The sequence below is a fragment of the Theropithecus gelada genome, chromosome 9 (assembly GCF_003255815.1).
Source record: "Theropithecus gelada isolate Dixy chromosome 9, Tgel_1.0, whole genome shotgun sequence".
NCBI lineage: Eukaryota > Metazoa > Chordata > Mammalia > Primates > Cercopithecidae > Theropithecus > Theropithecus gelada.
In genome coordinates, this window is record NC_037677.1 from 110430613 (window position 1) to 110574791 (window position 144179).

General features: G+C 38.3%; 2 protein-coding genes and 1 non-coding gene across 4 annotated transcripts; 2 read left to right on the top strand and 1 right to left on the bottom strand.

The window, feature by feature from the left end:
- Nucleotides 1-17277: 17277 nt before the first annotated feature.
- On the top strand, nucleotides 17278-17400 carry LOC112632284. Its single transcript, XR_003121343.1, has one exon. It is a non-coding gene; the product is annotated as a small nucleolar RNA SNORA17 (small nucleolar RNA).
- Nucleotides 17401-32123: 14723 nt separating this feature from the next.
- On the bottom strand, nucleotides 32124-51523 carry DCLRE1A (DNA cross-link repair 1A). Of its 2 annotated transcripts, XM_025396819.1 has the most exons (11): nucleotides 51275-51389; nucleotides 50832-50886; nucleotides 49756-50273; nucleotides 46310-47971; nucleotides 44541-44674; nucleotides 43058-43176; nucleotides 41467-41607; nucleotides 39746-39891; nucleotides 38807-38961; nucleotides 34500-34641; nucleotides 32124-32707 (listed from the first exon to the last, which is right to left on the bottom strand). In XM_025396819.1, exons 3-11 carry the CDS (start codon nucleotides 50213-50215, stop codon nucleotides 32547-32549), a joined length of 3120 nt encoding a protein of 1039 aa, XP_025252604.1. In that variant the 5' UTR covers nucleotides 50216-50273; nucleotides 50832-50886; nucleotides 51275-51389; the 3' UTR covers nucleotides 32124-32546. The 2 variants fall into 2 exon arrangements, with proteins under 2 accessions (XP_025252604.1, XP_025252602.1); XM_025396817.1 differs by having other exon boundaries at nucleotides 49756-50886; nucleotides 51386-51523.
- On the top strand, nucleotides 51523-108167 carry NHLRC2 (NHL repeat containing 2). Its single transcript, XM_025396820.1, has 11 exons — nucleotides 51523-52065; nucleotides 55466-55618; nucleotides 72872-73327; nucleotides 75966-76087; nucleotides 80639-80768; nucleotides 93766-93865; nucleotides 97327-97558; nucleotides 98128-98250; nucleotides 99174-99383; nucleotides 100460-100679; nucleotides 103936-108167. The coding sequence occupies exons 1-11, from the start codon at nucleotides 51888-51890 to the stop codon at nucleotides 104190-104192; spliced, it is 2181 nt and encodes a 726-aa protein (XP_025252605.1). The 5' UTR covers nucleotides 51523-51887; the 3' UTR covers nucleotides 104193-108167.
- Nucleotides 108168-144179: the final 36012 nt, after the last annotated feature.

Sequence of the window (144179 nt, forward strand, 5' to 3'; positions counted from 1 at the left end):
TGTTCCTGAGGGTCTAAACTGAAGGCTGTTCTTATCCCCAATCGTGGGTCTCAGGAGCCAAAATCTAATCGTGCAAAAAGCCAAGTCTCAGATATGGACAGAGTGACCACGTAAAGTTAAAATGCAGGTTAGCTCAGGCACAGGGATTTAGTGCCTGAAACAAAATGAATCCAGGCCTGAAGAACTGAGAACTCAGCCAAAGACTGGGGATAGATGGATGATTTTTCTTTAAATAGAAAAACTGCAAATACTAATGACCTCCCAGACATTTGTGCTAGAATTAGTCTTAAATTTATATAAGTAATTCAGAATTGAAATCTCCAAGTTTGTACATCACGATATGTTTTCTAGAAGCAGAATGCCAAGCTACTAAGAATAAATGGCAAAAGAGCTCACTGAGTTCTGAGAGCGGCCAGAATAGAAGCAGAAAATTTCAAGGTAAGCAAGAGAACAAGGAAATCACACTTAAATAATTATGGGATTCAGCAATCCTTGTGAGTTCTCCTTGTGGAGTTTCCTGTGAGCTCAGAGTACTGGAACTAAAAGCAAACGTCAACAAAATGTAAAGCATCCTCAGAAAGGGATATGCAAGCTAAACTCTCTGCAAATTGCAGTGAACCTAGAATCTCTGAGACAATTTCAATTGCCACATTCCAAGACTCATTGGAGAGGAGTCAGAATGACTCTGAAGGGTCTGAAGGGATTGGGAGTGAGGGCTGCCATGTCAAGATCCCTCAGGAGGAAAGCTTGGAGGGGCCTTTGACATGACCTTCTGTAAAGTGGGAGCACGACTGGGGAAAGTCAGAGCAAACATTCCAGGGTGCTGATTGCACCTGCTCTGTGCTAAACACCTAGCGTACATGAATCTTCTCACTTACAATGTAGTCACTCCATGGAGTGAGGACTAATTAACTCCATAGAACGAGGACCAGTAGCTCATTTTAGAGAAGGAACCAAGGTGTAGAGAAGTTAAATAACCTTCTACTAAGGGGCAAGAATTCCAACAAAGGCTGTTTGAGTCCCAAGTCACTGATGACGCTAAACTGCTTTTCTGTAGGGTTTTTATAAAATGTTGATTTCCTTTCTTCTAGGGAGTCTAAACCAGCCGTTAGTAATCAGTGGCTCCTTTTTGATTTGTGCTTGGGTCATTGCCCTCCTCGTGCGTCCCCTCCTCGCATCCTCAACAACTTCTCTTCAAAAGGTACAAAAGGGGTGGCTCTCCCTTCTTCTTGCAATGTTCCCCAGAAAGAGAAGACACTGAGCCACTAAGTCTGGGTGGAGACACGGTAGAGCTGTAGTGATATTTTGAAAGTATAATTTGAAAGAAATGAATTTAGGATAAACAAATTTCTGAATGCCTAAAAAAAAAAAAATCGAGAAATTCCTCATCCCATGGGGAGCTGCAGGTTGAAAACATAGATGAGTTTAAGAAAGTTTTAAATAAGTTTTTGAGTCAATGATGCATCCAAGTGGCTTATTTGAGGACACGGGGAATGCCAGAGGAACATCTCTAATCCTTTGGAAATGTACAGTGTTGAAATTGACATCACATCCCTCAGTGTTACTATCAAAGGTCATTTTTACACTGCATGGATTTAGAGGCTAGCCTCGTTGGAAAATTTTTACTTAGCTTTCTTTAGGATTCCAAGCACCAACAATTTTGGGCAGAGTATAAAAAAAAAACATGTAGTTACCCGCTCTGAAATTCTGTAGCTATTTTATGACAACATTTTCCGTTGTTTCCATTCATTGGAGTCATATTTTCCTCCTCATGCATTTCTTTTGATAATGTTTTACAGACATTGCTGATTGACATTTATTATCTGAATGTCTCCTTCCCAGACGGAAGTATGATCTGTATTAGCCATAAGCAGTCAGCAAGCGTCTCCTATGACTTGGGGTCCTGGGCTAGTTGCTGGCTACCTTTTCAGTTATTCCCAAAATGTGGTCATTGCTTTAAGAATTCATTTTTTTTTCTAAATCATACAAGGTCTACTCAATTAATTAGTAGCAACAAAGAGTCAACCAACCCTAAAAATCAAGACAACACCACAATAGGGACTATTACATTTTTCTCTTATTCTTTTTATTTTATTTTATTTTGAGATGGGGTCTTGCTCTGTCACCCAGGCTGGAGTGCAGAGGCACAACTTAAGCTCACTGCAACCTCTGCCTCCCAGGTTCAAGCAATTCTCCTGCCTCAGCCTCCCAGGTAGCTGGGATTACAGGCACGTGCCACCACGCCTGGCTAATTTTTGTATTTTTATAGAGACAGGTTTTCACCATGTTGGCCAGGCTGGTCTTGAACTCCTGGGCTCAAGTGATCCACCCATCTCGGCCTCCCAAAGTGCTGGGATTACAGGCGTGAGCCACTGCGCCTGGCCTTATTCTATTTTTCTTTATTGCAAATTTTGAGAAACAAGTTTATATCTTGACTATGTGGATCAGGTTACTCCTCTGTTAGCACTCTATCACCCTTAGCATAAAACCCAACTTCCTTCTATAGTCAGCCAGGTCCTGTAAAATAACATTGCTTCCAGCACCGTCACTGTCTCCAGAGCTCCCACACTCCACCCATACTGGTTTCCCATACCTCAAATGCTTCAAGCTTTTTTCCCCACAGCAAGCTGTTTGTACATGCTGTTCCCTCTTCCTTTCCAGCTTTTTCTTCCTCTGCCTTTGCCAGCTAGATCTTTCTTGTTTACCGCCTCTTTAGAAAAACCAAAATGCAAAACAAAATACATGTGTGGAGCCAAGAGGTGAGCACTATTTCCCAAAACTTATTAGGACTGAGTAACAATGGAAAACAGTTTAGCAACATAAACCTTTATCAACAAAAAGCAGAGAACTGTCTTCTTTACATTTTTAATCATTCATCTCAATTATTTATTTAAAACAGCTTATTTTTGATAAATTGTAGTTTGGTTTAAGTTTAAATAAATAGGAGTCTTCTACTCCTACCCATGAAAAATGAAGTCTAATAGGTCATTAAGAAGGGTAAAATAGGCTGGGCGCTGTAGCTCATGCCTGTAATCCCAGCACTTTGGGAAACTGAAGCAGAAAGATCACTTGCGCTCAGAAGTTTGAGACAAGCCTGGGCAACATCGCAAGACCCCCATATCTACAAAAAATACAAAAATTAGCTGAGCATGTGGGTGCACGCCTGTAGTTCCAGCTACTCAAGAGGCTGAAGCAGGAAGACGGCTTGAGCCCATGAATTGGGGGCTGCAGTGAGCCATCATTGTACCACTGAACTTCAGCCTGGGCAACATAGCAAGATCCCCTGCCCATACCAAAAAAAAAAAAAAAGGAATATTTTTGTTTATTTCTTTTTTGCCTTGGGTTATTCTCAGATGCCAGGTTTTCAGGTGTGTTTGGTGATATTTTATCTTTCACCACATTGTTAGCTGGATGGTTCTCTCCCCTGATGCTTCCTTCCCTTCCCTCCCCTGGGTGGGTCATTTATGATCATCTTCTGAGAGCTCCTGCACATTAAGCCACAGTAGAGAAAACCCAGCAGCATGGGTTCCATGATGAGGCTAAGCCAGCCACCTAGCTGGGCACTAAATCTCAACGTCTTTCCACCTCATAATACTATGAATACTCTTAAAAGTTGGCTGTGGCGGGACACAGTGGCTCAGGACTGTAATCCCAGCACTTTGGGAGGCAGAGGAGGGCAGATCACTTAAAGTCAGGAGTTCAAGACCAGCCTGGCCAACATGGTGAAACCCCATCTCTACTAAAAACACAAAAATTAGCCAGGCATGGTGGCGCCTGTAGTCCCAGCTACTCAGGAGATTGAGGCACAAGAATCACTTGACCTGGGAGGATAAGGTTGCAGTAAGCCGAGATCACACCACTGCACTCCGATCTGGATAGCAGAGCGAGACTTCATCTCAAAAATAAATAAATAGGCCAGGTGCGGTGGCTCACGCCTATAATCCCAGCACTTTGGGAGGCTGAGACGGGTGGATCACGAGGTCAAGAGATTGAGACCAGCCTGGCCAACATGGTGAAACCCCGTCTCTACTAAAAATACAAAAATTAGCTGGGTGTGGTGGCGTGTGCCTGTAGTCCCAGCTACTCGGGAGGCTGAGGTGGGAGGATCACTTGAACCCAGGAGGCAGAGGTTGCAGTGAGCCAAGATCGCACCACTGCACTCCAGCCTGGCAACAGGGCGAGACTCTGTCTCATAAATAAATAAATAAATAAATAATACTATTAAAAGTTGGCTGCATTTCCTGGCCCCACAATATCCAAACTGTGGGTAATGAACTCCTTGCCCTCTATGAGACGGTAAGAGTGCTTCCAGTGAGGAGAGAAAGCAGTTAGTGCTAGAAATTCACTACCGTACAATGTGCTATGATATTCCTAGTAAAGCTATTTCCTTATTAAAACTTTGTTTCAGGTACATGATCTTTTTATTTATACATGCTTATATTCTTAAGCTCCCAGCAGATGAGACTTCCAAATCTTATTCTTTAGAGACCCGTTATGCTGGTATCTTTTAGGCTGTCTGTGGCGTAGCAATGCAGAAACTTTTTCCTCTTTCGGTATTTGCACATACATATTTCTTTAATATTTCAGGAGGCTTAGAGCTAAGCAACACCCACATTTCTTGCCTGATGATTCAAGTGCTAAAAAAACCTGCTAAATTTTATGTGTTTTTTTCTTTTTCTTTTCTTTTTTTTTTTTTTTAAAGTCTTGCCGAATTAAGCAGAACTAAATTTTATCTTTTATAGGGAGAAAAACAGAGTTCTGGGACCTATGGATTAAAGCAGATTCTCAAATTTTTGTTGGCATCAAGGACCATCTGGAGGCCTTATCTCTTTCAAACAAAAGCAAAAAAGTCCTGCAGATTACAAATTCCCAGGCCCCACTCCTAGAGATGCTGATTTAGGTTCAGGAATTTGTCTATTTTTTTTAAAGCTAGGGCCCTAGCTAATTCTGAGAAAGACTCACAGACCATGCTCTGAGAAACCCTAGAATGAAGATGAGTGGCTTGAGGTATTTTCACCTAATAGTCCAACTGCCATCAAGGGTAATTTCAGTCTGAATTCAGAAAGAAACCCACGCAAGTCTTTCTGTGAGTGAACTGAATATTCTACAACAAGTGGTTTTAGATGCCTTGGGAAGAGAGGAAGGCAAATGTTTTGTTTCAAACAAGTGGCTTTATTTCACGCTCTGCCTTCTTGTTCTTCTTGTCCTCTTCCTCTTCCTCCTTTTCTTTCGGCTTCTCTTCCTCGTCTTCTTTATCCCCCCTCTTCTTCCTCTTCTTCCCTTTCTTCTTCCTTTCTGCCTCCTTCTCCTCTTTTGGTTCATTTGGGCAAATGTTATTTTCTCCTCTCCTTATCCAATCTCCTTTTTTCAGAGGCTGAAGTGAAGTCTGCCACATGACTCTAAGATGATGAAGCAGGTACGTCTCTACTGCTAGCAGAACTTAAAGGTAGGACTCAGAACTTAAGGCTAGAGACCCCTCTCTCCAGAGTCCTGGAACTGGCTGGGAATAAATTACCTTTCTTATTTTTCAAGATGAATCTAATAGGCATGATGTAAAATAGTGGAGAAATTCAGGAATGCACCATTGCTTGGATCTAGCAAAGGAGTATTTCTCCCCATTCCACTCCATACACCATAACAGGAACAGGCAAACAGATGGCAGTCTGTGGAGTACCACTAAATTCAAACAAGTTCAAAGCCATCACACACAGGAGCTAAGGAAGAGGCTGCCATAAGATTCTCAGGCAGCCCTACTAGTATCTTCCAGGAACTGATTATCAGGATTAGCACCAGAGTAACTCATAGCCTAGGAAGGGAGCAGGGCTTTTGAAGGAGCCATTGGGGAATGGGAGGGTAGCAAGACTAATTTAAGAGACTGTGCATCAGGCACGGTGGCTCATGCCCATAATCCCAGCACTTTGGGAGGCCGAGGCGGGCGGATCACTTGAGGTCAGGAGTTCGAGACCAGCCTGGCCAACATGGCGAAACCCTGTCTCTACTAAAAATTTTAAAAACTCTGGGAGTGGTGGCGGGCATCTGTAATCCCAGCTCCTCAGGAAGCTGAGGCAGAAGAATCATTTGAACCTAGGAGGTGGAGGTTGCAGTGAGCCGAGATGGAGCCACTGCACTCCAGCCTGGGCAACAAGAGGGAAACTCCATCTCAAAAAAAAGAGAGAGAGAGAGAGAGAGAGAGAGAGAGATTGTGAACACAGATGAAACTATTTACAAGCAAGGTCCTTCATTCTTTTGTCAGTGAAGCAAATCTGCTGCCCTGTTAGTCTTGACGCTGTCATCTGAGCAGACGGTTAGCAACATCTCTTTCATCCAACCAGGAAATGGTGACAAAGTATCTCCATGGACCCCTTGAAGGATAAATGGGTGGGTGGGAAGAAGGAGCGCTCATTGTCTTTTGACCATTTGGCTGTTGGAAAGGGAAGAAAGGAGTTGCAAAACATGGGTGAACAATGAATGGTGGGGTTTGAATCCCGCCAGTGTCTCTACTCACCTCCTTGTAGTCAGAGGTGCTGTCCTGGGAGAGAAAGAACTTTTAACAACTACTTTTTTTTTGTTTTTTTTGAAAGGTGGAATAGCTCTGTCCTCTGTGCCCTCACTAGGAGTCAGACCCCTGGATGGACTTGCCAGATAGGGAATTAACCCATTTTCCATCTGGGAACCTGGCTCTCCTATGACTAAAGAGGGTATCTGGAGTACATGGCAGAGAATGGCATGAAAGGGGGCTCTCCTGTGAGTAGGAAATGAGCAGTTCTTACTCAGGGTCACTCAGCTTCTATAGGTTTCAACTTCTGATTCTCCCTAAAGCCATGTCAAAGCTTCAAATGTATCTTTTCTGTTCATGTCTCTTGGGCCATCAATTTATTCCACGTGCAGGGGAGCAGGAGATATTGTGGTGTGTTTATTGTCCAATGGGAATCACCAAAGACGTTCCACAGGCTGCTAAAGCCTGTTCGTGTATTGCACCACGAAATCGAATCTGGAAACTGCAGTTCTGAACTATAAGCCGTTGTTTGGCAACTAATGTAAGATATATAGGTTTCACCAAGTATTTGCGTCAACACATTGTTCATCAGAATGAATAATCTGTATTTACGGATGTGCTCCGCACCTGCGCGCTCACCCTGGGAGTGCTGAAGAGCTAGTGTGCTGTGCTCTCTCTCTTTCCCTCACTTACTACTGGACTGTTCTGTTGCTGTCAGCTCACTGCCTCATTTTATGGTTAATACAACCATTTTATACTTTACACCACCATGAGGGATTGATTCTTCCACTGTTGTACCTCCAAGGCCCCAAACCCAAGCTGGAGGAAGTTCTGCTGTTTTATTTTTTATCTTTTTATTTTTGAGACAGAGTCTTGCTCTGTTGCCCAGGCTGGAGAGCAAAGGCATGATCTCGGCTCACTGCAACCTCCGCCTCCCGACTCAAGTGATCTTCCTGCTTCAGCCTCCTAAGTAGCTGGGACTACAGGCGTACACCACCACGCCCAGCTAATTTTTGTATTTTTAGTAGAGACGGGGTTTCGCCATGTTGGTCAGGCTAGTCTCGAACTCATAGCCACCACGCCCAGCCAGTTCTGCTGTTTATATATCAAAAAGCATTAGATAAATACATATTAAATAATAAGTAAAATAAACACATTGGCTCAAAATATTTTCTCACCTGACATATCTTAATATTATAGCATACATCTATTGTGATAATTAGCTTGAAAAATATGATTATGTCCAAGCCCTGGCAAATCATGCAATACTTTGAAAAAAAAAAATAGCAACGAAGCTAACAGACTCATATAATCTTCCAGGCAGGACCTAAGATCAATTACTTCTCATTCTAGTGGAGGAAACTGAGATGCAGGATAGTGAACTAAGTTGCCCAATGTCACAAAGTTAGTGGCAGAACCAGGTCTACCTAAATTATAGTCTCTGAACACTAAGTCAACAGCTTTCATTACTCTACTGGCTGATTAAGCAACATCTCTTTTCAAAGAATCCTAAATAATTAGAAGTTGTGTGATCATATCTATGGCCAAGGGGCAGGGTCAAGATCGTCGACTAGAAGCAGCAGCATTTGCAGGCTCCCGTTGGGAAAAAACATCATAAGCATGTGAATCCTTCACTGACAACCAAGGTATCCAGGTTCTCTCATCAAAATTGACTAGAAGCTGGCGTGACCCACAGAGGGAAGGAAGAGCAGTGTGGTGCAGCAGCCCACCTGAAAGCCACACAGGGAAGGGGAACCTCCTCCTCCCAGCCAAGGAAGGTAGTGAGCGAGCGTACTACCCAGCTCGGGAAACTCTGCTTTTCTCATGGAACTGTGCAACCCACAGATCAGAAGATCCCACCTGTGAACCCACACCACCGGATATTCATGACTTGAACTCAGCTCTGGATCAAGTGGACCTAGTAGACATCCACAGAACTCTCTACCCCAAATCAACAGAATATACATTCTTCTCAGGGCCATATGGCACTTATTCTAAAACCAACCACATAATTGGAAGTAAAACACTCCTCAGCAAATGCAAAAGAACTGAAATCATAACAGTCTTTCAGACCATAGTGCAATCAAATTAGAACTCAGGATTAAGAAACTCACTCAAAACCACACAATTTCATGGAAATTGAACAACCTGCTCCTGAATGAATCTTGGGTAAATAATGAAATTAAGGTAGAAATCAATGAGAACAAAGAGACAACATACCAGAATCTCTGGGACACAGTTAAAGCAGTGTTAAGGGGGAAATTTATAGCACTAAATGCCCATATTAGAAAGTTAGAAATATCTCAAATAGACACCCTAACATCACAATTAAAAGAGCTAGAAAGGCAAGAGCAAACTAATCCAAAAGCTAGCAGAAGACAAGAAATAACTAAGATCAGAGAATAACTGAAGGAGATAGAGACACGGAAAACCCTACAAAAAAAATCAGTGAATCTAGGAGCTGTCTTTTGAAAAAATTAACAAAATAGATAGACCACCAGCTAGACTAATAAAGAAGAGAGAGAAGAATCAGATAGACACAATAAAAAATGATAAAGGGGATATTACCACTGACCCCACTGAAATGCTAACTACCACCAGAGAATACTATAATGCAAATAAACTAGAAAATCTAGAAGAAATTGATAAATTCCTGGACATATACACCCTACCAAGACCAAACCAGGAAGAAGTCAAATATCTGAATAGACCAATAAGAAGTTCTGAAATTGAGGCAGTAATTAATAGCCTACCAATCAAAAACGTCCAGGGCCAGACAGATTCACAGCTGAATTCTACCAGAAATACGAAGAGGACCTGGTACCATTCCTTCTGAAACTATTTCAAACAATGATAAAGGAGAGACTCCTCCCTAACTCATTTTATGAAGCCAGCATCATCCTGATAGCAAAACTGGGAAGAGACACAGCAAAGCAAGAAAACTTCAGGTCAATATCCCTGATGAACATTGAAGCGAAAATCCTCAATAAAATACTGGCAAACTGAATCCAGCAGCACATCAAAAAACTTATCCACCACAATCAAGTCGCCTTCAACCCTGGGATGCAAATCTGGTTCAACATACACAAATCAATAAATGTAATCCATCACATGAACAGAACCAAAGACAAAAACTACATGATTATCTCAATAGATGCAGAAAAGGCCTTTGAAAAAATTCAACATCCCTTCATGTTAAAAACTCCCAATGAACTAGGTATTGATGGAACATATCTCAAAATCATAAGAGCTATTTATGACAAGCCCACAACCAGTATCATATTGAATGGGCAAAAGATGGAAACATTCCCTTTGAAAACTGGTACAAGACAAGGGTGCCTTCTCTCACCACTCCTATTCAACATAGTATTGGAAGTTTTGGCCAAGGCAATCAGGCAAGAGAAAGAAATAAAGGTATTTGAATAGGAAGAGAGGAAGTCATGTTCTGTTTGCAGATGACATGATTTTATATTTAGAAAATTCCAACATCTCAGCCACAAAACTTCTTGGAACTTATAAGCAACTTCAGCAAAGTCTCAGGATACAGAATCAATGTGCAAACATCACAAGCATTCCTATACACCAATAATAGACACAACTCCCATTCACAATCTCTACAAAGAGAATAAAATACCTAGGAATACAGCTAACAAGGGATGTGAAGGACCTCTTCAAGGAGAACTACAAACCACTGCTCAAGGAAATAAGAGAGAACACAAATAAATGGAAAAACATTCCATCCTTATGGATAGGAAAAATCAATATTGTGAAAATGGCCATACTGCCCAAAAGTAATTTATAGATTCAATGCTGTTCCCACCAAACTACTATTGACATCCTTCACAGAATTAGTAAAAACTACTTTAAATTTCATATGGAATCAAAGAAGACCTCATATAGCCAAGACAATCCTAAGCAAAAAGAACAAAGCTGGAGGCATCATGCTACCTGACTTCAAACTATACTACAAGACTACAGTAACCAAAACAGCATGGTACTGATACCAAAATAGACATATAAACCAATAGAGCAGAACAGAGACCTCAGAAATAACACCACACATCTACAACCATCTGATCTTCGACAAACCTGACAAAAACAAGCAATGGGGAAAGGATCTTATATTCAGTAAATGGTGCTGGGAAAACAAGCTAGCCATATGCAGAAAATTGAAACTGGATCTCTTCCTAACACCTCATACAAAAACTAACTCAAGATGGATTAAAGACTTAAATGTAAAACCCAAAACCACAAAACCCCTAGAAGAAAACCTAGGCAATACCATTCAGGACATAGGCGTGGGCAAAGACTTCATGACAAAAATGCCAAAAGCAATTGCAACAAAAGCCAGAATTGATAAATGGGATCTAATTAAACTGAAGAACTTCTGCACAGTAAAAGAAACTATCATCAGAGTGAACAGGCAACCTATAGAATGTGAGAAAATTTTTGCAATCTACCCATCCGACAAAAGTCTAATATCCAGAATTTACAAGGAACTTTATAAGAAAAAAACAAGACCATCAAAAAGTGGACAAAACATCTGAACAGCCACTTTTCAAAAGAAGATATTTACATGGCTAACAAACATGAAAAAAAGCTCAACATCACTTATCATCAGAGAAATGCAAATCAAAACCACAATGAGATAGCATCTCACACCAGTCAGAATGGCAATTATTAAAAAGTCAGGAAACAATAGATGCTGGCAAGGCTGTGGAGAAATAGGAACGCTTTTACACTGTTGATGGGAATGTAAATTAGTTCAACCATTGTGGAAGACAGTATGACTATTCCTCAAGGATCTAGAACCAGAAACACCATTTGATCCAGCAATCCCATTATGGGGTATATACCCAAAGGAATATAAATCATTCCATTATAAAGACATGCACACGTATGTTTATTGCACCACTGTTTACAAGAGCAAAGACATGGAACCAACCCAAATGCCCATCAATGATAGAATGGATAAAGAAAAAGTGGTACATATACACCATGGAATACTATGCAGCCATAAAAAGGAATGAGATCATGTCCTTTGCAGGAACATATATGAAGTTGGAAGCCATCAACCTCAGCAAACTAACACAGGAAGAGAAAACCAAACACCACATGTTCTCATCATAAGTGGGAGATGAACACTGAGAACACATGGACACAGAGAGGGGAACAACACACAGCAGGGCCTGTTTGGGGAGTGGGGGTTGAGGGGAGGGAACTTAGAGGACAGGTCAATAGGTGCAGCAAACCACCATGGCACATGTATACCTATGTAACAAACATGCACATTCTGCACATGTATCCCGTTTTTGTTGTTGTTGTTTTGTTTTGGTTTTGGTTTTTAGAATAAAGAAAAAATAAAAATAATAACTAGAAAATAAATCATACAGATGGCCTTTTTGCAGAGCTAACCCCTGAACCCTCTGATCATCATGAAATGGTGCTAACATCCTGTTATGATTTGAATTTTGTATCTCCTCAAAACTTCATGTTGGAATGTAATCTCCAATGCAATTGTGTTAAAAGGTGGGGTCTTTAAGAAGTGATGCGGTCATGGGAGCTCCTTCCTAGTCAATGGGATTAAGGCCCTAGGAAAGGGGCTTCTCACAAATTTGGCATTTTTTTGCCTTTCTATCCCTTCCACCATTTGAGAACACAGCCTTCCAGGTGCCATCGTGGACACAAAGACAGGAACCTCGTCAGACTCTGAACCTGCTGGCACCTCAATCCTGGACTTTCCAGCCTCCAGAACTGGAATTTCTATTATTTATAAATGTCTATTATTTCTATAAATTTCTATTATTTATAAAGTACCTAGTCTCAGGTATTTTGTTATAGCAGCACAAACAGACTAAAGATGTGTCCCCAGCTCATTTGGCTAATTTCACCTTGTTTAATTGGAGCCAGCAAAATGTTCTTCCTCTTCTGGTTGGTGGCCTTTTCAACCAAAAGTGTTTAGTCATCTAAAGAGCCAGGCAGGGCAGTGGGAGTGCTTTACCCACTCATGGACATCTTTGAAAGGTCCCCAGGACCTACCATCCACCACTTTGTCTGCCCCTGTCTGAGTGTCTATTGGCAGAGACCACCATGTCCTTGAGGAAAGCTGTCATGGCTTTATCTTCAGGGCTTTCCAAAGGTGGGGATCTAACCTCATCTCTTCCTCTCCCCCAAAACCTCCTGACGGTATTCATGGCTGCCTGAGGCTTCCCATTCATCACAGACTAATTGAACGGCTACTAGGTGCAAAGTACTGAGCTGGGGCCCGTATCTGCTATTGGTATCTACAGTATGTACAGGGTACTTACCACCCAGATGGTGTCAATAAAGTGTTTTTGAATAAATTTATGACAAAACAGGTAGTATACAATTAAAAACATTGTTTGAATATACCACAAAACAATCAGGCTCTTAATATTCTTACGCAATTTGCCAAATAACTTATTGCTTCCAAGAGTTATTTACAAAGGGGCCAGGTGCAGTGGCTCACACCTGTAATCTCAGCATTTTGGGAGGCCGAGGCGGGCAGGTCACTTGAGGCCAGAAGTCTGAGACCAGTTGGCCAATATGGTGAAACTCCATCTATACTAAAAATACAAAAATTAGCCGGGAATGGTGGTGCACACCTGTAATCCCAGCTACTTGAGAGGCTGAGGCTTGAACTTGGGAGACAGAGGTTGCAGTGAGCTGAGATCACGCCACTGCACTCCAGCCTGGGCAACAGAGTGAGACTCTGCCCATCCCCACCAAAGAAAGTTCTTTACAAAGAAAAAATTATGAAACAAGAGGGAAAGATGACAGAATTCATGCTGTTCAAGTGAAAGCAAGAAACAAGCTGGTTAATTGTAAAGGAAGATGTCCTGTTCTGGCGTGGTGATAAAAATAGAAATAATATATCGAAGGAAGAAAAAAGAGGGGAATAAAAGCTGTATTCAGGAAATAACTATGCGCTGAGAATATTCTTGGCCAAGAAAATTTGGAAAAATACACAATCCGCATGTCAATCAATAATCAAGAATATAATGGCAGCATAATTTTTCATGCCATAATTTTTCATGTCAGTCCTTTTCTGGAGAGTGTGTGTGTGTGTGTGTGTGGGTGTGGGTGTGGGTGTATCTTTGTTCTGGGAAAGATGACAAAGATACACACGAACTGTAAACGCAATCATAAAGAAAGCCAAGTATTTGGAGGCCTGGTTTTGTGGGGCCCACGTTCTGAATAGCACAAGTCTCTGTCAGCTTACTGATAGTGACCTGATTAAAAATGTGACCCAGTGGAAAAACTTCCCTGCTGCCAAACTAGTCACTGGAACTTTGATAAGAAGGTGACAGTCTAGTGGTGGGTACAAGTTCAGAGACTCATTAAAATTCAAGGAGAAAAAAAAGTTAAAAAGGAGGAAAAAGTGGCAAATTAGTCATTCAGCCTTCTTAACACAACAAAATGGTTCCCGGTCTCTAATTTATATATATATATATATATATTCCAAAGCACCTCAAGTGATCATCACTAACAACGTATTAGTTCTAAATACAATAGACGATGTTTAGAGCCCATCTTCAGGCTGTATTGGCAGCATTTCTTACTGCTGATCGTCCCTTCTTCTGTGACAGTAGATAGTCTCTCCTGCCGCTCTGCTGCTCCTTTGTCTTCTCCTCCATAGGCCCCCTGTCCTTTAATTTTGGAGTTGCTTGGAGGTTCTGTCCTATCATCTCTCATCTCTCATCTCTCAATGCTATATACTGTTTTTTGTTGTTGTTGTTATTGTTGTTGTTGTTGTTTTGAGACAGAGTCTCCCTCTGTCACCCAGACTGGAGTGCAGTGGCACAATCTTGGCTCACTTGCAACCTCCACTTCCCAGGCTCAAGCAATTCTCCTGCCTCAGCCTCCCAAGTGGATGGGATTACAGGTGCCCACCACCACACCTGGCTAATTTTTGTGTTATCAGTAGAGACAGGGTTTCGCCATGTTGGCCAAGCTGGTCTGCAACTCCTGGCCTCAAGTGATCCACCCCCCTCAACTTCTCAAAGTGCTAGTATTACAGGCGTGAGCCTCCATGCCTGGCCTATAGTGGCCTATATACTCTTCTAGTAAAGTATTATTCACTCTCTGCCTAAAGGTACTATCTGTATGCTGAGGACCCCTAAGCCTATCCCTTGCCAAGATCTTCTAGACTTGGGCAGCCAACTCTTCACAGATTACCTTCCCTGGAATGAACACCAGGCAGGTCCAGAGTATCTCCTTCTACCCACACTGGTCCTCCTGTCATGTTCAGTGAACAATCTGTGGTTCACCAGGCAACCTGGCTAGACTTCCGAGCCGCATCCTTCATCATTTTTTCTTCTTAAGATCACATATAATGGCCGGGCGTGGTGGCTCAAGCCTGTAATCCCAGCACTTTTGGGAGGCCGAGACGGGCAGATCATGAGGTCAGGAGATCGAGACCGTCCTGGCTAACGCGGTGAAACCCCGTCTGTACTAAAAAATACAAACTAGCTGGGCGAGGTGGCGGGCGCCTGTAGTCCCAGCTACTTGGGAGGCTGAGGCAGGAGAATGGCGTAAACCCTGGAGGCAGAGCTTGCAGTGAGCTGAGATCCAGCCACTGCACTCCAGCCTGGGTGACAGAGCGAGACTCCGTCTCAAAGAAAAAAAAAAAAAAGATCACAAATATTTCCTGAGTGTCAGTAATATGTGCTAGGATATATTGTGCCTGCACTGTGCTAGGCAGGCCCAGGACAGAGTAATAAACAAAGTCAAAGTAGTCCTTGCCCTCATGGAGCTTATAGCCTTGGAGCCTTCTTCACTCGCGCCAAGACTGCCAACCCTCTGTGCTGTTCTTCAGACAGTCCTCTTCTCCCTAACCTGACTGCTGCTTTCCTGTTTTAAGTATCCATCATTTCTTGCCTTGATTGACTTCATAGCCTCCTAATTATTTTTCTGTTTCCAAGCTCGCCTTTGAAAGCCATTTCCACAAATCTGCCTAAAAACAATCTTATCATACCACTGCTGCTAAACATACTTCACTGGCTCCTCGCTGCTCTTAGGATAAGGGCAAAACTCCTCAGTACGTGGCTAAAAAGAAGCGTTGGACAAAGGCCCATAGAAGCTCTGGGAAGGAAGTCACTGTGTTGTCCCTTCAAACCCGAAGTCTTTTGGTATTCATTCAACATTGTTAACCAGGAAACACTGGTTCTATTAATAAAAATGGTATATCCATTTATATCTAAAGTTAGGAATTGACTGTGTGCATGAACTCTAACAGCATCTTTTTAAAGCTGTGTGCTTCATACACGTATAAAATTGAGTCTTGCTCTACATATGATATATTGTCATAGATGTCGTTCCATGTCATTAAGCATTCTTCTACCGCATCATTTTAATGACTACAGAGTATTTGTTTATTTATTTATTTTGAGATGGAGTCTCACTCTGTTGCCCAGGCTGGAGTGCAGTGGCACAATCTCGGCTCACTGCAATCTCTGCCTCCCAGGTTCAAGCCATTCTCCTGCCTCAGCCTCCCGAGTAGCTGGGATTAAAGGTACACACCACCGTGCCTGGCTAATTTTTGTATTTTTAGTAAAGATGGGATTTTGCCATGTTGGCCAGGCTGGTCTGGAACTCCTGACCTCAAGTGATGCGCCTGCCTTGGCCTCCCAAAGTGCTGGCATTACAGGCATGAAGCTACTGTGTGCAGCCTCTTAATTATTTCTTAAATTTGATCTTTTCCAAAATAATATATGCACAAGTTTAAAAATCTAATAGTATCAAAAATTTTTAAAAAATAGCACTCTGTCTCACCTGTTCTCACTTCAGCCCTGATCCCCAGAAGCAACCACTTAAGACTATTTTAGCTGTTGCTTTTCCTAATGTAAAGGAGGTATACATACAGAGGTATGTCTGAACAGTATGAGTACGTCACTTTTTACTGATTTATTTATCTACTGACCTCCCATCTACTGAATTCCCTGTTTGATGTAGTCAATCATGCAGCGAATATATATTGCGCACCCACTATGTGCCAGGCACTGTTCCAGGCATTAGGACTCCAGCAATGAGCAAAACAACAAGGTCACTGCATTCATGAAACTTAAATTCCAGGAGAAAGACAAGTAAAAAGCAAATAACAAAATAAAACAATTCCATATACTGCTATGTGCTATCAAGAAAATAAAAGAGAGTGATAGAGATTTAACTGCCTGACTTTCAGTAGGGCGGTCAGAAATATTTCTCTAAGGTGACGTCAGAGCCAAGCCCCTAAATGATAAGCAGGGTCTGCCATGTGAAGCTCCATGGGAAGTGCCGTGACAGGCATCAGCACATGTAACAGAGACCCTCTAACAATGGCATAAGCAAGTACGTTTATTATTTGTCTCATGGAGTAGCCTGAGAATAGGCCATCCAGGGACCCAGGCTCCTTCGGTCCTTCATCTGGAAGGTGCCCTGTGGCTCCACCACCTCCATGTTCCAAACAGCAAGGTGGAGAACAGCAAGGTGGAGAAGGCAGTTCTCTATAAGGACACAACTCAGTAATTTCCCATCTCTTCTGCTCACATCTTTTTGGCCAGACCTTAGTCACATAAGCACACCTAGCTACAAGAGAAACTTGAAATGTAATTTCTATTCTGGGCAGCTACATGCTAAGCGAAAATTCTGTTACTGTGGAAGAGGAGGAGAACACGATGGGGAACCAACTGATTTTCTGCCAAAAGAACATTTTATACAGAGGAAAGATTGAAGGCAAAGGCTCCGAGGAAGGAAAGAACCCGACTTGTTAAAGAGAAAGAACTGCCTCTAGAGGCGTTGCAGACGTGGCTGCTGTGTCACATTTGTGTCATTAGGTGGCAGCGGCTATGTCGATGCTCAGTGTTCTGCCCTGTGAATGTTCCAATGTTTAATAGTCTAACACTCCTGTTTTGTGGACTTGGCATCTGTTTTCCTTCACTGGTATCTGGGAGAGAGGGCGGGCCTTGTGAGTGGGCTTCCTGACCGTGGCGCTGGGCTGGGCTGGCCACTAGGGGTCTGAAGGGATAGTGGGAAGGTAGAGAGTGCCTTCACCAGGAACAGCCTTCATTAGTGAGTTTTAAGAGACTGTGAGAGGATCGATCAGGTCTGGTGTGTGCTGGTCCATGCTGCACACTGTGTCAGGATCACGAAGGGCAGGACTGGGGAAGGGTTTGCTGGTGTCTCTGTTAATAGCAGTAACGGCAGCCACTTTATTGTGTTCTTGATTCTGTGCCAAGCATTCTTGTTATTTAAGGGAAAAAAAAAGAGAGAGAGAGAAAGAGAAGGCCAGGTCACTGAACAGAGGTTAAAGAAGCAGAGAGTGGGAGAATCTTAGATCAGGGAGCAGATAGGACTGAACAATGTGGAGATTTTAAAACCAGGCTAAGGAATTTCCATGGGACAGTTTTCAGCGGGGAACTGATTCGACCATTCTCTCTCATATCTACCTCTTTCCCATTTCTTCATAGCATTACAGCCTTAATTTTGACTAAATTATTAATCACTATTTACATGGTGGATCCAGAACATCTGAGACGGGTCTCAGTTAATTCAGAAAGGGTTTTTTTTTTTTTTTTTTTTTTTTTTTTGCCACGATTGAGGACACGGGCCCATGACACAGCTTCAGGAAGTCCAGACAACGTGTCCCCAAGGTGGTCAGGGCACAGCTTGGTTTTACACATTTTAGGGAGACAGGAGACATTAATCAATATACACAAGAAGTACATTGGTTCAGTCTGGAAAGGTGGGACCACTTGAAGCAAAGGCAGGAAGACTCAAATCGGGGAATGGGCTTCCAGGTCACAGATAGGGGAGAGACAAATGGTTGTATTCTTTTGAGTTTCTGATGAGCCTTTCCAAAGGAGGCAATCAGATATGCATCTACCCCAGTGAGCAGAGGGATGACTGAATAGAATGGGAGGCAGGTGTGCCCTAAGCAGCTCCCAGTTTGAGTTTTTCCTTTAGCTTAGTGATTTTGGGGGCCCAAGATATTTTCTTTTCACAACTTCATCATTAGTATATAAATATTGTTCATTGTGGAAAAAAATAGTATGCTGAGATTACATTTCTTTTTCTATACAACTCTTAGCTTGCCTCAAGTTAATAATACCCTTTGTTTCTCACACACAGACAAAACTACAGGATAAGTGACTTGATAGGTGATATGGTGGGGAATCGGGAATGAATTGAATTTGTGTGCATATCAGCTTCAACTCACTCCAGACTGTCCATTATGCCACCTATCAGTCACTTATTCTGTAGTTTTTTCCTGTCTTCTGAAATCTAGTTGAAATCTCTCATCGATTGATGTCTCCTCTACCGTCTTATCCTTGTGAACATATTCCTTTTTAGTATCTTCCCTGCCATGTTAATGAATCTTGGCATAAAGAGGAAGAAAATAAGCATTATCTATGTACCAATTTAACTGAAGTTATATTAATATTTTAGCTTAAGAATTCTCCCATTTAACAATGACTGTTAACCTTGTAACATACCTTGTGAGACTCCCTTTTGACATTTTTGTGAGGCTACAGAAAAGATTTAAATGGCTTTCCATATGTCTTTGTGAAGTGGTTGTTTCTTTGAATATGACTGAATGACAGAAGGAGATGATGAGGTGGCTTGGTTTTAATGGGGCTGTCTTTCTCCTTAATATTCAACTTCCAGCTTTGACTTCAACTCTACCCACACCATTCTCCTTCCCCAGCAACGAATTATGATCTGCTCACTTCTTTGGATAGTCCACTAGCCCTTTAAAAGCCAGCATCTCTGACTTTTTGGTTGTTTTTCTTTTTGAGATGAAGTGGTACAATCTTGGCTCGCTGCAACCTCCCTCTTCTGGGTTCGAGTGATTCTCCCACCTCAGCCTCCTGAGCAGCTGGGATTACAGGCATGCACCACCGCGCCCAGCTAATTTTTGTATTTTTAGTAGAGACAGGGTTTCACCATGTTGACCAGGCTGGTCTTGAACTCCTGACCTCGTGATTCACCCGCCCCAGCCTCCCAAAGTGCTGGAATTACAGGTGTGAGCCACCACCCCCGGCCTTTTTGTTTGTTTTTCAACTGCTCACCTTATTGCCTGAACTATTTCAGTGAACACTTAAATATTTCTTGCATGTATGGATTCTGTCCAACTCTTCCCTGAGATGAAGGTTTTACTCACAACCATCTTTGATTTTTTTTAAAGATATAATTGCCATTCTTAGCTTTTATCTCATATATGAGTATCCCAATTGTGCTCCTGTTTAAAATTCTACCTCAGGGCCGAGCACTGTGGCTCACGCCTGTAATACCCGCCCTTTGGGAGGCTGAGGCAGGCGGATTTCTTGAGGTCAGGAGTTCGAGATCAGCCTGGCCAACATGGTGAAATCCCATCTCTACTAAAAATACAAAATTAGCTAGGCACGGTGGTGCATCTGCAGTCCCAGCCACTCGGGAGGCTGAGGCAGGAGAATTGCTTGAACCCCCCGGGAGATGGAGGTTGCAGTAAGCCAAAATGGTGCCACTGCACTCCAGCCTGGGCCACAGAGTCAGACTCCATCTCAAAAAAATAAATAAATAAATAATAAAATAAAATGAAATTGCGCCTCAAATGCTACCTTGTCCCTGAAGATTTCCCAAAGGAATGAATCTAAGTTCCAGTCCTCTGTCCATCATAGTATCTTACACATAATTACCATTCAACAAATGTTTCCTGAATTAATAAACTAGGTCACCTGATGAGGATTCATATAAACTTTGTTTTTTATGTTATATATTTAAAAACATTTTCAAGCTTCTATCACTAAATTAGATGAAAAGGCTACCACTGTTAACATCAAACACCATTCCTAGCCTGGAAGCAGATATGTAGCAAAAGGATATTTAATGTTTTCCCCAACTGTTTATTTGGCACAGCAATGATAATGTAACCAAACCCATCTGTTTCCTCTCGTCCAGGGATTTCAAATGCTGACCAAAAACGCTTTGTGCTGAACTTCTAATGACTCCTGACTTATCTTACCTGCTCTTTGTCAAAAACTTGTTAAAAACTCTAATAAATATGAATAAAGTACTAGGATACAACCTGGAATAAGAATAGAGTTCTTAAATAAAAGTCAAGACCTTGGAAACTAAAAGATAAGTTTCTTGGCTGCTTGTCTATTCTCATGACATGTGAATAGCTGGGTTGTTTAAAACTCTATGCTTTTACTATGTATGTTTTAAAAAACTTGATCTTAACCAGGAATTATATAATTATAGACTCTGGAGCTAAAAGTAACTCAAATAGTTTATCAATTTCATTATCCAACTTTCAGAGAAGATCTATAAGAGCCTGCTGCAATTTTAAAGTTTGAAAACTAAAGATTTACATTTCATATATTCACATCAACACTTTTTAAAAATGACATTGCTTATTCAAGGTCAGCTGATGTTATCTACCTTAATATTTAAAACTCTCCTATTTCAAGTTTTCCATTGCAACTTATAATTATGAATTCATTTTCATTCCATTCTGCAATCTGGAGCAGTAACTGTCCTACCTGCACTGCATGTAACCACTTCATGACACCTGGAATGCTGCTGTGCATTTTAACTTTACCCTATAATTAATTCAAATAATTCTCATTGGACCAAAATTGTAATCTTATGATTAAACGTCATAATCATCTAGCAATTCAAGGCCAAAGTCTATAAAACTATTTTGCTTGAGTTTAAATAATACATTTTAGAACACCCATTTAATTGAGCTTTCTGTACATTGTTCCCTTTCAAAACAGTTAGTGAAGAGATGCTCAACATCACTAGTCATTAGGAAAATGCAAATTAAAACTACGATGAGATACCACTTCACACTCACCCAGATGGCTACAAGCAAAACAATAACAAGTGTTGGTGAGGATGTGGAGAAAATGGAACTCTCATACATTGCTGGTGGGAATGTAAAGTGATGCAGCACTTTGAAAAACAATCTGGCAGTCCCACAAAAAGTTTACAGTGACCATATGACCCAGCAATCCTACTCCTAGGTATATATCCAAGAGAAATGAAATATATATCCACATAAAACCTTATACACCAATGTTCATAGCAGCATTATTCATAATAGCCAAAAAGTGGAACCAACCCACATATCCACTAACAGATGAATGAGTAAACAAAATGTGGTATTTTCAAGCAATGGAATATTATTTGGCCATGAAAAAGAATGAAATACTGATACATGCTACAACATGGACGAACTTTGAAAATTATGCTAAGTGAAAAAAGCCATGTGTTATATTACTCTGTTTATAAAGAAATGTCTGGAACAGTTAAATCTATACAGACAGAAAATTAGTTGTTGCCTAGGACCAGAGAAGACAGGTAGTAGGGCACTGAGGCATGATTGCTAATGGGTCCAGGGATTCTTTTTTTTTTTTTTTTTTTTTTGAGATGGAGTCTTGCTCTGTCACCCAGGCTGGAGTGCAATGGCACAATCTTGGCTCACTGCAACCTCTACCTCCTGGGTTCAAGCGATCCTCCTGACTCAGCCTCCCGAGTAGCTGGGACTACAGGGGCGTGACACCACACCCAGCTAATTTTTGTATTTTTAGTAGAGATGGGGTTTCACCATGTTGGCCAGGATGCTCTTGATCTCCTGACCTTGTGATCCACCCGCCTCAGCCTCCCCAAGCGCCGGGATTACAGGTGTGAGCCACCACACCCAGTCTAGGGATTCTTTGTGGATGATAAAAGTGTTCTAAAACTGACCGTGGTGATGGTTGCACAACTCTGTAAATATAATAACAACCAATGAGTCGTACACTTTAAATGTGTGAATCATATGGTATGTGAATCATTTCTCAATAAAACTGTTTAAAACAAATTTTTTAAATAGAGTTTGGGAGCCGGGCACACGCCTGTAATCCCAGCATTTTGAGAGGCTGAGGTGGGCAGGTCACCTTCGGGAGTTCAAGACCAGCCTGGCCAACATGGTGAAACCCCATTTCTACTAAAATACAAAAGTTAGCCGGGCATGGTGACGTGCACCAGTAGTCCCAGCTACTCAGGAGGCTGAGGCATGAGAATCGCTTGAACCCAGGAGATGGAGGTTGCAGTGAGCCGAGATCACACCACTGCACTCCATCCTGGGAGACAGAGCAAGAATCCGTCTCAAAAATAAATAAATAAATAAATAAATAAATAAATAAATAAATAATAGAGTTCAGCACTCTCCATAGATAAAAGACACTAATAAAAAAAACCTGGCTGACTTAGCAAACAAGGATATTTGGGCTTTCTTGCCTACTTGCAGATACTGTTGCTTTTAGTTTATTTTACAATTTTATCTGTTTATCCCATGTGTTATGTAATCAGAGCTCAGGGCTTCAGCAGGAAATTTATAATAGTCCTTTCAAACAAATTTAAAAAACAGTTTAGTAACATTATCTAATGGTGTATTTAAGCCCTGCTTTGATGCTGTTTTATGATCTTAAGCACTTGCTGTCCATATTGAAATAACAGAAGGGCTTATATAGATAATGAAATTTGACTTTGCTAAACTTCCTTTTTCTTTGGAAAAAAAAAAAAAAGCCTACCATATTTGGGACAAAGCGGTGTTTTTAAATCTCTACATAACCTACTATAGTTCTACCAGGATTTAACCACCCCCCACCCAAATTCAGTCTAAAACACAGAAGTAGAACTTATGCAAAACCAAGTTTGATTTAAATCAAATAAGTTGTTTAAAGATCAGTCCAATTGATCACTTATGACTTTACACACACTTATGACTTTACACACACTTATGACTTTACACACTTTTATTTTGTGTTTCTAAATTAGTTTCCTGTGTGTTCTATTTCATCAGCTAGAGCATACAATTTCAATCTACCCTAAATCTCACGATTCTCAAGATATGAAACCACAGATTAATTTCTTAAGTATTTTACATATATTGGGTTTTGTCCAGGCTAAGTAAACTCTAAATTCCTTAAAGGCAAGGACCTTGTCTTAAGCTTCAACACTTCACAGAGACCCCACAATTGAGATGTGTCTCTCAAGGTCTAAGGCATAGGCCAGTTCTCCAGTCAAGCTACAATACTATACTGTATATATTATTAAGGTATATATTTGTGTGTGTCTATCAATTTTATAGCTATATATCTTTATCCCTCTACCATCTATTTTTCTTTTATACTTCATTTCCAACACATAATATATTGACTGCCCCCAAATCTTTAAGAACTCCCAATTTTCTTCAGAATAACCCCCAAGCACCTTCCTATGGATTTCAAAGCTCTTTGTCAACTTCCCCATCTACCCTTTCTAGCCTGAGCGTCAGATGCCAACACATCAGTTACGTAAAGCTCCTCTTCCACCCCTCTGCTGTTGCACCTCCAGGCCTCTGCTGTCCCTTGGATTGCTATCCAGTCTATGAAAAATCTGCTAAACTTTTAAGTCCATGTCAAGAGCCATCTTCTGTATAGACCCTTCATTTTCAGAATTTCTCCTTTTTAAATCCCTTCATAGCACTTTGTCTAATACTCTACCCCTTATCACAGCTTGACTTATATGGTGCCGAAGGACATGCCTTCTCTCCTAGTATTAATTCTCTGATGTTTGCAACTGTTTATGTGTGAATCCGCTACCAAAGCACTGTGCTTGTATCCTCTTCACCCTTTACAAAAAAACCACTCAATAAATGCTTGCTAGAGATGACACGTTGATAGGTGTAGCAAACCACCATGGCACATGTATACCTATGTAACCAACCTGCACAATCAGCACATGTATCCCAGAACTTACAGTAAAATTTTAAAAAAGTAAAATAAAATAAATGCTTGCTAGATTGAATTATTCTTATCTTGAATTCCCCAAAACACCAAGAATGGTGTGGGGCACATAGCAGTTAATAAATAATGTTACTTGATAGAATATACATTCCTGGGACAAAGATTCAGATGCTCAATGACTGATTTTAGTGACAGTGAAGTGATAGATCATCACCAAAAAAAGTTTATTCTCTAAATTGTTCCTACACTGACTTGGGCTTAAGTAACAGATGCTTTAATGTACGAAAACAATTAGCTGAGTGTTTAGTTTCAGTATATTTTTATTTCCAGTGTTCCTTGTGGAATAAAACTATTTTCATCCCAGGAATACACGTAAAATAATTTTGGAAGTCAATTCTTAGAATGTACGTGGATTTTTGGGAGGCCGAGGCGGGCAGATCACGAGGTCAGGAGATCGAGAACATCCTGGCTAACATGGTGAAACCCCATCTCTACTAAAAATGCAAAAAAATTAGCCGGGCATGGTGGCGGGCGCCTGTAGTCCCAGCTACTCGGGAGGCTGATGCAGGAGAATGGCGTGAACCCGGGGGACGGAGCTTGCAGTGAGCCGAGATCACGCCACTGCACTCCAGCCTGGGTGACAGAGCGAGACACCGTCTCAAAAAGAAAATAAAAAAGAATGTACATGGATTTTTGTCACTGTTTATTCAAGATTCATTCAAGTATTTATCACTTACGTGAACTGTCTCTGGGCAGACACTGAAAAAGGTACTGAATCATGAATAAGATACAGGCTCTGACCTTAAGTGTTTACAGTATACTAGGGGAAGGGTCTCAAAGGAATCTAGGTTTGATGCTTCAGAAAAACTGATACTAATTATCTTGATATTGATGAATTCGGAAGTTCTTTAAAAAGTACTCTTTTAAATTCAGATTTAAATGTTTATGTTTCAATGTGTACTAAAAACAAAGGTATAATATTTTATTTAGAAAGCCGTTTTTATTCATGCAAACAGCAAAAGAACATAACTAGATGCTATGACTGAGGGCTGGGAGTAGGGTGAGTAAAGAGAGGTTTTCTAGAGCAAAATTTCATGAGGCCGCTCACTCTCAGGGTCCCGTAAGTACAGGGTCAGCCTTAAAAGGGAGCACCTCTTTAAATTCATCACCCTAGCCGCCTCCTCTGCCTTACCTTAGCTCTGGCCCAGCTATGAATGTTTAAGAAATTAGTAATTTTGTGTTTTACCTGGTTGCATATACTTGGTATACTCCATAACAAATGCTTTATAAATTATTTCTGATTTATAGAAAATAGAACTGTGAAATTATGGAGGGAATGCATAATGATACAAAGGGAATATGTCTACTTTTGGGAGGAAGGAGTAGATACTAAGGGAAAAGGATAAATGAAACAGAATTAGCACATTAAAATGATTGCCAAGTTAAAAGCTTTCAAGTGTTCAGATTGGAAGTAATTCTCATGACTCAACTGTTCTACTATTCATAACCATTAACTTATGCTTTTGCTAACTTCAAATAACTTGTATTGGCATCTGTAATTATCCACTCTCATGCTGCTATGAAGAAATACCCAAGAGTGGGTAATTTATAAAGAAAAGAGGTTTAATTGACTCACGGTTCCACATGGTTAGGGAGGCCTCAGGAAACTTACAATCATGACTGAAGGCACTTCTTTACAGAGCGGCAGGGAAGATGATGAGTGCCCAGTGAAGGGGCGAAGCCCCATATAAAGGCATCAGATCTCGTGAGAACTAACTCACTATCATGAGGACAGGATGGGGGAAACCAGCCCCAGGATTCAATTATCTTCACCTGGTCCCTCCCAGGACACATGGGGATTATGGAAACTACAATTCAAGATGAGATTTGGGTGGGGACACAACCAACAGTATCATTTTTCTAAGATCAATACCAAATGAACTAAATGAATAAAAATAAAACAATAAGTTACAAACTAATATCGACACTGTTTTAAGACAGATTATTTTAGAGATTAGCACCTGAAGAGTATTTTCTTAATTCCTTAGTGCAGTTATTGATGGTTATTCAAGACTGAATAAGGAAATTCTGGATGCACTTGATCCATGGGAATACAACTCATTTAATTTTTAAATTTAAATGAAATTTAAAATTAAAGTTAAAATTAAATGTGTTTCCAAAAAAGAAATTTCATATTTAGGTACATTAGTAAATACAGAATAAGTGATAATTTAAATGTAAAAGGCATTGACATTAAGTGGGAGAGGTTTTCCCATTAGATAAAAGTTAAATGAATTTGTAATCAGCCTTTCAAGTGTCACTACACCTGGTAATACAATGTTCAATGTCAAATAAGCTTATAAAGAAGCTTTCTGAAGGCCGGGCACAGTGGCTCACGCCTGTAATCCCAGCACTTTGGGAAGCCAAGGCTGGCGAATTGCCTGAGCTCAGGAGTTCACGACCAGCCTGGAGAACATGGTGAAACTCCGACTCTACTAAAATACAAAAGACTATCTGGGCCTGGCGGTGTGCGCCTGTAGTCCTAGCTACTTGGGAGGCTGAGGCAGGAGAACTGCTTGAACCTGGGAGGCAGAGGTTGCAGTGAGCTGAAATTCCGCCACCACACTCCAGCCTGGGCGACAGACTGAGACTCCATTAAACAAAACAAAACAAAACAAAACAAAACAAAAAAAAACCTTTCTGAAAAGTTCCAAGTAAATATAAAGCAAAACATTTCGCCTACATTGGCTTGATTCTACTTCTCCTTCTCTTCACATATTTTAGGATGTTAAGAGTTGCCAGATATTTTGGGTTGGTGGTAGGTTTCTTTTTCTTTCATCTCACTTAAAAATGGAAAATTTTTACCTACCAAAATGTTGTATCAGAACTAAGAATTTCAATATATGCTGTCAATAGAACCTAGAAAAGTTTAGTTGTGGTTGTGACTTATTTATAATCCTATTTGGTATGTCCCTTAAATGAGGTTTTACATTTCTAGCAATAGCAGGACATTATTCCAAGCTGCCACAAATGATGAAGTTCATGTAGAAAGATGTTTTTGCACAGAATAATAAAAAGGCTGAGGCTGCTCTTAAAATAACATGCTTGGATTTTCAAAAACATTTAAAATCATAAAAAATATTTTTACCAATGAAAAATGACAATTCTAGTGGGAAAAATCATTCAATTAATAAATAAAAATAACCCCAGACGACTTGACTATCTCCCCTATGTTAAGAATGTCTATAATCACAGACAATATAAAGTTTTTCTAATGATAACTCTTAAGAGCTTACAAAAAGTTTAAAACCTCAAAACAAGCTAAAATATTTTAAATTTGTAATTGAAGTTAACTGAGAACATAAACACTACCACTGTGTCCCCCCAAACGCTTTTGTTCTTCTAAATGTGATCCCCCATAACTCTTACCTCTACAAAGTAAAATCCAAACCCATGAAATAAAGTTCATGGAGAATACTATCCTTCTGATTTTTATTGAAAAATTTCCATGACTATTTCTATGAAAACATTAAAGTCCTTAATTTCCTTGCTAGAGCTAATGCAAGAATATACAAATACACACATGCATACATTCACTTTACTAGCTGTTGTCTTATTTAGACCATATAAAAAGATCTTTAGTATGCATTGGCTCCAAATTTTCACTTTAGATCAGCTATTCAATCTATGTTGAAGTGATTAGGATACATAAATAAATTACATAATCTCACTTTATATGAAACCCTGCAACTTAAACTTTTAGTTATCTGGTGTCTTAAGTGGAATAGTTCAGATAAACATGCAAACTTTTCTGCCTCCTCTATTGGGTGATTATCTAAGCTTTTTGAATTGTCTTGTTCAAAGCCACAAGTTGAATTATTTTCACTGAGATTCTATAAAATTTCATGAATGTCACAGCTATAAATCCTAAAATCCAAAAACAAAACAAACGATAACCTCAAGGAAATGAGCCAATTCTTTAAAAGACACAACCTGTCAAAACTCACACAAGAGGAAATAGACAATCTGAATAGGCCCATATCAATTAAAGAAATTCAATTAATAATGAACAACCTTCCAAAACATAAAGTCCCAGGCTCAGATCAGTTCACTGGTGAGTTCTACTAAACATTTAAGGAAGAAATTACACAAATTCTTCACAATCTCTTTCAGAAGATAGAAGCAGAGGAATACTCCCTAATTCATTCTAAAAGACCAGCATTACCCTATTACCAAAATTGGACAAAGTGATTATAAGAAAACTATAAACCAATATCTCTTACGAACATAGATACAAAAACCCTTAACAAAATATTACAGCAAATCCAACAATGTGTAAAGAGTTGTAAATCATAATCAAGTGGGATTTATCCTAGGTATGCGAAGCTCGTTTGAAATCAAATAACATAATGTATCACAACAAAAGACTGAAGAAAAGTCACAAGATCATAGATGCAAAAAAAAGCATTTTACAAAATCCAGCACCCATTCATGATAAAACCTTTCAGTAAACTAGGAATAGAGGGTAACTTCCTCAACTTAATAAAGAATATCTAAAAACAGCCCTAAAGCTAACATCATATTTCATGGTGAGAAACTAGCAGCTTCCCCACTAATATTAGGAATAAGGCAAAGATGTCCCCTCTCATCCCTCTTTTTCAATATTATACTGGAAGTCTTAGCTAATGCAATGTCAAGAAAAGGAAGTAAAAGGTATACAGATTGAGAACGAAGAAATAAAACCATCTTTGTTCACAAATGACATAACTGTCTATATAGGAAATCAAGATTATACAAAGGTTGAAGAATACAAGTTAATATACAGAAGCCAGTTGCTTTCCTACATACCAGCAATGAAGAAGTGCAATTTGAAATTTAAAACACGATACAATTTACATTAGCAGAAAAGAAATGAAATACTTAGGTATAAATCTAGCAAAATGCACACAAGATCTGTATTAGGAAAACTACAAAACTCTGATGAAATAAATCAAAGAAGAACTAAATAAATGGAAACATTCCATGTTTATAGGTAGGAAGACTCAATATTGTTAAGATGTCAGTTCTTCCCAACTTGATCTATAGATTCAGTACAATCTTAATCAAACTCCCATCAAGTTATTTTGAGGATATTGACAAACTGATTGTAAAGTTTATATGGAGAGGCAAAAGACCAAGAAAAGTGAATATAATACTGAAGGAGAAAAAAGAGAACTGACAATACTTGACTTAAGACTTACAATAAAGCTACAGTAATCAAGAGAGTGTGGTATTGGTGAAATAACAAATAAATCAATGGAACAGACTAAAGAGTCCAGAAATAGACCCACATAAATATAGTTAGCTGATCTTTGTCAAAGGAACAAAAGCAATGCAATGGAGAAAAGCTAGTCTTTTCAACAAATGGTGTTGGAACAACTGGACATCCACATGCCAAATAATAAATTTAGAAACAGACCTTACACTATAACTCAGAATGGATCACAGATCTAAGCGTACAACACAAAACAATAAAACTCCTAGGAGACATTATAAAAGAAAATCTAGATGACCTTGGGTATGGAGATGAATTTTTAATTACAACACCAAAGGCATGATCCATGAAAGGAATAATTGATAAGACAGACTTCATTAAAATTAAAAACTTCTGCTCTGCAAAAGACATTGTACACTGTAGGACAGGTACGGTGGCTCATGCCTGTAACCCTAGCACTTTGGGAGGCCGAGGCAGGAGGATCGCCTGAGGTCACGAGTTTGAGACCAGCCTGGCCAACATGGCGAAAACCCATCTCTACTAAAAATACAAAAATTAGCTGGGCATGTTGGTGAGCGCCTATAATTCCAGCTACTTCGGAGGCTGAGGCAGAAGAATCACTTGAACCCAGGAGGCAGAGGTTGCAGTAAGCTGAGATCATGCCACTATACTCCAGCCTGGGTCAAAGAGGGAAACTCAGTCAAAAAAAAAAAGACATTGTACACTGCCAAGAGAATGAGTAGACAAGACACAAATTGGGAGAAAATATTTGCAAAAGATGTATCTGATAAAGGACTGTTATCCAAAATATACAAATAACTCTCAAAACTCAACAATAACCAGGTACAGTGGCATGCTCCAGGAGTCCTAGCTACTCCAGAGGCTGAGGCAAGAGGACAGCTTGAGGCTAGGAGTTTGAGGCTGTACTGTGTTATAATGGCACCTGTGAATAGCCACTGTACTCCTGCATGGGCAACCTAGTGAGACCCCATCTGTTAAAAAAACAAAACAAAACAAAAAACGTAAAACAGCAAAAGTACTGTAATTTTTTTTAAATAAGAAAAAATAAAATACAAATTTAAAAAACCTCAACAATAAGAAAATGAACAACCCGATTAAAAAATGAGCCAACGATCTGAACAGACACTTCATCAGAGAAGATATATAGATGGCAAATAAGCATATGAAAAGATGTTCCATATCATATGTCACTAGGGAAATGCAAATGAAAACAAAAAGGAGATATCGCTATGCACCTAAGAGAATGACCAAAATCCAGGAAACTGACACCAAGTGCTAGTGAAGATGTGGAGCAACAGGAAACGCTCATTAGTTGCGGGTGGGAATACAGAATTGTATAGCCACTTAGGAAGACAGTTTGGCGCTTTCTTATAAAACCAAACATACTCTTATCAAGGACTGAGGTTGCTGGGTAGTATGATATTCACCCAAGGTGTTGAAAACTTAGCCCACAGAAAAACCTAGATCAGGATGTTTATAGCAGCTTTATTCCTCATTGCCAAAACTTGGAAGCAATCAAGATTTCCTTCGGTAGGTGATGGATAAACAAACTGAGATATATCCATACAAAGGAATAGTACTCAGCGCTAAAAAGAAATGAGCTATCAAGCCACAAAGAGACATGGAAGACCCTTAAATGTATATTACAAAGTGAAAAAACCAATCTGAAAAGGATACCTACTGTCTGATTGCAACTACATGACATTTTGGAAAAAGCAAAACTATGGAGACAGCAAAAAGATAACTGCTTGCCAGGGGTTTTGGGGGATGGAAGTATGAATAAGCAGAGAACAAGGATTTTTGGGATAGCAAAAATTTTGCAGGATATTACAATGGGGGATGTGTCATTACACATTATACTAACCAAGGTATGTACAACACCAAGAGTGACCCTAATGTAAATTGTGGACTTTGAGTGACTATGATGTGTCAACATAGGTTCATCTATTGTGAGAAATGTACCATTCAGGTGAGCAATGTTGATCACGGGGGAGCTAAGCACGTGGGGGTGGTAGTAAGTATAAGGGAAATCTCTGTACCTTCTACTCAACTTTGCTGTGAACCTAAAACTGCTCTAAAAAATAAAGTCTTGGGCTGGGCACAGTGGCTCACGCCTGTAATCCCAGCACTTTGGGAGGCTGAGGCAGGCGGATCACAAGGTCAGGAGATCAAGACCATCCTGGCTAACACGGTGAAACCTCGTCTCTACTAAAAATGCAAAAAATAAGCCAGGCGTGGTGGCGGGCACCTGTAGTCCCAGTTACTCGGGAGGCTGAGGCTGGAGAATGGGGTGAACTTGGGAGGCAGAGTTTGCAGTGAGCCGAGATCGCACCACTGCACTCTAGCCTGGGCAACAGACACTCCGTCTCAAAAAAAAAAAAAAAAAAAATTAGCCAGGCATGGTGGCAGGCACCTATAATACCAGCTATTCGGGAGGCAGAGGCAGGAGACCCACCCGAACCCGGGAGGTGGAGGCTGCAGTGAGCCACTGCACTATAGCCCAGGTGACAGTGCGAGGCTCTATCTCAAAAATAAATAGATAAAGAAATAATAAAGTCTACTAAAAACAAAACAAAAAAAACAAAAGACACTAGAACAAATTTTATATTAATTTTATTTAGGTATGCATGTCATATAAAAGTTTCATCTCATAATTTTAAAGATACATAATTACTTATATATATAATACTTCCATCTAGTTTATTAATTATCATTAATCCCTGGTCTCTGAATCTGCCTCTGCTTCCTCTTTCAAGGCTTGATGCAGAATATAACTGCCCATGGAGGGCAGGGGACAAGAAATTAAGGGTCCCAGGGAGACCCAGTTTCAGTTATCCTTGATGACACTGAGAGGCATTCAGCACCACGAACATGTTGTTCAAACATAAATGAGAAAGTAAACTATCTGAATAATCTTACTGAGGTTTTTCCACACAAAGTGCAGTTCATATCTCTATAGATTTAACTACTAACAAGCTACATCCAAGCTACAACTACTACTGAATACTTGGAGGTATCATCAATATCCGGCTTCCAATTTCCACTCTCTAAAATATTTCTCCATTGTGTTCCTAGATTTCCAGGTGCCAACATTTACGGTGGGTATGATTTTCTGGGGCTTCAGCCACTGGACAAAGCGCTTCATTTCTAGGTAGCTGCTGTGTTCACTGTAAGGAATTCCTGTAACACCAAAGAAACGAAGTTGTACACTAAAATCAAATTAATTTAAAAATTCACAATCCTAAAATAGAATAAAACAAAAGAGAAAAGCAATCCACAGTATTTTTGTCAAAAACTCCTTGGTGCTTTAGTTTTCATAAGAAAACCTGTTGATATCTTTTATGAATAATAAAGATTAAGACATTAAAATGATGCCGATATGGTTTGGCTCTGTGTCCCCACCCAAATCTCATCTCAAATTGTAATCCCTATGTACTGCGGGAAGGGCCTAGCTGGAGGCGACTGGATCATGGGGGTGGATCTGCCCCTTGTTGTTCTTCTGATAGTGAGCGAGTTCTTGGTCAGGCATGGTGGCTCATGCCTGTAATCCCAGCACTTTGGGAGGCCGAGGCGGGCAGATTACCTGAGGTCAGGAGTTCGAGGCCAGCCTGGCTAACATGGTGAAACCCCGTCGCCACTAAAAATACAAAAATTAGCCAGGCGTGGTGGCTCATGCCTGTAATCCCAGCTACTCGAGAGACTGAGGCAGAAGAATTGCTTGAACCGGGTAGATGGAGGTTGCAGTGAGCCAAGCTCTTGCCACTGCACTCCAGCCTGGCGACACAGCAAGGTTCTTGTCTCAAAAATAAATAAATAAATAAATAAAAAAATAATAATAATAATAATAATAAGATAGTGAGTGAGTTCTCAGGAGATCGGATGGTTTGAAAGTGTGTGGCATTTCCCCGTTTGCGCGCGCGCGCTCTCTCTCTCTCTCTCTCTCCTGCTCCACTAAGGTAAGACATGCTTGCTTGCCCTTTGCCTTCTGTCATGATTTTAAGTTTCCTGAGCCCTCCCAGTCATGCTTCCTGTTAAGCCTGTGGAACTGTGAGTCAATTAAACCTCTATTCTTCATAAATTACCCAGTTTCAGATAGTTCTTTAAAGCAGTGTGAGAATGGACTAATACAGATATGAAACTTAGAACTTTCAAAAATCTATTACTTTTTTGTGTGTATATTTAATAACATGCATTTCTAGAGAGTCCTATTTAATTAGGATTTTCTTCTTTTTAAACAATTCTTCCTTTAGACACTTCACTTAGCTACAGGTTTCAGGAAAATATGGAAGAAATATGAGTCAAATGTGAAGAATAACAAGCAGGAGACTCTCACTTCCAGAGCAGGTAAGTGGATTTGTCCCCAAGCTTTGCACACATAAAAAAAAATAGGAACCCCCCCCCCCCCCACACACACACTTTATCTTCTTTATTGAAGATCAAGTACCACAAAGAAAGGTGAAAAGGGTCCTATTTTCAGTATGCTAGGGTCTTTAGAGGCTTAGGGTAAATCACTGGTCTGGTGACACATCAAACATGTTTCCATTAGCTGTCACTACAATAAGCCAACTCTGAAGGCAGTGGTAAACCTCCTCCAAGGATGAAAACAGGCAAGTCTGTACCTCCTGCTGTCACCACATCTAACCCATCATCTTCCTGCTCCCAATCTCACACTGTCATCTATACTTCCAGTATGTAACCACAGTAGTCCTTTCAAGTAATTCTGCAATTTCTTCTCAATATCACTGATCACAAAGTGAAATGATCTGTATTTGTTAATGTCTATCTACTAGTCAAGCTCCTTTATATCAGTTTACAATGGACTAGACACAGGATTAGAGCTGTAGAGAGATTTGAAAACTCTTGAATTATTAAATTCTTTGATGCCTGTTTTTGTTGGATTTGAACTTTACAACATTTTAAAAAATGTAAAGTAATTATAAACATTAAAAGTTAGAAAATTTAATAACTATACCATATATTGAAATGTTTCCTTTGGTCTGGGGAATAACATCTGCTATTCTAGGGAACTTGTTAGAGTGTGTCCATCCTGTAGGTCGAAACGCCAAAATCTGATTGTATTTCCCACCATACTTCTTCAAATGATTCTGTAAGCCCTATTAAATAAAAATAGCACATTGAGGTCAATGGAGATGGGTTATGTGGAATAAAACAGACTGATTAAAGATGCTATACTGGCGCAGGCGTGGGGAGTTTTCACTTTTTAAGCATTAGCTTCAACAACCTAGTGCCATGCTTCTAAAAAATAATCACTGAAAAAATTTATAAAATATTTTCTCCTTTACTTATCTGAAGTTAAACAAGTACAGTCTGGAAAAAAAAAAGTATAATGAGACAACTTTAAACACAGGCAAATAGGTATAAACAAATTACAATTCCGATAGCTACCAAAAACAAAAACAAAACTACTCTCCAAATCTTACTCCACAGAGATAATATCAACAATGGTAAACACCAATGCAAACATATCTCCATGCATATACACCAAAAGGGGATAGCTAGGTGGATAGAAATAATTTTATGCGAATGGCATTATACTCAACACAGAGATACATTTTATAGCTGCTTAATAGCATTCTTTTCAGGTGTTTAAGACTTTTACCCTTTAAACACGAACTAGATTTATTTTAAAACTTTTCATACCACTATTGTTCAAAGTAATATGCTCCCCTTATAAGTCTTGAGTAAAATAAAACTTCCCTAAAGTAATCATAAATGATGACGTTTGATAAAACTCTTAGAAAATCAATGACCGAAGTTCAGTCTTTGAAAGATAAGAGAAATACAGTTATAAATAATAATGGCATGAGGGATACAAAAAATCTAACACTTTTGGTCTGGAGATGAAAACCCATAGTTTCAAAGACTTAGAATGAATAATAAAATTCATTTTGTTGATGAACTGGTAACAATCCTTTGATCTCTCTTTTGTATCAAATAAGAGCCTTTTATTAATTAGAAGTGAATATAAAAATACCTACCATAAGACAACCATATTTCTTACCAATTACTATGCACACCAAAAAAGTTAAAGTTATTGATACGTAACTAAATTTCCATTTCAATATTCTTGGCTCTGCAAATTTGCAAGTTTTTGCCTTGCTCAGTCTAGGACCTAGCTAATGTAATATTATTTGTTTAATCACTATTCCTTCTGCCCTTGTCCTCACAAAGGAAGAAAATAAGAAACTGAGGTTCAGAGTAATTATACATATAATACATAAACTGAGTCCAACTTTCAATACACATCATCAAACCTATCCATTCCTATTTGTCTCTGCAAAACCATCCAGAAGAATTAAATGATAACTAATATTTGCTTTTTGTGGGACAAATTAGAGTTACCACATAAACATCATTAACCTGTACCATAAACAAAAACTTCGGGTATTATCATAGAAGCCAAATCTACAGAAAAAAAGACTACCAGCAGCTACAAGTAGCCCATTAACCACAATTTGAGAACTATTCTCATGAGGAAATTTATTAAGAATAGTTTAGTCAATATGAAATCCCTGATTTATGACTTGTCTCTCTTTATTAGTTTATTTGTAACCAGTTTGGAAGAAAAATACTTTTAGCAATGTTACTAGAAGTATTTTTTCAGCATGCAAATAATCATCTATAACATCACTGTTATAACAATTTACCACAATCAATCAGTCAGGTTTAAATCAGTTGGTAGTCAACTATGTAGCACATACATGAACTTGGGATGTTGAACTAGATAGCATGAATGGTATTATTTATAACCTTTCAAAGGCTTTCAGGCATACCCCGGGCACCTTGAAAACTGTATTAGGATTACCTTTTCACAAAAAGTAATTATGTCTCATGAAACACAACTTTTGGCTGGTAAAAAAAAAAATTGGCTCTAATTACAAACATCAGCTTCTGCTCCATGTGTGTTTTGGAGGTAAGAAATCTTCCAAGGCCAGGCACGGTGGCTCACGCCTGTAATCCCAGCACTCTGGGAGGCCGAGGCAGGAGGATCACGAGGTCAGGAGATGGAGACCATCCTAGCTAACACGGTGAAACCCCATCTCTACTAAAAATACAAAAAATTAGCTGGGCATGGTGGCGGGCGCCTGTATTCCCAGCTACTCGGGAGGCTGAGGCAGAATGGCGTGAACCCGGGAGGCGGAGCTTGCAGTGAGCCAAGACCAAGCCACAGCACTCCAGCCTGGGCGACAGAGCGAGACTCTGTCTCAAAAAAAAAAAAAAAAGAAATCTTCCAAAAATATGTAGGTAAACGAGGGACAGGGGAGGAAAAAAAGCTTTTCACAATACGCCGTTTTGTATTTTTGCTTTTACCACTGTGAATGTATCACCTATTTAAAAACATTTTAAATATGTATTTCCATTATCATTGCTGGAATGTTTAATAAACAAATATTAAAAGAAAAAAAAGAAATCTTCAAAAAATCAATACCCAGTCACTTTAATGGAGGAAGGGGAGGGACGATTGAAGGCAATACCAGTAAATATCCATTCTGGTGTTACACAGTTGCTGGGGTCAGTGTGGAGGAAAAGAGGATACAGATTTCATTTTCTGCAAGCTTACAGCCTAGTGGGCAGGAGGTCAGTAAACCCCACCTCCTAATGGAAACCACCTGCCCTTTCTCAGCTTTTTCTATCTCTCATCATGTATTATACCATCAGCACCTAGGAGCCTTACAGTTCGACCTTTTCACAAAGAACTTGTGTTTTATTATAAAATCCTAGATGTGGAAATATACAGACTTGACGACTATCAAAAATATAGATTTAATGACTCCAGATCACTCCTCCAAGGACACTAGCCTTAAAAAAATAATTCAGCATCAACATTTCTGAGTTATAAAAACCAACTTGAATTTTTGTATTAAAAAGTTATGCTTAGGCCAGACGTGGTGGCTCACACCTGTAATATGAGCACATTGGGAGGCTGAGGCAGGCGGATCACTTGAGCTCAAGAGTTTGAGATCAGCCTGGCCAACATGGCGAAACCCCATCTCTACTAAAAATACAAAAATTAACTGGGCATGGTGGCATATCCCTGTAATTCCGGCCACTTAGGAGGCTGAGGCATGACAATCGCTTGAACTTGGGAGGCAGAGATTGCAGTGAGCCAAGGTTGCACCACTGCACTCCAGCCTGGGCAATAGGGCGAGACTGCTCAAAAAAAAAAAAAAAAAATTACGCTTGAGTAGTAGTGAAAATCTAAATCTTGTTTAAGTTGGGATTTGTAAATATGTGCTCTCTACAAGAAGGCCATATGCATCAGAATGCACGGTCTGTAGAGTGGTAGGCTGCGGGAGAACGGTCAGAGAGGAAGAGGTGGCCCTCTTCCTGTTCAAAGTGGATGCACCTCATTACCTTCTTTTCAGGTCTTGCTCAGAAACCTTACTTCATCAATTATTCTCTTATCTTAGATTCTCTCTGTCCCTCACAACATAAAAATCCTCATCTCTGATGGTCAACAAACAAGCAATGCTCCTCCCTTTGGCCATCAAAGTATCCAGCCCCTCTTCATGCCATGCTCTAGTCTTCCTGCCTCCATTGCCTCACCTTTCATTCATTCTTTTTATTTCATAAACACAATAACAAATGTGAAAATACATTGTTTCATGCATTATGTTCTGAATTTGTTTTAATATACAGGTTTGATGTATTCAATTGCCAGGTGTCAAAATGTTAGTATATGGAATAAACTTTAGTTAGTATATGAATAAATCTGACAAATAAGCCCCCAAATCCCAGCAAGGTCATACCATATGCCTTAACTTACACTTTAGAACTAATGTTCAAACTTCCTCTTAGGATACACTTCCACTATTTCATTTAATTGTCATAACAAGTAAATTTTCAATATTTATCTATCTAGAAAGGCTTAATATTAATACAGAATAGAATAGACCTGAAGTAAAGTAAGAACCTCTTAGATTCTCCACTCATTTCCCCACTCACCCAGAAAGAACTGGAAAATGATCTTAAAAATTGAAGGTTTTAATGACCAGATAGCTGCATACCTTTCCATTTTTGTTCCTTCCTATATGTTAGTTCTCTAGTTCCTAAACTGGTGGGCATATGAATTACTCTACAGAGTTGCACATCTGGAAAAACTATGAACATTTAAAATTCCTCTTAAAAGATTGTCTAGGGCAAATTTTACCATGGGTGACTCTATTATAATTGAATTCCTGTAAGTTAAATGTAGTTTAAAATCATTAGATTACCTTTTTTAGTTCACCCTAAAAGACGTATCTCTTGAATGCTTACCTTAAAATTAATTTGCATCATTGGGAGAAGGTGAACCAATGAACTGCACATGTCGGTAGTGATGAGTGAATTAATTTCTGGTATATTGAGGCACCGCAGAGTTTTATATTTTTCCTGGGACATGCCCACTTTTGAACCTAAAACATCAGCAATGGCTATGGGCAAAAGAAAAGGTCAAAAATAGTAAACTTACAGCTTGTGAAAAAAATAGTTACAGCTTAAGCAAATTTTAAGGTAAGAATTTACCAAATAAAAGGAAATTCAAAACATTCACACTTTTACCATGATATCTCAAAAAGACAGAATCATTTTGTTAGTTTACTGTGTGGAATAAATTGTGAGAAAACCAAATAATTTAGTTTCAAAGGCTTACTATTTACTATTTAAAAACTGCAACAGTGGATAGAAAGTGGATAGAGGAAGGGAAGGAACTAAATTTGAAGAAGTTAAAAGCCCCGGCTTTATCATCTTTACTGTTTGATATAATGTGGCCATACTTAAGATGAAATAGAAAGTATTTTGCAAATTAGTACAATACTACCTGGACAAACTAAGTTATACATCCAGAAATCATTTAGGAACAAAAATTAAAACTGATGGCTAACATAATTATTATCCTCAAAGAATGCAGCAATACAATTATGCATTAATCATCTTTCAAAGTTTACTAAATAATAATGTAGCATGGGCAGTTGCCCAATAAATTTCTTATATCTAGAAAGCCTAAATTAAACACACTTATCAAATGTTTCCCTAAAGTCAAACCTTTCAAAGATTAAATGTTTCAAACTATCAAATTTTCCTTCAACTTCAAAGGTAATATTGAATCATTACAGGAAATAATTATCAAATGCAAGAGTAGAAACTTAAAGGGTTTTATGCAAAAAGAATCTGATCTTTAGAATATATTAATGTAAATTAGATACACCTATCACTCACCTAGGAAGACTTTCTCTTTTCCAATAGAGTAAGTGCCACAGACAACAAGAGCATGTGGGTTTAGAGTTAGAGCCTCAAAGGCAGTGTTGATGGCAAACTGGATAACCTCTTGCTGAGATGGAAAGGTGTATTCTGGGCTACAATATCTGTAACATGGAAACATGGTACTTACTAAAAGAACAATAAAAAAGCCATCACCTTAAGCTGGATGCTATTTTAGAAAACAAGTGTTAGCAACTTACATACAACAGCAGTATAATATATTAACACCACAAGTTATCTCACTGCTTGTAGTTAGAATTATTTACCAGTTACTCCTAACTTATGATCAAATTGTAAGTTTTCAATATATCTTTTTCATTATATTTCTTTTATCACTCTCAAAAAATTGTCTTTTTGAAGACTTTTTTCCCCAAGAATATTTCTAGCAAGCCAGCTATTTTAGTTATAAATTATAAAACTCAGTATCTTTTATTTAACTCCAAACACTATCAAAAAATCATATTGATAAGGATTATATCTGGACTAACGATTGACTTAATAAAAAATGATTAAAGTAATGAAACTAAACATGAATTTAGTGAAACAGTTTTAAATCAGTTAATATTGACATGGTTGATATTAATATCATTTTTTACAGATACAGAATATATATACTATGTGTATATATACGTATATGTGTACACATACACACACACACATACACACACACACATACAACAGATCCAGTTGGTTCTATCTCCATACAGTATAACGCAGTGAAAAATTAACTCTAAGCTACTATCTACCTATCTATATTTGAGATGAAAAGCAAGCACTTTTTCACTAAAAATGTAATAAGCCACAAAAAACAAACATTTTTCCCAGTTTTTGGAATTGTTTTTGCTAGTCAACCATTAGAGAAGAGGAAGAAAAACTTTCTCATTAAAAACCCATGAGGAAATTCAGAATCATATCAGAATAGAACTAGGTAACAAAAAAGGTTTTTTTTTAAAAAAAACTTATTTTCCTAATTTATCCAGTGCTTAAAACTCATATAGAAGAGTGGAAAAATCAGTTACAATGTGAGAAAACTGGATGCGGAAAGATCGTCTTTTACTAAAATATCGCACCCAAACGTACTTCTCCTTGAAACAGGTTGAAATGGCTAAGATAATTTCTAACAAGTTGATGAGATATTTTAATATATAAAATCACATCATATACCAGAAATATATACAATTTTTATTTACTTAATAAAGCTAGGGAGAAATACATACACAGTTAAAATGTAATGGCTTATGCCATTATATTTATAGTACTCAGGAATTCAAAACTGTCACTTATAAATTATCTTTTAAGAAAAGAACAACAGTAACTTTGGATACCCAAAAACAGAATCACATTTTGGCCTCTGTCATCTCTTCACAATTAGTAGCTACACAGTTACTCTTAAAAGGGTGTCTTCCTAAAGTTTGCTCCTAAGTTTTTCTTCCTTAACAGGATTCTCATATAACATGTTTTCAAAAATAAATCGCAAAAAAAAAATGAGCTGTAGTCAGTTAACACATGCAATCTCAAATTTGCCCTTAACCAAGTATATATATATTTTTCAAACAGCAGCCCTCTGATAAAGAACCTTAAAATAATAATTGGCAATAAGCTGTCATTTTGATAACCATAATACAGAGAGCAAAGGCTGTCAGTGGGAAAAGGAAGCACACAAAAAAAGCCTCTCTTACGTGGTATCTAAGTACAGCATATGGACTTTCTGGTCCGCAAGAAGAGAATGTTCCATGCTGGGATCTGCTCTGAAGTCTCCCGTGTGTAAAATGACAGTACCATTAGGAAGATAAAAGAGGATCATGACAGCACCTGGACAGCTGAACACAAATTTCAAAGGAGTGTTCTTAACACAGGCAAGCACCTCAAGGAACAGTATCTATTTCAATTATCACCAAGTTAGCACACTTTACTAGCTGACCACAATGACATAGCACTGCACTACAGAGGAAATGCAGCACTTCAACTCAAGGAAATTTACATCATAAAAAGAACTGGTGGGCAGGAAAGGCAGACCCAGGTTGCTCAACCTCCACACATTCCCAAGAAAAGCATGTCTTCAGGATTGGCCCTTGGCTGGCTCCTGGGAAATGAACTCTGAACCCTAGGAATATTATGCCTGGTAAGACTGTTTTGTATGCCTGAGACATCAAACTATGTGATACTAGCTTGATGCTAACTTTGTGATCTATGGTGAAAAACCCATAAAGTTGACTTTAAAAATCAGAACTTGGCCGCCCATAGTGGCTCATGCCTGTAATCCCAGCATTTTGGGAGGCCGAAGTGGGCGGATCACCTGACGTTAGGAGTTCGAAACCAGCCTGGCCAACACAGCAAAACCCCGTCTCTACTAAAAATACAAAAATTAGCTGGGTGTGGTGGTGCGCGCCTGTAATCCCAGCTACTTGGGAGGCTGAGGAAGGAGAATCGCTTGAACCTGGGAGGCAGAGGTTGCAGCAAGCTGAGACTGTGCCATTGTACCCCAACCTAGGCAAAAAGAGCAAAACTCCGTCTCAAAAAAAAAAAAAAAAAATCAGAACTCAAACTGGCAGTTAAAAAAAAAAAAACAGCAGCAAAATTAGCAGACAAAAACTTAAAGGCAACCTAATGTAATAGCTTGGCCTGGATTTTAGGAAACCTGTATTTAGTCTTCTTTCTCTTCATCTATGACCTCTATGGTACAGAGGGCTAACATTCTATGGAAAGCAGAAAGCGGCAGAGTTGATAACATGAATGTGTTTTGACAACATGAATGCTGATAGTACTTTATATTAAAAGAAAAAAAGAGGGAAAAATGGAGGCTATTTCCAAGAAAAAAAAACCTTTCAAATCTTTAATATCTAAAGCCTGAATGATTTCTTAAAGAGGGGTAGGAGGAGATAAAACTGACCCTCTGGTATCCGAATGCAGTACAAGCTGTTAATTTATATTATGATACTAAAGAAAATGGTAAAATGTTATCTTGCAAAGAACAGCAGCAACAATATGTTAAGGTATTTTAAAAAATAAGATGGAATCTCAGATGTCAAGTGTAGTAATTTAAACTGGATAAAAAAAATGGGTTAGATAACATTTAGAGGATCCCTTTAATTTTAATCTCTGCTTCTATAATTGGGCACATTATTTTTCAAAAGGAGAAACATCTTACTCAAGTTTTAAGAAATATCAAGCATATTAATTATAATGGAAAAAGTTATTAAATAATCATGCCAATGTGTTGTCCTTTTGAACATTTAAAAAATGTGCTATTAAGATGACTTTAATACTTACTGATTGGCATCAAGCAAAACAACTTTGACACCATTCACAACACATTCAGTGTCCAGTGGCAATGGATGAATATATTGTTCTTGCACATGAAGCTTGTTCTTCAACAAATTGCCAGTTATCTGCAAAACAGGACATGCTTATTGCTGATGCAGTAAAACACTAAATAAGTATTTTATTTCGTATCTAGTTTAGAACCATAGCATCTTAATAACATCCCTTTTCCTGCTCATATTTAAGCAAACACTCCACAACGCCAGGAAGAATTTCCTATAATGGCTGTGCCACTACTCTGCTTGAACATCGTCACTGACTTCACCTCATCTGTGAAGAGTCCATCCTCACTATGACATACAAAAGCCTGAGTGATCTGTTCCAGCCCATTCCTGTGGATTTGTCTCCTATTATTCCCTACCTTACGTTCTAGCCATTTTGAATTATCTGAAGTGCCTGGAATGGGCATATTTCTCAGGTGCCTGTGCCTTTACATAAACTTTATTCTCTACCTAGAATGCTCTTTCCTCTGCCTGGTCCTGGAATCAGACAGATTTGCATACAAGTTCAGACTGCCATTACTATCTCTGTGACCTGGGGCACGTCACTTAACTTCTCCAAACCTCAGGTGTTTCATTAATAAAAAGAATTCTTAAAGCACGCTTCAAGAATGTTGTGAGGATTAAATCAAATTCTAGTTCAAGCCTTTAGTAATGAGCATTAAAGTGTTCACTTTTTAATAATTAGTTCAAGGTATCTTTTACCACATCTCTTCTCCCTACTCCTAGGTACTCCATTCATTTTTCTATTATAATACCAATTCCAATGTGGCATTATTTATGAATGTTTCCTCTGGAGGTTATAAGCTCCTTGAAGCTCGATACAGTCATGTCCCTCAGTATCTGCAGGGGACTGGTTCCAGGACCCCCTGAGGACACCAAAATCTCAGGATGCTCAAGTCCCTTACATAAAATAGCACAGTATTTGCATATAACCTATGCATACCCTCTTTAAATCATCTTTAGATTAATTATAACACCTAATACAATGTAAATTCCATGTAAATAGTTGTTATACTATATTTTTAAATTTGCATTATTTTTCATTGTTGTATTATTTTTTATTTTTGAATCTTTTCGGTTGCAGTTGGTTGAATCTATGGATAGGGCACTCACAGATACAGCAGGCTGACTGTATTTTGCCTAGAATCCATTTAGGCTTTCAGTGAATGTTTACTGAATGCAACTTCTTGTTCTTAGTACTTCGTGAAATAGTTTATCTTTTGTTTCCATGTAATAAAACATATATTTTCTAAAAACTGAAACTTGATGTTAACTCATTTAAGTTTAGAACTTTTATGTGGAAATATGTTTTCTCATATTTTTTTCTAGTAGAAGGAAAGATCTGACTGTTTTAATTATTCTTTTTTAACGAAATTGCTTAGAAATTCACAGCATTCTACAAAGTCAAAAGTTAGAATACTAAAACTTACCTCACTACAATAAACTGGAAATGTGAAGTGTTTAGACAATCCAGCATAATGATCAGAATGAAAATGTGTGAGAAAATAGGCTGTGCAACCTTCAACCATGCCATACTGAAAGGCATCAACTGTAAAGCCAGTTCCTGCAATAAAAATACCAACACAGTAGGCTGAGCAAGAGCTAACAAAGATACCCAATTTGATGATAAATACTGAATGAACCCTCTATCCTCTTTACCTCTTATTTCCAATTTAACTATATTTAAAAACTTATACCACATAAATTTAGCAAAAGGTAACACTAAATATGAGAATGTCTTAAAAGTTTCTACCAAGTATCTCAGTATAGAGACCTTTATTTGTGAATAACTGCACCAAAGAATTTTTTAAAATTCTAGGTTACAAACCAATTACTTCTTTGTTTTAACTAATACTTTCATAATACTTAGCACTTGACTTCTGCAAAACAGCAAAAGGAGAATGCTAACTTTCTTCTAAAACATGAATTTTCAATGGGGGCAGTATTGATCTAAGGAAGCCAAAATGCTTGAGGGCCAACATAATCTCACATATGACACAAACAATGTATCTACCATAATCTTTGAATTTTGCTGCACAGTCAAACTGGAGAAGAGGGGTAGGAAACAAGAAAAAAAATGTCTAAAAAGGTTCCTTAGAGGAGCAGTGATGAAGAAGAGGTTGAGAAATACTGTTGTAAAATGTGCTCATGCAAGAAATAATTAAGTGTACTGACTGGCGATGTGCAAATAAATAAGCATAACTTCTCAATTCTACTGAGGCTTATCAACACACGGTTTTAGGATCATTTAAAGTATAGAAAATTGGTCGGGCTCAGTGGCTCACACCCATAATCCCAGCACTTTGGGAGGCCGAGGCAGGTGGATCACAAAGTCAGGAGATCGAGACCATCCTGACTAGCATGGTGAAACCCCGTCTCTACTAAAAATACAAAAAAAAATTAGCTGGGCATGGTGGTGGGTGCCTGTAATCCCAGTTACCTGGGAGGCTGAGGCAGGAGAATGGCGTGAACTCGGAAGGCGGAGCTTGCAGTAAGCTGAGATCACGCCACTGCACTCCAGCCGGGGTGACAGAGCGAGACTCCGTCTCTAAATAAATAAATAAAATAAAGTACAGAAAATTGATCAAAATAATTATTAAAAACACCACTTGTGTTATGAAGTATATAAATGCTATTCTATATATAAATGCTATATTAACAAATTATAGATCTAGAACATCAATAAAGCACTTTAAAAATCTTTCAGCAACCAAGTATATGCTGGCAGCAACCAAGTATATGAAAGGGCAGAGAAACTAAGTTCTAATACGGTTTTTAAATTTTTGGCATTTACTATGATAGGTAAAACCTGTGACATTTCCCATCTTTGAAACTATTTAGTACTTTGCATTTCTCACAAGCATTTAGAGGCTGCCTTTTATTATAGTTATTTACAGAGATGCCTTTCCTCCTTTTGTATTAAGCTGAATCCCTACTCCTCTCTTACTAATCTTTCTATAGCCTGTAATATCTACCTAACTAGTATAGTCACTTACATAGAGGACATGTTTAATAGAAACTTGATGAACTGAATGGAGCAAAAAAAAATAAAATAGGCAAAAACCAAATCTACATTAGAGGCTCATGAAGTATCACAAAAGCAAAGGAAACACATACGAAAAATTGTTTCACACACACACACACAAAGTTCAAAAATGTTGTCTTTGTTGATACATCGAGTATTGATATTTCAACTTACCAGGTATTTTCTTGTAGAACGGACATGTCTTTTTTCTTGATCCTCCTACATTAGATGACTCTGGGATTTTCTTGTTCCCCCTTTGCAGCCCACCATGAGCTAATTTTGTGAACACTTTGACTTTACTTAAATTGACTGCTTCAGATTCAGTATTAATAAGGTGATCTGATCTCTTCTGATACACTCCTTCCTGCAGTGAATTTGACTTTTTACGTCTCTTTTTTTGACGCTGTGACCTCTCACTAGAAAGTTCCACAGAAAGCTGACTCTCATTTAAATTACTTGCATCAAATTCTAAATCACTTAAAGATTTTTCTGCCTTCCTCTTGCACTGCGAGGACCTCTTTTTGTTAGGACTTGGAACTGGATTTAAGTTTATCCCTTCTAATGCACTTTCCCCTAGCAATTTTTCTTTTCTTTTGGGAGGTAGTCCAAAATACACACCTATATCCATTTGCTTCATTACCTTGGTAGAAGGATGTCTTGCATTACACTCAAGACCAGAAGGCAATATTTTCAAATACTTAGGAGCAGGTGTACTAGAAAATTTTTCTGTATTTAAAATTGTAGCTTTACCAACGGGCACACCATCTAATGCCTTTCTGCAGCAACATGCTGAGTTAGTATTATTCTTAGCATTCAAGTTCTCACTTGATAATTTTCTAATTTTACTTTGGGTTGGTTGGGAAGAAAGATACCTTTCTCCCTGACTTTCAAAAGGTTTCAACATTGAACTCTTAACTAACGGAAGAGAAACCTGATTGTAAACAGCTGATTCTTCAATTACCTGTTTCTGTTTATTTGATTGAGCTGAGTGAAATTCTGGCTCATCTTGTTTTGCTTTAGCTACCTGATGAACAGAAGCAGCAAGCTTTCCTGCCAATGCAGGTGGAAACAACACAAAATCACCACCAGTACATGCCAGATCATAAGGCAAAGTACTCTCATTATTTTGGGAAATAGGTTGAGACAAATAATTTAGACTATTGAATCTATACAATCCTTCATCATACTTATCCTGAGTTAAGAAGCTGTTCATTTCACGGCAGCTCTCATCCTGGTCCTTCAGTAAAGGACCATGTCGTTTTTTAAAAAAAGCACAGCTGTCATCATCTTCTTCGAGGCTGCCATCTTTAGAGCTTTCGGTAAAAAATAGTTGTTGTTGTGAATCATCCAGGTTTTCATCGGTATCATGAGTGTCTTCATCACTTTGAAGTGGAGAATAGGAGATTCCACAGTCGCTAAAGTCATTTTCTGGCAATGGTAAATTTATGTGTTCTGAGTTGTTTGCAAGACGCAAAGCAACTCCTACCAGTTTGTCATTCTCAACAAATTCTGTAAATTGTAGAGCTTGTTGGGACGTTTGGATATTAGCAGAAATCTTTTCACTGGCTTTGGTTGGAGATGGAGACTTTTTTAAATACTGTGTCATCAGTAAGGGATCACTTGAAACCAAGTTATCGGTTTGGCTCTGATACGAAGACCATCTTTCCTCAAGACTACAAAGAACACCTGACTTGGTCTCACTGAAACTGCCACCTGATGCAGGTGATGGGCTGCTAAAAGGATGATCACCAGCCCTGCTTTGAGCTAGCAGGAAGTGAGTGTATCTCTTGTAATGAAAAGGAATGGTTGAGGTACACAGAAGACCATCAGGACACTCTGAAATTTTAATAAAGAAAAAAAATTACAGGATCAAAGAATATACTAAGCTTTGACAACATCAGCAGTATAAATTGGGTTCCATTATTTAACATTCACGTTGTATACAATAAAAAGTAACAATTTTAATAAGAGTAGTTATAATTGTTGATACGCTGAACAAGTTTTAGATTCTATTCTAAGAATAGAATTTGAGAAATTGGTTAATCATAAGGCTTTACTAATTTGGAAACTATTCCCTGTCATACTACCATGATTGAGAAACTTTCTATAAGACATCTTGGCATATCCCTGTATATGTTAATTTCCAGGTTTATCAAAAAATGACACCTCCCTCCCCTCAAAAAAGATGTTATATTTCTTATATTAAATTAGAAAACGTCACGGCTTACAACCTAACTTAAAAATGCCTCTTAAAAGCATTTGTTATAGAATGGAATTTAATTCAAGAGAGCCATCTGAGAGTCTATTCACAGGAGTTTAGTGAAAAACCGAAGGAAAATTTTTTTGAGGTGGCTTCATCCATAAGACATTTCACCCTAAGGTCTTCAATCACGGACTCCAATTTCCATTCTTGATTTTCAAGTTACATGAAAGCAAATTACTAGCAAATTTATGAGGTTTTCACTTGCTATCCTTTTATGAGAAAGGCTAATGCCAAATTTAAAGAAGAGGTTTTTTTTGTGTGTGTCTTCATGCAGTACTTTAAAATAACTACAGGTTAACAATAAAATTTATTCTGAATCATAGCTAACATGAAAGCCATATTGAGTATTTTTTAATTTTACCGAATTTAACTTTTTTAGATGAAACAATCTATATATGGAATATAAATGATTTTAAAATATAAAAATAATCACAACAACCCGTTGTCCATATATATTCCAAGTAGGATTTTCTACGTTAAATACTTACTACATATTTTAGAAGATTAAAAAAAGCATACTTTTATTATCATTTGACACATTTATTGTTAGAATCTTAATCACCTAAGACTCCCTCACAGTTCCTCTTCCTGTATACATTAGTAGGATGACTAAAACATAACCATATTTAGAAACCATACTATATCTATACTTTTTTTTTTTTTTTTCTTCCAGACAAGGTCTCATTCTGTCGCCCCCGCCAGGCTGGAGTGCAGTGGCATGATCACAGCGCCCCATAGCCTCCACCTCCTGGGCTCAGGTGATCCTCCCACCTCAGCCTTCCAAGTAGCCCACCACACCTGGCTAATTTCTGGTATTTTCTTTTTGGTAAAGACAGGGTTTCACCATGTCACACAGGCTGGTCTTGAACTCCTAGGCTCAAGTGATCCGCCTGCCTCGACTTCCCAAAGTACTGGGATTACTGGCATGAGCCACTGTGCCCAGCCTATTTATAGTTTTCTAAGGAGTTCCATAAAAATAACCAACTGGGCAAGTTACTTGACTTTTAAGAACTTTCATCTATAAAATGTCAATACTACCTACCTTATATGGTGGTTGTGAAAGTCGGGTAAGTAAACAGTGTGAAAGTACCCAGCATAGTAAGGATTCAATTAACATTTATGGGAAATAATCCAGATACTTAGGAACTTTTATGAAATAACCCAACGTATTTAAACTGTTTTCTAGTCTGCCATTTTCTTTACTATTATACCATTGACAAGTATGGGGGGTGTCTCCCAGTGTCCCATCTCTCTTTTAGTTTACTGCTTGCCTTCCTTGTTTCACTGAATTGGTATGTCTGACCTAATGAAGACTTTTTAGATGATTTAGAAACTGCTAGCTTTTCTGCAGTCTTACCTGTTTCAGAGTGTGGTGGAGAATCCAAACATTCAAAAACATGCCATCGAGGTGTCTGCCCTATCAATGAGGAAAAAGGCATCTGGCAATTTGGACAGTATCCATCATAAACTGGACGTATCTTTGGGGACACGCGTTGGCTTCTGCGAGTTCTACAGAGCTTTCCTGGAGTAGTCTCCTTGTCTTGGGTGTGCTGAATACTATCTCCACAACTTGAATTCTGACTAGAAGCTACAGAAGTCTGACAATCTGCATTTTCAAGGGGCATTTCATGGTCCTTCACCTCCTTAGCTTCTGTGACTTTTTTTCTGTTTCTATTCCGTTTTGACTGGTGTTTTCCATCTGTTCCTTTTTCAACAGATTTTGGAATATTTTTAGAGCCATTATCTGGATCAACTCGTTTTGGTTTTCTTTTAGATTTGTATTCCCAAATGTCTTCTTCGGAAATGTCTTCTAACATGGCAAAATGATTTTATCATTCAAGAAGTATTAATCTTAAGTAAATTGAGAGTCCATTTCTTGTCACAAGAAGTTATAGAATTATTTTGCTGGGAAAACAAAGGTAACAAAACCCCCACCAACTCAATGGGAATCTGGAATGTTGGTAATGCACATATTGGCAAGCTACAAACCTTGTATCTGACAACACCTGCTGTTCCATATATACCACAATAAAACTAAGATAAACCTATCACAGGAGCAGCAACTGTGGAGTTCTCCATTATGGGTGCTATTTCGTTCAAATATCTTGTCCTTTTCCAGGACTTGATTCATAAAAATAAGAATAATACTTCGAAAATTAAGCACTAATGGGAAATATAGGTTCAACAGCTTAATCTTAGAATGAGCTTTGTAACATTGTTATGAAGCTACTGTCGTTCTCTCAAGTGGACAACCGTCCAAATAATTGATAAATCCAACCACACTCCCTGGACAAGTGGATCAACAGGTATCCTAAACACTAAATGGCTATCTCAGTTTACCAACAAAACTAGTCACAACATAATCAAAGAGATGTGTAATTCGCAAAAAACTGCGAAGTCACTGCCATTATCCACGACTAGTGGATACTCAACCACTTCAGTTTCCCGGGACAGTCCATGATCCTCCTCCAGCAGCAATGAACAATCCCTGCACAGTGAACAAGAAAAGTTCAGATATGTGAAAAAAGTTCAAATATGTGAAACGGTGGGCTTGTATTGAGGTCTGACTCCGTATTGCACCCATGGTTCCGAAGGTGGCCAGCCCTCTGTCCACCTCAAAACAGGGTCACACGCCAGCCTCTCCCTTATCTTCTGGCATTAGAGGCTGCAAGGCCAGGAAGCGGGGCCTTAACCCTCTCCAGGAAGCACAGCCAGCTCCAAAAAAGCCCTCAGAGTCCTCCCCTTTTGAAGACTCTGAGGTCTGCCCTCAAGGACCCTCGCCGCCGCCCACCTGCCACTCGGCGCCCCAAGGGAGCCGCTCCAGCTGCATCCGCTCCCCTCCGCACCCCCACCTAAAAATCTGTTCGCACCCGCACTTTCAGCACTCCCAGATGACAAAACGCTGTATTTGTAAGTGAATGCCATTCGCGCCAGTCACTCCCAGCTTACAAAACCTTCTCTCTGGAGGTTATCCCTACCCCCTTTACCTTTAGCGTCTTGGCGGGAACAACTTCCCGCTGTCAGTGCCGTGTCGAATCGGCGGATGCTGGTCAAAGAAAGAGACTTTAAAAATACTTTAAAAAAAAATAGGTTGCTCTTTTAAGTCCTACGGATTTATTGTATTTTATTTTTGTTCGGAAGCCTGCTAATTCCCAATGTGAAGGGTGGGGGATGGTTCCCTTTGGGCCTCTGGGACGCTGTTCCTGAGGCCTCATTCCATGTTGAATCTGGCGCTCTCAATGTCCAGGCTCGGCTGCGGCGTGGGGACTGAGAAGGGGCGGGGTGGGTCGGGACGGCTGTTTAATTGCGTGCCCGGGAACTGCGCCGATTTGGACTTTTGGCACTTGGACGTATGCTTTAAAAAGAAAAAAGTGTCATTGGCGTGGAGTGGGGCTAGTGGAGGGTGAAGTGAATGCGCCGTTTGGAAGCCACAGGACAGTGAACGTTTTGTCTTTCCCAGCGAGACTCTCCCGCGAGCCCGGCGGAAACATGGCGGCGCCCGGATCCCGTGGCCGCAGCCTCTCCGGCCTGCTCCCCGCGCAGACCTCGCTAGAGTACGCCCTGCTCGACGCCGTTACCCAGCAGGAGAAGGACAGCCTGGTCTACCAGTATCTGCAGAAGGTGGACGGCTGGGAGCAGGACTTGTCAGTACCCGAGTTTCCGGAAGGTGAGGGGCTGGCGTCGGGGTGGGGGCCCCTCCCGGCACCTCCCCTTCCTCGGGGACGGCGCCCTCCCCCGAAGCGGGGGGCTAAGCGGGTATGTGTCGCTGGCGCCCCAGGGAGTGGCCCTTCGCCTAACTTGGGCCGCTGCTCACGTACTCTGCAATTCCCAGGGGTCCCCAGGCGGCCACCGACTGGGGGTTTCCCTGGCACGGGGATCCATATACTCGCCTGTGTATCCTGAGTCCCGCCCGCGCCTGATAGTCAAGTAGACACTCCGTGAATGTTAAGTGTCCCCGGTGGCAATGATTGCAACGTCCACACCATTCTATCCATTCAGTGTGGTTCCCCAGTGTCGTCTCATCTTTCGGCATCATCTTGACACTTATTGATCACTTTTTCATGTATAACACACTTCCTTTTTTTTTTTTTTTTTTTTTTTTACGGTGTTTCGCCCTGTCTCCCAGGCTGGAGTACAGTGGCGTGATCTTGGCTCACTGCGACCTCTGCCTCAGCCTCCTGAGTAGCTGGGACTACAGGTCCGCGCCACCACGCCTGGCGTGCGTGTGTGTGTGTGTGTGTGTGTGTGTTTAGTAGAGACGGCGTTCCACCATGTTGGCCAGGCTGGTCTTGACCTCTTGACCTCAAGTGACCCTCCCGCCTCCGTTTCCCAAAGTGCTGGGAGTACAGGCTTGAGCCACTGCGCCCTGCTTGCCACACACAGTCCTAAACATTCATTCACCTCTATAGCCCAGTGAGGTGCTCGTATCATTTCTCTTTTACAGTTGAGGAAATGGAAGCACAGAGAGGTTAAATAACATGCCCAGGGCCTCACAGCTGATAACTGCCCCAGTTGGATTATACAGACCCTAGATTTGCTGGTTTCTTAGCTGTGCTGTGCTTCTCCGTTCAAAGTCGTGAAACTAATACTTTTAAAAATTAGAATCAATTATAGCCTATTTCCAGGGTTTAAATCCTGGCTATGTGAGCTTTTGGAGCATGAAGGAATAGATATTCCCAGCAGAGATGTTTGTGAAGCACATCTTGCCATGATAAATGAAAACGTATTTTACCTTCTTTGGATGGGAGTAGCTTTGCTTTGCCTGGTGGTTCTGGCATGTGTCCTGGCGTGACACTGAAACCACATGTATAGTTAATTGGTTGGATGTGGCAGAGTTCAGTTATCTCATGGGAGGTATACCGGAACCAGCCTCTAGAGTATTTGGTGTCTTTCCAAGCCTTTTGCACTACCCACCTTGAGAAGTGCTTATTTTTCCTACTATTAATTTTATACTGGATTTGAAATATTGTGGAATTATTACAGAAGAATTGGGTACATGAAAGCTTATCAAATCAAATAAACTTTAAAATATTGTTTACATCTATACAAATAGATGATTTAAAAAAATTTTGGTACAGAAGGTAGTTATATAGTTAAGTACACTGTTATAAACAAGCAGGCCATCAACTGGGATTTGGGGAATGTTTTTTATTTTCTAGTCTTTTTTGTATTTACAGGGAGTGTATTTTATTCCCATGAGATTTGACTTCTGTGACTCATAAGTAAAAAAACACAAATATTCAGGGTTTGTGTTTAACATAGTATGATTTTCTCCTGGACCCGATTATTGAGGACAGAATGCTGGAAATGACTGTTTTCTTGGTTTCTTTAGCGGTAAACTATAATCAAGAAGTCATAAACATAACTTTATCTAAAACACTGTATGCTTTATTTCTTAGAAGACTTACGTGTTTATGGGTGACAGTGCAGTGTAATGGGTAGATTCACACAGACCTGGAATTAGATCCTTGTTATTTCCATTTTGTTGTTGTGTGATTTTGAGCCAGTTACTTGACCTCCAAGGCTTATATTTCTCACTTGCAAAATTGAACTATTATTTACCTTTCAGGATTATTATTTGTTTCAAAAGTAATATATGTAAAATTCTTAATTTACAGGAAAGCTTACTAAATGTTAGCACCTTTTTATTGTATTCATTGTAATTATTGTTATTATAAAATACATTATTATTAAGTCTGGTAAGTATCTAGCACAGTAACTGAGATGTAATAATTCTTTCTATACCCCCAGATCTAAGCCACTCTTGACTGTTTACAGAAAAATCATAGAAGACAGATTCATAAATATTTTGCAAGTAGGATATGAAATATACATTAATTAGTGTGAAGTTTTGTATGATCACTTGGTCTGGTATATAATTAATACTTTAGCAAAATGGATAATTGAGGTCACTGTATACTGAAACCTCATTAGTTTGGACTAATTGACCCAAATACTAGTTTGATCTGCAGATTTTTTTTTTCTAGAATTTTGTTACGATTGAGTAGCTACAGTTATTGTTGTTAGTCATTAGTTGTTACTGTTTACTTATTCCTCTTAACTTTGGCTTTCAGTTGCTGCTATTCTAAATACCTGCTTCAAGGTATAATTAATAGTTGTAATAGCTGCATTAAGTTATTTATAAGCAGTAAACTTTGTTTTCTTAAATTGATTAAATAGAGATGCTGTACTTTATTATTAGTTAACAAAATCTTTCTTCATAGTACAGAGTTTACTTTTTTGGGAGGAAAGGGAACACGTTTTTCATCAATATTAATGTTACCTCAATGAAATCTATAACAACAGTAAGTGTATTTTGCTTAACTTTACATTTAACATATTTTATTTTGTATTTACGGTCTCATTCAAATCCAGAATATTTCAGTTTCTTCTCCTTTAGGAAACTGGCTTAGGCATTTTGTATGTTTATCCTTACACACATTTCACTCCTTTTTGATGTTTAGTTATGTCTTACTATTCTTAAACTTGACCTTTATTCTGGGTAGCCCATTTGTATCTAATTGTTTATGTAATTAGGTTGATTTACTATTTGATATTTCTTCCTTTTTTTTTTTTTTTTTTTTTTTGCCTAAGTGTGTTGCCCTTACTCCTTTTCACAGACTATTACACTCTTTCTGAAAGAATTTAGTAGCTTTTTCTTGATTTATTTGCGGACGGCATTATAATAGCCAGCTTTCCCATCCTCTATTCCTCCTGCTCCCCAACCCGTACCCCCATCCCTTCCTTTTCTTTCTTCCCTTTTTGGGCTTTTAATCTCCATTGATTTGCCTTCTTGGTCTTTTCTTCCAAACCACAAATAATCTGTTTAGTCACAGTCATACAGATATGTCTTTTATTTCTTTTGTTGATAGAAAATGATGGTTCATAGTAAACAATAGTAAATAGCATGCAACTGCCACAGCCTTTAAATGGTGCTACTTTCTCTTAAAGTGTTTGACTATTCACATTAGTCTTTAAAAAAAAAAAAAGGATCACATTTTAATGGAAAGTTTCAGGTAAATTCCTTTTCCCTTTAATCATTGTAATTTATTTTATGTAAATTTCAGGATTAGAATGGCTGAACACAGAAGAGCCTATTTCTGTCTACAAGGATCTATGTGGAAAAATAGTCATCCTTGATTTCTTCACCTACTGCTGCATAAACTGTATTCACCTATTGCCTGATCTCCATGCATTAGAGCACACATACTCTGATAAAGGTATCTGCTCTTTAATTAGTTTCTAACAGACTGTTCTGGCATAGTCACTGGAAGAGTGGCTGACTCATTAGCTCATAGGAGAATGAACATTTGGCAAGACTTCAGTGATTCTAAAAGTAATCTCTAATCTATGACATGTACCTTTTCATAAAGGGTTAAGCTTAGTGATAGTGGTCTGCCTATCTAAAGAACCAGCATTTAGTATATGGTTTTTTTCTCTGAGGCTAAGGGCATAATTTGCTTTTTTCATGATCAGGTATATTAAAAGGTCTTTGTATGTTGAGGTTTACTTAAATTTTTTCTATTAAAAAAATAAAATATATGACCTTAATTTTATACTCTTTTCACTGTGATATAAAGGTTTAAAGTTCTTATTAGGAAATGTGACTAGGCTTTCATTAATATTGAATGACATTAACTGCAGTGGAATGCCAAATATAACAGATACTCTTTCATTGACCCTGCTTCATTAAAAAATGATTTATTACAGCTAATGTTTTTCAAAGCACACTAGGAAATCCATTTTTATGGTATTACAGATTCTAAAGATGTAGATTACACTTATTGGCTTTAGAAGTTTGAAAAATTAATTTTTTTTTTTTTTTGGTTTACTTTCTAAAAAAGCATGGGAGTAAATGAAATTAATTAAAGGTACCATTTAATTAGGTTTAAATGAATTGAAGCGCTAATCTTAGAGTGGATTAAAAAAAAGAGATGGGGTCACCAATCCTGTGATAGTAAAGATGAGAATAGACGATATATGTACAAAAGTAAAAGATATTCTGAAACTAAACTTTAAAGAGGAAGTGATAGAGAAATCTTCAGTGCAACTTAAACTTCAGATGCTTCTGAATTGTAATAGATTGTATATTAAAATTACCAGTCAAATGATTTATCAAGAACTCAAATATTTCTACTAGCTAAATCCTGTTATTAAAAATATATCTGTATGGATTTAAGAAATGTGGATATCTTATCTCCTAGGTTTTGGATGCCAGTGTTTCTTGTTCAAGACATCACATTTATTGAACATGTTGTTATGTGCAGGGTACTCTGCTAACTGCTGAGGAAATATGTAACAAAATTGAATAAAAAGCATATGGAACCTGAGGAAAGGAGTAAGTCACTTTGCCTAGAAACATTGGAAAAGATTTCTCAGAGAAGGAAACAATTGAGCTAGAACTTGAAAAATGAGCAGGAGTGCAGCTGAAAATGAAAATGGGGCAGAAGGGACAATCCTGGCTGAGGAAGCGTCAGGTAAACAAGCATGGAAGCACAGAGGAGTAGGATTCTTGCTCCAAGAACAGGTAAATAATTTAGTGTGGCAAGATTGTAAGGGTTCATGGTAAAAGTAAAAGGAGACAAAGGTAGGTTAGGTTAGGACCACCTTGTGAAATGCATTGTATAGCGTTCTTAATAGTTTAGACTTTTCCTTCTGTTGAGGATACAGAGATATTGAAGTTTGTTTTTGATTTGTTTTTTAGTAGACAGATGACATTTGTGTTTTAGAATGGCATTACACATGAAGTTAAGAATCTCAAAGTTTACCAGTTCCATACCTAAGATCACCCCTAAAAGACTATTTGGTGAGCGTATGGTTAACCCCATACCTTAAGCAGATTCAGTGACTTCCTAGAATGGATCCTTATAATCGCCTACCACTTTACTGGAAACATTGTTTTTATAGCATATTGTGACAAAAAATTAAAAATATCTTTATATACAAATACACTTCTGAAAAGTAAAATACTTTGTAAGTGGAGCAAGAATTCACTCTCAGTTTCAACAAAGAATCACAAAGCAAACACAAAGAACAGGGAAGTGTGGCCCATTCAAAGGAAAAAAAGTAAACCGATAGAAATTGTCTCTGAAAAATACTTGATAGCCTATCTATGAGACAAAAACTTTAAAACACTGTCTTAAAGATACCCAGATAACTGAAGGAAAATGTGGAAAAAGTTTAAAAAAAAATGTATGAAGAAAATGGAAATAACAATAAAGAGAAAACCTAAATAGAAGCTAGAAAGAAATTCTGAAATTGAAAAGTGGGGACTAACGGAGAGGAGAAACTCACTACAGAGGCTCCTTGATTTATAGTGAAGCTTGATAAACCCATGGTAAGTTGAAAATATTAAGTTGAGAAAGTATGTTTAATGCTTGGTAGCACAGCAGATGGTCTCTGACTTACGATGATTCAACTTAAAATATTTTGACTTGATGGTGGAAAGGTGATACTCAGTAGAAATCATAACTTCCTAAATCATAAGGAGCTCTTTGACTTACAGTGGGATTATGTCCAGATAAACTCATCATAAAGTTGAAAAATCGTAAGTCAAACCCTCATAGGTCAGAGGCCATGGAGAGATTCGAAGATAGATTTGAGTAGGCAGGAAGAAGAATCAGTGAACTTGAAGATAAGGCAATGGAAATGATTGAGGAACAAACAGAGATTGAAGAAGAGAAAACAGAGCCTAAAGGACCTTGGAACGCCATCAATCAGACCAGCATATGCATTTTGGCAGAGAATATTTGAAGAAATAATGGTTGAAAACATCCCAAATTTGATGAAAAACATGAACACAAACATCTAAGAAGTTTAGTGAAGTCCAAGTAGGATGAACTCAAAGAGAACCACGCCAAGACACATTATTATCAAACTGCCTAAAATCAAAGAGAAAATCTTGAAAGCAGCAAGAGAGAAGCAACTCATCACATACAAGAAATCTTCAATAATCAGCTGATGTCTCATCAGAAACTTTGGAGGCCAGAAGGCAGTGGGCCAATATATTCAAAGTACTAAAAAGGAACAAAACTGTCAACCAAGAATTCTATGCCTGGCAAACTCTCCTTCAAAAGTGAGAGAGAAAGTAAGACATTTCCAGATAAATAAAAGCTAAGGGAGTTCACTAATAGACCTGCCCTGAAAGAAATGCTAAAGGAGCTCTTCAGGTTGAAATGAAAGGACACTAGACAATAATTTGAAGCCTGTGAAGAAATAAAGATCTCAGTAAAAGTAAATACGTGGGCAAGTATGAAAACTAGTGTTACTGTAACAATGGTGTTTAACTCCACTTTTTGTTTTCTACATGATTTAAGAGACTACTAGATTTTTAAATTTATTCTAAAAGCTAATGTTATTGTAACATCACATTTTGTTTTCTATGTAATTTTTTTTTTTTTTTTTTGAGACAGTCTCGCTCTATTCCCCAGGCTGGAGTATAGTGGCACAATCTCAGCCCACTGCAACCTCTGTCTCCCATGCTCAAGCAATTCTTCTGCCTCAGCCTCCCAAGTAGCTGGGATTACAGACGCCTGCCACCATGCCCAGTTAGTTTTTGTATTTTTTTTAGTAGAGACAGGTTTGCCATGTTGGCCAGGCTGGTCTTGAACTCCTGACCTCAGGTGATCCGCCCACCTCGGCCTCTCAAACTGCTGGCTGGAATTAAAGGCATGAGCCACTGTGCCTGGCCTGTTTTCTATGTAATTTAAGAAACTAATGCATTGAAGTAATTATTAGTTTATATATTTGGAGATACAAGGTACAAAGATATAATTTGGCGCTATCAACAACTGAAAGGGATGGGGTGGACGTGTTAAAGGAGCAGAGTTTTTGTATGTTATTGAAGCTGGCATAAATTCAAATTAGAGTGTGATCACTTTAAGATGTTAAATGTAATTCCCCTGGTTCCAAAAAAAAAAAAAAAAAACTAAAGAGCATACACAAAATGAAATAAAAGAATTTAAATGTTTCACTACAAAATAGAAGTCAACCAAACAAAAAAGAGTACTGTAGGAAATGAGGGACAAAAAAGCTCTAAGGCATGTAGAAAACAAATAGCCAAATGACAGATAAGTCCCTCTTGGTCAATAATTACTTTAAATGTAAATGGATTACACCCTCTAATTGAAAGGTAGAAATTGGCAGAATGAATATATAACATATTCCAACTGTATGTTCTCTTCAGGAGACTCACTTTAGATCCAAAGATACAAACGGGTTAAAATAGAAAGGATGGAAAAGGATATTCTATGCAAATAGTAACTAAAAGAGAGCTAGGATGGCTATGTTAGTATCAGACAAAATGGACTTTAAATCTAAAAAGGTTACAAGAGACAAAGAAGGGCATTATATACTAATAAAAAGCCCAGGCCGAGCACAGATTGCACCTGTAATCCCAGCTACTCAGGAGGCTGAGGCAGGAAGATCACTTGAGGCCAGGAGTAGGAGACCAGCCTGAGTAACATAGCAATACCTCATTTATTAAAAAATAAAAAAATTAATATGTAGATGATACAATGGTTATAAACACTTAGGTACTTAATAACAGACAAAATATATGAAGCAAAAATTGACAGAATTGAGGGGAGAAATAGACAATTCTATAATAGTAGTTGGAGAATTATACCTAATATATACAGGACACTCTCCCCGACAAGAGAACACTACCCAACAACAGGATTGCATATGGGACATTTTCCAGGATAGACCATAAGTTAATGCCACAAGTTAATTTCAATAGATTATTTTAAAAGATAAAGTATCTTTTCTGATCACAAATGAAGTTAGAAAACAATAACCAAAGGAAAACTGGAAAATTCACAAAGTGTGGAAATCAAAGAGCACACTCTTAAATAACCAGTGGACCAAAGAGGAAAACAAATAGGTAATTATTAGAAAATACTTAGAGAAAAATGAAAACAAAATGTGACAAAACTTATGGCACATGGTGAAAACAGGGCTAAGGAAGAATTTATGGTTATAAATGCTTATATTAAAAAACAAGTATCTTAATCAAATTTTACACCTTAAGTATCTAGAAAAAGAAAAACAAACTAAACCCAAAGCTAACTGAAGGAAGGAAAATAAAGATTCAAGCAGGGAGAAATAAAATAGATAATAGAAAAGATCAATTTGGGTACAACCAACCAAAAGTTGATTCTCTGAAAGTACCAGAAAAATTCCTAGACCTTTAGCTAGCTAGACTAAGAAAAAAGAAGACTCAAATTTTTAAAATCAGGAATGAAAATGGGAACATTACTACCAATTCTGCAGAAGTAAAAAGGATTATGAGTACTATGAGCAATTGTACACCAACAAATTGGATAACCTAGATGAAGTAGATGAATTTCTGAAAACAACACCTACTAAGACGAAACTATGAAGAAATAGAAAACCTGAATAGACCTATATCTAGTAGCATTATTCTCAATAGCCAAGATTTAGAAACAGCCTAAGTGTCCATTGATGGATCATAGGTAAGGAAAATGTGGTGTATGCGTATAATGGAATATTATTCAACCTTGGAAGGAAATTCTAACAACATGGATGAACTTTGAGGACATTATGCTAGGTGAAAAAAAATCGCAATTTTTGCCACACATAAAAATTCAAATACTGTGTAATTTCACTTATACAGGGTACTTAGAGTAGTCTGAATCATAGAGACAGAAAGTAAAATGGTAGTTGCTAGTGACTAGTTAGAGGGGAGAATGTGGAGCTATTGTATAATGGGAACATTTTTAGTTTTGCAAAATGAAATGAGTTCTGGAGATGGAGGATGGCAATGGTTGCACAGCAATAGGAATGTAGTAAATACCCTGAACTGTACACTTGCAAATGGTTAAAATAATAAATTTTATGGAAGAAACTATAAGAACACAAAAATCGGCCGGGCGCGGTGGCTCACACCTATAATCCCAGCACTTTGGGAGGCCAAGGCAGGTGGATCATGAGGTCAAGAGATGGAGACCATCCTGGCCAACATGGTGAAACCCCGTCTCTACTAAAAATACAAAAATTAGCTGGGCATGGTGCCGCGCACCTGTTATCCCAACTGCTAGGGAGGCTGAGGCAGGAGAATCGCTTGAACTCAGGAGGCAGAGGTTGCAGTGAGCCAAGATTTAACAAGTTTTAACAACTATTTTAAAAATGAACCTTACAAGGTCAGAATTGTGCACCACTGGGAAGGGAATAGTCAGTGGTGTGTTGGAGCTGGCTCCTGTAGGCTGGTGAGAGCCATTTGTTAAGTATGTAAGAAATTTTATGAGCCAGTGGTAATCTTGAAATCAGCTGTAGTGGGAGTATTTAGACCATGGAAATCAACAAATGCTACAAATCAGAGGTTTTAAAAGTCGCTTTTCATCCCCCATTCCTCTCACCATATAAAAGAGCTGGTTTATTAGCATATTACTGGGTATGATTTGCTGGCCCAATAACTCACTTGTTAGTGTGGTAGAGAATACTGACTAGTGTTTTTCTATATTTGGCTGTTAGAATATTGTTTGTGGAATATATATTTTTTTGAGATTACCGTAGAACTTTAATTTGCCGCAAGTTTGTGAAGAATAGTAGAAAAAAGGAAAAGCATGAGAAATAGTTGAGAATGCCATTGTGATGCGTGTTCACAGAGGCTTTCTTTTTCTTTCTTTTTTTTAAATATAACATGGATTTTTTTTTTTTTTTTTAACTTTAAGTTCTGGGATACATGTGCTGAACGTACAGGTTTGTTACATAGTGGAATAAATTTTTAACCATTAAAAATATTTTGTAAGTAGTCTCAACATTGTATTTCAAAGAAGCATTACTTCTGTAATATGCTGCTATATGAAAATCCTGATAACTTAATAAAAGATTTTTATATTGATTAGAAGAAAAGTTCAGTTCATATTCATAAAAGCGGACATACCCAGAAATGATCACATGACAGCTCAATAAGCTGTCACTAAGTCACTAAATTAAATTTGCTTTTTTTGTAGTTAAATGTCTTCTCCCATTACTATTTGATGTACTTCTGAATGTATCTGCAGCAGTGCTATTTATGTTCTCGAAGTGACATTTGGCAGCATATTTAAAATTCCATGAAATGTTCCGCTCATTTTACCATAAAGCCAAAAATGCTCCACTGAATAAGGAAGTGTTTATTAATTCAAAACACCTTGAAAGAGGTCCAATTTCATAATCAACTTGCTTCCTCTAAATCAGCTTTTAAACACGGGTTTGTAATAGGGGGCAGTGCCACTTTCACAGTAGTGAATGAGAAATCGCAAGTGCCAAAAAGTTTGAAAGCAAAAAGCAAAACGTATTTAATAGTAATGAATTGTTCTGATGTTTAAACATTTTAAAAGAAGTAACTATGCCCTAAGATTGTTATTAATTAATAATAACTTAGTACATATTTATGTTAAACTGCAACCCTTTTCTACTTGAGAGCTTCTAAGTTTTTTATTTATGGTGTGTACATTAATGGTATGTTATTATATGGTACTGAAATTGAACATAATGGCTATTATCTAAGGAAAAGCACTTTTGTTTTACGGGAAAGCATCTATTAGGAAAACCTTGTGTATTTTCATGTGATTGCTAGGTGTATATTATGTTAATGTATAACTAAATCAGACTTTCTAAAAATCTGAATTTCATATTACTGTTGAGTAAATGCTAGTATTGTCATGTAGTATATGCTTTTTTCTGTTTTATACTTTATTAAAAATGAGAAGAATGCACTTTTAATTTGAGTAAAACTAAGCCTTTAAATAAGTCTGTCTGTAATTTCACTTTGTGTCATGGTTCTCAAACCTCGCCACCCCACCCCGCTCCTCCACCAGGTTTGATAGTTTTCATTGGGAGTACTCACTCACAAGATTCAGTTGTACTGAATCAACTACTCAAAAGATATAGTTGTACTCATGGCTATATTATAGCAAAAAGATACCAAGCAGAATCAGGAAAGGGAAAAGATGCATGGGGCTAGTTGAAGGGAGACCAGATACAAGATTCTAGAGTCTTCTTTCAGTGGAGTCAACCCAAGATGCTCTTAATTTCCTCAGCAATGTGTTGTGACAGCACATTTGGGATGTTGCCAACCAGAGAGGCTCAGAAATAACCAAGGCTTTTCTTGGAGGCTGGTCATGTAGGCAGCTTCTGCTTGCTGTCATGTTTCAAAAGTCCAGACTCTCAGAAGGAAAGCAGGTATTCAGCATAAACTGTGTTGTTTGTACAAACATTTTAGGCATAGTGAGCCACTCTTATCAGTTCTAGGAATGGTGAAAACCCTCCTGAAATCTAAGCTCCCAGAAGCCAGGCAAGAGCCAATCTTGTCTGCACACCTTTTAAAGGATAGCGGTCAGGGTTACTATGTTAACTCTTTCTGCACACACATTATATTTTCTTTATTCAGTAGTTCATCTCATCTATGTATTGTTCTGTGTTCTTAAATAAAGTACTATGAAAATATTACCAATTTATGGCACATTTTCAGATGTTTGGTGTGGACAACAGCCTGACATCAGTGTTTGATTTGCTTTCAAATTTGCTTCTTATTTCTTTCCCAGTTTAGTGTTCAGCGATTTTGATCCTTTCATTTTCCTGTTTCCATTGTTCTTAGCATAAAAACGAAAATTTTGCCTCTCCAGCATCTTTTCCACACCCTTCTCATCCTTCCTCAAAGCTGTTCTAGCCTCCCTGGCTTTCCTTCAGTTCCTAAGTATCATCATTCCTCTTGCTTTAACACCTTGACACAGTGTTCCCTCTGCCTGGAATCATCGTCTCATCCTTTTTGTCTAGTGAAGCCATGGTTGTCTTCTGGATCTCAGAATGTCACCATTACAGATGTTTTTTCTTTTTAAACATCTTTCAAAAATGCCTCAAATATTCTCAGTCCTTGCATTTAACTAGGTTTTTACATTGCTTGTGATTAAACTACACGTTCTACTATAGTATATACAATTGTAATTGAGTGCACTTAGAAGTATACATCCCTCAATAAGACCTTTGAAGCTTTAAAAATATGTATTTTAAAAAGTGGTTTTATTACTAATATTTTAGGAGCAGTTATATATTTATCATGTTTTTTGTTTGTTAGTCAGAGACAAGATCTCACTCTGCTGCCCGGGCTGGAGTTCACTGGTGCAGTCACAGCTCACGGCAGCCACAAACTCCTGGGCTCAAGTGATCTGCCCGCCTCAGCCTCCCAAAGTGCTGGTATTACAAATAGCCTGAGCCACCATGTATGTGTGGTTTTTGTTGTTGTTTGTTTTACTTCACTGAAAAGAAGGAAGTTATAATTTTTGATATAGTTTCTCCTTCCCTCATTCCATTCCTCCTTGCCCTCTTCTCTCCCTCTTTCCTGTCTCCCTCTCCTTTCCTTTCCTTCTGTATTTTCTCTTAAATGGAGTAATTTTGATCCCTGTATTGGCAAAGGATTCATTAATGGAAGAATCTTTTACATCCGCTTTTTTACTATGCATGATTAACAGAAAAAGCAAAATAATTTAAGAAAAACCTGAATATTGAGGTTCTTACAGAAAAAAATGGGAGTGGATATTTGGCAATTGTGTTTCTATGTACATCAATATAGATCTCCTATTTGGACAATATGATATGGTTTATTATACAGATTTATAAATTCCTTCAGTATTTATGTCCTGTGAAATCATTAGTTTATGTACTAGGCACTGTACTGGAGAATAATAAAACATGCATGGGCACTATGTAATTAGTAGGCATTATAGTCTAACGAGAAGGCATATAATTAAATAATCACATACATATTTTTATAATTTCTGATTAGTGATCTATAGAAAAAATTATAGGCTGCTATGATGACATAGAGTTTAATCTGGAAGAAATCTTTCTTATGAAAGTAAAAATTGAACTTCAGTTCTAAAAGACAATGTGCCTTTAGTAGGTGAAAACAGATGAGAACATTCCAGTCAGAGGGAACACTGTATGTCAACCCTGTAAAGCAAAAGGAGTAATGATATTATTGAGGAACCAAGGGAAGTCCTAGAATATACTGCAGGAGGAAAAGGGTGTGGAGAAGATGCTGGAGAGATGAGATTTGTTATACTGGAAACAATTGAAAGCCAATGAAGGATTTTCTGCAACAAGGTGACATGATCAGATTTGTGTTTTTAAAAGATCAGTGACTTCAGGGTGGATAACTCCTTGGTGGACAAGCATGTATGTGGGAAATCTGTGACAAGGCTATTGTGCTCTCTGTGAGATCAGATAACAACTTGAAACCAGTCATAGCTGATAAGAGCAATAGGACTTGATTGTGGATTAAGTATGGATGATGAGAGAGGGCTGATTGGTTATTACAGAGATGTCCTATATTGGTTTTTTGCTTGTATAATTGGATGGATGATGGTGCCATTCAGTGACAGGAAACACTGAAAAGGTCATATTTGGAGGGGAAGGTTGTGATTTTAGTTTGAAATATCTTTGAAAGTTGCACTTCATTCTCCATGGGACTTCCCATTTTTCTTAGGATAAAGATATAAATCTTTACCATGACTTACGAGACTGATCCCATCTGTATGTTTATTCTCATTTTGTCCCACGTTCTCCCTTGTTCTCTGTGCCTAGTCGCTTACCTTCGTAAGTTTCTTCTATCTTTCATGCTTCGTCTTTGTAGGTGCTGTTGTCTTTCCCTGGAATCTCCTTCAGTGTTCTCTGCACCTAACACCTCATCATTCACATCTCACTTCAGTCATCACTTCTTCAAGGAAATGTTGGGATATATTCATCAGAAGGAAAATATGTGTGATACATGATAACATTTTATGATAAATATTACATATATATATAATGTACATAAAATGTATATGGATTTAACGCATGGATTCTTATTTAAAATACACTGGGTTATAAATCATTACTGTGATAATTTATTTTCGTGTTCAAATTGTCCAAGATTTGACTAATAGGATCTCCTTCAGGCTGTGTTCTGTGTTCTTTTGGCATTTCTTTGTCCTTTTTTGAGCCCTTCCTTACTAATCACACCAAAATATTTCCAGATGTATCTAATGTTTTTCCAGTCCAACCCGGAGTCAGCTATTTCTCTAAGGAGCTTTGATTCCTTTTAGTAGGGAATGGTGTTGAGAAACCAAGGTCTGGGAACTAGATGTGCTCATTGCTACTATGGTGTTTTTGCTTCTAGTCTCTCAGATAATTTGGAAATTACTTAGGCTATTCCATCCCACTTCTCAGCTTCCCCCATTAGATTATGTTATTCATTTGAAGTATAGTTAGATTTATTTTTTTCTATTTGTATTTCATTTTAAGTCCTCCTCCCTATCTTTGTTGACTTTGTTTTTCAGTGTGTAAGACAATATGGTCTTCATAGTGAGGATGAAACAGATACTTATTCTATCCACCCATCCCTTCTAACTGTTCCTGCCTTCCCATTTCTGTCCCATATTTTTAAAAATTTCTTTTTTTTTAAACAAAACATGACATTCTGCAGACATTTGTATACATTCGCTTTTTTCATGTAAAAATTTATCCCAGGAGTCACTTCATAACAGTTCATAGAGAACTTCTTGACTTTTAAAAATAACTGCATAGTACTCCACTGTGTGTGTGCCATACCTCTTTCAGCCACTCTCCTATCCTGTGTGTTTGCTCTTAGATCATTCCATATTTAGCAATTATAAGCAATAAATAATCTTGTGGGTATGCTTTTGTCTTGCTGGTGGAATCGCCTAAGGATAAATTCCTAGATGTGGCATTGCTGGGTCAAAGTTAAGTAAATATGTAGTTTCGTTAGGTATTGCCTAATTCTCCATCAGGAAAGTTGTACCAGTTTGTATTTCTACTAGCAGTGTGGGAGTGTACCTCTTTCTTAGGTGCTGCTTCAATAAAATGTTTTGACATACTTTTTAATTTTTACCAATCTAATAGGTAGGAAATGGTATCTTTGTATGATTTTAAGATGCATTTTTGAGTTGAGTTAATCTTATGTTTATATGGCTGTTTATTGTACATGGAGTTTTGTCTGCCATTATATCCCCTAACTGGTTATTGTTTGAGTATATAAAGGCTATCGATTTCCATGTGTTAATTATGTATTCTGTCTTCCTGAATCATCTTCTTTTTTTTTGAGACGGAGTTTTGCTCTTATTGCCCAGGCTGGAGTGCAGTGGCACAATCTCGGCTCACTGCAACGTCCGCTTCCCAAGTTCAAGCAATTCTTCTGCCTCAGCCTCCCAAGTAGCTGGGATTACATGGCGCTTGGCTAAGTTTGTATTTTTAGTAGAGATGGAGTTTATCCATGTTGGTCAGGCTGGTCTCAAATTCCCGACCTCAGGTGATCTGCCAGCCTCAGCCTCCCAAAGTGTTGGGATTACAGGCGTGAGCCACTGCACCTAGCCCTGAATCTTTTATTATTTGACTTAGTTTTATAATTGAGTCTCTGGACTTTTCTTGATGTACTGTTATATCTCCACATAGAAATTTTTCCGTCTTATACCTCTAATTGATTTCACTTGTCTAATTATGTTGGCTAATCCCCCACACACCACCCCAATTTATTGTTAAACAATAGTAGAGATAGTAGGCATTTTTTCCTTATTCTTTATCGTATTGGAAGTACTTCTGTTTTTATACTATTGGAAATACTTCTATTTTATACTATACTCCTATTTTTATACCAGTTTCTGGTTTTATACTCAATTAAATTTAAAGTATGAAAGATTAATGTAAATAATTATGTGTCAATAAACCTGATTATTAAAAAGAATCTATCTCTGCTACTTCTGCGTTTGGAGGAGGATGGTGGCCACCTGATGTTGAATCTCCCCACTGTCCCTCCCCTCTGTTCCAAACAATAAAAAAGGGGAGAGCAAGTAAAACCACACTTGGCTCTGCATTTCACGATACTAGGAGACAGAGAATATCATGGCTTCACATTACATGTAAGTTCAGAAATAAACTAAATTCCCATAAAGGTTCTATTGCTGTAAGTCTGTGGATGCCAAGAACAAGTATAGGAGAGACTTAAAAGACTCCATGAGAATAAGTAGAGTGGTTCAGAGTACTTAGACAAAGCACAAACAGAATAGTCTCTTTACCCCCAGAAAGAGAAGCTCCAATACAAAGTATAAAATACTGAACACAGGTTTGGATATACTAGACCGTATCACCAGCTCTTAAAAGAGTGCAGGACTAGGGAAGCCTCAGAGAAGTATTGCTCCTGGGAGATAATCAGCTATCTAGGAAAGATGTGGTTTCCCTTGGAGACAGGCCACTGAAGGGAAAGAAGGAAATACGAGGGAAAAGCTAAGGTTCTAATGGAAACAAAAGAGAAAGAAGATATACCAACCCCTCCTTCCACCAATGCTATTCATAAATGAAACTGCCCAGAAAAAGGGAACTGTCAGAAGAGGGCGCTGTCAAACTAGGAACCCTGTTCACAAAATGAAGAGGAATAGAAAAAAGCAGATCACACCTATATAAAAACTACTGCAAAAAATGCTGAAAGTGCAATTCAGAGTTAAAATGTTGATACAGATTCTCTAACAGTCACAAAATTGACAAAACTGTAACACCTTCCTTCATACTGGATTAAATATCCTCAGCATTTAGGAGTAATGAAAAAAACAGTTTGAATCACAAATTAGAAAACTAAGAAATGGACAAAAAAGAAAAAAGGAAAGGAGTGTTAACTGAATCCAGAAAAGAGAAGACAAATTCAAAATTGTATTACAAATGAAAACTAAGTTTGTCCAAGGGACAATAAATTTGTATAAAAATTTATTAAGGGGCATTAAAAGCAGGGGGGATCCCTAAATAATGAAAATGAGCTTAAACAAAAAAGTTAAAAGGTTTAAAGAAAAAAATGATTGAATTGGAAAACAGGCAGAGGAGGTCCAACATAAGACTACTTGGAGACCCTCAAGAAAATCAGAACAGCTGACTGGAGCAAATATCTAAATTAGAATCAAGAAAACTTTCTGGAAAGAAAAGAAACCTTGAATCTACATATTGAAAGGGCCTACCAGGTACCAGGGAAAATTGACCCAGAACAGTCCAAGAAGTATCCTAGTAAAATTATTATATTTTAAACATTGAAAAACAGAAAAGGTAGTTTACAAAGACATTTAAGTTTGACCATGCTTTTCACAAATAACTTACAAAGCAAGGCAACAGTACAGTGACATTTCAGAAATCTTAATGAGTGTAAATAATAAACCAAAAAGATTATATCCAACCATTTGTCCTTTAAGAATCAATCAAGGTTAAAGAAAAACAGTTTGAATGTCCAAAAACTCAGAGAGTACTGTGCACATGTGCCCTTTCTGGTGAATCTACTATAGGGAGATCAAGGGAACCATAGGTGAGTAGGGAAACTGCTAATGGATGGATGGAGATTTTACACATGTAGAGCTAACACCAAAACTAGGAATTACAGTTTTGGTATATTAGTCATAGTTTGATCAGAGAAGCACAACAACTGGGAATAATAATGAGAGAACTAATAGGGGATTCATTTTAGGTAGTTGACCTTATGTTATTGGAGTTACATGGCTAACCAGTATATGTGAGGCTGTTGCTTCTGTGTGCTCCTGCAACCTACCTGAGTTTGCTAACTTTTCAGGGTCTTCAAGCAGAGATGTGTGTGTATATGTTCTTGTGCTTTGGTTTGGAATTGAAGTGTAATTGTTGGCAAATTATATCTCCTGATGGCAGGTCAGGCGGTTGAGAAGGAAAGATGGATATAAAGTAGCAGAGAACAAGGGCAAACCAGAAAGCACGTGCAAACATGAGCTAGAACTCGCAAGGATAAACTGAAACCTATGTAAACTTCAGTTTAGATAATGAAGTGGAGCAAAACACTCATCTGGCCCAGAAATTGGAGATGCGGAAGGAGAAGATCTACAACCCTGATATTACTGCTTTCATTTGCCTCTCATATCTTTTTTTTACCCCTTTATTTTTAGCCTTTCTGATTCACATTTTCTTAGATGTATCTTTTATATAAAGAACTTATCTAAATCTTTTTCTTTTAATAATGAGTTAAGCCCATTGGTATTTATTCGTATGACTGGTAATGTACAAATATTATGTGTATTTGGTTATATCTGTTGTGTTTATCAACATGATGCACTTTCTTTGCTGTTTTATTTTCCTAATCTCTTCTGATATTTATAAGTGTTTACATTTATCTTTTGTTAATCTTTGTACTTACAACTTTAAAAAATAATAATAGCAAAATTTGTTGAAATTTTACTTTACACTAGGTACTATGCTAAATGCCTTACACAGATATCTCTTTTAATCCACCTGACTTACAAGGCATTTACTATTATTTTCCTCATTTTGCGATGAACAGTTAAGTAACTTGCCCAAGGTAACAGGTGTGCAGTCCTTCCCACACTGCCCCACCACCTTTACCCACATTCCCCAGGCAACCATTCCTCACTGCATCTCTTTTCCCCAGCTGCTTTCAAGGTGTGTGTGTGTATGTGTGTGTGTTCAGCCTTTGGTTTTCAGCAGTTTGTTTATGATGTGTCTAGACATGGTTTTAATTTGTGTATGCTGAGCTTGAATTCTCTGAATTTGTATATTTAATCAAATTTTGAAAGTTTGGGCATTATTCAGTTATTTTTTTCTGCCCCAATCTATTCACTTTTTCTGGGATTCCAGTTATACTTACTTAGATATTTTGAAACTGTTCCACAGGCCCCTAGGTTCTGTTTATTTTTGTTTCAATCTTCTTTCTCTCTTTGTGTTCTTTAGATTGGATAATTTCTATTGAGCTGTCTTCAGGTTCATTAACCTTTTCTTTGTCATGTCCTTTTTGCCCATGAGATCATCCAGTGAACTTGTGGTATTTTTCAGTTCTAAAATTTTTAGTTATTTTTTATAATTTCTATTTCTCTATTTATGTTTCCGTCTTTTTACTTACTTCATATGTGTTTTTCTTTACCTCATGGAGCATAGTTGTCTAGTTGCTTGAAAGTCTTTGGTAAGTCGAACATCTGCTTTATTTTGGCATCGATATCTCTTGATTCTTTTCCCCCCTTGATAGTTGACCATATTTCCTTGTTCTTTTCTTTGAATGTCAGGTAATTTTGGATTGTATCCTGGACGTTGGAATGTGATGATATGTGAACTCTGGGTTCTGTTGTAGTCCTGTAGGGAATATTGGTAGCTTTATTTTAGTAGGCATTCAACCCTCTTAATTCAAATTATAACTTCTGTCTCATCTTCCATCAGCTCTCTCTCCTTCTGTAAACCCAGTTATTCAGTTCTCAGCTCCCCAAGCATTTGCTACACTTTTTTGAGTCTGTTCCATGTACTGTAGTTTAGAGGTTAAACTAAGACTTGTGAGTGTTCATACTCAGAGATAAGGAGTTGCTTTTCCCAACTCTTCCCCTCAGGGTTTCTCCCACACTGTCCAGGTTACGTGGTTTCTTGGGCCAGAGTTGCAGCCAGGTTTCTTTTGGGAGTTTTGGCTCCCCATACAGCTCCAAAACTGGAACCCACTCTCAGGGCAAAGCTAGGAAAAGGATGGAAAAAGAAAATAAAATTGGCAGTTCACTCTTCTGTCACTTGCTTTTCTGAGTTTTGACCCTCCTGTACAATCTGCCTGGTTTTGTTTACTTTTCCCTGTCTTCAAGCAGGGTGTGTCTTCAAGCATGCATGTTTGTGTTTTGATTCGGAATTAATAGTTGTAATAAAAGCATGAGCTTCTGGGAAATTATACCTCCTGATTTGTGTGGTTTTATTTGTTCATCTTGCAGGTTTGAGTAGTTTTTGATGGATGTGTTGGGAGATTTGAATGTACTTAGCTGTTATTATCTCTACTAGTTTGGTAGTAAATATTGAAATTTTTCACTGAATCCAGCCTAACACTTTTTTTGTTTTGTTTTGTCACTACTTGAAATAATGTATTGATTAGATAAGAGACGTATGTTGTTTTCAGCAGTTATGTCTACAGAAAGGCTTGTTCTAAGAACCATACAATAGGAATTTTAAATAAATCAAAAGCTTTATATTATGGAAACATCTTGCTTATATTTATTCTGTTAATCTGTAATGTAAAGTTAGATCAAAAAATATAAGAGAGTGATATAACAATAAATGCCTCCCAAAAGCAGACATAAGCAACTGAATTTCAAAGGGGCTTATTATAGGTGGAAAAAAATTCCACATTTAATAAGAAAATAAAGATGATTTTTATAGCATTATCTAAATAAAAGAAAAAAGGAGTTTTAATTCTTCAGTAACCATATGAATTTGATATGTGTTTTTATGTAATAATCAATATTGTTATGAGATTTAAATTTGTAAGTTTTTTGTATGTGTGTTAAAATGCAGTTGAAGATCCCAGCGTAGTTCTACTTTTTGTTTTTTTTGATCTATGGACTTTTAATATTTATTAGTGACCCAAAACCTAATGTGTGGATGATGATATTCAAACGTAAATATTTAATAATGTTTAACATATAATGTTTTCCTTTCAGATGGTCTTCTCATTATTGGTGTTCACTCAGCTAAGTTTCCAAATGAAAAAGTCCTGGATAACATTAAGAGTGCTGTTCTTCGATACAACATCACCCACCCTGTGGTTAATGATGCAGATGCCAGCCTTTGGCAAGAACTAGAAGTTTCCTGCTGGCCAACTCTAGTCATACTTGGACCTCGCGGAAACATGTTGTTTTCTTTGATTGGAGAGGGACACAAAGATAAATTATTTTTATATACTTCAATTGCTTTAAAGTATTACAAAGACAGGGGGCAGATCAGAGATGATAAAATCGGAATAAAACTCTATAAAGATTCTTTGCCACCTTCACCATTGCTGTTTCCTGGCAAAGTAACAGTAGACCAAGTTACTAATAGATTGGTAATAGCAGACACTGGACATCATAGAATTTTGGTCGTTTGGAAGAATGGACAAATTCAATATAGCATTGGAGGTAAAGCTTCTGATTATGATATATAATATGTTTTACAGTAAAAAAAAAATAGCTCAGGTAAATATAAAAGTTGAAATGTCTAAATGAAAACTAATTATAGAAAAGTGATATACATTGACTTAACTTCCTAACAAAAATTTTTTGTTAATTAATGCATGATGTCTGAATTAACCTCTTCTCACTCCCTCATAAAACAAACAAAAACACTGAAAAAGCTCCAGGTGAAAAAGAGGAAATAGTTCAGCTTTTAGATACATTTGTATATTCTATCTTTTTTTTTTTTTAACTGCTGTACTTACTGTTTCTTATGAAAACATACATTTTGGATTTCAGACATTTTAAGTAGAAGTATTATGTTTCACTTTCCAACAAAATATAGCCATATCTTTTTAAAGATCATGTCAGTGCCCCATGAACTTGAGAAGTAGTTTATAAAATAATTAAGCTAGAATTTATGCATAATTTTACTTTTCTCTCTTTCTTTCCATAAGAACTTGAACATGTGTCTGGATCTATTTCCAGAATAGAAATAGGTGTAGCAGAGTATAAGTATCATGCAAGCATAGATCATTTTATTCTATATCTCCCTGGTCTTAGATCTAAAACTACCTCTTGGTTACATGTACATAATTAATAAACTCTACAGAGTACATTCTTATTAATCTTACTTATCCAGACTGACATCTGACAACATGTTAGTCAAAGACAAAAGTAATTCATCTCTTTGCAGTCAGTCCTGTTTTAGTAATATATGCAGCATTAGTACATAAAGTAGGAATGTCTCAGTTCCTAATATAAAAAAGCTAGTTGTAGTCCTATGCCCTGATGTTATTCTTAATGTGCCAAGATACAGTAGGTGTTGTGTTTTGTGGTGTTTGTTTTGTTTTGGCTACTTGGTATTTTGATTTATGGCAGGCAGTTATGAGAATTGAATTGTTACTTAAAAAGTATCTTTTGTAGCAGCTTGAACTTAAGTGGTTTTAAAGTGTTTAATAGATTCTGTGATTTTCAAAATAGTGTAGGTGAATATTCTTTGTTAAAAGAGAAACCAAGCTACACTGCCCAAACATATTTCTTTGTTAAAAGAGAAACCAAGCAAGCTATACTACCCAAACATATTTCTAGAAATACTGTTACCTTTTGATATAGTTATTCTTTAATTTTTAAAAAAGAATTATTTGGTCAGATACACTCAGGGAAATACTACTTTAATGTTATCTAACAGATTTTTGTTGGTGATGGTATAATATTTCTCGAATTTTTTACTCTGCTAATTTTCCTCATGAGGGGGTATAGTACGCAATCTTTTCCAATCTCGCATAACCACAGAACTCTCCCTTTTTTTTCAGGGAACTCTTATCAATATCAACAATAATAATAGTATTATTAACAATTATAGTTACAGCAGACACTGTATGTCTGGCATTATTCGAAACATTTTACTTGTATGAACTCATTTTTGCCTGCACAATGCTATGAGTTAGGTAATTAGTTCCATTTTACAAAAGAAAAACTGAGACACAAAGAACTTGCCCAAACCACCAGCTAGAAAGAGACAGACCTGGGATTTAGACAGGGTCTGTTGGGCTCTTGAGTTCGTTTTCTTTTTTTTTGAGACAGAGTCTCACTCTGTCACCCAAGCTGGAGTGGAGTGGCATAATCTCGGCTCACTGCAACCTCCACCTCCCAGGTTCAAGCAATTCTCCTGCCCCAGCCTTCCAAGTAGCTGGGATTACAGGTGCCTGCCACTATACCTGGCCAATTTTTGTATTTTTAGTAGAGATGGGATTTCATTGTTTTAGCTAGGCTGGTCTCGAACTCTTGACCTCAAGTGATCTGCCTGCTTCGGCCTCCCAAAATGCTGAGATTACAGGTGTGAGCCACTGTACCAGGCCTTGAGTTTGTTTTCTAGCCACTCCATTACACTACCTTTTTATGGCTGCCTCGGACGATGGAGTTCCACAAAGCAGTTTGAACTGCTGATTTAGAGGCCTTGAATGGCTTGTTTGCTGGCCAGGGAAGTAACAATTACATTTTATTGTGTTATGCTCTCCACCCTTGAAACTCTACATGAATTGTTAAAACTGAGAAGTGTACTAGAATCACTCTCTCTCATGGTGTGTACGATATATCGTAGGACTTTGTGACAAAGTGAAATAGTAGATAAGGATTCTTCATCTGGGGTCCTTGGACTCCTAAAGGAAAGGCTTCAGTGGTCCTCAGGATCTAGGATTGTTTGCAACAATTTAGCCATGTGTATTTTTCTAGGGAAAGGGCTTGTATTATCCAAGGAGCATATCTTTCAAAAATGTTAAAAATTGTTCATCTGTTGAATAATTGGAGTTATTTTTAAATCTCTGTAGTCTAGGTAATGGATAATTAGAATGCTTTTAAAATTATTTTCTTCACTATATGCTACTATGCTTAAGTGCACTAGTAATTACACTATGAGCCCTGTCATTAGCAAAACTCACTCTTAAGAAAAATGGTCCTTGAGGAACATTTTAGTTTTTATATGGACATACCATGTTTTTATATTAAATATTAAATATTAAAATCCCAGCATTAAATACAAGTTTGTTTTGTTTTGTTTTACCTTGAGATCACTTCTTAAGTGGGAAATTTTATCTCATTTTAGGACCCAACCCTGGAAGAAAAGATGGAATATTTTCAGAATCAACTTTCAATTCTCCACAGGGTGTAGCCATAATGAATAATATCATATATGTGGCAGACACTGAAAACCACCTTATAAGAAAGGTAATTTTCATTTTAAATTTGTTTTAATATTTATAATCAGAAAAAGTGAATTGTATTTGCTACATTAAATATTTGAAGTTAAAGGGTGATGCTTATGTATGTCAATGTCCTTGTTCTGCTTTTTTTGAGGTACTTACTTTAGTTTTATTCTCAAGTATCCTGTTGCTATTTGTGTCAGTATGTAGTTACCACAAAAGAAAACCCCACTGAGTTCTTTTTTTAACCCTTTGTTTCAAAGCTGTGTCCCTAACCACTTAAAAGCTCCTCATTTTGAAGTATTTTCCTAACTACTAGTTTACAATGATCCTTTGTCCTTTTTCAGTTAAATTTTCTCAAACTAGAAAAAAAATCATATCACTCCTGCTTCTCTTCAACTCTTATGCTTTGGCTGGAAATACTGATTAGCCAATTCGTCTTAAAACTTGTTTTATCTTATTTTAAAAGTAATATGTGTTCTTATTTCTAAAAAGTCAGCTAATACATAAAGCTAAAAAGAAAGTCCCCTGACCATCAATTCCAGTTTCCCAGAGGTAACCATCCGCTGTTAAAGTGTGTGTCTTTTTGGAAATGTTCTACTCTTATAAAAATAAATTGATATTAAAAAGCCTATTTGTAGAGAATTTTTTTAAACAAAGGTAACGATACTATGCATACATAATGTTTTGTAGGTTTTTCTAACTTTATTTTTTTGCATATTAGTCACCTGAATGATACGACTATATCACATTTCATTGTAGATGTACTCAGTTATTTCAAACATTTCCTACCTATGGCTATTTTGGCTAAACCATTGGTCTTTTAAGTTGCTATGTGTTTGGAAAATAAGTAACCAAGTTCGTCATACTCATCCTGTCTAAATACATTGTTTCAGATACTTCCTTGTTTTTCTCACTGTTTCTTTCAGTATTGACATTTATCCTCATTTATTTGACAATATTATCACCTATATACACATAGTAGAAAAAAATACATATAATATATAATAATAGTGACTGTACTGTAAGTCCTCCTGAGGGCTAGAAATATGTTTTGTCTACTACTAAATACTGGCATCTAGAAAAGACCTGGCCTATGGTAGGTGTTCAACAGATATTTGTTGGATGAATTTATGAGCAAATAATACTGTTTCATGAAGCACTTTCGAAAGTGTGTATTCCTCTTAATATAAAAGTGTTACATGAAAAACAGATTTTGTGGGTTAATACATTAAAGCAGACGTGTTTTTTAAAGTCTTGGAGACTTTCTTCTTCCAGACTTAAATATGCTAATGTGTTGTTGAGTGCATTAATAGGGGGATATTTGTGCAGCATTTCTAAACTTATTTGACCAGAGATCCCTTTATAGGCAGAGCTGTTCATAGGACTAATGTTTCCATTGTGTATATTTTATGGAAAAGTGGGGTTTTTTATTACTGAATTTTTAATGATTAGTATTTCTTTATCATTATCTTTTTGGGGTTGTATGCTTTTATAATTCATCAGAGGGGCTAGACCTCTAATGGTGTATTGAATTGGTAAAATAGCCAGCCTGCAACATTCAGGGAGTACTTGTCCTTCTTTTCTAATTGTATGTCATTTCTCTTGCTTTACAACTTAATGGGTTTTGGAGTATTGACCATGTGCTGCATTTCAAATATTTATGCATTTAAGTAACATAATCACAACAAATTTAGGTTACCTGAAATTGTTCTGTATTATATGACTTAATATGGTGTCTGCAGAAATGGAAAGTAGAATTTTTTCCATTTAAAAATACAAGAATATTTGTTGTGTTTTATTTTTGTTTAAGACCTCATTTGCAGAGGATTGAGTTGATTACACTTCTCCATTCACGGTTCACAAACATAGTTTCATGCAGACCATTCTCATTAGAATAATTTATTTAAATTATAAATTCTCCTACTTGCCCATACCCCCCACTGTCACTCCCCTTACATTAACATACCCATTGTGGTATTTTTAATGCTTACTTTTTATTTGTACGTGATCTTATAAACAAAGTGTTTTGTTTATATTTTTAATTACTTTATTGTGCTATATTTTATATATCATAAAGTTCACCCATTTCAAATCTACAATTCATTAGTTTTTAGTAAATTTAACAGGTTTTGCAACTGTAACCATATGTGGTTTTTAAAACATTTCATCCCCCAAGTAAGAACCCACATGACCACTTACAGATAGTCCTTATCCCCTCCCATCCCTAGGCAACTGTTAATTTACTTTCTGTCTCTGTAAATTTGCCTTTTCCAAACATTTTGTTTAAATAGAATTATATATGTTTTCTTGTATTTGGCTTCTTTCATTTCGCATAATGAAAAGTTCATGTGTGAAGTGGCACGTCAGTAGTTCATTCCTTTGTATTGCTGGATAGTATTCTGTTGTGTGAATATGACATTTTATCTACCAATTCACCATTGATATTTAGATTGTTTTTTGGCTATTTTGTATATTTTGTTATTTTGGGCTGTTATGAAAAATCTTGCTGTGAGCATTGATATATAAGTTTTACATGGACATACATTTTCATTTGTCATACCTAGAACTGGTTTTGAGGAGTTACATGTTTTGTATTTAATTTTTTGAGAGCTGCTGAATTATTTTCCATAGCAATTGCACCATCTTACCTTCCCACTCGAAATATATGTGGGTTCCAATTTTCTACGTGTTCACTGTCACTTGTTATTTTTCAGTTTTAAAAAATTTTAGCCATCCTACTAGATATGAAGTGGCATCTCATTGTGGTTTTGATATGCATTTCCCTCATGACTAATGATGTCAAGCACATTTTCCTGTGCTTATGGGCCATTTTTATATCTTTGAGAAGTGTCTGTTAAGATTCTTAGCCAAATTTTTAACTGGGTTGTCTTTTCTGTAAGAATCCTTTATATATTCTAGGTACAAGTTCTTTATCAGATATATGATTTGCAAATGATTTTTCACATTTTTCTGCTTGCATTTATACTTAGTTAATCATATTCTTTGATGCATAGAAGTTTTAAATTTTGATGATGACTAATTTGTCCATTTTTTCCTTTTGTTGCTTATGTTTTTGTTGTCGTAAGAATCCATTACTAAATCCAAGGTCACAATTATTTACCCCTGTGTTTTATTCTAAAAGTCTTTTAGTTATGGCTCTTATAATTAGGTCTTTGATCCATTTTGAGTTGATTTTTGTATATGGTGTGAAGTAAGGGTTCAACTTCATTCTTTTACATGCGGATATACAGTTACCCCAGAAAGATTTATCCAAGAGACTATTCTTTCTCCATTGAATAGCCGTAGCAGCCTTGTTAAAAATTAGTTGATCATAGATGTATGGACAGGTCTATTCCATTGATCTCTCTGTCTTTATGCCAGTACCTTACTGTTTTGATTGCTATAGCTTTTAATAAGGTTTGAAATTGGGAAGTATAAGTCCTCCCACTTTCTTCTTTTTCAAGATGGTTTTGGCTATCCTAGGTCCCTTGCAATTTGATAAGAATTTTAAGACCAGCTTATCCATTTCTGCCAAAATCTTTTGTTTCTTATGTAAACAAATTGTCTGCAAAAACAAGTTCCCTTCTGATATTAAACTTCCTGTTGCCTTTTATTATATTGCTGACCAGTACCTCTCTTGCTTTTAAGCATTAGCATTGATGGTGGGTATCTTGTGATGCTCATAATCTTAAAGGGAATACATGTAAATTTTACCTAAAAGTGTAATATTTGGTGTAACTTTGAGGAATAAGATATCTGTGAAGTAAGGAAAATTTCTTTCTGTTGATAGCTGGATAAAATATATAATAAAGCAATTAAGTGAAATATTGAATAGAATCTAAGTGGTAGGTATATGGATGTTTGTTACAAAAATCTTTTAACTTTCCTGTGTGTTTGAAAATTTTCCCAATACAATGTTGGGGAGAGGGTATCAGGAGATGAAAGCAGAACATATTTTCCCAGTAGAATATATTAGTTTTCAGTTTATGAAGTAAAGTCGATATAGTGTCATGGAACTACCTGGGTTCAGGTCCCAGATTCTTGACTTACCAACTGTGGGATGTTGAAAAAGTTACCTAACGATCTGTGTTTTAGTTTTCTCTAAAATATTAAAATCGTCATATAGTTATGAGTATGGCTGGATGGCTGGTTGGCTTCCTCACTGTTGGATCGGTGCTTGGCACATACAAGTTTTAGTATGTGTCAATCACTAACTGAGCACAATTGAAATATGTGCATTTAATTTGTAGAAACATGTATTTTGCTACATTGTGTTTTAAAATTTCATTTAAAAATTTTTGTTTAGTTAAGATGAGGTCAATGTCAGATCTGGAGGCATGATGGGAGACGGGGATAAGAGGGGAAAAGTGGAAGAATGGACAGGTGGGGAAATGAAAGGGACTGATTATGTGCTTTTGAATAAGAAGTTCATGCTGTAATTGATTGGCCTTTTTTAAAATAAAACTTTATATTGCACATATACTCTAAATGTTCTATTGAAAATCTTTACACAGCAAAAGACAAAAGCAAAAGTAACTTTCCTTGCATAAAACCATCCTTTCAATTTCTGTAGATTGACCTAGAGGCTGAGAGGGTGAGTACTGTAGCTGGCATTGGAATTCAAGGTACAGATAAAGAAGGTGGAGCAAAAGGAGAACAACAACCCATTAGTTCCCCTTGGGATGTAGTTTTTGGAACATCAGGTATGTGAACTTTTGACATTAAATGTAAAAAAGTAAATTTTGCTTCATATAAGTTTTAAAAATATTCTTGAGATGGTCATTTGGATTAATTCTATTGCTAATTGCTTTATTTTATACTTTTATACCTATGCCTCAGAGTTTGTTAATTGTGTAAAAACAAAGCTAGCAGTAATATAGTTATATATTATATATACTAGAGTATGTATTATATATAATATTACCTATTTTATTTTATCTGTAAGATAGACTATGTGTTACTCTGAAGAATTATGTATTAGATGCACCCTCCAATTAATGTAGTTCTGAATTTCTTATATTGAAAGGATTATAGTTTCAGAACTTCAAAAGATTTTTCATAAACAGTAATCAATAATAATAAAAATAAATTTATTTATTATTCATAAATAAGGAACTTACAGTGTCATTATATACTCTAGTTTGGAAAAGAAAAAGAGGCAGCTGCTTTTGCTTTAGATTTAAAAAATTTATATTAAAGTATGATAGCTTCTTTTGAACAATTGAACTTTTACCCTACTGAATTGTGTAGACATTGATAATGAATGAAATGTAATGTTACCTTTATTATCTATATTAATTGACTAAAAGAAATCCAGGAGTACTCTTATTAGTATTCTTATTTTTTATTGGCTGTCAGTGATACTGAGATGGTCATTTACATGTCTAAAATTGGATTGATGAGTAAACAAAGTTAGAATACATCGAAAATGGAATTTTGGACTAAATGGTTGGTGTTGTCTTCATATATTTGAAGAGTATATAAGTACCTGCTTAGTTGAAAGCCTGTACATTTGAGATAATTTTCTTTTATGATGCCAATTTAATTATGATTCAAAGACCCTACTTTTTTTGTTATTAACTTTTATAAAGCACTTAAAAATTCATAAAATAAATGAGTGAACTTCTAGTACTACCTGCACTTAACACTTAAGTATTTTGTATAGGTTATTTTTGAGAATTCTATTTGTGGAATTGTGTGTTGTAAACATTTATAATTTGTTTTGTAGCTCACCAAGGGGGATGGTATAGTAGGAGCAGTGCATCCGACTAAAGGGATACTTCATATGTAGAGAATTTTGAAATATTAATACAGTGAACTAAAACTCAGTCTCCATTTTATTACCATGCACTAGCAATTCTAAATAATTCCAGGGCTAAATCTTCACCAGTACTTTTCACTTTTACCTCCCTGCCTTATTTGCTTTACTTATGATTATTTTTACTAAATTGTATTTAGTGTGATGTTATTTATTACATGAGCTGTTCTATAGTGCAAGTAAACAAACTACAGCTACATTTAGCAGCATGGAAAATATAACAAGGGATATTTTGAGTGATAAAAGAAAGTTACAGAATATGTACAATATAATTTATTTGTAGAAATCTACAATGTGATTTCTTTTATAGCAAGTACAATAGCATTTAATACAAGCACTGGGAGATCCATTCAGACATAATAAAGTTAAAAAGTAAGAAGAATGATAAATGTACATTTTTATACTAGTGGTTCCTTATGGGAGGAGGAGCAATTAGGTAAGAAAAAGAAATAAAAGGCATCCATATGGGAAAAGAAAAGTGAAATTGTCTCTGTTTGCTGATGGACGTGATCTTATATGTAGAAAATCCTTATGACTACACCAGAAGACTATTAGAGCTGATAAATTTTGTAAAGTTAAAGATAAGAAAATCAACATACAAAAATTAATAGTGTTTCTATATATTAACAGTGAGTGGACTATCCAAAAAGGAAATTATGAAAACAATTTCATTGACAGTAGCATTTAAAAAGGTAAAATAGTTAAGAGTTAATTTAACCAAGGAGGTGGAAAGATCTGTACACAGAAAACTATAAAACATTGATGAAATAATTTGAAGAAGACAAATAAATGGAGAGATATCCCATGTTCATGGATTGGAAGAATTAATATTGTTAAAATGTTCATACTACCCAAAGCATTCTACAGATTCAGTGTAATTTCTATCAAAACTGTGTTGTCGTTTTTCTTAGAAATAGAAAAAAACTATCTTAAAATGTATATGGAACTAGAAGAGATCCTGAATAGCCAAAGCAGTATTGAGCAGAAAGAACAAAGCTGGAGGCATCACACTTCCTGATTTCAAACTATGAAGCTGTTGTAATCAAAATAGCATGGTACTGTTATAAAAACACACATATCAACCAATATAACAGGATAGAAAACCCAGAAATAAACCCAAGTATTTACAGTCAAATGATTTTCAGCAGAAGTGCCAAGAACACACAATGTGGAAAGGACAATTCCTCCTACAAATGGTGTTGGGAAAATTGGATATCCACATGCAGAAGAATGAAATTGGACCCAATCATATACAAAAACAAATTCAAAATAGATTAAAGACTTACAAGTCCTGAAACGGTAAAGTCACAAGAAGAAAACAGGAAAAGCTCTACTCTACAACATTGATCTGGGCAATGAATGATTTCTTGGATAGGACTCCAAAAACACAGGCAACAGAAGCAAAAATAGACCAATGGGATTGCATCAAACTAAAAAGCTCTATACAGCAAAGAAAACAATTAACAGAATTAAGAGACAACCTATGGGTTGGGAGAAAATATCTGCAAACCATGTAACTGATAAGGGGCTAATATCCAAAATATGTAAGGAACTCAAACAACTCAATATCAAGAAAACAACCTGACTAAAATATAGGGAAAGGGTATCAACAAACATTTCTCAAAAGAGATATGAATGGCAAGCAGATATATGAGAAAATATTCATCATCTCTAATCATCAAGGAAATGAGAACGAAAGCAATATGCGGTATTACCTTACACCTGTTAGAATGACTTTATCAAAAAGACAAATGATAAATGTTGATGAGGATGTGGAAAAAAGAGAACCTTTGTACACTGTTGGGATTGTAAATTAATACAGACCTTTTGGAAAATAGTATGGAGGTGCCTCAAAAAACTAAAAATAGAATATTTATGTGATCCAGCAGTCCAGCTTAACAAAGGCATTAAAATTGCTATGTCATAGAGATATTTGCACTCCTATATTTATTTCAGCATTATTCACAATTGCTAAGATATGGAGGCAGCCCAAGTGTCCATCAGTGGATGAATGGATAAAGAAAATGTATATCTAAGGCTGGGCCTGGTGGCTCATGCCTGTAATTTCAGCACTTTGGGAGGCCGAGGTGAGCAGATCACCTGAAGTCAGGAGTTCAAGACCAGCCTGGCCAACATGGTGAAGCCCCGTCTCTACAAGAATACAAAAATTAGTCGGGCATGATAGTAAGTGCCTGTAATCCTAGCCACTTGGGAGGTTGAGGTGGGAGAATCAGTTGAACCTGGGAGGCAGAGGTTGCAGTGAGCCAAGATCACGCCACTGCACTCCAGCCTGGGCAACAGAGGAAGACTCTGTGTCTAAAACAACAAAAAGAAAATGTGTATCTACACACTGGAGTACTATACAGCTTTAAATACTGTCATTCATGGCAACATGGATGGAAGCAGAGGACATTATGCTAAGTGAAATAAGCCAAACACAGACAGATACTGTATGATCTTACTTGTGGAATCTAAAAACATCAGTCTTAGGCTGGGCATGATGACTCATGCCTGTAATCTCAGCACTTTGGGAAGCTAAGGTGAGAGGAATTCTTAAGGCCAGGAGTTTGAGATCAGTTTGGTCAACATAGCGAGACACTATTTCTACAAAAGAAATTTTAAAATAAAAAATAAATTTAAAAAAATTGTAAGAAAATCTCAGAAAAGGAATGTAGAAAAGTGGTTGCTAGAGGCTAGGAATAAGGGAAGGTATGGGGAAAGAGAAGAGGTTGATCCAAGGGTACAAAGTTTCAGTTGGAGGAATAAGTTTTAGAGATAATTGTGCACTGCATGGTGACTAACCTGTAGTTATTATTTCACAGCTGCTAAAAGAATATTTAACATTTGCACCACAGAAAAAAATGTTGGTAAGGTCATAGATATGTTATTTAGCTTGAGTGAATATTTCTACAGTGTACACATAGATCAAAACATGACGTACCCCACGAATGTACACAATTATTATTGGTCAATTAAAAATTTGAAAAAAGAGATGTAGGAAAGAGACTAGAAATATCTCATTATTTTAAATCTACATGTAATATGTAAATGCATGTGTTTATGTATTTTAAATAGTATCTGAATATTTAACCTAACTATACTGTACAGTCATAAAATAATTAGTATAAAGTGACTTTTAAAAAATTACGTTTTATCTGTGTTCATTTTTTAATTGTCATTCTTAATATGGTCAGAACATCATGCACCAAAAATAATTACTACAGTAAGTTCATTTTTTCAGCAGGTACATTGTAATGTTTCTAAAATGGGTATCAGGTCTCTGTTGACTCCATTCATACCAGACAGCAACCTGAAAGACACTAAGGTTGAAACCTCTATCAGCATCTCTCTTTTTTTTTTTTTTTTTTTTTTTTTTGAGACTGAGTCTCACCCTATCACCTAGGCTGGAGTGCAGTGACGTGATCTCAGCTCACTGCAACCTCTCCCTCCCGGGTTCAAGCGATACTCCTGCCTCAGCCTCCCGAGTAGCTGAGATTACAGGTGTGTACCACCATGCCTAGCTAATGTTTGTATTTTTAGTAGAGATGGGGTTTCACCATGTTGGCCAGGCTGGTCTCTAACTGCTGACCTTGAGTGATCCGCCCACCTTGGCCTCCCAAAGTGCTGGGATTACAGGTGTGAGCCACTGCGCCCAGCCAAAACCCCTATCAGTATCTAAGTACTTTAAGACTTTACCTGATTTTGAGTCATTTATAGAAAGGGTAATGTGCCAGAATCCCATTAACCTTTCTTGGCCCTTTAATCAACAATTTCCCTAGATAGAAATTTAGCCATTCTTCTACAACCTTTAATGGTTGAAATCCAACTATTTAGTATGCTAGTCTGATAATCTACAGTGTTGGTATTTATGTGCTTCAATAATATGCTTCTCTGACTCCCATTATTAATATGATATAAAATACCATGAAAAAAATATTTTTGCTTTAAAAAAATCAGATGACACAGGAAGTTTTGAAGGAATAAATTTGATGCAGTATGACTAATACATTTTTGTTTTGTTAAAATAAGAAGTTATATCTTTATGTCTAAAATTTGAGAGAAGATTCTTACACTGCCTTATCACATTGACTTGGTATTAAGTTTTTTTAGGTTAATTAGGTATAATTTATATAAAGTAAAATTTACCCTTATTAGGTATATAATTCTGTGAAATTTGACAAATATGTGCAGTCTTGTAACTTTTACCACAGTCAAGATACAGAATATTTTCATCCCAGAAAGTTATTTCATAGCCTGTTGTTGAGTCTCCCCCCACCATCACCACAGTGACCCCAACAACTGGCAGCAGTGATCTCTTTCCTATTCTCTGTCATCTTTCATGTCTGGCTTCTTCCATTTAGCATAATGCTTTTGAGATTCATCCCTGTGGTTCCATGTATCAGTAATTTCTCTTTTTTCACTGAGTAGTAGTTCATTGTATGGCTCTACCACAGTTTGTTTATTCATTCACCAGTTGATAGACATTTGAAGGTATTTCTAGTTTTCAGTGGCTATAAAAAACCTCCATAAACATATGTGCACAGTTCTTGTTTTGTGGTAATGTGCATTCACTTCTCTTGGGCAAATGCCTCGGAACGAGCTTACTGGGTCATATGATAAGTGAATGTGTACAAGAAACTGCCAGACTGTTTTCCACAGTGGCTGTTTTCCTAAAGTCCCAAATGTCTGTTGGGAGTCATTGCTTCTGTCTGAAGAACTTCTTATGACACAGGTCTGCTGGCAGTGACTTCTCTTGCCTTTATTCTGGTCTGAAAAAGTATCTAGCTTTCATTTTTGAAAGTTATTTTTACTCCATATGTGAATCTAGATTAACATTTTTTTCTTTTAATATTTTAAAGATAAAACTCCATTGTCTTTTGACTTACATAGTTTTCCACAAGACATCTGTTTTAATATTATCTCTTTTCTTTATATGTAAAGTGTATTTTTTTTCTCTGGTTGCTTTTAAGATTTTATCTTTGGTTTTCAGCAGTTTGATATATCTAAGAATTACCCTGCTTGGAGTTCTTGAATCTGTGGTTTGATGTTCATTATTTTCAAGAAATTCTCACTTCAGATATTTTTTTCTGCCCCTTTCTTTCTCTTTCTGGGACTTCAGTTACTCGTATGTTAGATTTCCTCTTAATATTATATTCAATAACTCTTGCATATTGTGTTCTTTTTATTCACTCTTCTTTTTTTTCTTTTTGTATTGGTAATTTCTACCAATTTATCTTCAGAGTCACTAATTCTTTCTTCAGCTGTGTCTAGTCAACTGATGAGCCTGTTGTATTAGTCCATTCTCATACTGCTATAGAGATACTACCTGAGACTAGCTAGTTTATAAAGAAAGGAGGTTTAAGTAACTCACAGTTCCGCATGGCTGGGGAGGCCTCAGGAAACTTAAAATCATGGCAGAAGGTGAGGAGGAAACAAGGCACATCTTACTTAGCAGGCAGCCGAGAGAGTACCAAAGGGGAAGTGCCTGACACTTACCAAGCAAGCAGATCTCGTAAGAACTCATTCACTATCATGAGAACAGCATGAGGGAAACTAACCCCGTGATTCAATCAGTTTCCACCAGGTCGCTCCCTCGACATGTGGGGATTACAATTCAGATTACAATTGGAGATGAGATTTGGGTGGGGACATGGCCAAAGCATATCATTTGTAGAAGGAATTTTTCGTCTCTAATATTATGCCTTTTTAATATAGCATTTGCATTTCTTACAGATTCATCTCTGCTGAAATTCCTTATCTATTTAGGTGTGTTGGCCACCTTTTTCTCTAGGTTCTTTAACATTCTATGCATAGTTATTTCAAAGTCTGTATTAGATAATTCCAAATTTGGGGACTATCCTCAAGTCTGTTTCTGATCATTCCTTTGTTACTTGGAAGTGGGTAATTTTTTTGCTTTTATGTGTGTCTTCTCATTATTTATTATATGTCAGTCATCTTGTATAAAACAATAGAGGCTGAGATAAATAGTACTTATGAAAGATTGAGTCAATTTGGTCAGGAGCTGAGCTGGGCCTTGGTTTTTTTATTCCCATGTCAGTGCACCATATTTTAAAAATTCCTCTAGTTGGGCAGCTGTTGCCTTCTGATTTTGCTTCAGTACATGGGCCTAGATTAGATGGAGGGTTTTCTCAGTGTTTCTCAGCTTTCAGTCATCCCTGTACAACGAAGCCACATGGTGGTTCCCTCTCTCCATTCTTGCAGCCGTCCCAGGGATAGACTGCTACTGGTTGTTATTCTGCCCCAGGCTTGTGTTGTGGATAGGGGTGTTCTCTGTTGTTCAGCCTCAGTCTTGGGAAGGCCCTGAGTGCCTAGGCCTTGAGGAAAGGATGCAGGGAGCTTTTTCATTGTTGCTGTTCCTCTTTCTGGCAGCTAAACTCTGTCTGGTGTCTGTGATTGGTTTGGGGAGCCTCCTGCTTCTCCCCTAGCAGAATGAGAACTCTGCTTGGTGGCAGTAGAGCATTTTTTCATCTCCTTTTCCCACAGCTGTAAATGGTGTTTTCCTGTGCTCTCTGTAAAATGACCGGCTTTGCTGCCTTTCCCTAGTGGCTTAAGACTTTGATTCATAAGAGGTTTAGAGACTTTGTAGAAGCAAATCTGTGTAGAAGCACTGATGGAGAATTTCACAGATGCTCTTAGGAGGATTCTAGTCATAGGTGCTTAAAATGACAGAATTTTTTAAAAGCTGGATTTCAGGTAATTTTCATGTTCATATTTCTTTTGTTGATTTTATTTCTGTTTTCTAATAATATTTCTCTGATCTCTACTGATGATTATGAGTGAGTTTTGCCTTTAAAAATATTCTCAAAACCTTTTCAGCCTCTGTTATTGTCCTTTTAAAAAAGTTTTAATTTGTGACTGTTGAAAGTTAGTAATATTAAGTGCACTCTTTTTTGTAATTTTACCTTCTATTTTAGATTTGGGGGTATGTGTGCAGGTTTGTTGTGTAGGTCTAAGTATACTCTTAATTTAAAATGGAAATGTTCATGATTACCACATTCTTGTTAGAGGGAACAAAACTAATACCCGTACTCAGTGATGGAACTATGTGCTTTGGAGTCCACACTCCAGGATGAACAGTTGTAAATTGTTAATATGACTCTTGTTACTTTGATAGACATAAATGCCAGCCCACTTTTTTTTTTTTTTTAACTTTTTTTGTTTACAAAAACAAACTCTTCAGTTCTAGCACGGTGGCTGTGAGCAGGGACTCTGGAGCCAGACCAGCTAGGTTTGCAGGTCCACATCTTAGTAGTTGTGTGACTTTGGACAAGTTTCATAGCCTCTTTATACCTCAACTTCCCCATCTAAATTGACGATACATATAGTACCTACCTGAAAGGCTTATCATGAGGATAAGAATTAATATATGTAAAGCACTTAGAACAGTGTCTGGTGCATAGAAAGCGTAATATAATATACGTGTTTGTTTGCTGTTGTCACTGTTTTCTATAAGATAAGAATTTTGTCATAAAGTGTCACGAACAGATGCTGATGGTCTGAACCAAACCAAAAATGGGAAGGCAAGGGACTAGAAAATAAACTTTAAACACATTATCCAACCATAGACCATTCCCAGGGGTACAGGGAGAGAAAGGCAGAGTTAAGGGTAAACCTCACTATGCATCCCGGAGTAGAAGGCTGTGGGTACATTTAATCAGATCCCTGTTTCTGATCACAGACAGAAATGCACTTGGGTGCTTGTTACCAGAGCTAAGTCCATGGGTCAGAGGCAGAAGGGAGGGCGAAAAGGGGGCAAGCAGAGAACTGAACCAAAGAGCACAAGCTCGCTTCCATAGTTCCTTCATTCTCATCAGAACACTCATAATCTAGAGTCAGATTCACTAATGAATTCATTTTCCAAGTTTAGCTGGGTGAATTTCAGCAAATTATTTAGCCTCTTTGAAGCTGGCTTTTTATAAAATGAAGATGATGATAATAAGACTTCTTAAGATTGTTAAATTGAAGGAAATAATCCATGTAAAATGATTAGCTCGGTACCATCAACACAGAAAGTGACCTGGGTGATAATAGTCATTATCCTCATAAGTTGATATGTAGAATTCCAAACACCTGAACCCTGACCTGACACTGCCACTGCTTCTCTACTTTTTCTCATTCCTCGGGCATCTGAAGGAAATAAATACACAGAGACCAAAACTAAACCAATGCCCATACTTTATCTATCACTGGAAAGCTTTTGCCTTATTACAGTAAGCCCCAGCTGAGCTAGACCGACCTGTTTGGAGAACTAGATAATGGAGTTAAATTTGATCTTTCACTCAGCTCTGCACCAACATAGCTCTCCTTTGCCAAGACAGAGGCTCTAAAAGCAAGCTAAGAAAAGCAAATGTTTTTGTTCCTAAAGCTTAGAGCTAAATTTGCCTAACTCACCCTTCTGAGATTTTCTTGGAGTGGGACATTGATGTGAAAGAGAAAGAAAGAGGCAGTTTTCAAGGTGGGAACAGGATGACAAACCAGTTCAGAAGGAATTCTTGCAGTAATCCCTAATGGTGGCTTAGGTCAAGGTGGGGGTAGTGAGAAGTGGTCAGATTTTGGATATATTTTGAATAAGGAGCCTACCTAATTTGCTGATGGATCATGCGTGACATGTGAGAGAAAGGAGGAATTAAAGGTGACTCCAAAACTTATGACCTGAGAAGCTGAAAGGACGGAGTGTGTTTATTTTCATTTACTTGGTCAACCTTGCTTGCAGTCTTGTTACCCAAAAGGTCCTAACATTGGCTGGAGCTGACTTTTCAATCAAGATAAGTTGTATAAAAATATCTGTCTGTATTTCCCTCAATAATGATTCTCAGTGTAGAAGGCTATAAATCTTGCTAGATTTACCCTTAGGTGTTTGATGTTTTTCAATGGCGTTACAAATTTTCTTTTATATTTGTTTGCTGCTGTAAACCGATAAAAGAATTTATCCTTGCTTATTGACCCTATACCCAACAACATTGCTAAATTTCTCTATAAAATTGTAAAGATTTTCTGTGTACATAATTATGTAATCTGCTAATAACTACAGTTTTATTTCTAATCTTTTTATACTTTGCTTCTTTTTCCTTCTTTGTTGCACAAACTAGGACCTCCATAAGGTGTTAAATAGAAGTGTTGATAGTGGGTATCTTTGTCTCATTTTTATTCTCGGGGGATGTTTGTAGTATTTTATTCTTAAGTAGGATGTTTGCTGTGACTCTCTTAAAAATGTTCTTTATAAGATTAAATAAATTGCCTTCTGATCCTAGTTTGCTAAGAGTTTTTAATCATGAATGGAAGCTTGTTAGAGATATTGAAAGGCTTTATTGTTATGGGTGGCTTTGGAGTTCTCAGCCCTATCAGATCCCAAATCCCCTTCCTATAATACATTTTAAGAAAAGCCTCCTTTACCATACCTAAAGTGAAATTCATAGGTAATATAATCCACCTGTGCTATGTATTTATTATATATATATTAAAAATAGAGAAGAAATAAGGGTAATTTATAATAAAATAGTGTAGTCATCATGTAAATGATCTGGCATGACTATATTATCATATAATATATTACCCATCAAATATCCACAGCATTTTTTAGGGTGGGCCGCCACTCCCATTCAGCATCATTGTTTGAGAGGATAATAGCACAGGTTTACATGTATAGCAGACTTCTGGGATTAGAGATGAATCAGTAGTACTATTAGGAAATACCAGCCATCATTAGGATAGTTTTAAGGCTTTTTTTCTTTTTTGTGGTTTCTAGGGGAAAGTTTACTCATTCAACAAATAAATACCTACTGAGTATTTGGCATGTGCCAAGCACTGTTCTATGAGTTGCTAATAAAACTGTGAATAAAACAAAGCTGCTAGTCTCTTAGACCTTATGCTCAGTAGAAGAGAAAGGCAGTAAATTAATAAATATGTAACGTGTAAGATAGTGATAAACGCTACAGTGAAAAATAGGCAAGGTAAGGAGCTAAGAATGATGGGTGTGTGTGGGGTGGGGGCGAGGGAGTAGGGAAGAAGCTTGAGCAGAGATCTGAATGTTCATATCTAGATGTAAGCTTTCTAGGTTGGGAAAGGAGGGAGCACACTAGGCATAGAAGTTGAAAGACAGCAAATTGTTTAGCACCTAACATGGTGCCAGGCATCATGTTAGGTGCTTTGCTTACACTGTTTTATTCCTTCCAGGAGTCTTATGTAGAGAGTGATGGTGTGCTCAATTTACAGATGAGGAAATTGAGGCACACACATTAGAAAGTGATGTAGCTACTACAATTCAAATCCAGACCCACCTGGTTCCAAAGCTAAGGAATTGGTGAAGGAATGCTTTCAGGAGCCCTCTTCTTTTAGTGGTCTGTCACATTGCCACAAGAGTAATTACATTTCATTCAGAGAAATGAGAGAACTGGGTAGAGGACTTGAAAACATAATCATTTACATTTTTTCATGTAGCATTTTAAAAATATTTGAACCAGCCAGGCACGTTGGCTCACGCCTGTAATCCCAGCACTTTGTGGGGCCGAGGAGGGCAGATCACGAGGTCAGGAGATTGAGACCATCTGACTAACGTGGTGAAACTCCATCTCTACTAAAAATACAAAAAATTAGCCAGGCGTGGTGTCGGGCGCCTGTAGTCCCAGCTACTCTGGAGGCTGAGGCAGGAAAATGGCATAAACCCAGGAGGCGGAGCTTGCAGTGAGCCGAGATCGTGCCACTGCACTCCAGCCTGGGGGACAGAGTGAGACTCTGTCTCAAAAAAAAGAAAAAAGCAATATTTGAACCAGTAAAGGCTTTGAAATATTGTGAGTGGAAAACATTCCAAATTAAGTTAGAATGAGTAAGAGTGTTCATTTTCGTGGGCTTTCCATGTTTTTATTCCTATTACCTCCTAAAAGTTTTTGTTTTGCTTGGTCATTTCCATAGTTGATAATACCAGTGACTATGCATGAACATAAAACTCATTCATTTTCATTGTTTAATACTAAAAGATTTATTATCTTAGATTTATGGTAGGTTTAACAGAAATAAGTAATTTTAAACTGAATGCTTTCTTAGGTACCAAATATCATCTGTTGGTAATACATGCATTGTTAATACTGTAAAATTAACGAACTTCTTAAGCGGAAGAGGTTGTATTATACTTTTTACCCTCTATGGTGTCTATTGAAGGGCTGTTCAGTTTGTAAAAGTATTTATATTTTCCTAGTACAAATACTGTAAAATTAAGGTCCAGATTCACTAAATGATCATGGCTAACATTTGAGTGATGTTGCCTCTAAGCATTACTCTGAGTGCATCACATGCTTTGAGCCTTTTATTTGAATGTCAGTATATCTAAAATAACGGAATATTTTATTAGCTTATGTTTCCTGTTCATTTTAGTAGTCCCAGGTTGTGGCTCTAGAATAACTGAAACACTGTGGTATACTAAAAATTAATTGTGGAAAGCTTTTGATGTAGTTTTAAGGTGATTAAGCAGAGACAGTCCCCAGAATATATGTGTGCCAGTGTCACTTCTAATAGTTTGTGTCATGTAAAATAAGAAATCAAATGTTTAAAAATGTTGTTAATGCTCACTGTAAAATTAACAAACTGCTGAGGCAGAGTTCAGATGCAGAGATGCAGAGGACGTGTTCCTAGTGAGAATACTTTGGATTCCTGTGAAATTGTTGTGGGTAAAATTACAAGTCTAAAAAAGTAAACCTTTCACAAGAAAACAAAATTTTTAAAGATAACTTGAAACATTGGAAATATTTTTATTTATCAGATGATTCATAAACATATTGTTATCCTCCATAAATTTAACATTTTAAAACCATTGGAGTGTTTGTATAAACCAGATATGTATATAATAATAATGATTTATTCTTATAAAGGTTCAGAGGTCCAAAGAGGTGACATTTTGTGGATAGCCATGGCAGGGACTCATCAGATATGGGCACTCCTACTGGACTCTGGCAAACTGCCAAAGAAAAAGTAAGTGACAGCCTCTCTCTTTGAGTAGACTGTACTACTTTGGTGTTCATAGAGTTTCTTTTTTCAAAATCACCATCCTCACTGTACCAGTCAGGATGTGCTAGGTTATACTGCCATAGCACACAATGCATATTCTCAGTGGCTTAAAGCAAGGTGTGTTTCTTGCTCGTTCGCATGGGTTCACTGGGACCACTACTCTGTTGCCCAGGCTGATGAAACAGCCTGGAGCTGTGGGGAGCTTTGCCAGTCATCCTGGCACAGGGAGAGAGAAAGAGGTGGTAAGTTACTCACTGACTCTTAAAATTTCTACTCTGACACACATCACTTCTACTCTCATTTTATCAGCCAGAGTAAGTCTTAGGGCCACACTTCACTTCAGGGAACCTGCAAAGAATCATTCGCCTTAATATCTAGGAAGAGAACTAAGAATATTCAGTGGGCCCTTATCTTTTAAGACATAGTTGAACTATTTCTAATCATTCATTCAAATAGTTGAATACCACATAGCAGAGTGCTTAATAACTCAGTTTTTGTAGTCAGGCCTGAGATTGAATCCTGGCTCTGCCATTTATTATCTGTGTGAGTTTAGGAGAGCCACTTGAACTTCCGAAGCTTCAGTTTCCTTCTTGATATTACCTCATAGGCTTGCTTTGAGGATTAATAATACATGTGGAGAGCTTGGCGTGGTGCCTAACATGTACAGTAAACATAGGTGGCTTTGCTGTCACAAGGATATAAGGATGAAAGGGTCGTGTCTACCAAGTTTCTCATATTTTTTCCTTAGAGCCTTTCCTCTTCCCCCACTACCCCAGGCAGAACGGGCCATACTCTTCTCTGTGACCTCACCGTACCTGGTATGTAGTTACATCACTGCACTAAGTTTTCCTGCCCCAACCCGCTGCCCCTTCCTCTTTCTCTTCTCTCTTTTGACTGTTCCTATTTTTAGCCATTTCCTCCTACTAAACTGTCTCTTAAAGGAAAGAATCCTCTCCCATTCATTTTTGTGTCCCTTGTACCTAGCACAGTATCTGGTACCTAAGAGGAGCTCAGTAAGGGTTTGAGAATAAATGAGTAAAAGCCATTAACCAGAAGGGCTGTCAAATAGCCATGGAAGATGGTCATCTCAAGTTACCATTAATAGAAAGCATGATTTATATAGATCATTCAAAATAGCAGATATTCCAAATAGTGTGTTATGTTTGTGCGTGTTGCTTTGGACACATTTATATAATGTGTTACGACATTTAATCGTTTAGTAAATATTTGTGAAACATACTATATGCTAGGCAATAGGGATGAAATAATATGCTCACTATGTTAAGGATAAAATGAAAAGATGTGGTTGCTGTCATCAGCGAACTTACAGAGGAAGAATCAGATCAGCAAACAATTAAAAATTAGTGTGTGCAAAAGGAATCACTGCAAATTGAAATTGTTCGGCCAGGCGCGGTGGGTCACGCCTGTAATCCCAGCACTTTGGGAGGCCGAGGCGGGCAGATCACAAGGTCAGTAGTTCGAGACCAGATTGACCAACATGGTGAAACCCCGTCTCTACTAAAAATACAAAAAGTTAGCTGGGCGTGGTGGTGCGCGCCTGTAATCCCAGCTACTCAGGAGGCTGTGGCAGGAGAATCGCTTGAACCCAGGAGGCGGAAGGTTGCAGTGAGCGGAGATTGTGCCACTGCACTCCAGCCAGGGCGACAGAGCGAGACTCTGTTTTAAAAAAAAAAAAAATTGAAATTGTTCCTTATATAAGTAAGCGGAAGACGCAACATCAGTAAGATTTGGTTGTCAAGGAGGGCTTCTTGGAAGAGGCAACTAAACAGAGACCTGATAGAGTAGTAGGAGTTAGGGAGAGTGGGAAGTTTTCCAGGCAAGAATTGGCACTAAGGATGTCAGTAGAAGCCAGATCACACCATGCCTTGTGAGTACTTTTAAGGGATTTGGATATTCTACAAGCCTTTCTAAAAAGGTTTAAGCTGGGAAGTGACATGATTAGATTTGTGTTTTTGAAAGAACACTAGCAGCACTCAGAGTGGAACAAGACTAGAGGCAGAGATAAGAGATACCACTGAGGAGCCTATTTCTGTTATTGAGGCAGGAGATGATAGTAGCCTGAACAGTGAGATTACCAATAAGATTTTACATGAGGCATAATTGTAAACAGCAAACAGAAGTAACAGAAGTTGCCAGAATATGCTCTTCTGGGTGATGACTGTTTTAGAGATAGATGGTCCAGAGCTGCCTAAATTTCCTCATAAGTAGAGTTGTCATTCTCCTTCATAATAGGAAATTGGCACTAGGACTACACTGACCTGTATTTTAGTTTTAAGGATGTATTATCTTTACTACCGATCTTCAAGTAGTAATGACCTTTAGCATTTTAAGAGTTATTGTTTCTCCCTACTCTTTTTTTTATTTAATTAAGAAAACTCTTTTTTAAAGTATTAAGACTCCTTGTAGACTCCTTTCAATTAATTTGTTTAGCATATTAGTTATTACATACATGGTACTTGCTATGTTTATACATTTCTTGAATAAGTGGCCATATTTTGTGCATGCTAAATCCCTTTGCCTCTGTCCCCTGCTCCTTACCTAACTTATTACAGGAACATATCAGCCAGTAAGTGATGGTGAATTCAGGCTTTTGCATATTCAGAAATGATTTACACAGACTCTCATTTTGTGTCCTGAGTCAACTGCTTCTCTTCCCTCAACACAACACACTACCATGTCTTCCTTACAATCTCTCTGGCATAAACTTAAAAACCAGGGTCTAAAACTTTCTCTGCATTACAAAAGGAATCATTGCAATAGTTCTTTAAATAGAAATTTCCCTAATGTATATAAGAAATTGATTTGTACAATTGATATAATTGTACGTAATTATCCCATGCAATTGTAAGATAATTATGTATAATTATATCATTTTTCATATAATAGTAATGTCTGACCTGGCTATCTTTCAAAAACTATTCTTTAATTCCTTTTGCTAGTCTCTATTTATATACAAGATCACAAAACATTTTTAATGCAAATTGAAGCTTTAAACTATCAAGAGCTAGATAGTCTTTTTAGTTCCCTTTCAAGAACCTCATATTGCATGAAACTAAGAAGTTAAGAATTTAAGGTAGTAAAACCAACCTATCTCATCAATAATCTGATCATTATTTTTATCTTATAATTCTATCAGGGATCACTTGTTTAACATTTGAAAGTGATTTCAGTTTTGTGTATGTCAAAGTAAAGTAAGAAGTTCCCTACACAGTGAGTAAATAAGTTAATGGTTGGAAAAATGACAGTGAAAGCTGACTTGAACAATTTAAGTAGGCCAAGATCACTAGTTTATTTTCTACGAGGCTTATCACTATTGATTTGATTATTTACATTCATTTATTTAAGAACTAAATTGCACACAATATACCACATGTTAACTCCACCTATGAACTTGTCTTTTTCAGTGAGTTAACAAAAGGAACCTGCCTTAGGTTTGCTGGAAGTGGAAATGAAGAGAATCGAAACAACGCCTATCCTCACAAGGCAGGTTTTGCCCAACCTTCAGGCCTTTCCTTGGCCTCTGAAGATCCCTGGAGCTGCTTGTTTGTAGCAGATAGTGAGAGCAGTACAGTGAGAACCATTTCTCTGAAAGATGGAGCAGTGAAGCACCTCGTAGGAGGAGAAAGAGACCCCAAGGTAAGGACAGTCACTCTTGCACAGTGCGGTCAGACACTGAGCAAGCTGTCAATTTTGTGAATTATAGAAAATTAATAAGATTTAAAAGAGATCATCCTTGGCCTATCTGCGAATCAAAATGAAAGTCAAACCAAAGGAAATGTGACTATAAAGCAACATGAGGAACACTGCATCTAAGAAAAGTGAACTGACTCTATTATGTATAAATGTTAAGGTTTCCGGGAGAAAGAAAGGATGAAGCATTGATTATTGGAGAAAAGAAAAAAAATGTAAATTAGATGTTGGGCAGTGGGGTGGAAACAGCACCAGACTAGTGGATTTGACCTATTCCTAACCAGATGTAGTATTGTGAGTAAAACTACTAAGCACCACAGATTAACACAGGTTCAAAATACTGTCATTTTTTTCTAATCTGAATGAAGTATCCAACCCTATTTATATGAAAATCAGCATTTTCCCTTTTAACTTAAATACCATTTATAGCTATTTGAATTTTCACTTCATATCCTAGCAAAACACTGTACAAGTTATAATAACTGCTGTTTCTTTTCTTTTTAAAAAAATTGAAGAATTTATTTGCTTTTGGTGATGTTGATGGAGTAGGAATCAATGCAAAGCTTCAGCACCCCCTTGGAGTAACATGGGACAAAAAAAGGAATTTACTTTATGTGGCAGACTCCTACAATCACAAGGTGAGTCGTGACAGAATTATATAATATCTTGCTTTTTGTGTGTGGCGTTTAAAATGCTGAAAGATCTGTGAGCCTCCTACAACTGCCACTCTAAAATATAGAAAGGAGTAACAGTATTTGACAACTATAACCCAGCCTGTTCTGCTCTTTTCTTGGTCCTTGCTTTGCCAAGAGGTTGTGATGGTATTCTGAACTAGGGAAAGCACTGAACCAGTTCCAGTGGCAATAGCCAATAGTTGTGAATTGTAACCCATCAAAGCTGCTTAGTAACATATTCAGTATATCAAGAGAAGGCAAGTAGCAGGGAAATTAATATGTCAACTAACAAATGAACGTTTTTGAGCTGTTGCATAGTTACAATGCCTGTTAGTAAATAATTTTGTTTTCAGCAGCATTTCCATTTTTGTCTATTAAATTGTTTTAAGTTTTATTGCACTTTTACTTTTTACAAAAAATCACTGGATAATAAATATTCATACAGTACTTCATGATGTGAGACCATAAATTTAATATAATTGAGACATAACTGGCAATCATTAAGTTTAACAAAGGTAGCAAATCCTCAGGCAATGCTGGATGCTCAGGAAGACAAAGTCAGTTCAGTCGTGAAAGTGTGTCCCATTGTGAAGAAACACAATTCAATTAAAAAAATTTTTTTTTAATTCCAGAAATGATTTCATCAAAGATTGCTTCCAGAAGACAAGATGGAGCTAGGGATTTTACGTAGTTTTTAGTTCTTAGAATAGAATATCTCCCCTTAGACTGTAATTTGAATGTTTGGCTTTTCAAGAAAATATGGAAATAACTATTCCTTTTGTGAGATTTTTGAGAATATTAATGGCAGTCAGAAATTAGCTTGCTTGATACTATATTCTGCAATACTGCAAAAATGAGATTGATCTTTTTTGTTCTTTGTTTTTTAGATTAAAGTTGTGGATCCAAAAACAAAAAACTGTACAACATTAGCAGGAACTGGAGACACAAATAATGTTACCAGTTCCAGTTTTACCGAGTCAACTTTTAATGAACCAGGAGGCTTGTGTATTGGAGAGAATGGACAATTATTGTATGTGGCAGACACCAATAATCATCAAATTAAAATAATGGATTTAGAAACAAAAATGGTATCTGTGGTAAGTAATTTTAAAATATAAGTTAAAGGATATGGTTTTAAGAATGATACTAAGATCCTCACAGCACTGACAGGCATTTTTGGTTAGGCTGTCTCCAGGAGAGTAGTAAGTGGATGCTTCTGTTGTGTTCTTTGACAAAGAGACCAGCAGGACTGCTTTAAGGATATCCTTCTATTCTTAAAATAAAAGTTCCATCTGTGCTGAGAGTTTGAAAAAAATACTGGAAATTGGAGGGAATCTAATGAACCTTCAAGAAAAAAAAAAGGAGAGGACTCAGATCTGTTTTTAAGTGTACAGACATACTGACATACAGTACATACACCTGCTCTGTGGGTTGGGTTATTTAGCTTTTTGTTTTTTTCAGTGACCTTTAGATCAGCGTGTAGCCTTTGTTTCCCTGTGATGAATCCATTACCAAATAATCATCTAACAAAAGCTTTAGAAGCCACATTTCTCAAGACATTGAAAATAAGATTGTGGAAGAAACTTATTTAAATGAGTTATAGTCAGTTTTTAAAGATATGGACATGGTTTCTTATAGAATTTTCAAGGAGAAATATCTGTTATAAACTAATTCTTGTTGTATGATATGTACCTGAAAAAAATGCAGCAGTTTTTTTCTGAAAGTCTGGTAATTTACATGGTATATTTTTAAAATAAAAAACACAGATTACTGTTGCAATGTAAGTGTCATTTCTCTTCACGTAGATCTCTGATATAAGATGAGTAACATCTTCTTATAGTTGACAATGAAAATTATAAGAAAATGTGTATCTACTGTGTTTAAATTTATAAACTTTTGCTAATCTCCTGCCATCTATATATAGTGGACAGTTACTTTTATTCTGTCTCATTCATAAGTGTTGGGTTTTGTTGTTGTTGCTAAGATAAACTACTTCTGTGTCTACAAAAATCTTGAGCGCCTCTAACTAACACATTCTAATTCAAACTAGAATAGCAATTAGTTTCATTGACATAGAACTTCATTATTCTACTAAAGTCTAAAAATATGCTTTCTCATTCTATAATTAATATAAAGTTCTTATGTTTTAATAACAGATTTTCTTACTTCCTAGCTCCCCATCTTCAGATCTGAAAATGCTGTAGTAGATGGCCCATTCCTGGTAGAAAAACAGAAGACATTACCCAAACTACCTAAATCTGCTCCAAGCATTAGGCTTTCCCCTGTGACTGTGTGTGCTGGCCAGACTCTTCAGTTCAAACTCAGATTGGACCTCCCATCAGGATCAAAGCTAACAGAAGGAGTACCCAGTTGCTGGTTTCTAAGAGCTGAAGGTATGAGTGTAAGCTTGCAAATACTAATACATCGTACATTCTTGATGTTTAATCTAGTTATTTTTTATTTGTTAGGAGACATTTTTACTCTGTATGGGCAAGATTTGAAGGAGATGATGTGAACAAACGAATCCAGATCCAACCCCACATTGGCCATTTGCTTTAGTCTTCAAGAGTCTTTCCTCCCTTTTATTAAAGAATAGTGTAACTCACCAAAAGTTACGAGTCAGTTGTTAGCATGATTGCTTGGAATATGGGCTTTCCTATACCTCATCACTTATTCTGATCCTATTCTTCATTCTATTCTTGTTCCAAAAAGTCTTAAAAAGTCTGAAATAGAAAAATAAAGTGGAGCCTCCTTATTTAACATCTTTTTTTGTAACTCTTCCTTTCAGTCACTGTTACGCATTCCTCCTTTTCTTCTATTTGTGAATCACAGTGTGAGCTAACTCCTTACTTCATTTGTCTATGGTAAGGAATCAGTATACTGCTTGCCTTGCAGTAGTGCTTTCCAACATCTGTAACCTGGTGGACAAAAATTTTAAAGTGAAATTTTAGTGGTTCAGAACTTCTAAATTACAACTTGTCTCTAATGATGTTCCTCTGTCCTGGTCTCCCACGCTCTTTCACACTTTCTCACTCAATTTTCCATTTCCTTCCCAACTCCTCGTCCTTCATACCCTCTCACACACTTTTGTATATTACCCAAATCCTGGGTAATTCATGCCTTCTTACCTTCGACTTTCTCAGGGCAGCAGCTACTGACCCGCAATTATAATATCAACTTAGTGTCTAAACCAAGAGGATAATGATATCTTGGTAGACTACCTGGGAGGAACTGCTGGTTAGTGTTTGGGAGGCTGATTCTAGGGTGATTGAGTCTGTAGGGAAACCACTGCTTGTCACTCCCCACAAGGGAGAAGGCTAACATGTAGTAGTAGGACCTTTGGAGCTTGCTTTGTAGACAGAAGAATACTCAAACCCTGGCCACTCCATAGCTATCTGTGGGTTCGGAGCAAGTCCTAGACTGCCAGTTTAAGTCTGGAAGTACTACATCAGTTGGAGATCATTAATTTAATTTTTCTCAGTGTAACTGTAAGAGCAGTCACTGTAACAGTAGTGTATTAAATGGTGTCACTGTGGGAGCAGTATATTAATTTTTAAAATAGGATATTGACAAATTAACATTTGTCTGCATTGTCAGACACACTAATTAATATTGAGTCATTGGTATATAAAATACAGATAATATTCAAGTAAAGTAGTTTATAGAGACTTTATTATTTGTCTAAGATATTGGCCCCATTTTTGTTATATAGGAGCAGATAATTTTCAGGCAATAATCCTAATAATTTAAAGTTTTTGAATATTACAGAGTACATTTGTACACTTATATTTAAAGGACATTTTCTCTTCTGGCTTGTTTTTTAGAAACACTTATTTTTAGCCAAATTTTGGTCTGTATAATCTTAAAGAAGTTAGAATATATGCAAGTTTTAAGCCCAAAAAAAGCAGTATAAAAGCACTACGTGTATTATAACTTCACAAATTGTGTGTGTGATATATATGAAAAATATCTAAAGAAACATTTTCTGTTTTATTTCTAGATTTGGACATTAAAATAGCTCAGTATTACTTTCTTTGATTTAAAATATAAGAAGTTGGCTGTGCACGGTGGCTCACACCTGTAATCCCAGCACTTTGGGAGACAGAGTTGGGCAGATCATGAGGTCTGGAGATTGAGACCATCTTGGCTAACAAGATGAAACCCATCTCTACTAAAAAACAAAAAATTAGCCGAGCGTGGTGGTGGGTGCCTGTAGTCCCAGCTACTCAGGAGGCTTAAGCAGGAGAATGGTGTGAACCCAGGAGGTGGAGCTTGCAGTGAGCCAAGCTCGTGCCACTGCACTGCAGCCTGGGTGACAGAGCAAGACTCCGTCTCAAAATAAATAAATAAAACAAAAATAAAATACAAGAAGTTCTCTACTGATCTCTCTAGCAAAGTCATGCGTAAGATAAAAGATACTCTCCAGTCCAGGAATAAGCAAAGAAAACCAAAGAATTTTAAAGAGAATTTAAAAAGAATTCTTTAAAAGCTTCAACATGGAAGTTTTGTACTTATCTCTCTAGGTTCTTATCTTTCACCTTACTCTTATTTGACATATTTTTCTCAAATTTGATTTTTCAGTAAACTAAAGCAATAAATTAAAAGAGACATCAAGAGGACTGATAAAGGCAGGTACCCTGAGTTGGCTGACTCATCCTGAGAACAAAAGAAAGAGACAGAAAAGCTAAAAAGTAGACAGCATTTCATCACACTCAGTAGATGGTCCAGTTTTTGTACAGATGCCCCAAGTAATTGATAAGTGATTAGAAAATGTTCAGTGTTCTCCATTTACATGGTGGGAAAGCATTTCATATATTTGCCAAATGCTGACTCTTGACGCTGCCACCCTCTTAGGCTGAATGTCTGTATGTGTCTGTGCTTCCCCACTATGACACGTGTGTTCCTTCTAAGAGAAGGTCGAGATGAATAAAGACATTTAAAGATGATTTTAATTCTTGAGGGCTTAAAATTTGTTAGTGGTTTATTCTATTTTTGTTATAGATAATCTGTTTATTTCTAGGAAGAGTTTTACGTGTTAAAATGAGATATACAAAATCCCTTGGTTTTCGCATTACTTAGGCCCACAGAGAATAGATATGCAGTGGTACCTGTTTCTAAATAAATAAGTGTGTGTGTTTTTAAATTATTTTTAGATATTTAATAATTCATTATTAAGCAGAAAGTCACTATAGAGTTGCACATACATTTGTATTCCCTAGATAAAATTTTATTTTGTAGTTTTTATATCCCCGAAGACTTTTATCTATTTGGTAAAAATGATCCATTTTATCATGTGTCATATGTTTATTTCTAAAATTTAATAGGATTTGTTTTTAACTTTAGAGATTAAGGCTTTATAGCCATATTTTCTACATTCAGCTTGATTTTAACAGGAATAAATATGTAATTTATCGTATCCAAACAAAGGAAGAACTATAATAATTAGATATAATGATCATCAGACTGGGAACTTCTAATGAGTGGTCAGTGTATATTATTTATATTTATGTCCTTCCCACAGACCACAGTGCCTGGCAGTTAGAGATTTTTAATAAATATTTGTTGATTGAGTTTATCTAGTCTTCATAAGATAGTCCCAGTTTTCTACTTGTCTTAAACAGTCTTAATAATTTCCTTTTTAATTTTTAGGCAATGAATGGCTGCTTCAAGGACAGATGCCATCTGGAGATATAGAGAACATTTCCAGTCAACCAACAATTTCACTACAAATTCCTGATGATTGCTTATCACTTGAAGCCATTGTATCTGTCAGCGTGTTTCTTTATTACTGTAGTGCAGACAGCAGTGCTTGCATGATGAAGGCAATTTTGTTCAGTCAGCCTTTACAAATAACGGATACACAGCAAGGTTGCATAGCTCCAGTAGAGCTCAGGTATGTATTTTAGCCAGCCAGCTAGCTAGCAACCCATTGCCACCACCTGCTGTCCCCCATCCTGACTGTTTCTGTAATTTAAGGAAAGAAAACTTCATTTCTGCCTCTGAATAACAAGATGCCCATTGCTCAGTTCTAATAACTGATATTAAAATAAAGCTATGCTTCTTACTTACTTTTTTTATTATAAACAAACTCCTTTGCTCTGGCTAATACTAGCTGAGTCATTGATCATCATTGGAACTATGATACTGTAATCTGTGTTGCTATTTGGCATAAGACTGAAGTTCACACTACAGTAGAGAATACTATAAGATAATTTGCAATGAATACTGATAATAATAATACCAGATATTTTAACTAACTTTTTCTACCTTTATTAATAACAATCAGCACACTTGAATGTGTAAATTTCACAGTAACTTTAGGCGGAACTTAAGCTCCGGTCCACATTTGTATAAGAACACCAAGTATTCAAGGCATAAAGTCTGTTGTAAGCCAAAAAAAAGTCTTTTCATCGCTATAGAAGCTTAAGGAGTACATCAGTGGTAAATACGATCTTTATTCTCTTCTGTGGTTTTCTCAGTTGAGATATTTTTAAAAGAGAGTTTTTATCTATTTTTATTATAAATTATTCGTTGTTTAACATACCATTATGAATGCCTTAAAACTGTACAGGTAAAGTTGGACATAGAATCTCTAAGCACCGACTCCTTTAGCTGTTTTTGAGTGACTGTATTACCAGATAATCCCAGAAGTATTACGACTTTCAAGGAAAAAGGGACTTCAGGACACATTACTTATTGTCTGTGATAAATAATTTATTTTGACAGCTAAATTTGATGGTTATGTATCTTGTTTTGGAAATGTACATTTCACTTGTAAGCATTAAATGCAGATTTGTTGGGTTTAGGTTTTGAGGTTTTTTGTTCCCCTAGTCAGAATTTAAATTATGGTCATTTATTGTGATGTTTTTAAAAATCACTTTTAAGCCTTCAAAGCGAAATTTTCAGTGTGAGGTGCTTTAATGCTGTTAATAGATACAGTATATCCTAATATATTACTCTTCAAAATATTAAGGCCGAAACAGTGATTTAATGATACTATTTTTAAATTTTTGGTTTTTAACCCTTAACAAAGATACTGAAAAGGTTTTTTTCTATTGTCATAGTTTATAACTACTTAAAAGCCTCATCTTGTTTTTCTTAAGACCTATTCAACATGTTTGTGATTTAATCAGCTTACAAGATTTTAAACACATCAGGTAAACCATGTTTATTTATTCAATAAATATTTATAGACATTATGGCATAATATGCTTCCCTTCCCTGTAAAAACAGTGCTAAATTTGAAGTGTAATCTTTTTTAAGCATCATTATCTATTTTTAATTTTTTTTTTTGAAATGTAGTACTAGTTTGTTTTATTCAAAGGTTAGCTGAATCTCTGAAGTAAGGATGTATATAAATCATGACATTGATTTTATCAATCATCTGCTGAAACTACTTTTACAGAGAAATATAGATATAAAATTAAAAGGAATCCTGTTTAAAATTGTATGTAATTACCTCATAAACCTTTTCTCTCCACAAGCAATCAAAAAAATGAAATGTTCTGTAATAAAAGGGTGTATAACATACTCTCTTTTATGGAGAATAGTCCCTAGTTATTTTATTTTATTTTACTTAATTTTTGAGACGTAGCCTGGCTCTGTGGCCCAGGCTGGGAGTGCAGTGGCGCGATGTAGGCTCGCTGCAACCTCTGCATCCCGGGTTCAAGAGATTCTCCTGCCTCAGCCTCCCAAGTAGCTTGGATTACAGGCACACGCCACCATGTCCAGCTAATTTTTTTGTATTTTTAGTAGAGACAGGGTTTCACCATGTTTGTCAGGCTGGTCCCAAATTCCTGGCCTCAGGTGATCCGCCCGCCTCTATCTCCCAGAGTGCTGGGATTACAGGCGTGAGTCACCGTGCCCTGCCAGCCAGCCTTAGTTATTTTTTAATCTCATTTGACTTACTATATTTCTCATTTCTAGATGGACAGGATGAGAATATTTTGGCCCAATCATTTTCTGTTTAAGGACATAAACCATTTCACACTTAAGAAGTATATACAATTTTAATTTGCTAATTTAGAAATATCTGACAATTTATTTTTCAATATAATATACAAACACAATGTTTATTACACATGTTCATGTACAGTGAAAATGCAAAGGCATTTTTTAGAATCTATTCCCCTTCATTTGTCTAGACAGTTTTAGGTTAGCCTTAGCTTATACTTTTCTTGACTTTCAAAATACAGTTTTATTGAACATTCTTATTCTTACCCACTGCCAGTCTGCATTGTTTTTGACATTAAAAGTATTATTTATATAGATTAATATGATTTTGAATAAATCACACTTAAGCAATATAAATAGGTTCCTAGAGTTTATGACGAGGATAAACCTCTCACATAAGAAGAAGCACTAGAAAGTTTATTTTTGAAACTCGATCCATATCTTGTAAGGACTTCTGCATATTTTTTATCTTTTGCTTTTCTTGTTGCATAAATTATTATGTCCAGTGATAGTTTAAAAAGAACAAGATTTTAGTGTAAGTCACCTCAATTGAAATGCCAGTAATGTGGCATTACATACATTTTATATAATACCTGAATCTTTGCCCTAAATTATTCTGCTAGTTTGTCACTGTTTTTTTCCTTTTCTCTTTATTATTTCACAAATGGTAGAATTTCTTGATATGATTCCTGTAAAGAGTTTAGCTTATCTTGAACATTCTGTCTTAAGCAAATATTTAACAAGGGAAAACTTTGTAGTTCAATCACCCATAAGTGTAACTCTAGCAAAATTCAATGACTATGAAAAATAATTTTTTTCTTAACTGTTCTAATAATATTTATAGTGTTATCAAACCTTCAGAAAGCTATAAATCCTAACACAGCCAGAAAAAAAAAAAATTTAGTATGTGTATATTTATGTAGGTGTGTGTGTACATACACAAAGATTAAGAATTATTTGTGATTCTTTTATGGCCAATATACTTTTGAGCTTATACAACTGAGATAAATTACTCTTTGCTTGTTTTTCTGTAATTGGAAAATTTAGGAAGATACTGAAAATACATATCTCTATAATGTAGTAATTTTCTGCCCGCACAAAGTTTACTATAATTTATGTCTACCAATTACAAATACAGTAGTTACATTTGGCATCACATTTAACCACAGTCATCAAAATCTACTTAAATTCTATAGTTGACAGTTACATAAGAATATATACAGCGGGAAAATGTCAGTGGTTCTTGTGAATGATGGAATTATGGATGTTTTTATTTTAATTCTACTTTGCTGTTTGTATTTTTTTTTTCTTTTCAGTGAGCAATGTGTTATTTTTAAAATCACGGTGGAGGGAAACCCATAAAGTTTAAAGAGTTAAAGTTAACTGAATCATAAGCACTTATATAATAACTTTTTTAAAGTCATTTTTATTACCAAAGCTCAGAACATTGTCTGGAATCCTTTGATCTACCGGTTCTCTTAAGTATGTGATTTTGTGAAGATAGCAATGGTTATAGCTTCTTTTGTTCTGGAATTTTTATTGTGTAACGTAGCATAGTGGTTAAGAGCTTGGATTTTGCAGTAACTTGGATTCTGATCCTTTAAAATGGGGCTAATGTACCTGCCTCATATTCAATGAAATATTGTGTGTAAAGCGCTTAGTAATTAATGAAACTGTTAATTATTGGCTTAGTTACTATAATGCTAATTTGGGACCATAAACACATATCACCCTACATTTTCTTTGCAACTGCAATTTGTAAAGGAAAATCTCCCACTAACTATTGGTTATGTTAATATTCTTCATAGAGTTGGGTTCAAGAAGAGAAATGTTTTATAATGAAGCATATAACTATTTTATAAACAACATTGTAGTTATAAAGAAGCATGCCTATAGTGTCATTAAAAATTTTTTAAACACTTTCTGGAGCTATAGGTAATGAACTTGCTTTGAGAGGGTCCAGACATACTCATCCTAAACCACATTCCTACAACTTATGCCCAACAGCTTGCACCAGAGTACTTACATCTTAACCAAAAAGTTTCACTCCAGTGGTGCTTCACAAAATCTTGAAAGTGCTTTCACATATATTGCCTCATTTGAGCTTCAAATAACCTTATAAATCGGTCAGGTAGATGTTAGTTTACAGAGGAGGAGACAGCTTTGTGATAGTGGTGACATATCTGAAGAATAGAAAACTCCCAGAATAGCGCTCGATGCCTAAAGTGGTGCCTGGTGCCAGCAGATGTTCAGTTCTGTCAAACAAGGGGAAATAGTGAGTGGTGGAGCCTTTATTCAGACACAGGTCTCCTCGTTCCTAACTCTTAAGATGCAGGGGGAAAACAAACTGCTCAATTAAGACTTCTTCCGTGGACGTTTTCTTAAGCCTTCAAGTAAACAGAATAATAGATATTTATTGAGTAGATATTTATTGAGTTCTATTTGCCAGCACTCATCTATTAGTGATGAGTGACCTTATGTGAGAAATACCGTTTTTCCTTATTTAATTGGTGAAGAAACACACAGAGAGGGTAAGCATAATCAAATACACCAGCATAACCAAAATCACACATTTAGGGAGTGGCAGGGCCTGTTGGGAGTCTGCTCAACTCTCTGCTATATTGCCTCTCAAAGTAGGTATTCTTAAAACATAAATCTTTCATAACTTTATATATTTATAGTAACTTAATCCAAAGAACCCCAAAAGTACTAGCAATGATTGTTTCTGCAATTTAAATCTATTTAATTAAGCAACTATGCATTATATACTGTTATTCAGACCTTGGAACAGTCTATAATTGTTGTTTGTCAAAAGATTTTATGTACTAATTTTTCTTAATTTCAGATACTATCCAGAGTTTTTCTTGGCAGGTAGATGTATTAAAAAAATAGCTTTCCCGTGTTAGCTGTTTCAAAAATTGTTTCAAAAGTTCTAACGGTTGGTCCTCAAAAGGTAATTAAGACCTTATCATAAAGAGCCTTTTGCACAGGACTATCTCAAACCCTAAGGAGGTTATTCATATTTAAGAAAATTTTGTTGTATTAAATATTAGTCCAAGTGAGCTCTAGAAATATAGTCTTCTGCTTTCTTGTTTCATAAATAACACTGGTATGTAGACCCCTCACCATGACTCAAATATTAATATATGCAATTCTGTTATAGTAAAGTTTTTACCATGGTCAACTTATTCCAGCATTAGGTACTTTTTGTTGTTGTTTGTTTGTTTTTGAGATGGACTCTTACTCTGTCACCCAAGCTGGAGTGCAGTTGTGCAATCTCAGCTCACTGCAAGCTCCGCCTCCTGGGTTCAAGTGATCCTCCTGCCTCAGCCTCCCAAGTAGCTGGCGCTCACCACTGCTGGTACCCACCACAATGCCCAGCTAATTTTTGTATTTTTAGTAGAAACAGGGTTTCACCATGTTGGCCAGGCTGGTCTCGAACTCCTGACCTTATGTGATGCACCTGCCTTGGCCTCCCAAAGTGCTGGGATTACAGGCCTGAGCCACCATAGCCAGCCTAGCATTACTTGCTATTTTTTTGTTTTGTTTTGTTTTTGGTTTTCTTTGAGGTGGAGTTTTGCTCTTGTTGCCCAGGCTGGAGTGCCATGGCGCAATCTCAGCTAACTGCAGCCTCCACTTCCTGTATTCAAGCAATTCTCCTGCCTCAGCCTCCTGAGTAGCTGGGATTACAGGCGCCTGCCACCACGCTTCGCTAATCTTTTGTATTTTTAGTGGATGTGGGGGTTTTGCCGTGCTGGCCAGGCTGGTCTCGAACTCTTGACCTCAGGTGATCTGCCTGCCTTGGCCTCCCAAAGTGCTGGAATTACAGGCATGAGCCACTTTGCCCAGCGCACTAAGTACTATTAAAAGAAATTAAGCAAAATGCTATGTACCAATGATTATGATTCATGATCACGTAAACACAGAATGCAGACTTATCTTTTCATTCTCACTGTGCTAATTAAGTAGTAGTATGGTACAGTAAGGAATTTGTTAATTTTCTTATAAACTCCCTCTCCTGAAATCCATAAGGAAATGTGATAATAAGAAAGTGATAATAGTGTCATATTTTAAAAGTAGAATCCACTGTTAATCACCAAGATTACCTTTTCTTCCCCCTGTGGCACAGTTTATTTAAATGAAGTATTAGCAATAATCATGTCACTATTTTGTCCTGAATAATTAAGAGTTTGCTTTTTCCCATGTCTTTGCAATAGGATAATATAAGCAATAGTATTAAAAGTCAAAGGCTTTACTAATCTAGCTATATGTATTCCATGACTAACAAACCCTGGCCCCTTCACCTATGAGTGCTAGAGGTTCCCCTGGCTGCCTCTGGCTTACAGAAGGCTGCCCCAGTCACAGAGCCTGGGTAAGGTGGAACAGGAGGCAGCCTCACTTGGCTTTTCTGATTGCACCCCACCTGTTTCTGAGTGTTGGTTTGGTTTAATTCTTCTCAAGGGTTGGAGTTGGAAAGTGAAAACCATAGACATTCGCTGTGGAATGTTTGCCTGGTTGTTTTGGTGTGTCCCTCTTCTTCACTGGCATGTCGCTTTCAAGTGTACCAAAGGACATTTTGTTCTGTTGAGAGCCCCAGGACCAAAAGGAAAGTATTGCAACTATTTGCAAACATACTTCCCTACCTATACGAGCAGCCGTATACTAAAAAGCACTAAACAAGCACGAACAAACACTAAATAGCCTTATACCAGAAAGCATTCTTGTAACTGTCAGGGCATGGTATGAATTCCTTCCTCTTTAAGCAGCAACTTACTACAGGCTTGTTGGCTTTAAGTGATATAGAATTACACAAATGGTCAGTTATTTTTTAATGTTGAAAACTTGAAAGTGTGAGTAATATGGACATAGTTTACTACCTTTTGCTTTTAATATACTTGGTTATGTATTTCCGTTTGAAATAAAATGAAAGGAGACCTCAAACTAATGCTGCGAAGTAGACAAAATCAGCGCTCAGATTTAAATCCGCCCAATTTAGGTTTTTTTTCCCTTCCCTTTTTTTTTTTTTTTTTTTTTTTTTAAAGAGACAGGGTCTTGCTCTGTTGCCCAGGCTAGAGTGCAGCAGTGACATGATCATAGCTCACTGCAGCCTGGAACTCCTGGGCTCAGGATCCTCCTGCTTTGGCCTCCTGAGTAGCTAAGACCACAGGTGTGTGCCACCACAGCTGGCTAATTTCTTAAAATTTTTTTGTAGAGATGGGGTCTTGCTTTGTTGCCCAGACTAGTCTCGAACTCCTGGCCTCAAGCCACCGGCCTCGCAAAGTGCTGGGATTACAAACATGAGCCACCATACCTGGCCTGTTATTCCTTATTTATCTAATGTGTGCTAAGCTTATGAAAAATATATGTTGGGGTAAACAGGGCAAAACGTTAGTTGAGAAATTATGCTAATTAATGGGAAAAATAGACACATTCCTCTCTGAACTTTTAGAAGGACTCTGCCCTACAACTATCTTCTGTTTTTAGAATTTGTAGTCACTGTTCTTAGTGCCACTGGAAATATATTCATTCTTTGAGCATGTGCAGGATGGGCTGCCTGTTGTATTTATTACACTTTTCAAAATGCTAGCAAGTTTTTGTTTGTATAGAGTTGGAATGTATTGTTCATGCATGCCTGTGATATTCATCATCAAAATATACCTGTAAAAAATAAACCATCGCTTCCTCTCCACACCTTAGGCCTCCCTCTTACTAAAAACAATAGTAGTTTCTGTAGAAGTTTTGGTGAGAAATTATGGTTATATAAATAACAGATGCGGCAGAACAAGTTTTGTTGTAGTATTTTTTCCCTAACATTTCTTAATAATAGCTCAGTTTTCAAAGGAGGGGAACAATACCCCATGTGAGTTCAAATTAATTTTCTCTACTTTGAGGTATACCTTCCTAATTATACTTTACAGAGGCTAATTTTTTTAAGTTTAAATTCTCGCTGTTAAGTTGCATTGAGAAACAATTAGAAATGTTGTAATTGTCATCTCTTTACATGTGGATTATGAACAAATGAAAGTTTGCTGTGTGATTGCAGTTTCAAATTATAACATTTCATAAATATGTCAGTTTTAGAAACTCAGACTCTTTCCCATCTTTTGTATGGATAAAGTTTATGGTTTCATTTCTGAGAATAGAGTTGGTCTGCTGTGCTAACTTCATGTTTCTCATTCCAAAGGCTTGATTATATTTTTTCCTCCGGTGATTAAAAATGCAGCGAAAATCCAATTTACAAATTCATATATTGATATTTCTAGACGTAGTCTAGTTCTAAAAGAATGTACTTGGTGTGCATTTTTAAGTGTTTCATGTAGACAGATTAATATATTTTTGTACAACATTGTATTTCTACATGTATTTCAAGACTACTTTTCGGTGACTTTTTCAAGTGCATGTGTTAACAGAAGATTGGAATGAGTGCAGTGGCTTTACTAGTCAGGAGAAGTGTAATACAAGTGATCATAGAAGGTGAGAATGTGTTTATACTGTACATGGAAACCTAATGCCTCTTTTCTAATGCTTTGTACATTTTTTTCGTGAAATAGATTAAATATTTTCTCTCTAAAACCGTGTTTCTGTTTTAATGTGCTTTCTAAGTATATCATGAGGTAGCTCTACTACTTAGAAACTTGTAAGCCATGATTTACTTGAGCTTTTGGGGAAATGGAAAGCAGAATACTTAGTTTAAAAAAAAGTTTTTTTAACTGCAAGCAGATACCTCAAGATCAAATCATACAATCATAATTACTATAGATTTTTTAATACGTATATCGGGAAAGGGTAATTATTCAATAAATGATACTGGGAACATTTGAAAAGAACAACAACAGAAATTAGATCTGTACCTAGCACTGCACACTGAATTTGAAAGGAATGAATGAATGACATGACATAAAAAATAAAATTACAGAAACGCCAGAAGATAAAGGAGATGAACTATAATGTTGAGGGTGAAGATGGCATTCCTGAGACTGACCCAAAGCCCAAAAGCATGACTGGAAAAGCTGACACGTGTGACTCCCTAAAAATTTTAACCATCTACATAACGAAAGAGAACAGAAATGAAAAAAGGAAATGCAAACTGTGAAAACATTTTCAAGACACAAAATGGACATAGGATTACTATGTGTAGTATCTGAAGAGCTCTTCTAATCAGAGGAAGACATCCCAATTGGAAAATTGGCAAACAATATGAGCATGCAGTTCACAAAAGAAAATAATGAAACATGTTCAGTCTCAACAAATCATGAAATGCAAATACATTCATTCAGCTATCTATTAAGCACCTGTTTTATGCAATATTCCAGGCCCAGTGATGAACAAATTAGACAAGGTCTCTGCTCTAGAACTTGTAGTTGGAAGGAGAGATAAGAAAATGAATAAAACAAAAAGAATAAATGCCGTAACAAGGTAAATAGGGGAGTCCAGGCCTCACAAATGAATTTGAATGATGAGAGAAGCCCAAGTCATGCACACCCACCTGTGGGAAGTGCAGAGGCCACGTAGGCATCTGTTTTCCAAAGGGATTCCACCAATTCCACTCACACTGGCCAAGTACATGACAGCCAGTGGATCCACGTTTTCTCCATTATATTGTCAGACTTGAATTTTTGCCCATTAGATATAAGATGGTATGTCATTGTGTTGATTTGCATTGCCATGACCACCAGTGAAGCTGAGCATTTTTCTCACTGATCCAGTAGTTGCACTTGTAAAAATTGATTTAGTAGAATACTTATGTGCACAAAAGTGTGTCAACATTGTAATAGTAAAAAACTGAAAATAACCTAAATGTCTCAATGGGAACATATTAAGTAAACAATGGTCTGTCCATACCATGGAATATAATGCAGCCATTAAAAATAATCAGACATCTTCTGGGAGGCCGAGGTGGGCAGATCACGAGGTCAGGAGATTGAGACTATCCTGGCTAACACAGTGAAACCCCGTCTCTACTAAAAATAAAAAAAATCAGCTGGGCGTGGCGGCGGGCGCCTGTAGTCCCAGCTACTTGGGAGGCTGAGGCAAGAGAATGGCGTGAACCCGGGAGGCGGAGCTTGCAGTGAGCCAAGGTCGTGCCACTGCACTTCAGCCTGGGCAATAGAGCAAAACTCCATCTCAAAATAATAATAATAATAATAATAATAAATAATCAGACATCTACTTGTACTCACATGTTATGTGAAAAACAAATTTCTGAATAAATGTAAATCTTATTTTTAAAAGCTCCATACACATCCACATATGTACATCTATAACCCATCCTTGCTTTGCACAGTAATGCATGACCATGAAAATGACCTTGCAAGCTGAAGCTGTGCAAAGCAATCTTAATCAATGAAGGAAAAGATGATTGTTTCATGACCTTTAAAAACATCCGCGAAAATATTAAAAGCTCTCTGTCAATTATAAATGAATGGAGAAATGACAAACATAGTAAAGCTAGTATTTATTTAGTATACCATACTTTAAAACATTGCAAATATTGAGAATTCAAGTTTTTGTCAAACTTACCAAGAGCATTTGAACAGTGCTTGCTTGCATCTTGTAATTTGCAATACAGGGCAAGTACCTTTTCTATGCCTTGGAAAATTGTTACATTCCTTTCAGTTGTAAAATATCTCTGAGAGTTCTTTTGTGTGTTTATGCCAGCATCACTTCCTTTGGGACTTTGTCTTTTCATTACAACCCATTTCTTCACTTACGTTGATAAATACTAAGTTCACTTTCACTAAGTGTCTCTGGCTTCTTACCTAGAGTCTCTATCAAAGAGTGCAGTATCAGCATTCCCACAGTCAGCCCAAATTTTATTTCCAGTGTTACTGCTTTTCATTTCTTTGCTGTATTCTTTGTCTTTTTTGGCCAGTTACCTGTTTTAACTCTCCAGTTTTGTAAAATGTCACGTGCCTCTATCACCAGGACACAAAAAGGCAACACAACTACACATGTTGCTGTCTGTGCGTAACAGATGCACGGTGACCAGTCACTGACGGATTTTGAGATAAGTTACATTATTGGTTACTGACCATGGGACACACCTGTTATTAGTGAGTTGTGGGTTGAAGAGCTAACAGTGAAGTTTGTACTTAGTAATTACAGCTAATATGCCATGGAAATGAAATTTGAACTGTGTTGTTTGGGGACTGGTGTTATTTAAGCCATGTAACTGAAATTGTGCCTGTCAGAATTGTTCAAAGACTGCCTGCATATATATATGCATAATATATGCATATATGTGCATCTACACACATATCTGTGGAAATATATAAAGGAATAGAAAAAAATATACTAGGACACAACAAATTCCTAATTAACAATATAGAGGTGAATTTAGGGAAGGGGGCAGGGAGGAACTAGTATTTATTGATCTTATGCTATTTTTGTATTGTTTGAATTTTCATAGATTAATACTTTTTTAGAACAAAGTTGAGTAGAAGGGCTAGGTGTGATGGCGCACACCTATAATCCTAGTACTTTAGGAGGCTGAGGCGGGAGGATCACGAGGCCAGGAGTTCAAGACTAGCCTGGGCAACATAAGGAGACCCTGTCTCCACAAAAAATAAGTGGGAAAAAGATTGCTTCCGTTTCCCACAGTCACAAGGCTTGCTTTGTGTACATTCTGGAAAAGGTAACCAGAATTGTAATGAGAATATAAGAATGTTGAATACATAAATATTTGGGGGAAAAAACCCTATGATGGTTATCTTAGAATATAGGGAGAAAAATATAAAATGAGAGTAAGTGTGCCACAGCTTACTGCAGTGTCTAAGATACCAACTCTGTGCTAGCTGACCCGACACTGTCACTTAACAGAATTGCTTCATCTCCATTGACATTCAGTTTCCTATTTGTATCTGGATATTAATACCCCAGAATTATTTTATGATAATGTTAGAAAAGCACTTAACACAGTGACTAACAACTACTAAATGCTCAAATCATTGCATTATTCATGCCATGGAGAGGAGTGAGTTTTCTGCCAGTGAATGTCTTCAAATAGAGTCTGGGAGGTGGCTGATTGGAGTATTTATCACGTCGAGAGAAATGGAACCAGATGACCTGAAGTTCTGAGCCATTCTCAGAGACCGTGATTTGAGATATTTATGGAAAAATCTGTTTCGCTTTATTTCAAAACAATAATTTGTTATTTATTCCTTCAGATTTTATAATACTTTTTGGAATGAGACATACACTACAAACCAATTCAAAAAATAGTGCATTTTACAGATACGGAGTTTTAATAGGGCTCAGAAAATTATTTAAAATGCTTTTAATCAAATGCAGCTTTATTAGTGGATACAATTTTGTATAACTCTAATCTCGCTAATTCGATCTATATATATTTATTATAAACTCTTAACTAGGTGAGAAACTTAAGACTTAAAAGGATTTTGAGGGGGAAAAAAAGTGATATTCACTCCCCTCCCTTTTTTCTGCATAAGTAGTTCATGAGAAATATTTGCAAAACTCTTTATATACATAAAACTTAAGCTATTTTAAAACTCCATTAAAATGAAAGGTTTTTTTTAAATCATGGGCTATTCAACATACAGTAATCAAGCTATTTTACAAATCTGTGACCTCAGTCTTACCAGTTTTCCAAGGAATATGCTGTTTTTTATTGAGGTTTTTTTTTTTTTATGACATCTGGAATACATCTAGATCTTTATGATATTTTGTGCTCATGTCTTATCTTGCCAGCTGCTAAGGAGCAGAAATTGTCAAAGAAGATCACTGAACTGACAACTGTATTTCCACACTCCTGCCCTTTGAAATCTGCCTTTTAGTATGTGAGGCAACCTTCATCAGCATGTAGTAGCATGTCGGTGCTGGCTAGTTACTTTTCAAGAGGGAGATAAATGCCTCAAAATAAACAATGGAATTGCTTCAAGTCAGTTTTAAAATCTTTAGTTTTAATAAAACTAAAATGAGAAAATGTTTTCACATTAACTGCTTGGTGCCATTTTGCTGTTCATCAGACCACTTTAAGTTTACTTTCTTTTAGTTCAGATAATTTAGCTTTTTAGTTTAAAAATATCTCCACAACTTTTAAACTATGCTTATATCTCTCTTGTGAGATATACAATACACAAATTGTATATACTAAATTATGTATGCCAACATTTTATGTATATATGTGTATGTGTATATGTATATATGTATGTATATATACATACATACATACACACGTACATATATATCTTGTGAATTTGACCAGTTACAGTTTCTAGTTTCCGCTTTGTGATACCAGAGTCACAATTCTAGTCAATCTTAGGGTATCATTTTAGTAAGTAGTAACTTTCATCAAACTTTGAAAATTGGGATTACATATGTTAAGCATATTTTAATTTCAGTTGCTAAGAGAAACTAACAGATTATCACTGTATAATGTGTCTGCTGTTACTTCTGCTTATTGAAGAAATCACTGAACTGCCACTGAAGAGTGGGAGGCACCTAAGAAAGGCTGAGTTCTGGAATGCTGCCAACACATGAGAAGCATGAATTTCTCCTAAGATGTTTAGGGTTTTCATTTGAAAGGAGTCATCTCATTCAGTAGTATCCTTCTCTTTAAATTGACATGGTTCTATATTTGGCATTTCATTGGAAATGACATCACAACCAAGTCCCTTATTAGAGTAGGCAAGATAAGGAGGATAGGATAAATATTTGAAGTATAGTTTATCTGCCCATCCTGGAAGGGGAAGAACAATAGCTTATCCATGTTCAGGAAGCTAACATGACCTAAAAATCCTAGTGTTGCATGGGAGCTAATGAGGCTGTTTACCCTGTTCCCTCGTCTTTGGGCAGGAGTACAGTAAACTTAAGTCAGCCTTGCAGAAAGTCAAGTAGAAAAAAACACCTGCTTTTATTTGTGTAACTTTCTGGAGGAAGAACAAGATAATCATCTTCATGGCCAAGAGCCTTCTTTGGTTCCCTTGCACCTTGCTGTTACAAGTTGTAGGATACCCTTGGGTGTTTTTGCTGTGGTTCAGTGTTACAGGCAGAAGGTACAGTACTGAAGTCATTTTAATAATTTGTGTTAATAAAGCCCTTCTCTCAAAACTTACCACAATGAGTGAGGCGATAGAGAAGCTGCATTTTAACCACTTGTGAGATTAACCATGTGAAGATAAGGATCTAGCCTATTTTAAAATGCTATTCTGCAAACTTTACAGGAAGTATATTCTTGTTTAACAGCCCTGTCAGGAGATGATTCCTTGTGTCTAATGTCTGTACCCTGCTGTGTGATGTAAGCATTCCACTTGCTTGTTGTTCAGTGAACATGTTTCCTAGCTCTTTATAACCTTAACTTTCTCATTTCAAAGTGAATCATTTCATATTTTTAACATTTCTTCAGTTCAGTATTAATTCCCCACACATATGCCTGCTAGATCTTCTTTCCCAGTCTTCTGTTTTCTGTCAGCCTTCCCTGAACTGTTCACAGCCACCTGGAGTTATAAAGCCAAGAAATAAACAAAGCATTCTGTGGACAGGAGAGCCAATGCTGGAAATGAAGGTATATTCCTGAATGGCAAACGAGGAACTCCAGTGAACAACCATAACCGGTAAAAATTGTTTTTAAAATAGCTATTTAAAGTCTCTGAAAATTGTCCCAAAGGCATGTAGTTAATGAAAGGTTTATTCAAGAAAATCTAAACCTCGATAAGAACTGTGAGAGTCTGTGACACCAGAGTCATGACCATTCCTTCCCTCCCCCTACCCCAGAACAGTGTGGTGTGGCCAAGAAGGTGAGACTCCCCCTTCCCCAGTTCCCAGTAAAGGGCTACAGGAGTTCCCCAGGAGGGGCAGGCTGCCAGCATCTTCCTCTCTCCAAGCTGTGTGTTGAAAAGGCTAAACTCCAGGTGAGGGCAGCCTTGAGTCCAGGGGTCCTCTCCCTTCACTAAGCCCCCACTCATAAAGTGGAGCTTCTTCCCCCAGGCATGACGAGCTGAGATTACAGGAGCTTTGGACACCCTCATCTCAGCTGGCTGGCAGGACAGAGATTTCACACCAAGAGGCAAGCAAAGAAGACCAGAGGCTGCCGCCATCACCTAGTGCCCTGCTCGCAAAGCACAGGTGTCACTCCAAAAACAGCAGGGTACTGACTTCACTCCCATCTCCAGAACAGTGACGTAGAGAATCGGAAATAAAAGGGAGCATGACAACTGACCTCACAAGACTACACATGAATACTATGAACAATTTAACTTAGACAAAAATTTTAAAATTCCATAAAGACAAAAAGGCTGCAAATGACTCAAGAAGAAATAGAACAACTGAATAGACCTATAAACAGATTGAATTAGTAATTTTAAAACATCCCACAAACAAAAGAACAAATGGCTTCCGTGGTAAATTCTACTAAACATTTAAAGAATAAGTAATACCAATTCTCCACAAAACTCTTCCAAAAAATAACAGAGAACACTTTCCAACTCATCCTGTGAGCCTGATACCAAAACAAGATAAAGATATCACAAGAAAAGGCAACTACAAACCAGTATTGCTTGAATATAGATGCAGAAATCCTCAATGAAAAATACTAGCAAACTGTATTTTTAAAATTATGACTGTTAGCTGGGCACAGTGGCTCACACCTTTAATCCCAGCGCTTTAGGAGGCCGAAGTGGGCCTAAAAGCAACAGAGATCAATGTTTGATTTTAAGTGGACTTGGCTTTCAGGTGGAGCAAGTGTGACAGTGTCACATAAACCCATGTGAGGAAGAAACCGCAGCACGTGCTTCCACTGAGAGATAACTGCTGCTTGCAACATGGAGACGAGGATGTCCTGTTGGAACTAAATATGGAAAGTTCCCAGAAGACCATCCATCACTCTGATCAAGCATTAGGTAAGTCTTGTTATCCATCTGAATAATCACCGTTGTTTCTTTGCCAAGTAGAGGACCTCCTGCCTACACCCCAATTTAACCACAGTGCCAAACAGCCTTGTATTGGGCAGCAGCACTAGGTGATGGCAGGCCTGCCTTGTGTCACCCCAGAGCACAGCCAGGTGGGGTCTCTCCCTTGGATTACATATCTGGGAGGAAAACCACCTCTTGCCCTAGACCTTTTTGTAAGGCAGGTTTCATTAGACAGGCCCATGCTGTCATCTAATGCCTTTATTCATCCCCAGAGTCGGAAGTTACACCTGTGAGAGCTGTTTTGTGGACTCAGAAGCCCAAGGGACCACTAGGGACTGACTAGTGGAACCATCATATTCTCTGGGGAGTCAGGCCCATAGAGCTTGGTATTTATCCACAGCCATATTGTTGGTGGCTGTTATGGTCTGAATATGTGTGTCCCATCAAATTTCATATGTTGAAACCTAAATCCCCAATGCAATAGTGTTGAGAGGTGGGGCTTGAAGAAGTGATTAAGTCATGAGGGCTCCACCCTCACGAATGGAATTAGTGCCCTTATAAAAGAGGCTTGAGGGAACTCCCTAGTCCCTTCTAGACTAGGGACTAGGGACTGTGAGGAGGCTCCAAAAAGGCGTCATCTATGATGAACAGGTTCTCACCAAACACCAAATCTTCTGGTGACTTCCCCGCCTCCAGAACTGTAAGCAGTAAGCTTCAGTTGTTTATAAATTACCCAGCGTGAGATATTTCATTACAGCTGCCTGAACGGACTAGGATAGCAGCAAAACTGGGTTTAGAACCCAGGTGTAGAGAAAGCCCAGTCCAGGGCTCTTCCTTTGTGGTGAACACCAGCACAGTCTTACTTATTGCAGCATAGGGGCCTCTAAGACTGCTCAGAAACTCACACTGCAATTTTTTCATCCTATACATCAGAAAAATTGGAAAAAATGACATCCTTTCATCTACTGTTTACCTCGTCTGAAAATGGATAAAATGTTTCCATACCCGTAACAAAATGAGCTTGCTTCTCATGAGATTAAATCTGTTATTTACCCAGAGTTTAAACCTGGGCACAGCAGGAGGTGCCCTTGCCCTCTGGTGTCCTCCTAGGAAGGGTGCTACAGCCCATAGAGACTTTCCAGATTCAGGTGTTTGCCTGATGAATCAGGGACTCTCTGATTTTCCCAGAAATCTCAGGATAACAGCTCTTGTTCTTTACATTACGTTCCCAGGCCTGTTGTAAGTGGCAATGTGCATTAGGTCATCTTATCTTCACAACATCACCAGGAAGTGAGGACTGTCATTACTCCGATTTACCACTGAGGAAACGGAACCCAGGAGAGGGTAAACGGCACACCCAAAGTCATCCAGCCAGTGCTGCCAAGCCGGGACTCAAACCCAGATCTGCCCAACACTAGAGCCACTGACACTGCTTCATCGTGGGCAACAAAACCCTTTTAATTCAAGTGTTATCAATTTAGGATCTGACATATTTTGGATAAAATATAAAAAGATCACAGGAGGCAGTGTTAAAATGATATATGAGAATAAATTCAAAACACTTCAAAGTCTGTAAAACAAATGACATGTTAATTACAAATGTCCTATTTCCCTTTGAGCAAATCCCAAAAAGACTCTCTTCTAAGCAATTTTCTATTGCTCGAGGTTGAAAGTAATGAAACTGCATTTCCTTTAAAATAGTCTAATTCTGTGGCTCAATTGTTATGAAGAACTATCTAAGTGTAAAATTATGGCTTTAGTTTTACATGATGAAGAAACTGGACTTTTAAAATGTCCAAGATCTCTCCTTTTTTTTGAGACGGAGTCTCGCCCTGTTGCTCAGGCTGGAGTGCAATGGCATAGTCTTGGCTCACTGCAACCTCTGCCTCCCGGGTTCTCTTGCCTCAGCCTCCCGTGCCACCTCGCCCGGCTAATTTTTTGTATCTTTAGTAGAAACAGGGTTTCACCATGTTGGCCAGGCTGGTCTCGAACTCCTGACCTCGTGATCTGCCCGCCTCAGCCCCACAAAGTGCTGAGATTACAGGTGTGAGCCCCCACGCCCGGCCCCAATATCTCTTTTATTGCTTAAAATTGAAAACATGAATCTTTGGATAAAACTTATAGTCAAAGTTTTTATAATCTAGGAAAGCTATTTGATTCTTACCACTGCTGAAACTACATTTCCTAAATTCTGCTTAATTTGCTAAAAATTCTATTAAATTTAAGCTATAATGAAATCCTCTTGATGTAAATATTTTTGAATACATAAAATGTTACTTTATTGTTCTGCCATTTCATTTTCACCAAATATTACTCTTAGGGATTTCATCCAAGTGAAGAGTGCATGGAGTTACATTAAAAAAAAAAAAAAAGTCTAATTCTGACTGCATGCATTTAGATCAACCTTGACTTCTTCCCTAAAAGACTACTTTTGTTTATTAAAATACAAAAAAAGTCACAGAGTAACAAATTAAACAAGCAATACATCATTTCAGCCCTGGAAATGAGATGCCCACAGAAATAAACTCACAGTAGTGAGAGGAGGACATAACAAAGCCACAGCCAGCTCTCATGAAAGTCACTAACTGTCCCCACCTAAGAAACAAACATTGGGCTCCAAAAAGGCCAGATGTCTTCAATGTCTCAGCCCAGTATTTATTTCTGTTTGACATCCAAATTGACTCCCTCTTTGATGTCCCTTTCTTTTGCATGTGCAGGTACAATATAACTTAATTTTGAGGCATCATCAATCTGGTTTTTAAAACCAACTCCAATAATACTGCCTTAGTCTACAATTAGGATTCGGAACTTAAAAGGGTTCTTCTTACATTTCATTTGAAAATTGATGTCTGCAGTGCTTGTTCATAATTCTCATTACAGTCGCTGGGAAACTGAAAGGGTGGGATTACATTCTCATTTGGAGGAAAGGGTAAGCTGGTTTTCATGCTCTTCCCAGACAGCGATCTCACTTAGCCTGGGTGTTTGACGAAGAAGAAAGGGGAAGAAGAAGTTAACTGGAGAACTAGAAGATAGAAATTTGCCATGTGGGCAGTTTAAGGTTCTGTGAACCTGTCTGCTGATATGCGTCTAATTCAGGGCAAAGAGGGGTGAGAGAAGAGGGCTGGCGAAAAACCGAAAAGTGTATTTTAAGCCAGGAAGAGATCTGAAATCTTATGCTGAGTGGCCACAGGAGGTTTAATAATCACTAGAGTGCATGGGAGAGTCCACTTCAAAAGAAAGGGAGTGATGCATTCATGCCTCAGGGACATAGTAATGCCCTAGGGACTCCAGGACTGTCCCTGTCACAATCTGAGAGCCATAGAGAAACCACTCAGTGCCAGGTTTACATAGAGTGTGTCCTCCTTAAAATTGCTCCTCCAAAGGCTGTGCAATGTGGAGCTGTGTCGGTGTGGGCCCTTGAAGCAACCGGATGCTTGGGCCAGAGAGGAATCGATTTAGGATTTGAAGGTACAAGCAGCTGTCCACAGGAAATCAAAGAGACTTGCCTGAGAAATGAAGAAAACCAGGACACCTTTCACTGATTCCATCTGCAGAACTCAAAAAGACCTGAATTTTTCTCCTTTATGTTGAGATACAAATCCAAATAGCTTTAAAATAATTTTTTAAAAAAACTTTAATGCTTAAGAATCCAGGAGCCCTCCAAAGTCATGGTGTGGAATGTAATGTAATAACCGGAATCATTTGAGCAGAACATTGCTTAAAGAAACCTGCGTGTTTATTAAATGACCATCTTGGACATCTTTCCTTTCAGAACAAGAAGTTTGAATCTGGATGGCTGAAAATTAATATTTTCAGTTCATTCATATCACCTGTTTCCTCACTGGGTTAAGATAGTAGAAACCTCATCAAATGGAAAGGTCAAGACTCATAACTACGTGTGCAGCTCAGAACTTCATTTTTCTCTTTTTCAGGAGTCCTCTGCATTCTCATTAATCAAAGCAAAGTTTGCAAATTGTAGCTATGCAAAACTTACATAAAATCATTTAGTCCTTGATTTTTTCTCTTTGTTCCTTTTCAGTTAACTTTCAAAAAAAATTTTCCCAAACATCTCCCACTTCAGGAAAAAATTTGACAACTCCTTATAAGCCTGCATATTTTGTGACAGAGCTATGATTATACTCAAGCAGCCTTGTCAAGAGAAGCACACTCCAGCTTTTTTCTGAACCTTGATTTTAAAGAGTGCAGTGAACTCACTGATGTTCTAATAAGAGCTTTCTGCACATCAGAAAAGGAAGGGAAATGGGTGGGACTTATAGAAGGTGATGGTTATCATTAATAAATGAAAGCAAAATAAATAAACATAGCTAGCTAAGCCATGCTACCGAAAGTCAATCTGGCCCTAACTCTCCAGGAAGCATAATGGTTCAGTCAGGCTAAGGGATGCCTGCGGGAGAGCAGCACTTCCGGAACCCAGAAGACATCAGGTTTTGTTCTGGAATCTCTGGAATGCAGCTGTCAGTGAACGCAACAGGAAAGTGGGTTTCCTCTGATTATAGAGAAGAACTTGACAACAACTAGACATGTCCGTAAACAGAAAAGTCAGAAAAAAATTATGTACTCCCCAGTGCAAGAAGCGTGCAAGGAGAGGCCGGGTGATCACCTGGCAGAGAGTGTGTGGAAAGTGTTTCTCCTTTGGGTATGAGGTGAAACTGGATAACTAAAGGCTTAATGTACCTTCTAACTCTAAGAATCTAAGATTCCATAGCTTTGGATGATCAAGAAAAACCACCCTGGGCCTTAGTTTCCTTATCTGAAAAACAAGAGCCTTGGCACAAAATAGGCCATCTTAGGTCCATCGCAGCCCAAGATGGTATGAATGACCACCTGATAAACTTGTGAAGTTGGAGGCCAGGCTCAGGCATCCCAACTCACTGCCCGGCTTAGAAAGGGTCATCAAACTTCTCTGGGCCTTGCTCTGAAGTCGTTTATATAATCCATGGGCAAGCTTGAAGAATGAGAGAACACAGCCCACCAAGTGCTGGAAGCACCAGACGAAAGGCAAATACAGGCCACATGCCTCAGGTTAAAACATTTTCAAGGCAGAAGGTTTACTGAACCTTATTTCATACAGTATCAATCAAGAAAAGCATTGGGACCATGCCTCAGAGTTCCTTGTCATGGAATTTAAGGGAGTTTGCCATAAAGCTTATATTGATTATTTGATTTATAGAGTAGGTTTCAAGTCTCAAAGACTTGTTTCTAAAAAGGAAACACCTCCAGTAGGGAGGAGGCACAGTGTCTGCTTGATTTCCAGAAAACTGGTATACCATGCTTCATTCCAGTGACTCTTGGCATTTGTGCCCTATTAATGTTTGCTATAAGTTGGTGCTCAAAGTGTGTTTGGATGAACAAAATAACTTTTATTGAAAGAAAATGTCTGTTTGTAACAAAACTATTTTAAACTTGTATATGCACTTCAAGTGTGTATATTATATAACATATGTTAAATTACCTTGACAATCTGAATTGAGATATCAGTAAAGCAAAGTCTTTGAGGAAATAAAGACATCCATGATAACATAGGGACATAGGTCAGGGTTACAAGGCTAAGTGAAGCCCTGGATACCTTTAGGCCGTTCCCTGACATGCTTCTTAATTTCAGGTTAAATTTGTCCATGATGAAGTGGGTATTTGCCTCTCAGGGAGCCATTTGGTTCCATACATAGAGAGAAAGGATTTGTATGAATCCAAAGAGAAACGTTGATTTATTTTTTCTTTAAGCTGTTGGGGAAAGAGAGGGTAAGGGTGCCTTCACCTATAAAGCTAAAATGCAAAGACCTTAAAGACTCTTTCTGCCTATAATGGTTTGAGTCTCAGGTCTCCAGCCATTGAGTTCCAGTCTAGCAGAGCTCACACTGGGTAAGAAAGAGTCTCTGGACCGGGCACAGTGGCTCACTTGTAATCCCAGCACTTTGAGAGGCCAAATGAGGCAGGTGGATCGCTTGAGGTCAGCAGTTTGAGAACAGCCTGGCCAACACGGTGAAACCCCATCTCTACTAAAAATACAAAAATTAGCTGGGCGTGGTGGCACATGCCTATAGTCCCATCTATAATACTCAGGAGGCTGAGGCATGAGGATCGCTTGAACTGGGGAGGCGGAGGTTTCAGTGAGTCAAGATTGTGCCACTGTACTCCAGCCCGGGAGACAGAGTGAAACTCTGTCTCAAAAATAAAAGAAAGAGTCTCTTATCCTCTCTCCCAGCCCCTCAGGATCCCCTCCAAGCTTCTTCCCACTCCTCCCCAAAGCCTGCTCTGAATTCCCCTGTGAATACCCCCTGAGCATTTTGTTGGTGCCTATTTTGTGATATTCATCCTATTCCACCTCCTGTTCAGCTCAACAGCCCAGCACTCCTTGACACCTTTATGCAGCTTTGTGTCACCTGTGTAGGATCTGGTCCAAAGCAGGGCTTCAAGTAATTGATGAAGAAGTAGCTAACACATGGTTTAGGGTGTCACCCTTCCAAACCTAGATACATTGTAACAGGAGACTGTATGGAAGGAAGGATGGATGGATGGATGGATGGATGGATGGATGGATGGATGGATGGATAAATGGATGGATGGTTACACCCCACTGGAGCGCACAACTTAAACCCTAAGTGATGTAGGGTCAGAAGCTGTGCGGGTAGAAAAGTGGGTTTATGGAGAAGATAGCAGAGAAGCAAATAGGGAGAGAAATGAGAGCAGAGTTCTTTGTCCACTTAGTTGGGACAGGGAGAGGACAGAAAAGGGACTGAAGAGGATCCCTGTGCCTTTGCTTCTCTGTTTGCCAAGGGAGTGGGTTTGGATCATCTCTAAATCCCTTCCAGCTTGAAAGCCCACTGAACCACAAATTGTGAATCACTAGTCGCTGGGCCCTGGTGAAAGTTAAGTGGTACAACTTCTTTCACCAGATCAGCCAAACAGTGGCAGGCATTTCTGAGTCCCATTTTAAGAAAAATCCTTAAACCTTAATCATAATTTCACATGATGAGCTATTTGAGCTCCCGCAAGAGAAAATTCTTGCATTTCAAAAACTGCAATTGGAGCACAAACCCTTGCCCATGGCATTGAATCCGAAGAGCATCCTTTCTGCCTCCCTCTTCTTTTTTCCTTTCTTTTCTTTTTTTGTTTTGTTTTGAAATAGAGTCTCTTTCTGTCACCCAGTTTGGAATGCAATAGTGCGATCTCGGCTCACTGCAACCTCCACCTCCCGGATTCAAGTGATTCTCCTGCTTCAGCCTCCCAAGTAGTTGGGATGACAGGCATGCGCCACTAAGCCCTGCTAATTTTTGTATTTTTAGTAGAGATGGGGTTTCACTGTGTTGGCCACGCTGGTCTCGAACTCCTGGCCTCAAGTGATGCACCCGCCTTGGCCTCCCAAGGTTCTGGGATTATAGGCGTGAGCCACCGCACCCGGCCTCCCTTGTCTTTTGTAGAATGTTGCTGATTCCTCTGTGTGAGCCTACCAACTTGGATGGACAGAAGATCGTGTCCCACAGCGGTCCCACCACACCCACTCCTTTTCCAGCAGAACCCTGACCTTTGCTTCTTGTTATAAGCCAACATAATTACGAGCAGCAGAGACTACCAAAGACTCTACACACACGTGCTCTCGCACTCACACACAGACATGGAGCTGCTGTGAACAAACTGTTCAAGTGCATTCAAGTTCAAGAGCATGAGTGGGAGAAGGGGAGAGAGATTTTAATCTTTGGCCTGTCACATGGGAGAAGGAAAATATCACGTCCTCATGCCTGGGTCCTGTAATGTTTATCATCTGAGATCACAGGCAATGAATCTCCTCCCTGTGTCCCGTTTCCTCCCCCAGCCCTGGGTCGGGGATGCTGGCTTGGAATTAGAGAAGACAGGATATGTGCTACTGAGAGAGGAAAGAGAAGACTGGGTCCTAGATGGAGCCTCAGGGGCTAGAATATGGGGCCTAACCTGGGTTTATCTGTGCATTTTGACCCACTAGATATTATGTCTTAATTTTTTATGTCTTTGCAGATGTAGTTAAGTAAAGAAGAAGTTCTACTGGATTAGGGGTGGGTCCTAAATCCAATGACTGTGTCCTTATAAGAAGGTCATGTGAACACAAGGAGACACGTACTAGTGAGAGCACCATGTGAAGAGGGAGACAGAAACTACAGTGATGCCACTGCAAGCCAAGGATTGCCATGGATGGCCTGCAACCTCTAGGCTTGGCCTTTGCCTTCTGCCATATTGTCCTGAGGTGTACGGTGTCCTCCCTCAACACTGGAGATATTGGGGCAGTCTGTGGCTGGAATCTCTTTTTAGAGATAATACATGTATGGATTTGCCAGGGATGGGATGATAAATTAGTACAAATTAGATGACTTAAAACAACACAGATTTATTCTCTCATGTTCTAGAGGCTAGAAGTCTGAAATCAAGGTGTTGGCAGGGCCACACCCCCTCGGAAGGCTCTAAGAAAGAACACTTCCATGACTCTTTCTGGCTCCTGGTGGTTGTGAGCCAACCATGGCATTCCTCAGCTTGTTGTGGCATCCCTCCAGTTTCTGTTTCCCTCTTCACATGGTGCTCTCCCAGCGAACGTGTCTCTGTGTATTCACACAGCCTTCTTTTTTTTTTTTTGGAGATGGAGTCTTGTTCTGTCACCCAGGCTGGAGTGCAGTGGTGCAATCTTGGCTCACTGCAGCCTCTGCCTCCCAGGTTCAAGTGATTCTTCTGCCTCAGCCTCCGGAGTAGCTGGGATTACAAGCGGGCACCACCATAGCCGGCTGATTTTTGTATTTTTAGTAGAGACGGGCTTTCACCATATTGGTAGGTTGGTCTCAAGCTCATAACCTCAGTGATCTGCCCACCCCAGCCTCCCCAGATGTTGGGATTACAGGTGTGAGCCACTGTGTCTGACCAGCCTTCTTACAAGGACACAGTCATTGGATTTAGGGCCCACCCCAATCCAGTAGGACGTTGTCTTTATTTAACTAATTGGATCTGCAAAGACCCTAGCTCCAAATAAGGTCATAGTCTGAGGTTCCGGGGACACATGAATTTGGAGAGAGGACACTGTTCAGCCCAGGACAATATGGCAAAAGGCAAAGGCCACAGCCCGGAATTGAGGAGATCTGGGTTCAAGGTTTGGGTCTTTGACTTACTAGGTTGGACAAATCACTTCAACTCTCAATGCTTCAGTATCTTCTGCTAAAAAATAGAAATGATGATAATGATGATACCTACATCTCAAGCTTGTTGTGAGACTTAGAGTGAGAAAGACTGAGATCTGTGGTATGGGAATTATCTGGATTAAATGACCACTTTCAAGTTCACTACTGAGCAGGCTCAATCAAAGGTCACAGAGCATTGTGTGGTAGGCAGCCTCTAGGACAACTCCCAGCGGTCACCTCTTGGTATTCACACACTGTGTAATCCCCTCCCCTTGAGTATTGCCTGGGCCTAATGATTTCTGTTTTTTTTTTTTTTTTTCTTTCTGAGACAGAGTCTCACTGCTCTGTCACCCAGGCTGGAGTGCAGTAGTATGATCTCGGCTCACTGCAGCCCCACATCCCCAGTTCAAGCGATTCTCCTGCCTCAGCCTCCCGAGTAGCTGGGACAACAGGCATGCACCACCATGTTTTTTTAGTAGAAACCGGGCTTTGTCATGCTGGCCAGGTCTCAAACTCCTGACCTGAAGTGATCTGCTCGCCACAGCCTCCCAAAGGGTTGGGATTGTAGGCGTGAGCCACCGTGCCTAGCCTAACAATTTACTTCTAATGAATCTGGCAAAAGTGATAGAGTGTCACTTCTGAGATGAGGTTCTACAGAGACTCTGGCTTCAGTCTTGCTCACCCTCTGCTGCTGGGTCTCTCTCTCAATGGGAGGGAAGCAGCTGCCATGTTGTGAGCTGCTCTATGGAGGGGCCACATAGCAAGGAATGGAGGAGGGAGGCCTCTGGCCAAACCGCATGAGAAATTGGTGGATCCTGTCAGTAACCACTTAAGTGAGCTTAGAAGTGGATCACTCCCAGTTAGCCCTGAGATCACTGCACCCCTGGCCAAGACCTTGATTAGAGCCTTGGGACAGATCTTGTGTCATTATGTCATAACTTCTGGGGGTCAGGAATCTGGCCACAGTCAGGAATTTTGACATAATAAATGTTTGCTATTTTAAGCCACTAAGTTTGGGGATAATTGTTACACAGCCATAGATAACTAATACAGCTTATTAAATCAGCTTAAAAAGCAAGAAACAAGGGGAAAGAGATGGGTTCAGATGTAAGCAGAGTGAAGGACAACATGAGCTGAGCCCTGGATTTTGCAATATTCGTATATCTATCCAGTTTCTCTCCCTGCCTCACCAGCCTTCCCCACTGATGGCAGGGATTCTGAGGACTGGAGTTGAGGTGTGAGCAAAGGGACCATTTTTAGACCTCATGAATAGTGAGTGCCTCATATATTTAGTATATTTAGTATATCATGAATATTTGATACTTTGTTTATGTATTTTAAATGCCTAACAAGTGTATTTAATGCATACTTGGTCTCTCCATCCCTTTTTTGTTTGTTTAAAAAGTACTTTATTAACCTTAAAATATTACAGAAATAGGAGGAAACTTCATCATTGTTATTCATGCCTTCTGCTTTTCTGGCCACTCATTTGCCACATGTTTATTTTGCTTAGAGTGCCTTCTGTCAAGCCTATCAAACTCCTCCTCATCCTTCAAAGCCCAGTTTTAAGTCCGTCTTCTCCAGAAAGCTTGCCCTGACATTTCAGCCAACAATGTACTAGAGATGGCTCACACCAGCTCACAAGAACCATTTGTTAATATTTCATGAATTTCGTGAGCTGGTTATGGAACGCAGGCATTATTAAAAATTAAGTTATATAAACTCACAAGTAAATAAATTGTATTAAAAACTAAGGTAGGAAATGTCCAGAACTCATCACCTCTGAATTATAATACATTTTACCATAATCTGTGCTCAAGTTCATTTACATCTATTGCACCTTTAAAGTGGAACTACTCTGTGATGAGGCACCCTTGTGCGTCTCTCCCCAACTCCATGTTTAATGAGTCAATTTGGCAACTTGAAACTAACCATGGTAGAAGTATGGTATTTACACCGTGAAAATTGGCAAATGCTACAAATTAGAGTTTTTATTTTTTTTCTAGGCAGTTGTTAAACATTTACCAGCACCGCCACTGGCCCCAGCCAAAGTAATCTAAACGTTCATAGCCTTCCTATCTTTTCTGCTCAGTGAATGGGCATGTCACATTTGCTGCCTGAGTTACCAGGTACATTTCATGTGTGCTTCTATGCACACGCATGCCTCCTCCCCTTAACTGGGTTATCGCCAGCTTTAGAGGCAGGGACTATGTCTCCTTCAACCTTCTGGAAGCCCTTTCCTTAAATGACTGAACAAAATGTATCCATTTCCCAGCGTGAAGCCCAGCACCATCCTCAAACTTCCTGGCACTTCCAAGGGGCTCGCCCACTCACCATCTCCCCTACTCCCCTTCTGGCTGTTGACCTGCTCCTGTTGCTGCTCTCTGTGTCTGCCCCACATCAATCTCTCCTCCTCTGTCCCTCACAGCACCCATGGACACAGCAATGTAATTTCACCGAGGGTTTGGCAATGGGCTGGAGTACAACAGAGGAATCAGTAATAAGGCAGCATCAGGCATCACTTCCTTGATGCATCCGTTCCCATTCCTGGGATCTCTCCCTGCCTTTTTCTCTCCATGGGGCCCTCTCCGCCAGGACCCTTCTCTCTATGTTTGAGGGTCCCCTCAAACGAGAAAGCTTGTTTCCTTACTCACCAAGAGAAAATTTATAATCTGTCTCACTCAATAATGACAAAAGATTTGTTTTCAATATTTCCTAAGACCCCATCTTTGCACATGTTTTTAAAAAGAGATGACTTTATTAAGGTGTTTTGATAAATAAAAGAGTTTAGTAAGGCAAGGAATTATAGACGTTTTGAGAACATTTACACATTATTTTTTTTTATAAAAACATACTCCAGATCAATTTCATAGGCATCTGTCAGAACATCTATCAGAACAACCCAGAGGCATTTCCCCCTTCTCACTATGCTTCTGAATGTGCCTTTGGATGGACTGAGACTGACATGCATCCCATCCTGGGTAACCTGGCCCTGCACTCCCAGCATCTTCCTGAGGTCAGGAAGCCCTAGCAGGTGACCCCCCGGAATCCCCAGCTATTCTGAGATTGGCTTTGAAAACCACCATCCTCGCATCCTCTCCAGACCTCTCACCTTCAGAACCTCTATCCCTGAGTTCACAAACCCTGAAATCACATCTCTTTGAGAACTTTTACAGACTCGCTATTTTTTTTTTTTTTTCAGAGACAGGGTCTTGCTCTGTTGCCCAGCAAGCAATCCTCCCTCCTCAATCTCCCAAGGAGCTCAAGTGATTCTCCCTCCTCATCCTCCTAAGTAGCTAGGACTATAGGCGTGTACCACCAAATGTGGCTAGGTATTTTATTTTTAGTAGAGACAGGGTCTGTCTATGTTGCCCAGGCTTGTTTGGAACTCCTGGCCTCAAGCAATCCTCCTACCTTGGCCTCCTAAAGTGGGGGAATTACAGATGTGAGCCACCACACCCAGCCAAGACTCACTATTCATTGTCTCTCCCAAGCATCAACTGATAGGGATTTTTTTCTTCCTCGAAGCACTCCTTTTCCCCATAGGCCACTTCCTGCCTCCTGTTACTAGACATTTCTGGGTGGGAACATTTTCTCTCTCCAAAATGAGACTTCAGGTAACAAAGGCAGGGACCATTCTAGCTCACCCACCTTCCCTTGGTATCTTGTATTTCTGCAGCACTTTGCTCATAGACAATGTTCAGTGCAGTAAAAACCCTGCAACCTTCACCTGATAAAACTGCTTTCTCCAACACTTCCGATGTGTGGCTGCCCCTTGGCTGTGTCTACTGTGTGCACATACATTCATGACAAGGGGAAGACTTTTTTTTCTCAGCAGTAAAAGCGGTGTATACAGTGTACTGAAGGTCCCAAGGCTAAAAATGGGCTCATGAAACACTCAGACACCTCATTAAATGCACCTTCTTTCTCATCCATGATGATGATCATGAAGAGTGAGTAACCTTGATATCTCAAAACCACAAATAGTCAAAAATAATTTTTATCAGGCACTTATATTATTCCCTTATATTGTTCTTAGAGTTCCATTACAGACTCACACATTTTTAGAATGAAAAGACTAGTCTGTTCCCCTCCCTTTAAAAAAAAAAAAAATTGGATATACTTGGCAGAATAGTAGTTCCAGCTACTTGGGAGGCTGAGGTGGGAGGATCGCTTGAGCCTAGGAGTTCGAGACTGCAGTGAGCTATCACAGCAACACTGCACTACAGCCTGGGCAACAGAACGAGAACCTGTTTCTAAAATAAATAAACGAATTTAATTAATTAAGAATCCAGACAGCTGCCCATTGCGGCACCCAGACAAATGGACTTCCTTTCGGCCTGTGAGCAGCCAGTTAGGGTGCCCCACCCTACTTAAGTGAACTTAACAGTAAATCCTTTCGGGGAGTGAAGAATCCGCTTTCCCCCTCACCCTTTCTTTTGTGAATTGAAATCTTTGTGAACACTGTTTTCTTAAAGCAGAATTCCCTCTACAGTCACGAGAAGGAAGGCTATCCATTGTCATGGCTGCTTTGGTGATATTCTCCTACAAGAAAAACTTTTTCACTTTATCCGCCACCCCCCGACGTTTTCTTTAAACAACAGCAGCAGATGTTGGAGATGGGGTCAGAGGCTGCTGGAGACCAGCTTTCCTACAAGAAGGTCCCACGTAGGAGTTGTTCTACTTCTCAACGCCTCCAAATCAGGGTCTGAGAGTCCGTTCTGACGACTTGGACTCAGGCCTGTGCTGGTGCAGTGTAAGGTCCGGAGCATCCCTTGAAAAAGTTTTAATGTTCCTGACAGATCATCAGTAAAATCACCATGTCCTCATTTGGAGTTTCCAGCTCTCTGTTTGAACTGAACTCTGTCCAGCTAAAAAGGGAAAGAAAATACTCCATGTGCTCTTTACTGCAGGATCCAGCCAGATATGAGCCTACTTTCATTGAAAGTGGCACCAAAATCCAGATCATCGCCCTGACTGGAGACTCCAAATAGCTCCCCAAGGCCACAAACCTTGTGTAGACTTGGGGTTTGAAAGAGGCCACTTTGGATCTCACAAATGCACCTCAGTCCACCTCCGGAGCCTGAAAATGTTTATCAGAATGATTTGAAGTTCAAATTAACATCAGACGACTAGCCAAGGCATCCCCATTTATGTTATAAAATCACGTTTTCCAAGCTGGAAAGGATCTTGGAGATCTTTGAGTCCAATCTCTTCATCCTACAAATGAGGAAAGGTGGGGAGAGCAAGCAGCAAGTTGAAGAGGGTCATCAAAGGACATGCTGCTGGTTGGTAACAGAGACAGGGCCAGAACCCAACCAGGTCTCCTAGCTCCCTATGACCATCATTCTTTCCTCCACAGCCCGTCCAACTTTCCAGAAAACCAAAACATTGACAAGACCCTGCCGATGGCCCACCAACTTCAGTCAATATTTGCTACAACAAAATTCCAGCAGAACCTAGAGATTTTGAAATCTGCACTCATGTGACTTGATGTGTTCAACTGGAAAAAGACAATTTTTGACTTTTCTCTATGTGACAAGGCTATCTGTTGATTTAGGTCACCCACAGTGAGTGTTTTGTACTCCCTTACCAAATTCATAGTCCATAAATGTTCCATAAACATCCAGCCCATTTCTCCTGCTTCTTCGCCCCTGGAAAGAATCCACATGACAAAAACTTTTTGGTCCCTTGAGGCACATTGACCAGGGGTAGCAGAATTAGGATGAGGATTTTCTGGCCTTAGGTCCTGGGGGCTTCACTTGACAGGGCCATTGAACCAAAAGTCAGGGGACCAGGGTTTGAGCACCCACCTGCGCAATCCCTGCCTGGTTTCTTTGGAAAGGCTCACACCTGGCCTGGCCTGCAGAAGCCATGGGTTTAAGGAGCTCCAGTCCTAGGCTCTCAGCTTCAAGTCCAGCTGGCCTCTCATTTCCCAGGTTGGTGTCTGCGCTCTGCTCTGCACCAGAGGGGTGACCTGCGATGGCATCATCATCAAGGGGTTCTGTGTTTTGTTTTTCCCTGCAAACTTACTCACTCACTTTCTCCCCCATAACCCTTTCTATGATGGACTTCCCCAGTGCTTGGTCCTGGACTCTCTGTCACTGCCCTGCCCACCTCTTGGAATATATGACCATGCTGGGCTAGACCCTTGATATGGTTTGGCTGTATCCCCACCCAAATCTCACCTTGAATTGTAATAATCCCCACATGTCAAAGGCAGGGCCAAGTGGAGATAACTGAACCATGGGGGGTGGTTCCCCCCATACTGTTCTGGTGGTAGTGAATAAGTCTCATGAGATCTGATGGTTTTATAAAGGGGAGTTCCCCTGCACAATCTATCTTGCCTGCCACCATGTAAGACGTGCCTTTGCTTCTCCTTTGCCTTCAGCCATGATTGTGAGGCCTCCCCAGCCATGTGGAGCTGTGAGTCCATCAAACCTCTTTCCTTCAGAAATTACCCAGTCTCAGGTATGTCTTTATTAGCAGCATGAGAACAGACTAATACACCCTTCCAGTGCTGAAAGCTCACCTGGTCTTGGCTGGGGTGAAGTGCCTGGTGGTTCTGATTCTACATGTCTGTGTACATTCAATTCCCCAAATTAAACCTCTCTGGCTTCCCTCCTAGTCTCAGCTAGGTCTGCCTCCCACCTCCCACTCCCACTGTGTATATATATATATGTAAAATATATATAGGGGAGTTTATTAAGTATTAACTCACCTGATCACAAGGTCCCACAATAGGCTGCCTGCAGACTGAGGAACAAGGAGAGCCAGCCTGAGTTCCAAAACTGAAGAACTTGGAGTCCAATGTTCGAGGGCCAGAAGCATCCAGCATGGGAGAAAGATTAGGCTGGGAGGCCAGGCCAGTCTCTTTTCACATTTTTCTGCCTGCTTATATTCTAGCTGCGCTGGCAGCCGATTAGCTTGAGCCCACTCAGATTAAAGGTGGGTCTGCCTTTCCCACCCCACTGACTCAAATGTTAATCTCCTTTGGCAATACCCTCATGAATTCCCAGGATCAATGATCTGTATCTTTCAATCCAATCAAGGTGACACTCGGTATTAACCATCATACCCACCAACCCTCTTCCCCACCTCCCATCACCCCACAGCCCTTGGGTGGGCCCAGTTTCAGAGTAAGGCTACCCTGTCTTACTGAAATCAAGGGGCCAGGCTGGGCACACGTGATTCACAGGAGTACTGTGCATACACACACATGCAAACATGGGCATGAGAATCAATGGAACAGGATGTGAGAATTCGGCCATTAGAAAAGCAAGGTTGGGCCGGGCGTGGTGGCTCACGCCTGTAATCCCAGCACTTTGGGAGGCTGAGGCGGGTGGATCACTTGAGATCAGGAGTTCAAGACCAGCCTGCCTGGCCAACATGGCAAAATCCCGTCTCTACTAAAAATACAAAAATTAGCCGAGCATGGTGGCAGGTGCCTGTAATCCCAGCTACTTGGGAGGCTGGGGTAGGAGAATCAGTTGAACCGAGGAGACAGAGGTTGCAGTGAGCCAAGATCATGCCCCACTGCACTCCAGCCTGGGCAACAAGAACAAAACTCAGTCTCAAAAAAAAAAAGAAAGAAAGAAAAGAAAAGCAAGGCTGCTGGGTTTCATGTTGTAAGTTTGATTATCTTTAAAGATAATGTCTTTAAAGTGACCTAGTTTCGAAAGAGTTGAAATGTACCCCCTAAATGAGGAAGATGAACACTCTGAAAATTTGAATATGCTGGTGGATTCATCCTGTCCCCAGGCTCACATGGGTGTCACGGAAATATGGAAACTCATCAGCCACAGTGGAGACCAAAACAAGACTGAATTTTGAGGGCCTGTTGCTGAAGCAGGTGTGTATTTCTTATTAAAAGTCCTAAATCTGGTGGTATAATGATGAGTTTTTGTTTCTATTTAAATGTTGTTGATCAAAAATCTGGGTCCATGATTTGTCCCCTTGACAATTTCCAAAAGCATGTGCCTTCCTCACACAGCCCTTGGATGAATCCAGCTTGGGCCAGTGTCCTGTACTCAGGATTCTCCCTGTCTCCTAGAGCCCTGAGAAAGGTCACATGGGGAGCGCAGTGGGAATAAGCTGGCGACCCCTGGGTGGAAAGCGGTGCAGGCTGAACAGATGGAGCTCCGTGGAGTCCCCAGAGGTCCCGGAAGATTCATCACAGCTCCCAGTTGACGTGGGGACAGGCGGCACGCACAAAGTTGGGGTGTGGTGGTCACAGAGGCTGAGTGCACAGAGGATGTCATGGAACAACTGGCTTTGGGGCACCTTTTGACCTCTTGTTCCATCCTGAACCTAGTAATTCAAAGATGTGATATTTGTACAGTCAGTCCTGCAATTGCTCCATGTGGTAGTTCCTTAGAAGTGTATGTTTTACTTGCAAGTTTTCAAAATGCTTTCCTACACTTTTAGGTTGGGTTCCCCAGAAACAGCATAGGAAGAAGATTCATGAGCAAGTGACTTACAATGGAAGTACTCCCATGAGAAACCAGCAAGGGAATGCGGGAAACAGGACAGGGAAGTGGGAAGAGGCCCGGCACAGGTATGAGTTCAGGTGCAATCCCAGCCTCAGCAGACCCTAAAGGGGACTCAGGAGTATAAATTACAGCTTACGGTTTATCCCCCGGGGGGGAAGGGAACTATCATTAGCTACAGGCCACTGGGGCCAGGATGGGCTCATGAATTCCCAGAATGTTCCGGATCTTTGCTTGTGGGAGAATAAGCTCCAGTAGCCCAAAGGCCAGCCTCCAGAGAAGGTCTCAGGTGGGAGCCTTTGGACAGGAAGCTCTCAGAACCTGGGAGACAGACACGCAGAAGCAGTAAGATTCTCCTAGGAGGCTTGGCAGAGCTAGCGCACTTGATCCAAAAAACCACCAGGGAACAGGCGTATATCCTCCATTTACAGAATGGGGAAACTGAGATAAAGAGCCACTGTGCTCAAGACCACACACTCAGAACCCTCCCCGCGCCTCAGTCTTCCAGGCTCTTCCTTCACCACCAAGTAAGTGGACTTTTCTTACCGTCCACTGTGGTTATCCACCCTGCCCAAGGTGACACGCGCCAAGGGAAGGAATGTAATCAGGAAGTCAACTCAGCTGCATTCCAAAGCCAACTGGAAATTCCTTTCAGATTTGCTGCTGGTTTTTATTATACTCAGCTATTAACCCCCTATCAGAACAGGTTATCAGGATCTAGTAGCAGCTTCTTACTTATTAATCTCAACACCTCTGAGAAACAGACTGCAGAATAGGTTTTGATGAACAAGCTCACCATTTTAATGTGCCTTACATTGTCCCCACTCACTCCACCCCTGTACCTGTGCCATCCCTGTAGCTGTGCCATCCCTGTACCTGTGCCATCCCTGTACCTGTACCATCCCTGTCCTACCTGGGCAATGCCCTCTCCTCGACTCCCTTCTAAGTCATATCCTGCCAGCAGGCAAGAGCCCCACTTAAGCCTTTGAGCATGTTTTGTCAAGACACCCACTACCCAGGGCCTGCTCCCCTCTGACCTTGGAAATCGGCTGTGCAGCCTCTTGCTAGTGTTTTGTTCTGCCTCCCTTTTTAATGGGTTTCTCTCCAAAGCAAAGATCCATTTCTTAGGACACCCTCAGCCACATTCTCTGTATCTTCTTCAGTGTTCAGTGTGATGCTTGTAAACAGTGGATGTTTGGATAGCATTTAGCCACTCAGCGCAGGAGAAACGTGGCAGCACCAAGATCGATCTCAAGTCACGAGCTCAGCTCAGCTTGGAAATGTGTCCTCTATATGTTCCGATACATGTTTCCTCTTTGAAACTGGGTGGGATCTAGAAGACCTTCTGTTCAGGACTACCCCTCTAAGGGGTGCCAGGGAAAGGAGCGGGCTCTGGAGTCAACCTGACTGCCTGGGTTGTTAACTGTGTGGCGTCAGACAAACCTACTTCACTTTTCTCTGCCTCCATTTTCTAGTCTGTAAAATGGGGTTAATAATATAAAAAGCACCCGTCTCATGGGACAAGGGGATTAAATGAGTTAATGCATTAATGAACATAGAAGGGTACAGAGTAAGCACTCTAAATAGATCTACTGGCCAGGTGTGGTGGCTCACACCTGTAATTCCAGCACTTTGGGAGGCCAAGGCGGGTGGATTACCTGAGGACAGGAGTTCATGACCAGCCTGACCAACATGGTGAAACCCTGTCTCTACTAAATCCAAACAAATTAGCCAGGTGTGGTGGTGCATGCCTGTAATCCCAGCTACATGGGAGGCTGAAAGAGAAGAATCGCTTGAACCCAGGAGGCAGAGGTTGCAGTGAGCCAAGATTGTGCCATTGCATTCCAGCCTAGGCAACAAGAGTGAAACTCCATCTCAAAAAAATAAAAAATAAAAAAATAAATAGACCTACCTATTAGTAGTAGTATTGCTATTGTTATTTTACAAAAGTCAGAGGGTTAAGGAATTTGCCTCAACATTTTATATCTAGGAAGATTATGCTCAAATATCACCTTCTCAATGAGACCTTCCCTGGGCACCCTATTTTAAATGGCAGCCATCCCCTTTCCCATACGTTTCATCCCCCTCTCCTGCTTGTCACCTTCTAACCTGCTATGTAATTTACTTATTTAATTATCTGTTTTCCCCACTATAGGGGAAGTCAACAGCAGGGGTTTCCGCCTATTGTGTTCACTGCTGGATCCCCCAAGGGCTGGAACAGTGTCTGGCACACAGTAGGGACACAGGAAATATTCATGGAATGATGAAGCAGCAAATCTAGGATTCAGTGATGTTCTGGCAGCTGTGAGCACCACCACACACTGGCTTGGGTGATGGCCTTGGCTGTAGCTTCCCATACACAGTCTTCCCTCTTAGCCCCTACTCCCAACACCCACAAATACATGGTGATAGTTCAGCAGTAAGTCACAGAAAAGGCTCGACTTCTACACGGAGGCGCTGCATGAATGAGAAGGAAGACAGGCCACAAGAGGATGGCCATTTCATCATTTTTATTCTTCCACTTTGGTAACAAAGCCCTCAGGCGTGGGTCCACCTGAGACTGAACCCTACCGTATAGATGTGTGCTGTCCAATCTAGAGGCCATGTGCCACATGTGACTATTCCGCATTCAGCATGTGGCCAGTGCAGACTGAAATGTTGCTGCCAGTCAGAGATGCATTCAGTTCCGAGCTCTGCCCTTTATCAAGCTGCAGGACCCGTGCCAGACCCTCTGCTTCTGCCGACCCTCCTCTCCGGCATGGTGGTTGCCAGGGCTCCCCCAGCTTCCTCAGTCCCTCCTGCTGCAAGGCCTCCCTACTTGAAGAATCTGAGTATCAAGGTTTTCCTAGCCTGCCTTGTCATCCCTGATCTAAATCAGCAAGGGCGGCTCTGGGCACAGCTGCTGTAAATGCAGCCCCTTCTCGCGGGAGAGGAAATGAAGGGAACAGGCCTCTCGGCAAGGCCTGGCCCAGTGTTCCCTGGACTGGCCCTGGGGCAGCTTGGAGCAGGAGGGGCTGGGCCAGTTGCTTAGTCCTTTGAAGCTGGAATAGCTGCTTGGGTGGGGCAAGCGTGTGGATGGGGCAGGTTTTTTTCTTACTGGCAAGAATTTCCGCTTCCAATGGCATTCATCTTTCCCAGGAACTCCCTTCAGCTAGAAGAGAAAAGAAAAAGCAAACAAAAGCAACCCTCCCTGAACAAGGAGACTTTCTTTCTATGACTGTGAGTCCCTGATAAGAAAAATCTCTGCCATTTGTAGCATCCTGTTCTAGAACCAAGCCTGCAACTCCTCTCCCTGGCAAGGCCTCTCTGGGTGTGACTGATGGTAGTGGGGGCACTGAGTGGCCTTCAGGTGGTTGCCACAAGGTCAGCAGTAGATGAACTGTTGGCGCTCAGGGACATGAATTCAAGCTGTCAGCCAAGTGTGCAAAATTACCCAGCTGAGGCTAATTTAATTCTCTCTGTCTCTCTCTTTCTCTCTCTCTCCCTTCTTAATTTTGACTTAAGACACAATGACTGGGAGACACTTAAAAGAGATTAAAATGACCATATCATCATTTTTATTCTTCCACTATGGTAAGAAAACCCTCAGGCTTGGGTTCACCTGACACTGAATTCTGCTGTGTGGGTCCATGCTGTCCCACCCAGAGGCTATTTACCACGCATGACTATTGAGCATTTGGAATGTGGCCAGTCCAAACTGAGATGGGCTGTAAGTGAAAAATAGGCGCTGGATTTCAAAGATTTAATATGACCAAAAAAAATAGCTCAATAACAATGTTTATATTGATTACACGTTGAATGACAATATTTGGGATATATTGCGGTAAACAGAATATATTACTAAAATTAGTTCTCCTAATTATATTTCTATATATATTCCTATATATATATTTTATATATATTCCTATATATATTATATATATAAATATACATAATTTATATATATTTATATATATATAAATTAGCCGGGTGTGGTGGCACATGCCCGTAGTCCCAGCTACTTGGGAGGCTGAGGTATGAGAATTGCTTGAACCTGGGAGGCAGAGGTTGCAGTGAGCCAAGATCGTGCCACTACACTCCAGCATGGGCAACAGAGAGAGAAACTTTGTCTCAAAAAAGGAAATTTAAAATTGTATACATGGTTTACATTATCTTCTATTGGACAGTGCTGGTATAGAACTCAGTTTTCTGAGGATTTTAAGTCTCTACATTCAAACAAGGAAGAAAATGCATTTGCCGTGCCAGCCTTCCTTGCACAGTCAACCCATTTTTCCCAGGCTGCAAGATAAGCAGAGCAAAGCTTAACTTCTCGCTCATTATTCATTCCAAAAACCTGAGAAAAGAGGTAAGCATAGGACTTTCCTCAGTCACTCAAAAGCTCCAAAAGGAATTAAATTCTCATTTTTCTCCAAAGGCAAAGCCATGGTAGTTCCTGCAGCAGGCGACCCTTGTTTCCAATAGTACCTCTTATTTAGACATGCTCATTATTTCAGTATCGTCTTTGTAATTCACTGTTCTTCTAACTAGCCAATTAATAAAATGTGTTTGGAAAACCATTTATGAACAGCCAACTCAAGGATATCCCTGGCTGGAAATGTTTAGGCATAAGTCATATCATTATTGCTAGGTGCTGCCCTGACTTGAATCTCCTAAAAGAAATTACTATAACCAGTACTTGGGAGTTAGGAATACCTATACCAGCTCTTTGACTAGCAGCTGCGTGATCTTGAGAAATCCACTTCCCTTGGCTGCACGTTCATCATCTATAAAATTGGCAGGTGCTTTCTAAGAGTCCTTCTACATTTTATGTTAGATTTAAAATTCTAGACTTAAAAAACCTCAGTTTTTTATATTGCATCTTGACTGGGACAAGCTTAACAATTTCTATCATAATTAAGATGCAGTAACAAAAATGTAGTCAACTTTCCAATATTATTCAGAAGTTTTAAGACTCTCTTACAATGTTTTTCTTCTTTTAAGTTTGGGGTTATCGAATCTAAGCAGCAGAAGAACCCTTAGTATATCCTCGTTATCTTATAGTAAAAATCACATCTGGTTTGTGTAATCACCCCAGGGTAGCAATTTAGTAATGTCTTTCAAAAACCGCAAAGGTTATCTCTCATGATCCTATAGTCTCCTTCTTGGAATCTATCGTAAGGAAATTATCAGAAATTTGAACAAAGATTTATACAGAGAGTTAATGAGCCAGGCTACTTAACAAAGCAAAATAATAATAATAATAATTATAGTAATAAACACAATTGGAAAGAGCCAGATGTCGAGTAACAGGTGAACGGCTAGATAGGCAGATGATAGATAGATAGATAGATAGATAGATAGATAGATAGATAGATAGACTGGTAGACAGATGATAGATAGATAGATAGATAGATAGATAGATAGATAGATAGATAAACAGATCATAGATAGACAGGTAGACACGATAGATGATAGATAGATGATAGACAGGTAGACGATAGATTAGATAGATAGATAGAACAGATAGATAATAGACGGGTAGACAGATGATACATAGACAGGTAGACAGACAGATAGACATGTAGACAGATGATAGATAAAGATAGCTAGATGATAGGTAGATAGAGAGAGAGAGAGAGAGAGATGATAGATAGGTAGACAGATGATAGATAGATAGATGATAGGTAGATAGATTATAGATAGATACATAGATACATAGATGATAGATAGACAAGTAGATAGGTAGATAGATGATAGATAGATAGGTAGACAGATGATAGATAGATGATAGACAGACAGGTAGACAGATAATAGAGAGATGATAGATAGATAGATAGATAGATAGATAGATAGATAGATAGATAGATAGACAGATGATAGATAGAGAGACAGATGATAGACAGATGATAGACAGGTAGATAGAGTGATGATAGATAGATAGATAGATAGATAGACAGACAGGTAGATAATAGGTAGGTAGATAGATAGATGATAGGTAGACAGATGATAGATAGATAGATAATAGACAGATGATAGGTAGATGGATAGGTAGATGATGATAGAGAGATGATAGACAGACAGATGATAGGTAGATAGATAGATAATAGATAGATAGGTAGACAGATGATAGACAGGTAAATGTGATAGATAGATAGACATGATAGGTAGATAGACAGGTAGATAGATGATAGACAAGTAGACAGATGATAGATGGATAGACAGGTAGACAAATGATAGACAGATGACAGATAGATAGAGACTGGTAGACTAGATAGATAGATAGAAAGATAGATAATGGATACATAGGTAGACAGATGATAGATAAACAGATAGATAGATAGATGGACAGATAAAGTAAATCCATACAATAGAATGTTATCACAATATTACTAATGATTTTTAAAAGCCGCTTTACAACAGGGGAAATGCTCCTGACATATATTTTCAAAATC

Bases quoted from the DNA above. Each gene is read 5' to 3' on its own strand.
- NHLRC2 (XM_025396820.1), top strand. From the start codon at position 51,888: ATGGCGGCGCCCGGATCCCGTGGCCGCAGCCTCTCCGGCCTGCTCCCC. The intron at 76,088-80,638 runs GTAATTTTCATT...CAATTTCTGTAG, and splicing joins AAAACCACCTTATAAGAAAG to ATTGACCTAGAGGCTGAGAG. The intron at 97,559-98,127 runs GTAAGGACAGTC...AAAAAATTGAAG, and splicing joins GAGGAGAAAGAGACCCCAAG to AATTTATTTGCTTTTGGTGA.
- DCLRE1A (XM_025396817.1), bottom strand. From the start codon at position 50,215: ATGTTAGAAGACATTTCCGAAGAAGACATTTGGGAATACAAATCTAAA. The intron at 38,962-39,745 runs GTGAGTGATAGG...TTTTGCCCATAG, and splicing joins AAAAGAGAAAGTCTTCCTAG to CCATTGCTGATGTTTTAGGT. The intron at 32,708-34,499 runs GTATAGTTATTA...TTGGTGTTACAG, and splicing joins AGGAAACATTTCAATATATG to GAATTCCTTACAGTGAACAC.